The sequence below is a fragment of the Pipra filicauda genome, unplaced genomic scaffold (genome assembly GCF_003945595.2).
Source record: "Pipra filicauda isolate LSUMZ 115617 unplaced genomic scaffold, ASM394559v2 scaffold4_size7858003_pilon, whole genome shotgun sequence".
In the NCBI taxonomy this organism is placed as follows: Eukaryota; Metazoa; Chordata; class Aves; order Passeriformes; family Pipridae; genus Pipra; species Pipra filicauda.
The window spans coordinates 7,523,978-7,651,891 of NW_024104643.1; the positions used below are offsets into that span (position 1 = coordinate 7,523,978).

General features: G+C 44.8%; 4 protein-coding genes across 5 annotated transcripts; all 4 read right to left on the reverse strand.

Annotated features, from left to right (window-relative positions):
- Positions 1-7,686: 7,686 nt before the first annotated feature.
- Positions 7,687-36,218, reverse strand: DHX35 (DEAH-box helicase 35). 2 transcript variants are annotated; one of them, XM_027711621.2, is made up of 22 exons: positions 36,160-36,218; positions 34,103-34,236; positions 33,641-33,733; positions 33,404-33,481; positions 31,734-31,838; positions 30,425-30,486; positions 29,731-29,800; positions 29,084-29,143; positions 27,120-27,232; positions 26,716-26,812; positions 25,525-25,683; positions 24,027-24,237; positions 22,224-22,348; positions 21,712-21,766; positions 16,710-16,805; positions 16,289-16,383; positions 15,617-15,694; positions 14,389-14,518; positions 13,618-13,699; positions 13,032-13,103; positions 10,973-11,084; positions 7,687-9,428 (listed from the first exon to the last, which is right to left on the reverse strand). In XM_027711621.2, the coding sequence occupies exons 1-22, from the start codon at positions 36,197-36,199 to the stop codon at positions 9,384-9,386; spliced, it is 2,112 nt and encodes a 703-aa protein (XP_027567422.1). In that variant the 5' UTR covers positions 36,200-36,218; the 3' UTR covers positions 7,687-9,383. The 2 variants fall into 2 exon arrangements, with proteins under 2 accessions (XP_027567422.1, XP_027567421.1); XM_027711620.2 differs by having other exon boundaries at positions 10,946-11,084.
- A 1,902-nt stretch (positions 36,219-38,120) lies between these two features.
- On the reverse strand, positions 38,121-42,799 carry LOC113982972 (protein FAM83D-B-like). The gene is made up of 4 exons (XM_027711628.2): positions 42,323-42,799; positions 41,073-41,240; positions 40,345-40,469; positions 38,121-40,098 (listed from the first exon to the last, which is right to left on the reverse strand). Exons 1-4 carry the CDS (start codon positions 42,776-42,778, stop codon positions 39,708-39,710), a joined length of 1,140 nt encoding a protein of 379 aa, XP_027567429.1. The 5' UTR covers positions 42,779-42,799; the 3' UTR covers positions 38,121-39,707.
- A 1,182-nt stretch (positions 42,800-43,981) lies between these two features.
- Positions 43,982-50,713, reverse strand: LOC113982954 (protein FAM83D-B-like). Its single transcript, XM_027711601.2, has 4 exons — positions 50,258-50,713; positions 47,563-47,730; positions 46,556-46,680; positions 43,982-46,206 (listed from the first exon to the last, which is right to left on the reverse strand). The coding sequence occupies exons 1-4, from the start codon at positions 50,711-50,713 to the stop codon at positions 45,252-45,254; spliced, it is 1,704 nt and encodes a 567-aa protein (XP_027567402.2). The 3' UTR covers positions 43,982-45,251.
- A 4,624-nt stretch (positions 50,714-55,337) lies between these two features.
- Positions 55,338-108,460, reverse strand: PPP1R16B (protein phosphatase 1 regulatory subunit 16B). Its single transcript, XM_027711623.2, has 11 exons — positions 108,373-108,460; positions 90,643-91,045; positions 65,074-65,144; positions 62,909-63,054; positions 61,564-61,667; positions 61,109-61,233; positions 59,182-59,307; positions 58,676-58,751; positions 58,149-58,278; positions 57,231-57,399; positions 55,338-56,638 (listed from the first exon to the last, which is right to left on the reverse strand). The coding sequence occupies exons 2-11, from the start codon at positions 90,887-90,889 to the stop codon at positions 56,117-56,119; spliced, it is 1,716 nt and encodes a 571-aa protein (XP_027567424.1). The 5' UTR covers positions 90,890-91,045; positions 108,373-108,460; the 3' UTR covers positions 55,338-56,116.
- Between the last annotated feature and the right edge of the window lie 19,454 nt (positions 108,461-127,914).

Consider the following 127,914-nt stretch of genomic DNA (forward strand, 5'->3'; position numbering starts at 1 on the left):
GCCTCCCAAGAAAGCTGCTTTGTCTCCTTTGCACTTAACAAGACAAAGAAGATGGTTAACAAGAACTTTTGCAGATATGTTTTATTTTTATTTTTAAGACCTTCGGAAGCCAACTCATCTGCTCTCATGGGCTTCTTGCTGATATGTCTCACTTTATTAGTGACTTTGGCCTTGAGTGTCCCAGCTGTTTGATCAATACTGCAGGGGGTCAGTGATATTTTCTCACTTTTAGTGTCTCTCTGCCTTTAACTTTGTCACCTGATGAACAGCACTACCCCTGCAACGCTTATCTCGTATCGATTTTCTCCCCACTCCTGCTGCATTTCCAGCTGTCCCACCATTTCCCTCCCTGTCACCACATGCCCATTTAATGTTAACTTATCCCCTTTCTCCCGGGCTCTTTATTCTTACAGGGTCTTTTGCCTCCTCGCTCCCAACAGCAGATTGTCAAAAAAACAATTTCCTTTTTTTCACCTGACTCATTGTTATCCTTCAGCTGTTTATTGTTTGTCAGCGGGTGCCCACAGGGACGGCTGGGGGAGAGATGCTGAGTTGAAGCAGATGTTTGAAAGCCACCTGTCCCCCCCCCAGTCCCACCACCCGACCCGGGATGGAGGGCTCAGATCTACCCCAGGAATGATGTGCTCAGGCAACAGGCACCCTCAGACTGCAACTTTCATCCCAGCCTGGATTTGGAGCAAACAACAATCTGTTGTTGTCCAAAACAGTATTTCTGACTTTGCATTCCAACAGGAAATTACAAAGTAAAAGATGTTTCACATGATACTTGACATGTAAAATTTCAGTTTATCAAGGAAAAAGAAAATTAAAGAATCAGTGATTCTATTGTCAGTCACACAGGTTGGAGTCCATTGGCTTCAGATCTAACAGATTTCCAGGTTGTTTTCCTGTTACCAACTCTAATCTTTAGCCTTTTGAAGTCCTGAGCTCAGGGATGTAGAGATGGGGAAAGGCAATTGCTTACCTTGTTCTACCTTTATTGTACATAATTGGCTTGAATTTATCCATTTTTAGGAAAAATAGTACAGCAAATCAGGAAAAACATTCCATTACACGCATTAACATAGGAGTATTCCTCTGCAGTACTTAGTCCAACAATTTCCTGATTGAAATCAGAATTCAAATCCTTTTGAAATGTTTATTTTTAATAAACACATGACCCTTTAACAGCTGAGCATCTCACCACTGGTTCAAATGCTGCAAAAGGAAGCTGGTGCACTGAGCAGTGAGTGGAGCTGGATCAGACCCTCCACCCGGGGATTAACCAGAAGGGGAGATTTATTTGCAGACCATCCAGCTGAGCTCTCACTGAGGAAGCTCAGGATGGAGGCAAAGGAGGTGATCACCACTCTGTAGATGAAGCAGCAGGACTGCCCAGAACATGCAGGAGGGCCAGGGAACAATTTTTATCCATGAAGGGTTTCACAGGAGCTTGTTTCCCCACCGGGACTAGTGGGAAAGGAATAAGGCAAGCAAGCCTCTCTGCCCAGTGGGAAAACCAGAGTCCCAGGGAGTGGAAGAAGAGTGTAATGGCACGTGCTGCAGGGATTACCTCTCCTCAGTGCAAGGGTGCTTCATAAATCCTGGCCTCCCAACTCGCTTCTGCTGAAGCCACTCAGTCCCAAAGGAAGTTATGGACAGGTCTCACACACTCCTTTGCTCCTGGAGTGGGTGAGGACAACACACAGACCTAGGGCTGCTGGGCAGCTTGTCTCTCTCCTGCCTGTGAGAAGCTTCCAACCCCCTGGGGTCTTACTGTGCCTTCCTCTGAGCCATCCTAGAGGATGGAGCAACACAGCTGAAGGGCCACCCAAAGCTCTCCAGCCCTGCACATCCCTGTCAAACTCTGAGCACTTCCCTCCAGCAGCTTTACCCGTTTTCCCACTCCTCAGTGAGGTGCATGCAGCTCTCAGTCCCTGCCATTAGACTCTCTGATTTAATGTACATGTACTCTTTTATTCATCCAACAAGTTTATTCCTTTGTCAGGTGCAGCCTCACATCGGGGGGCTGCACTGAGACGGATACACGGGGAATTTATTGCTCTACCAGGTTTATTCTCACCCCAGCCATTCATTTCTGCAGACTCCCCTCTCCCCGGCATCCCTGTGCATCAGTGGGGGCGGAGGCTCCCGCAGAGCGAGCCTGCATTGCCCTCCTGCGGCCGGCCAGGGATCCCAGAGCCCGCACATTAATCATAGCAGCAGGAGTGTAAAATTCAATTTTACCTCTCCATTCATTCTGAGATGAGTTGAAGGCCGGCCTTGTACATATAAACCACACTTTACTTCATCAGAGCCCTGGTAACAAATGGAGTGTCTTCTTCGGAGAGTTTAACCATCAAAAAACACCGCGCCATTTAATTCCACGCGTGCCGAGGGTCAGAGAGGGAGCTCTTGGCATCAGCAAATGCCTCAGCCCTCAGCTGTGCAGTAAACTATGTTTTAGAGATTGTTCCTCAATACGAAATGATCAGTCCATTTATCTGCTAAAGCAGCCTGTCTCTTTGTTCAGTCTCCCAATATTTTTTCCGCTGACCTGATCTGGACAATAAACCAAAGTCATCTTAAGATACTCACTGTTCAATTTGTTACTTGAGTGCCTCCGAGCCCTGCTGTCCCTGCCCTCAGCATCACAGGCTCCCCAGCCTTCACCATTAACCCCAGTGCCAGTGCTGGACACTCCGAGCTCTGCCCAGCTCATGGGGACGGGCTCTCCAATCCCAGCTCCTGCCATGGCCCAAACCCCCAGCAAGGTGTTCTGTCCAATATCCCTCTCACACCAAGTACACAAACAGCACTTGTGCAAGGATTTGGGGCTCTCTGCTCCCTGGGAGCTGCTTTTGCAGAGTTGCAGCCACACTCCTCCCCCCAAGGCGATGAGATGCTGGAGGAGCTGATCTGTACTCTGGGGGTGCAGAGTGCCCCCATTTGCACCCTCAGCTTCTCTCTTGGAGGTGAAGAGTGTTACTGTGACTGAAGAGGACTTGAAAGTCCCACCACAGTCTCCTCAGTGAATACAACTGGTTTTCCAGCTTTGGAACTGGGTCACATATGTCTACATCACCTAATGGGAGAATTTTAGATACTCAGTCCCATGAGAGTTTCCACAGTGCCCCAAAGAGCTGAGCTCCCACCACGACAACCACCTCAAACTCGCTTTTACCTGGCTATCTCAGGTATCTCAGTTAGCTTCCCACTAAGCAAACTGAATGCCATGCACCTTATCCTTTGGTATCAATAGTTCCTTTGCATTGCATGGAAGATTAGACACCTACACAAGGCTGTGGTGTCCACTGCAGGAGCCAGATGTTCAAAAGTCAGCCCTCACAGATCCCTGACTCATGCCCAGAGCCCTTTCATGCAGGTAGCTGTAAATAACTAATGCAAGTTTACACTACAGCGATGGAGGGATTTAATCTTTAAAGACATTAAAAGAGCTTCCAAACCTCTGAACCATCCTGGCTACTCAGACAAGACACTGTCTAGAAAAGCTGCTCCCTGTAATAATTAATTTTGATTCAGTTGCTATTTTTCATTATGTGTTTGCCACGTGTTGCTCCACTCAGGAGCTCCATATCACCTCTTCAGCATCATGTAAGCACCAAGATTTTAACAGCAGTTCCTGCTGACAGCAGGAGCTTTCTCAGTGCTTCCCACCTTGATTGTGCCACATGAACCCCTCAGCCAAAACAACACAGGCTCACAGAACAAATGAGAAATGTTGCAAGTCTCTAGAAGGGCATTTTCATGGCATTACCAAGGCCCAGTGAGTCGGACTGCTGTGAGTGTGTGTGTGTGTGCAGAGCACAGCTTGGAGAGACAAATATCAACAGCTGGGCAGTTGCAGACAGGGCCATTACCTTAATTCATGGATTTTTCCCTGAAAACTTTTCATTAAAAAGGTTTTGAATTTTTTTCCTAAGGAATATTCTAGCATTTTATCTGTGTTTTTAAGTTTCACCCTGCTTTTTCACTTATTTTTTAATAGAAAAGGAGGGGAAACAACAGTCCCTTGCACGTCTGCATCTTTCTGCAATGGAAAAGCACAGGAGGAGAGGTGTGTAGCAAACTACTTTCTGCCACTCAGCCATGGTAGAAGAAGGGACAGAAGGAAGACTCACTCTCTCCTCTCATAGCTATTCCTCCAGTCACCACAAAGGAGAAGTTAAAGGGAGACAAGTTACATAAATAGTCCCCAGAATTTAACAGAGAAATCAAAGTGCGGAAAAAAGTGCAACTAAAATCAAGCACAGCATTTAAAGATCAGTCAGCACTGAGAAATATCAATGTCAGCAATCTGCTCCTTCCAGTTTTAGAGAGAAGAGTTTTCTCTCAAACTGTTTGAACCAGCTTTGGCAAGAGAACTCCAAACACGCTAACCCACTTGCCAAAGCCATTTTTGCCTTCCAGAAAGCATCGTGTTTGTGGGTGTCAATAAGTCTGACAGATATTGCAGTCTCCTTCTGATGTAGGAGGTAAAATTTCACTCATATTTACACTTCAGTAAAATGAACTACAAGTGGGTTTACAAAGAGAGAGACAAAGTCAACAGCAAATTCAGATGCTCCAGTTCTTTCTGTGTCCAACCAAAAAGTCAGTCCAGAAAAAAATTCTGGAGAGAGGAGGTGGATACAGAATGTTTATCTTCTAACTTTCTTAAAAATATACAAAACAGCCCATTCCAAAGTGATCTATAGTACCTCTGGACTCCTTGAAGGTTTTTGTCCCTGGAGAAGCCACCTTGGGAAGACCTGTGCTGGTGACAGGCACTGAGCTCCCTCCACAGCTCTGCTGGGTGCCATCAGCGTGGCTCTGCCCTGCTTAGAGCTCTGTCAGGCTCAGCTCAACTCTCCTCTCACTGCACCTGGTGCAGGAATTCTGGCAAAGCCTAGAACACCTGTCTTGCCAGAAATTATTGCTTGCTTAGGTAGAAGGGCTCCTGGAAAGTCTCCAAACCCTAATGGGAACTTCACTCAAGTGACTGAGTAGTGGGTTCCCATATATTTCAGCTTTCCTAGTCCCTGGGATCTCCGTCTACAATACATTTTCCCTCTGTATTCCACTCCTCGCACTGACAAGACAACCTTTAAATAGACTCAAAAAGACTTTGTGACAAAGGGACAAGAATTTGGATGTATCTGTACAAAAGTTTTGGATGGAGAACAGCAGGAAGACATAGAGCAGATCCAGAGCAGCAGCTGCTCTTGCCAACCGTGTACCTGCAGCCCTGTTCTCACCATTGCTCTAATTGAATGTTAAAACTGAAGAATAAGAAAAACTGTTAAGAATTGGCCCATTACTTTTTCCCCTGAGATACTACTTGAAAGCGGTGCCTGCCATCTACTGGCACCTTTCTCAAAGTGCAGTCAGTTTTGAGCCCAAAACTGGATACGAGGACTATTTTCCCACATGCTACTTATGTTTCATCCTGCAACTTGTTTATTCCAAGTCCCAATAAAGGAACTTACTTCAAATGCTGAGTCGTACTGTTGACTTTCTTTGCCATTTAGTGATTGTACAGCCACTTGACAGAGATTAACATTAAGTTATTAAATTACAGTAATAAACACTGCTTCCAAGTTGCCTTCAATGGAATTGCTCGAAAGTGATGAATTAGTCCAGGAAGTGACACTTACCAGAGTCCTGGGGTGAGCACAGTTTCCAGTGCTCACTGATGCTCCAAAGGAGGGGGTTCTGAAGAGGGAATCAGCAGCAGCTGCTGGCCCCCCACACACAGCCCAGTCCTTGACTCCAGGATGGCTGGTCAGGAGTTTCACTGCAAGTCACACAAAGCACAGCAGTACTGGCTCAGCTAATTATTTTCCAATCAGCTCCTGAAGTTTAGTCTCCCACCAGCCAAGCCAGCAGCTCAGTGACCTCCTGCTCAGCAGCCAGAGGAGCAAACCAGCAATGCACAAACAATTGTTGTAAAACAAATTCCATGTGAACTGAGGATGAAGACACCCTGCACCAACGTGCACCTTCCCTGCAGGTACCTCTCTGCTTCCCTGCTCTTTTCTCTCCCTCCTTCCCTACAACCAAGGCTCCCAACAGAGTCAAAGAAACCCAGCCCTCCCTCTTCACAGAACACTTTAGAATTACCAAAACATTTCTAGTGCCTTACAGCCCTGCCAACCCTTCCTGCAGCACTGCTGCTCCAATATTCTCCCCATCTTAACATCTCCCTCCAGCTTTTCCATTTGCTGTAACAAGAAACTCTTCACTGTTTCCACTTGTCCAAGAGCCTGAAGAGCTCTGACCCACCAGATCTAGAATGAGTCTCACAGATATCCCATTCTGGGAAACCACTTTCATTGTGTTTAAAGGCACCTGTTACCTGACTTACCACTTTTTCCCATTTTTTCCCGATGCCTGTCTGTAATGTGCTTATTGTAACACATAAACTTAACTCACCTTAGAAACAGGTTCTGTCCAATCACTTTGATGTACGTGCAGAGAACACTGCTGTGTGTGCACGGCTCAGTTACACATCCTCTTATCCATTATCACAAACCATGGAGAAGCCATGGCACTCACCCCTCCCTTACTTTTGTCCCTTTTCATTTTAGACTTTTAATTACTCGTCTCTTTCTTCAGATTAACCAGGAAGAGCTGTGACTGTTTTCTCATCAGTTTATCAGAATTACTTTTAATCTACAAGATGAGAAATATATTTCAACTGATAATTATCTTGGCTGAACCTTTATTCCAATTTAGCTTTATCTTATTCTAGAGCTGACAGTACTGAAGTCATGAGTAGAAACACTGACAGCATTTTCTGATGGGCTTGAGGAGTGTACCTTCCTTTTTTCTCCACAGTCATTTGACATCAATGAATTGTAAATTTACCTTTTAAAAAATCTGTTTCCTTGTCAGTGAAAGAATGACTTCTTTTTCAAACAGTATTTTGATTCAACAGACTAATATTTTAACCTCATTCTCTAAAAGCCAGAGATAAAATCCTCAAATGTTTTATAAACTACTGAAAACCATCTACAAATGACTTCAACCTCCCCCACAACAGACTGTGTATGCAGCAAAGAGCCAACAACAAGGCAGTAACCCACCTCCTTAATCAAGGCTATTTAAAGCATAATGCTCTGTACAAATCTAGCACAGCTGTAGGCCAAAGCTTGACAAAGCAAAGAGATTTTCAGGGGTTTTTAAGTTTCGGGTCTGTGCCTTCAAACGCCTTCAAAGGGTCCATACCTCTGATGCAAGCAGGACTTTCTCTCTAAAGGTGACCTTAATCTGGATCCTAAAAACATTTATTCTTAGCCTGCATCTCTAGTATAAAGTCTGCCTGTTTTGTGGCTGGTGATACCTCAACAGTTTGTAAAACTGCTAAAAAGACAAGCCTTAGTTTCTTTTTTTGTTTACAAAGACCTACTGCACCCATTCTTATAGAAGTAAAATTGCTTGTAGCATTTGACAAAGCTTGTACATCCCTGGGTTCTGAACTCCACAAGAGTCACAGTCTTTCTTACAGAAAATTTTTGCAGCTGTACAGCCAGGTAAAAGAACATCTGGGGAAGAGAGTTCTCCAGAACCACCCAAAATTCTCAGAACTGGCAAATGTAGTAGCCACCCACTGACAGCCCAGGCCAGTACAAACACACAGTACCTTGGGAAATCACCCACTGAAGTGATGAATTCTCAAACTGCTTCGATTCAATGGTTTTATTTTTCTTAAGAATACTTCCAGAGGACAGAGAAACACGGACATTTTACAAGTCTTCATATTCAGTTCTTTCTCCAGGCCTTTAAGAGAAAAAAACCTGCAAATTGAATCTTTTTAGTAAGTGCCAACACTGCTCTCAGCTCCAGCTGGGAGACAGTCCCTGCCCCAAAGAGCTTCCACTCTAAGAGATTTATACAAAGGTGAAGGTCACAGGGACAACAGGGAGGAAGGTGACACAGTTTTCATGCTGCTGGTGCCATTCCTGGAGACTGGTACATCTGTTTGTGCTGGCAGTCGGGACGCTGAAGAGATACACAGTGCACATGGCACAACATGTTCTCTCTGCAGGTGTTTGGAAGGGAGAAGGTAAAGAAGTTCTCAAGAAAGTTTTTGAGGCAGTCCTGTAATGAGGAAGGCATTTGTTCTATGCAGAAGTTTTTGCCTATTTATATACTTTTTTTAAAAAAAGAAAATAAAATAGTTAATATGCCAAAAACATATTATCAAATCAGCTGCCTTACAAAAATAAAATTTTCAAATAATATCTCTCTAAAATAAATATTAATAGGTAAAAATGGAAAATGGAAATAATTAAATACATGTATCCAAGCTATTTTGTTAGAACACAAATAAGCATAGTTCCTTACTGAAAAGTAGTCATGGAATCCTGATTAAAGCAGAAACTGTTCAGAGCATCCTTCTCTTCAGTAACATAGGAAGGTGAGTCCCAAGCAGTAAAGAACAGATTCATAATAAAAGAAATATATAGGACTGTGTTCGTTATAGGAAAGTACAAAACATTTCCTTCCATACTGAACAACAGAGACTAAACAAACAGTGTTCCACATATCTCCCTAATGAAATTTACTGATACTGCCAAGCAGTGAGAGACTAGGAATTTTTCTCCTGCAGGAAAAAAAAAGAGTAAAGTGAACTTGATTGTTTGGGAATATACATGTTTAGTCTCCTGATTGGCCAAAAATTAATCCTTCTTAAAAATACTGAGCTCCTCTTCCTCCCCCTCCCCAAACAGCAACTCTCATGTGCAGAAACAAGACATTTCAGTCGGAGCTGCCCACGGAAGGACTGCTCAGCACAGAGAATGGGGCAGCTCCACCTCAGGAGGGAGACTTTTACTGCTTGGGAGCACAAGCTGCACCAGTTTGGGATGGTCCAACATGCAATCAATGTTTCCATGGCAGCACCTTGCACCTCCAGGAGTAGTGGATTGCCCTGAGCTCCTGCTGGTAGGAGCCAGGCTCAGTTTTGTTGGTGTAGGTCACAGTGCTCTAGGTAACAGAGGCAGGGTACCCTATTCCCCACACTCGTAAGGCAGTTGTACCACTCCAGGAAATCTGTTTCTTTCTTGAAGGTTTCAATTTTTTTGTGGTCTTGTATGTCTGCTTAATTTTTAAATTGTTTTTCTACCTATTTAAAAGGAGCAACATGCCCAGATTAACAACAGTGGTCAAGTAGGCAAAGAATAAAATGTCCACAATGCAAGCTCTACGTAGGTTTACAGTGTACTGGTCATGCATAAACCCCTACAGATCCTGGCAGGCATTTAAACATTTAAGTTGGTGGAAGATCAAACTGCTAATGAACTGACTGCTGAATGGACTGTAGCCAGCTTGGAATCACTGGTAGGTTCTGCTTCTGATGTCACAAGACTTAAGCCATGTCAGTGGTCATCTACTTTAGCCCTTTTTGCTTTCAAGGAAAGATGCTGCAAAAGAACAGAAAGTCTGCTTAGCAGGCACACCACAATTAGCAAAAAAAAAAAAATCAATTAGAATGCTTTCAGTCTTTAATCCCAAATTATATAAATTCTTACACAAATATTCATTCCCAACCTCTGCTTGTTGCTGATACAGCTAAAATAAAGTTATGAAATAAAAATCCACATCTACCTCAAAGTGATGTTCTGGCTTGGTGTAAAATAACATCTTCTAGCACTTCTGCACTAACTGCAAGCAAAGGGACAATTCCCTACTGGAAGCAAGTTGCCAGATGTAAAAATGCACAGGGAGATAGATGTGCTCCCAACAATACATCTGCACAAACACCAGGAGCATGCACATGAAGGACAAGACTTTAACTACTGTATCAACTCTGCAGTTACTGGACCTTTGGACCTTTGTGCTTTTAAAGACCTACAGAAATGTGGAATAAAAATATGAAGGAAATTCTGCAAAATTTGGAATGAGAAATAAGTGACTGAGACCAAGATGAAGCTGTAGAAGAACATGTTTTAACACAGAATCCTATTCATTGGGGATTTGGGTTTAACTTGATATAGGAATAAAAACTCATATTTGAGGGATCCCTTCCTAGCACAAAGATGTATCCTTCAGTAGAAAAAGGGTCTGAATGTTTATAAACTAACATAAATCTGTGTGGTTTGCAATGGCTTGCTTATTCAAAATTTACATGTATGATTCAAAGCTTTACACAACAGAAACATTTCTAATTTTTAAACATTTTATAAGGAAACCCAAGCTTTTTGGCTGATATGGATAACTGACCAAATTGGAAAAGACAAATTTCCTCAAAACCAGCAACATCCTCCAGAGCTTCCACTCACTTCAGGATGAAAGCAATGATTAGGTCATACTGCAAACTGAGTTCACCTCTATCAAATCAAAAGAATGGTAATGGTAAAAATTAGGTTCTGATGTAATTTCACAGAATATCCACACAGTTGCAGCACTACCTTGAGAACATGTAAGGTAGGCAATAAATTCAAGACAAGTATTCTTCACTTACAAAAAGGAATTCAAGTTTTATCTGAACAAACCATTGAGTCCCACTTCCCAACACCACCTACCCGAAGGAAAACCTCATCCCAAACTTCAGGCTCTGGAGAGGTCATATCACTGTGGGATGTTGTGTTGTGTATGGGATGTGAATCAAAGGACTAATTATTCCAGGAACAGATTTGATACAGCACTGGCTCATTACCAAGTCCAGTGCACATATTCAAGTGTAAAATGGTTGAAGGCTCAATTTACCAGGGTGGAAATGAACCACTTTGTATCTCTGAGATCCTGTCTGTTGGCTGGATAATAGGGAAAAACCTTTCATGCATCAACTTACTATCCTCTTCCTTTAAATTAAAATCAATACAAATGAATGAAGAAATGAACAAAACCAACTTAATTTTTGTCCCATGAAATAGACAACAAAGGAAACATAAACACTTAGAAAGGTCAGACACAAGAGCTGCTGCTGCAGCAATGGTACCGTTTGGGATTTATGCCGATTCCGTACCGTTCCTTGCTGGTAAAAATGAGGAGCCAGTTCCAGGAGCCAGGCAGATTCCACGGCAGTCACATCTCTCATGTAATATTTAGCAGTCTGTATGACTTCATTGTAGACTACCCTAGGAGGAAGGAGAAAAAATAGTGTTTGCTGTAAAGTAATGAGGGAGAGATGAGCTAGAGCATATTTAGGCAGCTTCACATACGTGCTGCCAGAGGTGGCATTTATAGAGTGTCAAGAGTCTTTAAGTTGTAACTCGGCCTCTTACCTCTTTCCCTCTGCTTGGTCAGAGTATTGTCCATTAAGACAACTTTAGATTGCCATGAAAACACTTTCACATATATATATAATGGCCAGTCTTCGCGAGCGAAGATTTGGGAAAGGTCATTAACCCTTCCAGCCTGCGCAGTGGATTTTTTTTTAGGTGAGACACAGCGTGCGCTGAACTGAGCCCACCCTTTAGTCCTGAGGTTCATCTGCCGGGGCCGAGCAAAGCTTGGACAGTGGCAGTGAGGTCCCCAGGATGTAGGTTTGTTTAGAGTGACCTTCTCTTAGGTGGATTGCCTTCCACGGCTGACGAGCTCCACCTGCCCAGGGGGCCGGGAATCGAACCCGGGTCGCAGCGGTGAGAGTCAGACACTCTAACCACTAGACCACCAGAGGCCCCTATTATATTTTACTTTCACATACTACCAAGACATATGCATATATGGTATAGAAGAGAGAATATTTCTTATAATGGGACCAAGGGGGACTCACAACTGATACTTTGGAAGAGAGAATATTAATTATTCTGTAATATCATAAGGAAAGATGTCAAAAGAACCAAAATCCTGGGCCCACAACAAGCAGGGCATGAATCCCAGCACGAGTATCCCCGGCGCCAGTCTGCAGACAAGCAAGATAAGCATTAGAGGGAGAAATCACCTTTAACTCCTGTCAGAACATCTCCTGGCAAGAGACACAGAAACAGCCAACCATGTGGACTCATCCCTGCTGTCAGCATGAACAGGATACCAGCACAGACAGCCTATTTCTGAGGTCACCCTCAGTGGGGAAGGTCCTTTTCCCCATGGAAGCACAAACCCCCACACTGAAGGGTTAGTCACCAAAGCCAGAAGTCACTATCTGCCTTCTATACGCAGCAGAGCTGCAAACACATGAGGTTTGTGGGCTCCTATTAATTGGTATTTTGCTCTCAAAAGCAAAGAGGAGTGAGTCCAAAATTCTCTTTGCCAAACGCAACATGAGACATGCCAACTAATACAACTAAAGAGAAATCTGAGGAAAATAAACCAGAATGAGAACACATTTTTGATACACCTGTAACAGACAGAGAATTGAAGCCCTCCATAGAGGATGGTTGCCCAGGATGCACTAGCACTGACATTCAGGTTGCTAATTACTCCTGTCTTACAAGATGCCACGAGCCATGACACTGGGCCAAGTTTATCCTTCAAAGTCCCAGCAACAGGCAGTGAAGGACAAAAGCCCGAATACTTCAGGCTGATCATGGTGACCTGAAAGTTAGGAACACATTTTTGTTTGTTATCTGAGCATCTCTGACCTGCAAATAGAATGAAAATATCCCAGCTGATGGAAAAGTACAACCAGTTCTTTCCTCAATCTGCTGGACAGCCATAACTTTTCACATCGTGCATTTTATGTGTAAGCCCTCTCCCAGCAAGCCATTTGCAATTACTGCAGCACATGTTTGAATTTCCTTAATAGCCTTAATAAAAGTAAATTAACCCTAGTTCTGTCTAGGTACAGAGACTACTGAAAGAACAATCCGCAGTGCAAGATATGGTGCCCACTAAACAAGAGTCACTTGGCTCTGCTTTCCAAACTCTGCACGTATTTTTGGCAGTTAAATGTCACTCTATTCCCCTGATTTATTTGGATACTGCCTACAAAATGTGGCAAAGGAAATGCCAATTGGATTCTCTCTGTGAGAACAGTGACCTTCTACATCTGTTTATCCACTGGTGGAGAGAAGTCATTCAGGAACATGTCTGGATGCTGCCTTAAAAAAATGCCCAAACAAGTAAAAGCAGCTTTAACTTACCAGCGTGGAGGTTTCTCTGCATACAGCACTGAGGTGGGGTGGATATGAAGCTCATGGTCATCACGGATAGTCCTTGAAAGCAAGATACTATTTCAGACTGTGCATCTATTTATTGTTTAACGTTTCCCCAGTAAGAATGTCAATAAAAGCAAGAATGAAAGAGCTGGAGTAAATTAATAAGATTTGCATTTAATGAACAGATGAAACCAGGCTTAAATCCTGGCCAAAGGAACAACTGATAATTTAATGTCCTAAAAGAAGTTATGCCTACATTAAATGAAAAAGTAGCATTTCAGGCATTTATTTACTGTTGCACTGCAACTGTACTTGCTTAAATAAACACAAGCTAATTACTACTAGTAACAGCTTCCCACTATTAATAACTTTAGTTATATTTGCCAAAGAGAAGAGATAAACATTGAAGCTGTTTGCAAATACAAAACTTCAAATATTTAGTAAATCAATTGCCACATGTTTTTAATTGCAAGGGTCTAGAGAAGCATCTGTTTGGTGATTAAATTTAGATTTATTCATCAAAGGAGCTTTCCAAGTAATCAACAGTTGTACTGGAACTATATATAGTTACCTGTAAGCTCCAGTAGAGTGGAATTTAGCTGCATTGGCAAAGAATCCAGAAACTATACATCTCAAAACAGGATCTGGATCACCTGAATAGAAGAAATTTTCTGTAAAATGAGTCAATGGAATGGCAAAAATCCCTAAAATACCACTTAATCACCTCAAACAACTTTTCGCAGTGCATCAGACTTTGACAGCAAAGGTGTGAAGGCAGACAAACCCTGCAATCTCATTTGTCTTCAATCTCACAGCAATTTGAAAATTACTACCTAAAAAAACTACTGTTGCCACTCCATGCAGTTTCACAGTCCTTCACCCTGCATGCCAGTGAGTACTAAAGTCTGATTTTTCAGAGGAGTTAGAGATAAGTGCTGAGAACTAGTCATGGCACCTGTGCACACACAGCACAGCTGGAAATCAGTGACTGAACATCATTTTGAACATACCAAAAAATGACTTTTTGAAAAGTCTAAGAGGGAACAGGGGACCTATTTATGACTCTCTTTGGTAAATCACTCCCTTAAATATATAATCAGTGGTTAAAATCTCTTGCTGGAAAACTTAGCTAATGAACATTGGCTTAAATTTCAATTGTACAAATATGCTGAAATGCTCTTCTTCAGCCATTTTTAGGAAAAAAAAATCTGGATTTAATTAACATTATTTTTAGGCGAGGGAGAAAATACTTCAAGAGTTACTAGAAAAGCAGGAAGCAGACTGACAATTTGGAAACTACCTTCAATATTTATTGAACAATGGCTTAAAAAAAAAAATTCACCTTCACTGGACTTCTTTGGCACTTTAAAACGGACCAGAAGCTTTTTCAGTTGCTCTCTTACAACAGAAGCTCTAACAAGCCCTTTGTAGTTCAGAAAGTGATCCTGACACCACTGGGAGCTCTTGCTGTGCTGTACAGTGAGAAGAACAGAAAAACTTGCAGTGGGATACCATCAGCAAAACAAACCCCAACCTCTTTTGGATAGCCTTGCTCTCTTTTAATTCTGCCTCCTACAACATATTTATTGTGTTTTCCCTGAAAATTACCTATTTACATAAGCACCTAACAAGGGTACACAGCACCTATAACTACAAAACACGTTTCAAAAAACTCCTAAATAATAGCAGATCAAATGCTGTGGGGTATTTTCAAACAGATGTGCTTCACTTCTTCATATGTGGTGAAAGAGAAAGCATCAGTTGTTCCACTCATCCTCTCAGATCATAAACTAGTCTGTTTTCAACCTTGAAATGTAAACAGCCTTTTCTGTACACTGGCTTCAATCTTCTCTATGCAAAGAACTGCTTCTCCAGCAGCCATCACTCCATGATCTCTGCATTTGGCTGTTTCTAAGAGAATCACACAGATACAAAATTTAAGGGGGATCATTTCAGTTGGTGCCTGTCTGGCTGCTTTGTGGCAAGTCATGTTTAAACACTTGAGTGGTTATACTACTTCAACTCAGCACTGCTGCAAATACATTATTATACAATTGCTATATACCAGCAAAATATACTTCTCCCAAATTTGTAGCACTTCAAAATCGTTAAGTGAAACCTCAGCTTGATGTAAAACCTTAGGATGAATACATAAGGTCAATGAAAAAGAGGGTATGATGATCAATGAGTTTATTTAGAAAAAAAAAAAGATTTAGATTTAGATGCAGTTTATCATCAGTAAAACATGACAAAATATTATATTAGAAATTTGGATACTTGTTTTCCCCAAGCCCTTTCAAAAATCCCAGTCTCCTTGAAAACAGCTGTCTACCCGTAAGATTTCCACACTGAACCCAAACAAAATTCTCTTTATTCCCTGTTCCGAGGAACTACAGAAGGTCTGTGACAAAATAGGACCAGAATTGCTTTTAAAGCAGAACTATCACTTCATAGACTTAGTAAGTCCTCAGCTTTGAGGGTGCTGTGACTCTGAGAACTTCCAGATTCAGAACTGAAAACCTCAAATTCTTCCCATTCCTGCAAATCCACATACACTTGAACTGACTTACTTTGACAAAGGCTTCATAAACATTAAGCATAGTGAGATGATCACCTTCTTCCACAGCAAACTTTCTGTGTTGTCTGGCCTGGAGAAGAATAAATATAACTTTAGAGGCAGATTTTTGCAAAAATCATGTCCAATATCCTCAGTTCCCATCAGCTCTGTATTTCCTGGTGACTTGAAATTATTACCATCTAGGGCAGTTCCTCCAGGCAACAGCAATATTTCACTAGCCTCCCCTTTATTCAGGAGCACTTCTACAAATAAAATTAGAAAAATTATCTGATAAAGAACCTCCTTTCATTAAAATTAAGCTCCCGCTACCTATTACGAATTTGTTACATCCTACTACTTTCTGTTTTATTCATCTCAAAAGGAAGTGGTGTGTGGGAAGGCTTGGGGTTTGGGGGTTTTTTTCCAAACCCTTACACTGACCAGTATTGGTTTATAACCCTTCCTGTTTCTGGTCCTCAGAAGGAGGTTTTTACCACTAGTAAAGGACTCAAAGATTCCCACTGTTATTTGGTTTCTTCATTTACCTACAATTAATTGGTACAGTTCCAGACCTTGCCTCATTTTCACACAAACTTGCAGTCTCTAACAGGTATCAGGAAACTACTTGGCAGAAATCCAGAAATGTGGAACTAACATACAGAAAATGAGACACAACTGAACTTACAGCTTGGGCTTTTTGATTTGGGGGGATCACAAAGATGTTTTGAATCTGCATCATGGCAGCAATTGTCAAAATCTCCTGGGAGCAGCCAAAATTTCCTGAGGAGGAAAAGGAGAAATTCAGTAAAGGAAATCTTTCATTCAACTCACCCCCATGTAGAATAAAAAGGACAAGAAGCAGAATATTTAAAAGCAAAATACATAAACTCCTGGATTTTTCTTCATAAGATTGAATGTTTTCAATGGAAAACTTAAGAAACAAATGTGTTAGACTTGCTATTTATTAGAGAGGTTCATGAGTTTAACCATTTCTTTTCACTAAGGACCATACCAAGATAAAATAGTTTGTCTTGAATTTAGCAAATGTCTAACACTACACTACAGTTACATGCCTATGAAGAAACTGCCATTGTTTTTTCTCCTACCTGATTCCAGAAGCATCTTTGCAAACATAGGATTCAAAGGAAACTCTGCTATTCTCATTCCCAGAGGCTCTGTTAACCGGCAGTGCATATCCAAACCTGCAGCACATCAATAAATCTGACTGTGACACAGGCAAACTAGCACAGAAAAGCTTCCTGAAGAATTTATTGTGTACTAAAGAGCAGAATTATGAGCTAAAATATCCCAAATGCACCTACGTGTTGCTGAATGTACACTGCACCAAGCTTAAATGCGGTCCTTGATATCCATTTACTCTCCCACGGGTCACCAGAATTTTTTTCCCAAAATATTTAAACACACAGGTTTCTTAATTTTAACAAAGTTCCACGGTTATTGACAATGATTTAGAAAAACTGCAGTCCAAGTCAATGTCATGGCCAGAGGGGATATTAGCTGTTAGTCTCACACATCTCTTTTGAAGTATTTAGCAGCATCTCGCTTAATGGGGATGTAAAGCAGAAGGAGAACAGAGGGGAAGGAAAACAGGGATAATTGTGTAACAGGCATTACTGCAGAAACAGGAAGCACTGCCGGGGTAGGTAGTACATGAATCACCTCTACTTAGGTCATGGAGAAAAATAATTTAATATTACCTAAACAAGAGTTTAGTCTGCCTCATGTGTGAACAACAAACCATCAGGCATGTTCCAGCTGTAACCTTTTCCCTGGAAGTAGTACAGGAGGGAGGCTTGACAGCTTGCTTTGTGATTCCCAGTTCTCACTGAGCAACCCTGCACACTTACCATTCCAGTGGAATGGCTTCCTGCAGTGAAACCCCTGCAGCAAGGGTGACCCATACAAACACCAGGTCGTATTCTAACGCAGAGCTTTATGCTGAGACTTCGGGGAAAAGCCCTTCCTTTGCAAGAGGACATAAAAATAGAATTTAAAAAAAAGAATACAGACACAGGAATCAATAAGAAGGAAAAAAGCTCGCTAAGAAAGGCAGCAAAGAATAAAAATTGAAAGAGAAAACAGCAAGAAGCTAAGCTGTATGATCTGTGACGTGGAGGCAAACCACAAGGCAAAGGCTACACAAGGAGGGACTAACAAGAGCCCAAGAACAGCACTGCAGGGCACTGTAGGTTGCATAACTAACCACAGCAAAGTGACCTGAGGAAACACAACTGTGCCCATGCATTATATAAACACAGTATTTGTCAGACTATGTGCTGGCAACAAACCCACAGCTGTACTTCAGCTCTGCTTCACAGAGAAAAGCAAAACCACAAATCCAGTCAAGGAATGAGCTCTTCTATAACTCGTGTCAGTATATCTGAAACCACAGATACCTCTATCCAGTGTTTACTTTATTATTTGACATGTTATCATCTCACTTATGATAATGTAGTAATTCACTCACCACACCCCTACACTGTTCAACAAAACCTAACAGGCTTTTCACGTCACAGTACTTTACTCAGAAGCAGGTGCAAAAGGCAGCTTATGTGAAATGATGAACTAATAAATAATAAAAACAAAGTCACAGAAACTGCAAAACTTAAGGTTTATTTGACTATTGCCATATGAGAAGGTTAAGTCCTACCACAATTAATAGCTATTAAAGAATATTAGAATAGGCTGTCCTTCATCTACAGAAAGACACATGCATTCCTAAGTAGTAAAAAAGAGAAATGACCATATTTTTAACCTTCTACATGTGCGTCAAGCCAGAATCCTTTGCCTTCTGCTGAATCCTACAAATGTCAATACAATTTTGCATGAACTACATATATGCACAGATGTCTTTGTAGCAGTGAGCCTGAATGTACACAAAAGGCTTGCAGTGGGTACTAGTTTGGAATACATAAAAGTTTCCTTCAAATAACCCTGGAATCAACCACTGTATCCATATATATATATATATATATATATATATGAAATTGAAGATCTTAGAAAAAGATATTACAAAGATTTTAATTGAACATGCTCAGGAGAGATTATTCAAGTACTAGGGCACTAAAAATTCGCAAGTAACAACCACTAGTATGTGATGCACTGAGGGATTCAAACACTCCCTTTTAGACTTAGGTAGAGTGGTTGTTTCAGATAAGTGACAACTTACAAACAAATCTTCAACAAAATCATGAACCTGAAATGAAGCTAAAAATAAATCCACTTTTTAGCTTGCTTATTTAACACTTAAATTACGCTTAAAAGCAATAAACTCCAACTGACAACTTGGACTTTCAATGGGACATCAAAGGAGGAGAGATACTCCTGATGTAATCAGTTTGCAGCACTGTAAAAATAATCCCTCTAAAAACAGTCATGTGTTTATTCAACACAACTATCTCAGCCTTAAGAGCATCTGCCCTGCACACGTTGGCACCACATTGGCACAACAGGGGCCTGCCCCCAAACTGCACATTTACATGTTACTGCAATGCAAATGATGAAATACATGTTCCTACTTGCACAAGAGAAATTTGATTCTCACTGCACCTGCAAATGCTTTGGCAGCTTCACCTCTGCTACTTACATACAATTTTCATAATAAACCACCAAAAACCTTAAACTTCAGCAAAAACTGAAGAATGAATCCGTGCATCACACACATGCACACGCATTTCTTTCCATCTGAAACACCAACATCAGCATTTCTCTGCTTTGGTACAAAGCTGGGCATCCAAGAGAGTAACAGCTCTGTGAAGAACACTTCTGCCAAAACATCAACCAGCTAATCAGGGAGTTTATTGAACTTTTCTCTCCATTTCCCTGAGGTGGTTTTGGCACCCTTGCAACATGCTTCTGAGCCACTGTGATGGTCCTTGTTCCCAGCCCAAAAAGGTTGCCAAGAACCAAGTGCCTTAAGTGAAACCCTCCTTTGCAAGTTGGAACTGAACCAGCACAGCGTAAAATCCTGGCCAAGCAGAGTTACAGCTCCATGAGAGCAAGAAGAGAGCAGATTACCACAAGTTACAACACAGCATTTGTGAGTGATGTGAAAATAGCCACAAACTTCTGGAAGCTTCCAAAACTTACACAATCTCCTTTATGCTGCCTCATGTTTACATTATGGAGCAAATATTGCTAACTTTGAATTAACTACAAGCACAGAGCTAAAGTCAAACAGAGCTTCATTTTGATTACATGGTCTCACGTCAAGGTTCTGGTTTAAGTTTCTTGCATTCAAAAAGTTTAAACAGCTGCCAGAAAACCCCCCAAAATAACAGTTCTTCCTATAAACAAAGTTAGGCAGCATACATCCCACTCACCACAAGTAAAAGGAACTGAAAACTGTGTATAAAAAATATTACTACAGTGTGATTTGAGTGTTAAAAGCATCCAACCACAGCTTAATGAATAAAATCAAAATGAACACACCTAGAATCAAAGACTATCTCAAGTTGGAAGGGACCCACCCATAAGGCTCAAGTCGAACTCCCTGCTCCTGGCAGGACTATCTAAAACTAAACCATACACCAAGAATGTTGTTCAGACTCTACTGAACTGGAGAAGAAGCTGTGACTAGCAACTCAGAGAACAGAATAAAAAAACTATATTCTATTAAATGGCTAAATAGTAGAAAAGCATTTTAAATTATGCTCCCAGGATCTGTTAGTCTATTTTTCCTTCTTTTCATTAGAAGTTTGTCTGCATCTGTTCACTTGTCCATAACTAAAAAGTTCAATACTAAAACCCGAGCAGAGTCTTTGCAAGCTGCATGTATTTAAAGCACAAAATGCCAGCAAGCTGTGCACTGAAACACACACTGTCTGTGAGAAACAGTTCCAATTCATCCAGAGAAAATGTGATGGCTTTAGGAATGATCACAGATTCTTTTTTTAGTGGTTGCATCACGTAATCACAGCTAACAGAATCATAACAGTTTGACTTGCTGGGGGTTTGAACTTTGCCTCAGCTGCAGGACCAACCACATCAACAGCACCACACTGCAGCAGGTATAGCTTTACAGCCAAAAGTCATCCTGCATTCAGAGCAGACACAGACTAGAATCCATCCAAAAATTATAATTAGGTTAGCTCTTAATAACTTTTGTCAGTACCTTCAAAATCATAGCAACCAGAAGGGTTGAAAACTAACACTTGTTTTCCCAAGCCATGGGGAATCAACCTTTCTATGGGGTTTCATGCACAGTCTCCAGGGACTGGCCTCTCCCAAATTCAAGCATCAGATTTGACTCACAATGTTTAGGCAGAGTTCTACCACATACATCAAGATCAGATAATGAGTGAAAGGTGCTAACAGGAAAATTTACAATAGACACACTACGCTTTCTAAAGTCCCACCAAGGAACAAATGAAGAAGCAATTCTATTAGCCTTGCTAAATCCTGCGTTGTTACAAACAATTTGATCTTGAAAGAGCAGTCAAACCTTTACTTTCAACCTTTCTTTATTTATACTTGCAAGTGTACATGTTTCCATCAGCAGCACAGTAACACGAAATGAAAGACCACCACACCAAGGGCTTGAGTATCTAACATCTTATCTAATTGGATGCAGGTAAATTTAGTGTCTGGTTCCTGTACTGCTCTAATTAGTGTCCAAACTCCCTTTGTATCTTCATACACTCTGTATGGACCAAAGAAACACAAATAGGATCTGCCTGTGAACAAACACCCCCATCAGCTCAGAGCCCTGCTCCTACCAAGGAGTTGGTTTCCCCCCACGAAACTGCAAGGAAATACACAGAAGATAGCTATAAATACTCATGTACCCAATCTAAACAGTTCAATTCTAGTTTATACTCTATGCAATACATTTCCAGTTCCTCAAAGAATGTTACTGCTGCCTTTTGATTGCTTACAAGGAAAAGTAAATCCAGAAGAGACTGAGGTACACTTTAAAAATCCACCAACAAAAAGCTTCCCCCAGTCAGGGCTGTGTTCCTCTTTTTCAAAGCACAGTGCTCACATGAAAGCTTGATTAATGCCCATCCAATCACCAAATACAAATTACAATTTTTTTCATAACCCCTGTAGTAAAACTGCAAATAAAGCAAAGCATAATGTTCTCACCTCCTAAAGCATACAGCAACTCTAAAGCTTGCACCATTGACTGTGCAGGAGGTGGCTGTGAAGAGAAAATGTGCATTTATTAAAGTTATCAGCATAAAACACATGAGTTTTCATAAAAATTCATACATCTTCCTCTTTTACAAAATCCTTGTTTAACTACCAACCTTTCTATTTCTGCGACATGAAGAAAGAGCTTTCACTCTCTTCCTTCTTCACAAATTCAGTGCAAAGGGACTATAGCTACAGTTCTACAGAACCTCACAGTTTGTCTTTCTAAGACTTCCCTGACTTCTCAACACTTCTAACAGCAAAGTCTGGAACACGAACAGTCATTTTTAAGTTGTCACACAGGTTATTGGCACTACTGATTCCCAGAAGCCCACTTTGCTGCCTGACAGGGGACAGTGAGCTGTGCTTTCAAATCGGTACAGTGAATAGTTCTTTGGATAATCAGCAAGTCATCCACTGATCTTTCTTCACCCCAAGGAAAGATTACAGAGCCTGGGACTCACCGAAAGGAAGGGGAACCTGAGGACATTGTCGATGCCCAAAGCCTTCAGCTGCAGGATGACGGGTGCCAGGTTACTGCGCTGCATCTCCGGCACTGTGGCCTTGGGCAGCTTCTCAAAGTCCTCCTCTGTTGTGAGAGAAAACAAAGCAACTGGAAACTGAGCTTCAACTCCCACTCTGTGCACTCAACACGACAGAATCAGACTCATTTCAAGTTTAAATTACACACGTGAACTCACAAATGAAAACTTAACAAGTGTTAAAAGACGATCTCTAACCTAAAGATGATCTTTCTCCAATTTTATGATTTTATGATACTTCAATTTAAATAGAAATTCAATAGGTTTGGCTACACTGCTCTTTCTGTAGCTGACCCACCCCTATCTCAATATAAAATGCTATAAATTCTTTGCAGAAATCTGGAAATGCTTTATTTCTCTTCTGTGTAATGTTTTTGTCAGAAAATAAAAGGCGGAGTGCAAAATGCTACAAAAAAGGTTTTTTTAAAGAAGGGACACGGGCAAGTTCAAAACCAGCATGTTTTCAGTATAAGGACACTATTTTTGGTAACTACTCAAACAAAAGGAGGTTTAGAATACATATTTAAAATAGAGATTAAGGATTAAAAAAACATTTTATTTAAGAATGCCTTTTTAAAAGCACATTTACTATAAAGTCTAAGTCTGGAAAAATAGTTCATATAAGGTCAAAAGCCTTTTACCTTCCATTGACTCTTCTGCAGTGAAGAAAAAGGCACATGCTACATTATTTTCATTTCTACAGAACTCTTTTCTGTCTCTGGTCTATCTCAAACCTTCCCTGAGATAAAGACAGTGTACGTTTCTCTGCTGTTTTCCATTCACTGCACTGTCTTCTCTTTTCTATTTTTCCTCCTTTAAATTGCTCCTTAAAACACTCACTAGACCAGCTCTCGAGCACACAAAAATATCTTCAGTGTAGTCACAGTTTCTCCAGTAAAACACCTACAAAGCTATGTAAGCTTGGGATGTTATCCAGCACACATTGTCTCCTGATTCTTACTCGACACATAAATTAAGACTATAAGTCACGTCTTGGTTTAATGTGGCAACTGCTGGCAAGCATATACACATTTTAAAGGAAAATGCTTGATCTCTCTCAGTCTTAAAGCTCCAGTAGAACTAAAGGGGACCTGAGGCACATCAGCAATGGCAGTGCTCAGCTGCAAAGCCTTTTCTCATCAAACAGCTGAGAACAGACACTTGGACTGCAGCTTTCTGGACACTGCAAGGGGCCAAGAGATTTATTTGTAACAGTAATTTTTGTACAGTGCCAGGGTCATTGATTTAAGGGAAGAATTTGGGGTTGGCTGCTATTCCTAGGAAAAAAAAGGGACACAAAGAAGTTTTCCCTCAGTTATCTAAAGTATTTCCAGAGCCTTTTTGTTATATGCACAGTCTAATGGAGACTTTAGTTAAAGAAAGCATCCCTGGTGAATATTATAAATTGAAGCCACCGCTCAGAAACCAAAAATCATTAAAGAACAAACTTCTTTAAGAGTTGCATTAACATAACAGGTTGCTTATTGCTGACCCTGCTCAATTTGTGCTTCTGATTCATAAAAGGATTCAGTTTCCAATGCTTAGCACATATGAACAATGTATTTCTAAATAAGCCAGAGGAATAACAAAGGGAAATTTCTTTCTCTTGATGAAAGAACAAACACAGTTTAGTTCTCCTTAATCTAACACTAAAATTAAAACCATTGTGACTAAAAACGGCAGTCAGAGCAGCAAGTTCCCCTTCCCCCCCCCCCCGGCCCTGACCTGTGTACAGGCGGTAGCACTTCCCGGAGCGGTTCCGCCCCGCGCGTCCTGCCCGCTGGTTGGCAGAGGCTTTGGACACGGGCACCACCACCAGGCACTCGATGGCTGTTTTGGGGTTGTAGGCCCGGAGCTTCACAAAGCCACAGTCAATCACAAATGCAATGCCATGAACTGTGATGGAGGTCTCAGCGATGTTGGTGGCGACGATCACCTGCAAACACGGACACAGCGAGGACACTGAACTCCCCAACCTCCATTACACCAGCAGGCCTTTGCACCAGTGCACCAGGGCTCAAATACAAGCCAAGTGAAAGGCCTCAGACATGGCAGTTCCACTAAACACTCTAGAGTACAAAAGGATACAGTACAAGAAGCAGAAAGAGCTGTCAGCTTGAAATAAGCCCAGTTTTCACAGCTTCACAATCAGTTTCTTATTCAAATTTATTCTCTCTTCATAAAAAGAACTTGGCAGAGTTTGTAGAGAAAATCATTGGCAGTATTTGCAGAGAAAAAGATTAAATGACTGTAAATCAAGTGTTCTCATGTAGCAAACTAAAAATATTTTCTTTCTGCTTCTCAGTTATACTGAACTGTTCCTTGTACACTGGAGTGAGGTGGGGGATAGAAAGAGAACAAAGTTGATCAAGCATTCCATGTTCAGCATTCTTGCAGAGATTAACTTATAATTATGTCCTAAAATATTAAAAATAATTGTTCCCAGACAGTGTGAAATTTAATCCTTATTTCACCTGAAATTAAGAAGTAGATCTTGAAAGTTAATTGACTAATGTCATATCCTGGAGAGAAAAGAAGTCTTTATACTCAATATTCTCCCATGCCAGATGAACAATTTCACTTGTCAGCCTCCAGCAGGTATAAGAATTTTATCAAGTCACCCCAGAGAAGTTTTGACAGCTTATTTCAGCCCCAACACAGGCCCTGCCTAAGCAGAAAGCACTAATCATACCCAATTATACACTCCTGTGACATTAAATGTCCAAACAAGACTTGCAGAAGTCAAAACAAAGCTTTTTTTCTACTAAAATCAAGTTTTATCTTGTTTCTTAGGTGAAACAACGGCACTTACCTGCTCTGGCACTAAATCTTCATTACTGGTGGAAAACAGCCACAGACTTTTAGATCACAAAAAAAAAAAAAAATACAAAAAGGTAAAAGCAGAGGAGTTCAGAGTGTAAGAAGATGCAACTGGATAAAGACAACTACAAAGTTGTATGAAGACACTTAAAAACTGCGAAGTTGATGAGGTAGATGGGAGACTTAGAGCTGACGTGTAGGAGTGATCAAATATGAAAAGGGAAGCCAGGGAACGTGTTCTTGGTTCACCAGCTTGAAAACTGACAGGCAGTGTTGGGAGATGCAGAAAGTCTCCCTCAATAAGCATTTGCAATAGTCCCATGATGTGAACCTGATAAATCCAATCTGTGTGACGCAGACACCCTTCTGGGTGGTAGAAACTGAGACACAACAATAGCCTCACCTTCCTGACAGTGTGAGGGACTCTCTCAAACACTTTCATTTGCTCAGGAGAAGGCAGCCCAGCGTACATGGGGAGTACACGGAGGTGTTTTTTCATTCCAGTGCGAGCAAGGGCCCGAGCCTGTTCTATGAGCATGGAAACAACAGTCTCCACTTCCTCCTAGAGCCAGAGCAGCACAGGGCACAGAAAGAGAGAGGTTTCACTTTAATATTCACATAGCTATCACCTAAATACACAAAAATACTATTATTTTACTTGTCCAAACTCCAGGATTTGACTAGCTCCTTCAATGTTTAAATGTTCTTACATAAATTGCTATTCATATTAAATATACCTATATATAAATACTTATGGTTTTTGTTATTTGAGACAATGTCACACCACAAATACATGAGCAAAATCACAAGGGGAGGATTGAACAAAGTTCAGGAGAAAGCAGGTATATTTTCCTGTCTATCTCACAGTGCAGAATGCTGTGGGACTGGATCAGGAATGACACAGGAACAGCACTGACACCTATTGCTCAACTTCACATTTAATCTCAACTGTGGCATCTCACTCTTTAACACATACAACAAAATGTTCAAACATGAGGTATCAAATTCATTCTTCCAAAGTTAAATCAATAATGGGAATAAAGACTTTCTTTTGAAAATATGCAAGATGGTTTTGAAGCTCTTCAAGGTGGCTCCTCACTGGAAAAATGATAAGTTACTTCCCATTTGCTCTTTTCAGCTGCAAAGTGAGCTGACAAGCATAAATAGAGCAGAAGAAACCAGTAAATTTTTATCTCATAGCAATTTGTTTTCCTGTCAAACATTTCAGATGCTAAGCCTAACAAATGTAAATTCCATTCACTTTAACTATTAATGATAACTCACTGTCAATTTAACAGCTGTGTATGTGACTGGCACCAACAAACCATACACTGCTCCACTCAGTAACAAGGCTGAAAAAATACAGCATTAAATGAGAAAAACTATCATCCATCACTAGCTTTGATAAATTTAGGCCATACTTTTTCTCTAAGTCTTTGGGACTCATCTAATTTTGCCCCCATCAATACAGAAATGTTTGTCATCTTTACCAAGATTAAAGTAAGCACAACTAAGGAAAGCAGGAGACTGAGGAGGCTTCACAAAGCCCACAATACAGCACAGTAAAACAAGAAAGAATTGATGATGTCTATACCTGGCCAGTTAAAAATGCCAGTATATCACCTTCATTCTCCATCTGGTGAATTTTCATTGTAGTTTCCACAGTTGATTTTATATAGTCTGGAACAGGGCTACAGGGAGAGAAAACAGCAGAGACATGAGCAGAAAAAGAACAGAGCAGCTTTGGACACCAGACATCACCCACACCACATTTAGCTCATGGTGCATCCTTGGCAACCAGCCTTCAGCAACTGATTTATATCTTTTATACCACAGCAAGCTTTAAAACGTGTCTCCTGGTATGAGCAATATCCACATGTTTCCCAAATTGAATTGTATGCCTTCCTTACGATTGGTCTGGGAATTTCTGAGCTCTAACCCAGACAAAACGATACCACAGTTGCATCTCCCCACTGACAAGATCAGACAGGAACACACCTCTGTAGGTAAAAGATGTCCACTGGAAATGTCCTCCCCTCCACAGTAAGGATCACACTGGTATCTTTGCTTGGGTCACTGGTATCATTTTGATTAAAGAAATCCCTGAATTTCTGTGTTAAAACAAAAACAAAACCACTTCCAGTTTGATAATTGGAGGAATTGACGGAGATACCTAAAGCCATGAAGCAGTTAAATTACTACTTGGATGTTTACTTCATAAATTTGACAGTACCAACTAAAAAATGTGAAAGGTTGATTTTTTTGCCTTCTATTCTCCCTGGGGTTCAGGTGTATAGAACAAATACAGTCTTGCATGTTTATTACTCTAAGAAGCAAAAATCCAAATCTTGTTGGATCTATCACATTAACAAAGTCAAAGCTAAGAAGAACTGAAATGATTGGTGAGAAAAGTTTTGGGTAGGGCTTGTATAGTCTCATCCATTTTTGGATGAATGATTTTCCCGCTCTTACTGAACACCAAGATTTCCCTTAGTAAAAGCAGAGTTAGGCAGATTTACGTAAGTTTTTGATTTTTCTATTTATTTTCTGAGACACCTTCATCAATTTAGATTTATTGCCACGAAGTATTTTCAATAAATAACAGCAAAAGAGTGAACTTAAGTACACAAATAATTCATCTCAACTTTTACAACCGCTATAGAGATAACCATAAACTTTCTGCATTAAACAAATGTTTATATGGTCACACCAATCATTTTGCTCCTTTTAACTTACTTTCATATTAACTGTAAATTATTTGAAAGGTGATTTCTGGCAGTTAAAATTTTGCATTATAATGCAAAGCACTACCAAAGCACAACATATTATCAACATTTATGGCATATGGTACTTGCCACTTAAGGAAATCTCAGGGTACCTACATCTTCAGTGCTATATGCACTCTCACCACCACATCTCATTAAGGACAGCAGAGTTAGGAGAAGTATGGAAAAAAGGAACGGATGTGAAAGAGGAGATGGAGTAGCTGCCTTATGAGGAGAGACTGAAAAGGCTAGGGCTGTGCTTGGGGATCAGAAGGTTGAGAAGACACACAGCAGAGGTTTACAGAATCAAAGGTGACAAACTAAATGTAAAACTGGGGTTTGGGGTGGGTTTTTTTTTAAAACACAAATCCCACACTACTAGAACTAGGAGATCCTTGATGATACTAGCAGGTTTGAAAGAAATTAAATAAAGTACTTCATTAGACAGCAGGTGGCAAACTTCTGAAAACTGCTCTCACATGGTGTCCTGGAGACTTAGAGCTCCATGGAGCAGAAGCAAAGACAAATTAGCAAACAGCAGGTCCATAAACACATACTAGAAGGAAACAGCAGGAATGTGCTGTCTAATATCACTATTACAACCACTGCAGATGCTGAGGCAGCTCAGAGAGAACAGACTCACAACAGGGGCACAGGCTCATGTGCTCTCCCTAAACAGCAGCTCCTGTTGTTGCTGCTGCGACAGACAGAACACAGGGCTGGATGAAACACTGCTCAGATGTAAGAGAATTCTTCTTCTGTTCACACTCAAAATTAAATTAACGATGTTTTTAGTACATTACTTAAGTTTCTACAGGCTACAAGCCAATCAGGGAACTAGTAAGATCTCAGTGAAATTAAATCTACTTATTTATCACTTATTTTTACTGGTCTATGGTCACTCAAATCAGAACTAAACTGATGTCAAGATTAAGCCAAGAGAACATCTTTTTATACACCACCACCACCAAGAAGAAAGGAGGTATCAACATATGAAAAGCAGATTCATATTTAAACTCAATTCCAGGTTTGCTAATAAATGAAAATCAAACACAGCAATTTAACCACAGCAGGGCTTTTTCCTGCACTCCTTCCTCTCCAATTCACAGTGATGCTTCACAAGCAGCACAGAGAACAAAAAGCAGTGGAGATGCCATTTAAGGTCACTTCATTTCACACCAAATCCATAAGCTGTACCTCTGCATCCAAGGTGGCTGAAGCCACAATGAGTCGAAGATCCCCACGCTTCTTCTGAACCTGGGACAGAGACCAACAACAACCAGAGTCAAAACTATTTTCTAAGACACAAGGCTAGAACCAAGTTTTAGAGCATCCAGATTACCAGAAACTTCTCTGTAAAAATACTTGGAAACCACAAGACAGCTGATGAATGAAGCACCCATATCACCCCATAGACCTAAAAACCTGATGACTGTTTGGAGTTTTATATTTTCATTTTAAAGGAATTCAGTCTGTTATCATTGTAATTTACTCTTAAATTCTGGTGGGAGCCAGATCTTTAGTAGATTGAAAGTTGGCAACAACCCCCTATCAGATCACTTCACATGATCAGCAGCAGCAGAATGAACACTGTCTTTCTGGTATCATCATCTAAGGAGAGATTTCAGCATCAGGGGGAGGACACCGAGGATCCTGAGTGGACATGTACAATAAGCTGCAGGATAAATGAGGAAGTAGCAATCACCCTCCCTCAAATGGATTCACTTATTAGCCATGAGGATCAGAAGTTTCATGAAAAGTATGAAAATTAAAACAGTTACAGAGAACTATATTAAAATTAAAGAATAAAAATTACAGAGAACTGTGAATTAAAAGAGAATAACCTTTTTTAGTAAGCCAATGGCAATATCTGTATAAAGAGTCCTTTCATGAGCTTCATCCAGCATGAGGACACTGTGAATAAAGCAGAAAGATAAGATTTTGGAAATTATTTGATTGACACTAGAATCAGTGTCTTCCTATCTTCTAGAAATACCACTATTTGAAATCTGCTGGTGGACTACTACTGTTCAAATCCACTTAAAAAGTTGGAAGTTAAAAAGACTTGCAGCAATGAAACAGGGAGAAAAATGTAGATAACACCACATGGTACATACACACTGCTCTTTAGTTTTTGGAAAGAGGTAGAAGAAAAAAAGGTCTATGTTTACTGTACTGCATCAGTTTTCTAGATACCAGAAAAGCCTGGGGTTTTTGTTGATTTTTAAAAATTTGTTAGCATCAGAAAGAAAAAGTGAATTTAGAACTATCAAATTAAGCAATGCAGGCTCCATGAGGCCCATTTAGCTTTTGTTCCAAAACCACAGCATAAGATCCTACTGGGTTTGGTGCTACAATGATCAACTGATTTTCAAACAGTCTTTACAACATAAAAAGTCAAACATCTACAATAATTTTCACATTTTGAGGTATTTAATAGCCACTAATAATCTATAATAACCACTATAATAACAGCTAAAAGAATGCAGTTGTTTACCAAATTACACTTCAGCAAGCATTCATTCCATATTTCCTTACCTGTATCTTGTTAATAAAGGATCAGCCATCATCTCCCTCACCAACATACCATCAGTTAGAAACTAAAAGTGAATACAAAGAAAAACGTAAAAAAAAAAATCCCTCTTCAGTAGCCTTGATCAGCCATGTAAGTTTTAAAGATGATTTTCTTGGGTTTTGCCTAAATTTTCCCTTGCCTTTAATTTTCTTATGTTCTATTAAATTGATTCATTTTCAGCTATGGAAGCCAAATATGTATTTCTGAGTGCTAACACAGAGATAAGCAGAGTGATTGCTTTTTAATCAGTATAGAATTTCTGAAGTTAGTTATTTTTGTTCTTAAAAATAAATCAGATTGACAGCACTGGATGGCAATAGAAGTTTCTTCACTCTTGTCTGTACCTGGCTAAACCTGCTCCATCAGTAACATCCTGTGTGCCAACCCAGTCTGGGCTCTCTCAAAGCTAGCTCCTTAATATCTACCACACACTCCTGACCAGAACACAAACCTTAACATTTCAATAAAAGGCAACATTTCAATACTTTATTGCTACTGGACAGTGGAAACAAACCAGCCTTATACAGCCACCAAAAGGCAGTTTGAACTGTGACTCCAACTGTGGCCTTGAACTAGGCCAGAACCGGTGGTAAAACCCTCCAAATTTCCAACTCTAAATGAATAAATCATCACGCGCCAAAAAAAAAAAAAAAAAGCTGCAGTTTGTGAACAAGCATCTCAATTTCTTTCACTGTAAAAGGGATACCAGCCTCAGGAAAAAAAAAAATCAAAAAGCAAATTTTCTCATTCATCATCACTGCTGTTCCAGCACAACTAAAACATAAACCCTCTTCTGTACCAACACAAGCAGCATTAACATTGCTCACAGCACTGAAGAACAGCTGCAAAGCTGTATTTATTCCACACCAAATTATCTCAGTTAGCCTACTCATCTTGGGTTTTATCTGTGCTTTTAATCCAAATCTATTTTGGGGGGGGGAGGATACTTTTTATCTGTGATTCATTGCAGCCTTTCACTATGACCTTGAGTGATGTGCAGGTCACACCAGCACAGAACCAACAGTTGGCCATACCTTGAAAATGCCTTTTAGATGGTGCTTGTCAGACTATCAGAATAGAACATGTACTCACTTTATTAAGGTTTGGACAGCCACAGTCATTTCAAGCACACTTTTAGGGTACCCAGCTGGAAAGCTGAAATGCTACCTATTCTCTTGACTGGGCATCACAAAGTTCTCATTAATTTTGCAAAAGTACTTGAAGAGTTTCAGCCAAACCTCTCAGAGCAACCACACACTGTTCATGTTTCACCTTAATTCTTGTAGCCTGTGGATCTGTGCAGTCATCAAACCGAATGCAATATCCAACTTCATGTCCCAGCACTGCACCTCTTTCATCAGCAACTCGGCCTGCAACCTGAGAGAAGAGGTTATTATAAACAAGCTACAAAGACATCTAAATACAAAATAAAACTTCACAATACATACATTAATCCCAGCAGAATTCCAAGAACAAGCTACTTTCAGTTGAGTGACACTCTAAGCCATATGAACAGGGAGTGAATTCATTACTTCACTTGGAATGTTATCACTCCATCACTTTCAGCCCAAGAATTCAGGATAATTGTCAGCCTGGGTAACACAAGCAAAAGTTCAGGAATTTCTAAACTATGCCTTATACCTTTGCAATGACCTATCTTTGTTTCTGACAACCCCCATGGGAGAGCAGATAAGTCACCTACGAAGATGAAAGATCACCTTCAGTTCAAGACAAAGCAATAAATCATCAACTATATTTCTCATCTCCCTGCAACAGCCAGAGTCCAGGCTGTTTGCAACAACATTCTTAAAGAATAATCCTACTGTGTCTATATACTAAGCCTGAATTGAATAATCTTCTTATTTCAGGCTTAAAAATAATGTGTAAGTTATGAAAGGGAAAAGAGAGTTGAGTTTGCCGTGAGAAGTCATTTGCAGCACACACAACATCTCCTGTAGAACTGTGCTCTGTCAGCTGGATGTCTATGAAGGAGAAAAGGGAGGACACTGCAGGCAGACTGAAAGCACAAGATGCAGAGCACTGCTAGAGAGTGTTCCTTTAACCATGTTGGATCTGGTCAAAAAATACAGGATGATTTAAAAGGGCAAATTGTACAGCTGCTCAATCTACTACATTTTTACCAGAGGTAGAAGCTGATTTGTTGCAGATACACTTTATTATATTCTAAAGAACAGGCAAAATGAGAGGTTCAGGATGGCACCTCAGTTCTGTGTACAAAAAGAACACTGCAGCAGAAACTTCACCCACGAAGTCAGTGTCTGGCAGCAGTTATGAAGACAAGGAGCACTGGATGCAGACTATTAGCAGAGAGCACAAGTCACTGCCCTCAGCATCTCCTCCTTCTGCAAGCACATCCAGCTGACATTATGCTCTCCAAGACATACCACGTATATGCAAAGATTTCTCACAATAAAACTGTTTCTTTTTTGCCCAACACTTTTACAAGGGGAAAGAGAAAAATCCACACCCCGCAAACCCAACAAAAAACACAGAACAAAGATTAAAAAAACTATGATTTGCTAGGTACACAACCCCTTCTTTCTTCCACTGGTACGTTACTTCACACAGCTTTGCATCACTGCTTCACCTTGCAAAAGAAGATAAGGGTCACACAAGCACAGTTCTAGTCCCAAATCAATAACAGCTCAGCCCTGTGCAGCCCTAATTTCCATACACAGTTCTGCTAACATCACTCAATTTTACTTCAAAGCTTCTACATCTGCAATTCTGGACTTGGAATGTTTGGCAAGACCCACTAATCAGGTTGCATTTAGAGTATAACACCAGCAACTCTGTGAGGAAGATAAGCAGAAGAGTCTATTCATTCAGGACCTCATGCAGTTGTGATTCCTGCTATTCAGCAAAACCAAATAAACTGGAGGTTACAATGAACAACACAGTGGGAAAATCTGGACACTCACTGAAACAGCAGCAACCCGACGAGGTTGTGTCACTCCAACAATTCTTCCTTCAGCTGTCCAGCCAGCTTCTGCCAGGTACTGCAACAAACAGTGGGGGTAAGAAAGGCACTGCTCATGGTGTGGATACAACAAGGTGTTAGTTCTCCACACTACGTGCTTCTTCCTGGTCCTGTTTATTATTTCATGTAAAATCCCCTGGGAGAATACCTGATTTTACCAAGCTAAACAGACACTTACCTGTGGAATCTGCGTTGATTTCCCACAACCTGTTTCCCCAATAAGCACCAGAGTCTGATAGTTCTCCACTAGGTAAAGTATATGATTTCTTAGCTGAAAGAGATGACATTTCGACATAAAAACAGTATAAAAATAAGAAAATGATTAAAATTACAATATTTATATATCTAACAGACACAGTAACTTCCTTTTACATGGAGCTCACTGCCAAAAGCTAAACAGTCCTTTAAAATCTATAAATGGCATGTACAATATTTAGTAAATAATATACATCAACAAAGCCCTTAAAACTGTCAGTTACAGTTGTCAAACAGAACGATCAATTCCACTAGAGAGCATAAAATCATGGACATAAAATTATTATTTTATGTTGCAAAGTGATTCTATACTGCTCTTTCAAAATAAGATGTAAGAGCCAGACATCATACAACAGATTCAATAAACCAAAAAGAACTCCTGTACCTTAAAAACAGGCAGCTTTTGTCTTTGCTGTTCAATAGAAAGGGATGCATAAGGATTATAGATGATGGTCACGGCACTGCTCTCAGCAGGGCTCTGTCTCTCCTCTGACACACCGACACCAGGGCCTTCCGTGCCTACATGGCAGAAGTAAATTTTAACTGGAAGAAAACACTTCTGTTTACTGCATCACAATACAGCCAAAATAAACATGTTTCTTACAAGGAGGAATCATAGGTGGCAGCACAAAAAAAACCCAATCTTTCTATTTAAAAGAAACAGGAGGAAAAAAAGCACATAATTAAAATATAGAGCAAGATCTTCAGAACTTTCTTCTTTTTCTGTGCACCAGTTCAGATATACCTTCAATATCCTTCTCAGAAGTATGTCCATGGATTTTAAGTCAGTCAGACATGTAACAGAACTTCCCTTGACTAACATCAACTGCATAAACATTCAGCCTTGCCCACTTTTGGGATAAGTCCCTCACTTCAGCTCTGAATTTACCTCAGGCACTGAAACCTGATTTATTCCTGCTGCAGGTTATCTTAAAACTATTGACAGCTGAAAATGCTGAATCGCGAAAGTGAACTAGAAACAAAAACTCATCTCAATAACAGAATGTGTCATCTCCAACTGCAGATTCAACTGGGAAAGTCTGAGAGCAAAGAGAAAGATTCCCCAGTTTTGCAGGATTTGCCTACTTGGGCTTCTCCAACTGCTTAAAAACAGTTAGTCCCTATTCAGAGCTGCCAAGCAGTTTTATAGCAAACTGATCCAATTTTAAGAGTGATTAGCAATGATTCCAATAACTGTTCACTCCCCAGGACAGATGGGGAAGTTAAGAGCCAAGGACTTGAATATGTGGATCTTGACAAATCAATTAAGTTAACAGATATTGCTTCTCATCACCCACTGGTTTTCTTTCACAGCCTTTTCTGTGTTTTTTTTAATACACCACTGTCAGCATATTACTATATATATGTATATATAGTATATATACATATATTATCATAATATTCAAATAATTAAGAAGGTGTTTGCTAAACTGATCTTGCCTCTAGAAAAGCTTTGAGGTGACCAATTTAAAAAAGTTACCGGACTCAGATCCATTAGGCTCCCCTGTGGGATAAGGGGAATGCATAGAGCTGCCCAAATCCTGAGGGAATGATCACTGAGTCACGGCCCAGCAGAGGCTGGCAGGGACCTCTGGAGACCTTCTGGACTTGGGTCTTGACCTTGCTTACCACAGGGTCACTTACACGGAATGCTCAGGTCCTCCTTCAGTGGGGTTGGAGACCTCCCAACCTGCCTGACTGTTTGTTCCAGAACCTGGCCACACAAGAGGTTTTTCTCCTGTTTAAGCTGACTTTCCCCTATTTCAGCTTAAGCACTACCAAGAACAGTCTGGCTCCACCTTCTTTACCCCCCCCATCAGGTATTTATATACACTGAAAAGATCCTTCTGAGACTGCTCTTTTCCAAGCTGCGCAGTCCCAGCTCCCTCAGTCTCCCATTGCACGTTGCACACTCCATTCTCTCAACTATCTTCATGGCCCTTCACTTTTTGTCTCTCCTTCTGCAAGTCCATGTCCTCCCGAGCCCACCTACCATTCCTTGTAATGGCCTTCCCGGCGCTGAGGGGAATGATCACCTAATCTGAGTCTCTCCTGCCTCAGCTTAAGGCCATTTCCCCTTGTCCTCTTACTGCAGGCACGACAGACGAGATCGGCCCCCACCCCTCTACAACCTTCTTTCAGGTAGTTGTAGAGAGCGATGAGGTCCCCTTGAACCTCCTTTTCTCGAGACTAAACAAACCCAACTCCTTCAGCCGCTCCTCATAAGACACATTCTCTACTCCTATCACAAGTCTTGATGCCCTTCGCTGGACACGCTCCAGCAACCCCAAAGAGCCGAGAGGGGCTACGCCGCCCGCTTTCGCGGCGGGCCGGCGGAACGGGGCTGTCCCCGCACCCCTCACACCACGGCCAGCCCGGCCCGGGGCTCTGTCCCCCGCACCCCTCACACCACGGCCCGGTCCGGGACTCTGTCCCCCTCACCCGGCTTCCAAAACTTCACCGGGCCCACGGGCGCCGCCATCTTGGGGTGAGAGGGCGGCCGGAAGCGGCGCGCGGGGCCCACGTGACGCTCCCAGTTGCCATGGCGACACACGCCCCCGGTCCCTCACGAGGCCCCTCCCACCTCACAAGATAAATAGCAGATTTTCCTTTCTTTCTTCATAAGGCTGGGCTTTACGGCCAAATCTTTGCATTCGAGAGAGAGCCGAGTTGTTATTAGCACTTAATAACATCTAATGTCCAGTAAACTGAGATGCCGGTGGGTGTGTTAGCATTGCCCAATGGTTGGTTGAGTAACAGTTAACTATAAACAGGAACAAAGAATCACAAAATCAATTAGGTTGGAAAAGACCTCTGACATCAACGAGCCCAACCTGCGATCACCGTCATGTCAACCAGACACGTGCCACATACAATCTTCTCTTAAATACCTCCAGGGACAGTGAGTCCACCACCTCCATGGACAGCCCATTCCGATGTCTAATCCCCCTTTATCTGAGGCAATAGTGTGTAAATTGGGATCAGGTTTATAAAACTCCAAGTAATACTCTCAGCCTGGGTCTTGCACGCCCATCTCTCTGCTGAACAGAGTACTGTGGAAGCCAAAGAAGTAATCTGCAGGTGAGATATAAGAACACCCAAGCGCTTCCAGTATTTAAGTCTTCCTTATGGTTTTGGCCACACTTTTATGGTACAAAATGAGTTCCATCAAAAAATAAATAAATTAAAAAAAAAAGGGGAAGAGCAAAATGCAGAGAACAAAGGCCCAGGATAAGCCAAGCCTTTCAGGTACTTGTCCTGTTACTAGAACAAAGTGTATAAGATTGTTTAGCCTGAAGAAGAGAAGGCTCTGGGGTTACCTAACTGTGGCCTTCCAGTGGTCTTCTTTTTCTACATGAAAAACTGAGAGAGGCTATTTATAAGAGCCTGGAGTGACAGGACAAGGGGGAGTGGCTTCAAACTGAAAGAGAAGGTTAGACTAGAAATTAGGAAGAAATTCTTCCCTGTGAGGGTGGGGAGGCCCTGGCACAGGTTGCCCAGAGAAGCTGTGGCTGCGCCATCCCTGGAAGTGTCCAAGGCCAGGTTGGACGGGGCTTGGAGCAACCTGGGCTGGTGGAAGGTGTCCCTGCCCATGGCAGGGGTGGAATGAGATGAGCTTTAATGTCCCTTGCAATGCAAACCATTCTGTCATTCTGTGACATTCTCCCCTTATGTGGGGGAGCACATAGGATTTAACAGGATTGAAAGATCACGTCCCAAAAGTTCTTGCTCATTAATTAAGTAAAGCTGATCGCTTCCCTTCTCCAATGACAGATGCCCCTGCACTACTTGCACCACAGCTGTTTCACTTTACACCAGGCAGCTGAAGGACTAGAAAGAAAAAAAATCACAGTAATAGCTAAAAGATCCAGCTATGCCCTACCACAGGCTCCTTGCAGACTGTTTAACCAAAATACAGTCATGAAAGTTATTACTGAATCAAATCTGATGTAGACTTAAAGTTTGTGGAATTATAAAAAAAGGAGCCCAAATAAATAGGTTCTAATAAGTTTAGTAATGCTGTTAAAAATTTACACTTATGGAAAAAATCTAATCACATTTCATATTCTTATTAATAATTCTCTTCATTAATAACTTGTCATGCTAACAGTGCGGTTATGGTGAGCAACACAGACTGCACTTCACAATGCTGTACCTCCATGGTCCCTTATTATGCTAAGTCTGTAGGTAACCCCTTGTAAGAGAGGTTATTCAGTTCTAATTAAAGATGTTCTTAAAATTTTAGCTATATATTTCAATGTAGGTTTTAGATTAAGCCCACTCTATTAAAAACGAACACAACTTTTACCACAGTATTTTGTATCACCAATATATCAGCAACTGTTGAGAAAAACTCCTACTAATAGCACATGGAAAAAGCTGCTCATTAAAGTAATGAGATATTAACAAAGGGAAAAAAGTTATATTTGAGAAAATATATACAGATAATTATTGTGAAAATATAACTGTATAAACAATATTTTGCATAGAGTACAACATTGTATGGGTTTTGAGTCTACGGAATATATAGTTTAAAATAAAAATACATATTTCAAATTTCTTTATATCTGCATGAAAGTTAAGACTACGAAACTATAAACTATTGAATATTTACAGATTAGGAGAGTCAGAATTATTCCATTTCCATGATTGTAAGTGCAGAAGAAAAAGGGCCCAGATTAGTTGTATCCAAGCAATGCATTACTGCATTGTCTATAAAGACAATTTTTGTAACCTCCACATGTCCAGTTTAATGTTATCCTACTGCTGTTTAGCAGAGACACTTATGAAACTCCCCAGCTAAGTTTGAACCTTACCCTTTGAAGCCCAGAACCCACAAGACTCACACAAGCATATACACAAGTGCTTTGCAGTAGAAGAGCCTCAAGAACAACTTGAGAAATAATAAACTTTGGCTTTGCCCACAGCTGCCATGGTTGGACTAATGAGTTTCTGCCCTGGCAGGCTGCTGGAATTCCAGTGCCTCAATGTACAGCTGTTTGGGAGGAGAGTTTATTCATTTGAGTTGGATTTTTTTTGTTTGGGTTGGGGTTTTGTTTGTTTTGGTTTTTTGGGTTTGGTTTTGTTGGAGGTTTTTTTCCTCCAGAAATTGACGGATTTAAAACAATAATACTAATCAAGCTTGCAGGAAACTTTAAAAATAAATTATTCTATTGCTGAGTTTCATATCATTGCATTTCTGGTGGAAGTAGAGCTTTTGAGAAGACGCAGCAGCTTCAGAGATTTCAGATCTACTCAGCTTTTCCCACAAGATCAGACAGCAGCAGCAACCATAAAGAACCCAAAAAGTATGCCTGGTAATGCTAAGAGATTGGTCTCATTTGTCTCTCCTACAAACATAGTAGGTCCTTGGGAATACTATCCCTTGCACACATTTATTGCATGATGTCCAACAATCCAAATACATTATAATACAAAGGTCACTTGAAATTCCGTCACTACAAAAGCCTTGTTTGCCTGACACATTAACTCGTTCTGCCTCCCAGCACAGCTTCATGTGAAGAAAATGTAACATTTGAGGACTAGTAGTGTGGTACTGACCTACTGGTTTCTAGATTAGGGTTACTCCAGTTTTGGGTCATGAAATGGTGGAGAGCTCATGCAACCAAGACTAAGCTTAGACTGATTTCAGAGTCACTTATCCTGCTTTCATGTTTGGAAGACTTTTAGGCAATATGATTTTTGATACCTAGATTCCTTAAAAGAAAAAGGGTTGAGCAACTGAGCTAAGACACTGCCAACCCATCAGCTCAAAACATGAAAAATGAAAATCTAACAGAATACTAGAAGACAATAACGGCTTTATACTGGTCTGTCTTCAAACAAAATCACAATTCCACTTTCACTTTCTCTCCCTTTGAAGTTTGTTTCTCAGCTGCTCTCACAAACACACTGTAAGACAGCGCTGGACAGGGACAGCTGGATGTGGTTCCTCAAGTTCTGCTTCTCGCCCTGCACAGATGTGCAGTTCATCTCTCTATGATCCAGTGTGGCCTCATAACCAGAGAGCCATTCCTCTTAGTCAGCGGAGGGGAGGTGTGCATGGCATTGTTTGGCACGTACACTGCCTCCCTCGAGGCATGCAGCCCGCTTCGCTTCCTCTTCAGATTTCCCACAAATGCTCTCAGATACAAAAAATCCATTCTCAGGAAGTTTTCCCTGGTCATGTCTCTGGAAGCCACTGTTATCCTGACCAGCTGGTCCAACACCTTGTTCTTCTTGCAGCTGGATAACTCTTTGAGGTTGATAGGCTTTGACCGTGCATGGAGAATCCGAAATTCCAGGTCAAAGTGTGCAACTGCAGGGCCTGACAGGATCAGAATGTTACTGCTGTTCAGCTTCCCATCTGTCCATGTAAAACTAGCAATGGAAAAATGAGAAAATTGTGAGTTAACTCAAAAAAATCAGTAAAAAAAGTATTAACTAAAAATTCACTTTCATCACATTAGTTACATTGTTCTTATAATCCAGCTGATGAGCAGTGGGCTCTTTTATGGATAAATGTTACAGATAAAATCCAATAAGGAAAGCAGTTCTGCAGCATTGATGGTTTTCCTTTCAATGTAAAGAAATCATGCTAAACAACAGAAAGAAACTGGCACTTGCCTGTAGGAGCCTGTCGTCACTCTGATGCCATCAATTAACATGAATTTTTCACGGACTTTTCCAATAATTTTGGTTCCTGACCTGGTGCAGTATGTGTTCCCAGTGATAATTCTAACTCTCATCAACTGTTAAAGATACAGCAAGAGTCAGGTGGATTTCAAAGTTCTGTTTAAAGGAGTAACATCCCAATAATGATCCCAGATTTCCCTTGAACTAGCAAGGGTTGCTGTGCACTGGCACAAGAGTCACTCTCTAGGAATCAAATGATAATTTTGTCTTGTTTAATAGGCAAAGAGGTGACATAAAAGGGCAAACCCACAAACTGACTGTGCAGAATGTGACTGTAAAAACTCCTTTCACCTAATCCTGTAGGGATCCAAATTCTACACACTCCCAAGAACCTGCTTCTCCATCAGCCTTCCAAGTCCTGGTGAGCCCAAGCAACTCTAGTCATGCTTTAGGAACTGGACATTCCTCCTGCATTTCCTTGAATGTTCAACTAGTATTTATGCTCGGAAAGCAGCTGTAACATCCACTTACAAAGGTTTCAGATTTTCTATTAATTGCTGCCTTATGCAAGAATAGTCAAATCTTCCAAGAGTGAGGTGGAGGTACATAACCCCCATTTGAAGTTGTGGCAGCAAGTATAATAGTTTCTTCTTTCAACAGCTCAGACTACACTTGTAAGAGGAACAGCTCCCTACCCCTATAATTATGACAAGGCTTACCTTTTCCTGTTCAAGGTCAACTCCCAGATCCTTGCACATTTTTAGAAAGTGGGAAAATGAAGACTGATCTAGCAGGATATACACTTTAACTTGCCGCTGGCTACAAGCTTCCATGAAGTCTTTGAAGATATCAGTATCTGTGAAGGAATCCATAACCAAGGCAATCATCTGCAACAAGTTTTAGAAGAAACCATTAGGCTATTTCCACAGCATCCCAAAGGAGACGGCACATGAGGAATTTGACTTTCAAATTAACTATTTCCGCATGCACATTTTTTTCCTGGTGGTTATGGAACATGGTACAGTCTTGTGTGATATGGTATATTCTTCCTCACCCTGAGATACGGCAAAACCAGGAGTCTAGTTCTCTTAGTTCTGTGTTAGACAAATTTGGTTTCTAATTCCTAGGCAAGAGGTTGTTTTTTTCCTGACAACAGATGTCTTTTCCTCAAAACCATTGCCAGAAGAAAAAGGTGAGCTTATTTCCAACACTAAAGTTTTCCAGTGTTTCAAACTTTTCAAATATGAAAAAAAAGCACTAAAAAAAAAATATTTGACTGCTCTTTACATCTCACCTCTCTATTTAAGATAAAGTGAGGTTTGTTTTCAACTTATTATTCTCATGATATTTCAAGTCAAGATCTGATTATTCTCTCAAATTCCTTGAGTAAAGCTTCCCTCGAGAGCCATCTCCTGCTCTTCCTTACGGGGAGAACCCCAGGATCCATCGTAGGATAAGGAAGCAACAACTGCTTATGAGAGCTGGGAATGGGCACGCTCGGGATGTATCGCTCACAGGTGCCGAGTACCCGAGGGAGCTCAGCAGTACCCAGAGAACCCGGACTACGTTTTCATCAATATGGGGGGGGGGGGGGGGGAAAGCTGGCAAATACTGAACCTATTTTAAGAATATATACAAAAGAGGGAGGGAAAGAAATAAAGAAATAAGGAAACAGCATAGTAAGTCAAAACGGGAGCGTATTTAAGAGCAAGTGGAGGGGAGAAGGACGAAGTGGCTCCAGGCAGCCGCGCGGCACTGGGGAACGGGGAGCTCTTGGCCCATCCCCTCCGGAGCGATGTAACCGGGAAAGGGGCAGTTCGGAGATGCACCATACAGAGTGCCACTCCTCGGATATTTTCGAGCTTGTCCTTTTCACGAGGCATTCTCTGCTCGACAGGGGCGGTTTCAAAGCCGCCCGGCCTTGCTCGGTGTCCCGGGAAGGAGACGCTTACCGGCGCCGGGCACTCACCTGCCGGGCGGAGCGGATCTGCCGCCGCACCGCCTCCTTGCAGCCGTAGATGCTGCCGCTGTCCCCGTAGCCGGGCTGGAAATGCGCCTCCACCCGCGTCAGCCCGCGGAAGGCGCCGCTGGCGAAGCCCGGCCAGCCCAGCTCCAGCGCCGGCGGCTCCAGGTCCGAGCGCTCGGGGAAGTAGGTGAGCGAGGAGGCGTCGAGCGAGGCGCCGGGCGAGGACTGTGCCGCCGGCTCCGGGCCCGCGGCGGGCGGCAGCGCGGCCCGCGCGATGTCCTGCACCTCGGGCTCCGACAGGAACGGGGGCAGCCGCTCCCGCCGCAGGAAAGCCCGCAGCGCCTCGGGGCCGCCCGCCACCAGCTCCTCCAGCGCCAGGCGCTGCGCCTCGCTGTACGGCCCGGCCGGCGGCGGCCAGCGCCCCGCGCCCTCCTCCAGCCACTGCGACGAGTTGGCCATGGCCGGAGCGGCCCCGCTCCGCCCGCCGCTCCTTTATAGCGCTCCAGAGGCCCCTCCACGCCTCCAGCCCGGCCCTTCGCCCACGGGACAGCCCTGGGGGGCAGAGCCAACAGCCTTTCCCCCGCCCAGGGAAGCACCCGCAGAAGAGCAAACCTGGCATTAAGCAGCGAGAGTGAGTGAAGCCCTCATCCCAGCCCAGATCAAAAGGCTGCTCTTAAGGTTTGAGAGGGCAAATGGTCCCAAAAGGAAAGCAGCAAGTACCGGGGAAGTCACCTAGACTCAAATAAACAGAAAACAAAGCAGTGATCAGGTGAAAACCCCACGGCAAAAAGGAGTCTATTTGTAAACAGTTTCTTGCTTCTGTGAGACTACCTTAACAGCTGCACAGTGCAATAAAGTTAAAAAGCACATGGAACAAACAAGCTGATTGCACATACGTTCAAGTACTGCAGAACATGAGCTCTTGAAAATACAACTCGATATTGGCTTTGAAGATGTATTTTGGCTCCCTCTCTGCAACTTGTTTTGCTCCCAGTGTTGCAGATGCAAGGATCGTGCAATAAAGTATCTTACTGTTTCAAACAAGTGCAGACAGATTTTTTTCCCACCTGCACATCTTTGTACATCTGCCCTCTAGCTTTAGGGAAGGAGTGGCTGCTTTGAATTCCAAGCAATAAAAGTATCTAAGCCACTTTGTCTATAGAGATTTCAGACAGAAATACCAAAGTTAGTAGAATAGTGTTGCTCTCTACACTTGCAGCCTTTCTGAGTTATGGGTACTTTTCTGTTTATTCACTCATTCATTGCTGTTAACAGGATTTTCAAGCCAACAGCTGAAATGTGCCATCTGCTGGACACACGTGGCCCTAAATAAGAAAATACACAGACTCTGAATTGAGTGGGCAGAGTTCAGTGTGGTTGGTCACTGAAGTACAGGGATGCAGGTCTAAAGAATAACAGTACAGGTTAGATCTCAGGGAGATTTGACACACTCTGCTCAGTAAGTGATCCAGCAAGCACAGATGTGCACAGAAAACTGCGAACAAATATTCAGATGATGTCTCTTCAAAACAGCTAAACCTAAGGCCCATTCAATATTGAATGTATTTTCAAAAACTGGAGCGGCACTTCATCTCCTCAAACCAAGTCAGTAGTGAATAAAGGATAAACAGAGGAGGAAACAGAGTATTTCAGACAGGACAGTTAAAAAGAGAAAAATGTTTATTTTTTTCATTCTTACAGTTACTTTTACAATAATATTACCCAACATAACCCATAACATTTTGTAGTGCATTTGTCAGTTTACTTTTGAACAGGGGCTTTGTCACATGCCCTTGATGATTGTCTTGCCTCCAAGTTCACTACGAAGAAGGAAGCCCTTTACAGGTTTCCTAACAGATGTAAGATGGTTCAGACATTTCTAGACCAAGCCAGAATTAGAATTTCATTTTACAGTGCTAAGACTAAAAGTGTAATTAATTATTAAAGCTTAATTCTATGTAACAAGTTGCACAAGACACAAAGTTCTTTGAAGTCATCCCATAAGAGAAGTACAACAGATAGGCTGCAGTAAGACACTGAGCTCCAGATAGTACTTCATCTCCCGCTCACAAGCATAAAAACCCAACACTTCAGCCATACATTCCCATTAAAAGTCCTACAGGTCCAATATCACTAGCTTTTAGTTCCAAATACTGGAAACAATTACATCAGTACTGTATCTAAAATGGGTACAGAGTAGAGCGCTAACCTGCTACTTCCTAGTCTGGTTTTGATTTTAAAAGGATGCTAGTCTGAGGATGTGTAAAAATATGCATAAATATATATGTATCTACACAAAAGCACAAGAGGATGATCAAACCAAAGAGCTATTTAGCTCAGTCTGTTTCAGAAGGCTAAAACAATGAAAAAAGGGTATAGCTGAAGATAAGAACATGGAACTGCTCCAATAGACCCTTCACAACTTTAGTGGAAGAGTAAGTGGAAGTCAGACTTGGAATAAAATTAGCTTTATAGCTCTTTATAAAAGTTGTTTCCCTTCGTGCCAAATATAAAGTAGAAATAAAAGCCAATATTAAGAAGAAAAAAAAATTCGAGTGTACCTTGATGTAAGCTAAATCTCCAAAGCCACTCTGAGCAAGCTCAGTCTGACTCAAGATTTTCCAAGTTCACATAAATTAAAGTCAGAGCATTAGCAATCCTAGAAAGCAGTAACAAGTTTATTTTTCAGGCTAAGCATCTGGAATTAAAATGATCTTCACTGCTAATGCATACAAGATGAACATGTAAGTAGTTACCGTACAATACCTCTTTTTTATCACTTACATTGCATAGTATGAAACAAAGTGCTGGGGAGTGATGTACGCGCGTATTAAAAAAAGTAAAACTGCTGGACAGAAGTGGAAGAATCAGCAGGTACAAAGTGACTGCAACTTGAGAGTGGAGCTTGTGTGCTCTATGGCCAGCACAGCAATCATTTATTCAGGGAGAAGAGTGAGACATCCCGGAGGCTGCGCAGGCTGGCACTCATGTCCCGCCTCTGCTTTAGGTTGCATCTGCCAGTGTACTGGGTCATGTAGCTCTCAGGCACACGGCTCCTCCGGGAGAGGATATCCACCATGTGGCTCAGCTTCGACCTGATTGTGGAGTAGTGGAATTGTCTCTCTTTATGCAGTTTTTGGAAATATTGTGCCCTGTGACTGCTGGAATATTCAAAGGACCGGAGAGAAGACAGTGAGCCTGTCGAGCTTCCAAGAGAGCACTGGGACGATGATGAAGACAGTGATCGCAGACTAGAGTTTGATACAGCATTTCCAGTCAGAGAATATTCTTCTTTTGACAGCTTTCTATGAAGTAGGGGTGTTTCTGTGCCTTCCTCTTCCTTTGTCTGTGTCACTGCAGTTTTCAGCAAAACTGACGTCTGAGTGCCCGTTGCTCTTGCAGTGACAGAAGCCTGAGTGCCAGTTTCTGCCATGGCAGCACTGGTCTGTGTGGCAGCATTACAGGTGTTCACAGCAGCTGTCTTGTCCCATGGGTCAGTTTGAGTCGATGAGCTTTTCCGTTCCGCCATGGTCACCTGATTGCTGAATGACTCCTCTTCACAGAGGCAAGAATGCCCCAGATTACAAGGTTTTCCTCCACGGCTATCTTCAGCCTGATCTAGTTCTTCCAACAATTTCTTTGGAGTGCTAGACAGTCTGGCAAATTCTGCTCTCAGGTTGCCTTCCACAGTATATTTTTTAGAGGACTCTGGTCTGGTCACCAGGTGATCAAACATCCCACTGTTCCTGCAGCTGGATGGACCCTTAGGGCTGATGGGCAGCGACTGGGCATAAAGAATCCTGAATTGCAGGTCAAAGTGTTCAACCACTTGGCCTGACAACACCAGCAAGTTACTGCTGTTCAGCTTCCCATCAGACCATGTGAAACTATTGAAAACAAACCAAGATTCACAGTTAATCTCCAGTTCATTTCAACACATACAGTTACAGAAAGCAAGACTCAGCTTCGAAATGCTGCATGTAAGGAAGGTACAAACTCGATAGACTATTCACTCCTTCTTCAGGAAGAACTCTATTTAGCCAAGTGCTTTGTTAAGAACAAGTTGTGTAAATCAGTTTTCCAAAGGTGTTTTCACCTTAGTCTCAGTCCCAGTTAGATTCAGCTAGTCCACATGCCCTCATTAACACCAGGCAAACAGCAAAGTTAATAAATCATTCCTGTAGCAAATCCCCCTTTCTACAGCTTCATTGTGCACCAGCAGATCCCAATACTTGCCTGTATGAGCCTGTTGTCACTCTAATGCCATCAATTAACATGAACTTCTCCTTGGCTTTCCCAACAATTTTGGCACCTGACCTCAGGTAGTAAATGTTCCCTGTGAGAGTCCGAACTCTCATCAGCTGGTTCAGAAAAGAAAGGAAAAAGTAACATCAGATTTAAGTTAACTTCCAAAAATGTTTGATTAGCAATTCTACCTAAAATTCTATGCACATTATGGAAAATAGGAATTAAATTTCTTATACAGTCTGTATGTGAGTGCTATCAGCTACACAGTGCTAAATTTGTTAGATTAGCAGTCTGTAGAGAGAACAGCCAGTTCCAGTTAATTACTACCCAGGAAGCTTGGAGTGCTTCCCTGTCCGGAGAAACTCTCACTGGAGGGAACATAAACCTGTCCAAGCCAAGCCATAACACAACCATGTCAGCCTATATTCAGAGCAACTAGGTAAATCACCTGGCACATCATCCAAACATTTCTAAAAGACAGCAACTAGGTATTAGGAAAGAGATCAGATCATACCAGAGCTATACCACCCTTGAGTTTCCCATGTTTAATTTTCCTTAGCAAGCAGTTCCTTGAGCCAAAGACTAAGACTCTTTAAATATTGCAAAATTAAATGCTTGAAAATTGTTGCATCCTCAGGACAGGGATCACAGTCCACACACTCCACCCAGCTCACCAGGCTGGTGCATGACATGGCGGTAACTCCTACATACAGGCAGAACAGGGTGACAGATCTGCCTTTTCTGCATGGTTTTTGCTGAGTTTGTGAGCAGTTTCACACATGGCATTAGAGGCTGTACTGAAAACATGCAATATTGAGCCTTCATTTTCAGGAGCTGAGAAACAGTTCAGAAAATCCCCTTTTAGTTATCAAACAGACAAGGTGTTTTAGCCTCTCAAGGAAGTCTGATGCTTTGTAGAAGGGTTTCTTTAATATGCATAAACTGTACCACAAAAAAATAAAAACAAACCACGTCCCCCCACCTTCAGTACTTACACTTTCCTGCTCAGGACAAACTCCCAAATTGTTGCACATTTCCAAGAAGTGGGGTAGAAATTCCTGGTCGAGGAGGATATAGACAGGGACTTTGTGGTTGTTACAAGCATCCTGCAGGTCAGTGAAGATATCAATATCTGTGAAGGAATCCATCACGAGAGCAATCACCTGTGAGAAGAGTGACAACACTTAGTCAAGGGATTTATTTTACACAAGGTCAGGTCACTGCCTCCCCCAGCCATTTTCTCCTGCTTCTATCACCAGGGTGACATGCACATTTCTCTGCCCTTGGCAAGTTATAAAAGAATCCTATATTCCCACGATGTTTGTGTAAATTCAGTGTGTCGCAGAATGCGAAAGATAAGCCTGAAGAGGATTTTCCTCATGACAGCTTTTGTACATTTTAACATCCTCCTTTCTTACACAGTTCCTTGTAATCTGGTCATTTGGTTACACTGGGAAAACTATCACATTAGAATGAGGAATTCAGACAAGCCATTTCCACACTTGTTCCCCCAGTGTTTCAAACAGCTACAGGAGAATTAGCTCAAATGGCCTCCTCACTGTCACAGCTGAACGTCTCACAAACCCTGACTGATTTCCAGACTCTTACTGAGATTCTATCGTACATCTTCACCAGAAATCCTTCCACCCAACAGTTCTTTAAAGAAGGCAAATCCTAAAACCGGAGGATTACATTTATGAAGAATTTCTCCAGCTAATTCAGAGCCATATCATACACTGTTTTGGTGCTAGAATTCTCACCCTTCAAAACTACATCTAGGTAAGGATACAAAGGATTTAGCTTCATGACTGACTTTTCTATTCTCCTTCTATTAGACCAGTATCAAGGACAATAATTATACAACCTCTGCAGGCACCTGGCACCTGCCCTTATCAGAGAGATGATGAATCCATGCACTGCTGCAACACACCCAAGGTGTATATGCACGAAACACAGCTGCTCTGTGTGTGGCATTGCCTGTACTCAAGGAAACATTTCCCACAGGAACAGGCTAAGCTTTGCATTCCCACCTCTGTCCTCCTGCTCCCTAAGGGATTGGCTCCATTTGGTTGAGTTCTTAGGTGTAACACACACATGCACATGGGTATTTCTAGATAAAGTTACTTTATGCTTGTGCCTCTTGCGTGTCTCCCGTGCTTCTCTCCACACAATCACTTGTCTAAGCACTAAAGAAAAATAGATTTAAAAAAAAAAAAAGATGCTTTTGACAAGACCAGACAGGTAAGAAAGCAACCCCTCAAAGCAAAACAATTCACACTAAACTCTTGGGAACACTGATGCCTTCATGTGACTATTGAATTCACAGCACATTTGAGTTCTAATCCCAGCATTAGCAGCCGAGAAAGAAATAGTTTTACTGAAAATGTTTAGAGGAAAGAGAAACCCCTTTTCTCATCCATTCAGGATAGCAAAGGCAAGACAGCAGCTGTGTACCCTTCAGTCACTTAGCTAACTGCATTTGAGTGAGCTGGGAAGGAACTACACAGCATCTGTAGTTTCCCCATTCTTCGCATTAACTTGAAGAACTCCAAGATGATTAAGCAGTATCACACAGCATCTGATATTCAGTAAACTTTAGGGTGTCAAAAATTTCTCTCACGTCCACAAAAACGCTCCCTGGATCAGGCACATACACAGCTGGGGCAGGAGCAGCTTGCCTGGCTCTCAGCTCAGTGCAAAGGAAGGTGCTTCGCAGGATGCTGTAAACAATGATATTACAAACAAGTATGGCTTTTTAGAAAAACAAATATGGAGTTTATTCGAGTCTCAGTACCATTAGGCTGGTCTCATCTACCTCATAAGGATCGTTTGAGAACAAAGCTTTCTCTGTGACCGTTTCTGGCAATGAGCCCATCGGTCATGTCATCCTTACACACCCTCTAAGCCTCTGTCCTCGGAAGGGACCAGGGAATAAGCTCAGTTGCTGATTGAGGGTGTGCGTGTGCGAGCACGTCACGCACAGAGAGGGGTTGCTTCATCTGGCCACCCAAAGAGGAAGCTACACATTTAAATTTTAGCTAAGCCAATTGAATGGCTGCTAAAGGGAAGTGTGGTTCCCTCCTGGGGATGAGTTGGAGGCTAGAAACTCAGGGGGTGTAATGAGTTACAGAAAACAGAAGTGACTATGCCCCATGTTTTTTAAGCCACACTCTGCATCAGAACAAAAGCATCCACTTCTGTAGGAGGAAAGTCCTGCTAAGGGCAGGTCAGCACATCACTTGGGGACAATTAATGAGCTAAAGAAATATAATCATAGTGTTATCTCTGTAGATAACCCTCTTTTATAAGGGAAGCTTTTTCTGTCATACCCTTTGGGGGACAGTGAGAGATTTCTGTGAGTGAATCTGTCTGGCAGAGCCCATCAGTGATGAACCTGGAACAGGAAACCTTCCGCTCCGAGCGAGTGCGGGATCGGCTGGATACAGCGGGTGTTTGCCCATGGCAGCCGCGCGGCACTGGGGAACGGGGAGCTCTTGGCCCATCCCCTCCGGAGCGATGTAACCGGGAAAGGGGCAGTTCGGAGATGCACCATACAGAGTGCCACTCCTCGGATATTTTCGAGCTTGTCCTTTTCACGAGGCATTCTCTGCTCGACAGGGGCGGTTTCAAAGCCGCCCGGCCTTGCTCGGTGTCCCGGGAAGGAGACGCTTACCGGCGCCGGGCACTCACCTGCCGGGCGGAGCGGATCTGCCGCCGCACCGCCTCCTTGCAGCCGTAGATGCTGCCGCTGTCCCCGTAGCCGGGCTGGAAATGCGCCTCCACCCGCGTCAGCCCGCGGAAGGCGCCGCTGGCGAAGCCCGGCCAGCCCAGCTCCAGCGCCGGCGGCTCCAGGTCCGAGCGCTCGGGGAAGTAGGTGAGCGAGGAGGCGTCGAGCGAGGCGCCGGGCGAGGACTGTGCCGCCGGCTCCGGGCCCGCGGCGGGCGGCAGCGCGGCCCGCGCGATGTCCTGCACCTCGGGCTCCGACAGGAACGGGGGCAGCCGCTCCCGCCGCAGGAAAGCCCGCAGCGCCTCGGGGCCGCCCGCCACCAGCTCCTCCAGCGCCAGGCGCTGCGCCTCGCTGTACGGCCCGGCCGGCGGCGGCCAGCGCCCCGCGCCCTCCTCCAGCCACTGCGACGAGTTGGCCATGGCCGGAGCGGCCCCGCTCCGCCCGCCGCTCCTTTATAGCGCGTTTGAATCCAAACAGCGCCGCCGCCACTGGCGCGTCCCGCCCGCCCCGCGCCGCGGTTGGCTCCGGGCAGCGCCGGCACCGCCTCCGCCCGGCTGGGAATGCGGCGGGAGCGGGGCGGGACCCGCCGCGCTGGGGTCGGGAAACGCAGCCGCGGGACTTCCCCTGCTGGGGGGACAGCCCTGCCGTCCCTCCGGGGCGCTTTCGCCTTCGCGCGAATGAACCCCCCTGAGAAGGACCCTCTTAGTGATGCACTTTAACAAATGCTGGACCTAATGCCCCGGGCATGTCCCAGTCCAGGAAAGGCAGGCACAGCTTTGGCCCTCCCGCTTGTCCCCAGCACGATTTACCGCTATTTCACAGAATATTCTGAGGTAGAAGAGACCCACAAGCATCAGCAATGTCCAGTTCCCGTCCCTGCACAGGACACCCCCAAGAATCCCACCGTGTGGCTGAGAGCGTTGTCCAAACGCTTCTTGCGACCCGCACTCGCTGAAACAAAAAGTTACACTCACCCACTGCCCAGATTTACTCTTCCAAGACATCCTCTGGCTGTACTGACAGCTGAGAGAGAGGCAGAGACATTTAGCAGAGTCCCAAAACGTCAACCGATTAAAAACACCTCAGTGGCATTTTTGTATTATTAAAAGAAATTTAATATAATTTTTAAATTAAAAAATTCCATCTCTCTATTAAAGACACTGAGTCAGGTGCTAATACTGTCAGACATACCCTTTTGGCATGAGTTTTACATAAAGTTTAAGATTTTATGCATTGCTTCAATATGTTAAACCATCTTCATACTTACAGTAGCAATAAAGTCAATTCCATAAATATCAAATATCCTTTTTTTAAAAAAGTTTAAATATATTAGACTCTGATTGCCAAAATGCCATTTTATACACAAAGCTGCTAATACAATATACAGTTCTTACTTTTTTTTCCACATAAAATACATTTCATCAAGTTTTATTTGTACATCGTTTACTACTGATCGACGGAATTATGAGTTATTGCAGAAGGCTTGTCATCATCTGTTAATGTCCTGTACACACAGCAGCCCTGCCAAGCTGTACCAGGGTTATCCACATTCCTGCATCCACTCTCACACTGCAATCTGAAGGCTGAAGACAGCAGTGGCAATACTAAGGCTGCATCTGCACTGTTTTAAAACCCCTATCCCCCCTTCAGCTGCAGGTGGAGATCATTGCATTGGTATAGCTTTGGGAACAGGTATCTTGAGCAGAGTCTCCTCTACCACAGCTTCCACAGCTGAAATAAAGCAAAATATTCTAGGTTGTACTTGTGCCATGGCAGATGTTGCCTGGAAAGCCCAGTGGTACTTGAATTGTGTGAGGGAAATGAGAAGTCCATTAGCAGTTTGGCCAACATGAAAACAGTAGAATAAGGGTGAAGAACAACCAGGGACAATGTTCTGTTGTACAGTCACAGGCAAAACAGAACAAAAGAAGTAAATATTAGCTGTATTCTGTAATAAGAGGTGAGACCTTGCTGCTACGAGTGTGTTCTGGATTCTGCTTGTAGACAACTAATACAAAGTAGTCAACATGATTTGTTAAAATAGAATGAAGACCCTGTCATTTCCTTTAGTGTATTTAGGAAGAGAGAAGTGGTGATCACGAGAGAAACTGAAAGAGCAAATAATAATGTCAAAATCTGGCATGCTGTGAACTTTTATCCCCTTGCAAACAGCCTAAAGTTAAAGAACAACACTAGATAATCACCACAAAGCTTCCAGAGATGGGTTACCTTTAGCAAGCACGATAAGGCACAGAAATACCCAGGTGTAGGGAGAACACCTTCCAGCAGTTCGTCCATGGCTCACTGGAGATCAGTGCTATTGCTTCCCTGGTTCGATAGTCCCTTTTCTATGGAATTGCCGATCTAGTTTCAGCAGAGAAGATTTGGGTAATCAGAGCTCCAAGACTGAAGCAAAAGGGCACTATACAGAAATTGTAATGCATTTGGGAGCTTGTAAGTGATTTCAATCCCACGAAATAAGACTCTGCTCAATAAACTCCAGAATTCATTGCCTCCACTGTGTATTACACCAAGTCATTATCACTGTTACCCTGACATGCTCTTCTCCTTCCCTACCAGGAGTTCCTCATTCACATGGTTCTTCAACCACACCTGCAAGATGGCACAGAATCACATCAGCTACAGTCAGTTCTTCCCAAAAGTGGGAAAGTTTTAAGATTCAGGAGCACCAAAGAAGTGAGACTAAGTGGGCTGAAATCGCATCACAAATCCAGGTCTGATGTCAAACAGATCCCAGCAATGGAACTTAAGCCCTTATGTAATATTTCAGTGCTGTGACTTTCTTGGCTGACAGAGACATTATTTTGAAAGACACCTTTTTTTCCATATAAAAAATGTCTTTCAACGTGGAATGTAAAGCTGCTCTCAGCAACCAGTTTGTTTGTTAGAAACAGTATGACTTCAGCACACAGGAAGATGTGGTGAGCAAAAGGGTTATTCTTGTGGAGTTCTGCTTGCAATAGACCCATCACTACATTCACGTTCTGAAATCTTTGCACAGTCTGAACAATTACAACCTTTGGGTTACTGCCCTTTAAAACACATAGATATCAAAACCCCGCTGTTGTTGTAACATTGCTAAATTTTACAGTAAAAGGCCTTATTCCTAGAGTGAAATACCAATGGAAACAAAAAAGCTGTTAGTCTAAAATGAACTGGTTTCCCACAGTTTTAATGCTTTAGCAACTCTCAGTGAAAGCAAGCCTTAAACTACTTCATACTATTGCATTTCGTAATCACCTTTTCATTTCCTTGGAGTTAGATAGGATTCAACACAGTTGATAGCACAGAATTGCTCTGAGAAGGACAAGGGCCCAACTCCTCCTTCGCTGGGAGGGAAGGCAATCCTGGGCCCAAAGTTTGCACCACTTACAATCCAGAGGAGAGCGGCACCAAAATCTGTTACAGTGAATTCAAAAATCTCATTAGGATGGATGTGGAGAGACAAACCTCACCACTGTGGGAGAAGAGAGGCACCTGAAAGATCTCCCCTATGTTCCATAATAGCCAGGCCACACTTGGTGTTATCACAGAAGAATTTACTCAGGGTAACCAGACGACCCACTGTTAAGCATGCACAGATGCAGTAAAGTCTCTCCAGTTACCAAATCATCCTCTTTCTACTAGAGAATGACTTTAAAAATCCCTTAAAGTCAATTACAAGAAGTATTTTCTAGTCTCATATTTAGCATATGTATTTCAACAATGGAGGAAGCCCAACTTCTCTGAATGCTTCAAACCCTGCCTTTAACAGAAGTTTTAAATTAATTGGGTCAGCTGCTGCCATATTCTTATTTGCTCCTAAGATTGGTAAGGAAAGGAAGAGTAAACTGTCAGTCTGGTAATGACCTCACAGGTCCTGAAGTGTCTCCTGCCCAGTGTGGCTGTGGTGGTGACACACAGCCACCGCTGCTGCCTTGAGAAGCCCAGAGCCCTGTATTGTAATATATCCAGCCCCAGCAATGGGCTAGATTTGATGGGAGCAGAGGGTAGCACTTAACAGTCACTGGCAGCCTAAGTCAACTCTTTATAGCCTAGAAAAAAGTTAAGGCTGTGAGGATTCCCACAGAGGGAATGTACATGTGAAGGGTAATATTGATGTCTTACAGCTGCCAGATAAAAAGAAGATGGGTGGAAGCCGCATTTGCTGTTGCTTGGCTGAAGTACAAGTACACGAACTGGATTGAATCCACTGACAGCCTACAGAGACCCAAACAGGTTTATATCTTCAGAGTCTGGAATTTAAGCTGCCCAAGAAGACAAATATTTATGCAGGCAAAGAGTTACAAGTGCAACAGCCCCTCCGTGTAGAAAAGAGGTTGAAGATTTACAGTTACTGCTGTAGATACAACTGAACTGTGGCCAGTTCCTCGGAGCTGTGTCCCACGGGGCACTCTCCTCTCACCTCCCCCCCGGTACACAAAGCCTGAACTCGCTGAGAAGCCCATGCTAGTGTTTCTCAGGTGGTCTCTCAGAGCTCACATGGACTGCACCAAAACAGTGTGGTGTGCCAGCGGCTCCACAGCAGAGAGGCTTTGCTAAGCACTGCACGGTGCAAGGCAACTCCTTCAAACACAGAGGCATTTAAACCTTCTGCTGACAGCTGCTAACCACTGCTGGTGGAAGTGGTTTCAGTATGGGAGCTGGAAAACAGACAAAAAAAGTCTCCTGTCCTGCTGCAACATTGAACTACCATAGCAATGGTTTAACAGTTATTTACGAGCCAAAGACTGCAGGTTAATGCAAGTGTCATCATACCTATGGGATTAGAAATGCTTTCATGGTGTTTCTAGATTAGTGTTGACAAGCCTTTCCTCCTCACCCCTCCCGAGCCCTGTGGTTCTGGAAATCCAGAAAAAAATCAGATTGCAAAGCATACTGCCCCTAGTATCTGTGTTGAGCATAGAGTAAACAAACAGAATCAATAGGAAAGTGAGATCAACAAAAGTCTTTTCAGTTTTAACAAATTAAAGAGTCTAAATAGTACAAATAAGGTTTTTTTAAATTACTTATCCCAGTATAGACCTTTGCCAGTATTTTATTGCAGTAAAATTCTATTGCCAGGGCCCCTTATTGCAACATCAGTTTTAAAGCCTCATGAGTGAAGCCTGTTCCAGGAAAAGTTCTGCTTCAAACCTGAAGGCAGCCTGCAGTGACGAGCTGATACGAGCAGAACAGGACCCAGCCAGTGCACAGTTCTTGATGGTGAGCTGTCACTGCAAGGAGATAATACCTTGCAAACTTCCTCAGCACAGCATCTACACTTCCTTGTTGCTCAGGCCCAGGAAGTGCTGGATCCAGCTGAATGGAAAACAGCTCTGTCCACTCTTGCAAACCCCATGAGGGGGTTGACCTCCCCTCCAAGGTATGTGCATCACCCAAGGGTGAAAATGCAGGTCTGAACTGTCACCTTCCAGCCCCTTGGTGGCTTGCAGCAAGAGGCTCAGATGCAAAGATTTTAATCCAGATCCTTTCTTTGTTCCAAGGCATCTCATGACTTCCCAAGGATGGGGAGGCAGTGCATGATACCTTTTCCCCCTGGGAGCAAGATGAGGGAGACTCCTTTTTACATCATATTGATGTCCCTTCCTCTCCTAAAAGCCTTGCTCCACCTGCATTACTCATTCAGCTGCAATGTAAGTAATTGGCAGGGTAAAGTACAATTCAGGATGAACGAGGCTGCCACAGTCAGGATGTCCAAAACTAAATTCTCCCTTTGGAAAGCAAACAATCTGGCAGCTGAGATAGATCCAACCAGCCCACTCACATCTTGTTTTCTCTGGGGCGAGACACAGACAAGACTAGGAAATTCTGCAGCACCCGTGCACCTTCTCTTCCATTTCCTCCATGGGAGCTTTGAATTTCAAGAGGGGCGGATCGCCACTGGACACTGTGTAATACACTGAGGTCCCATTTGAGCTGTAGGGAGAAGTCCTGGATTCGATTAAGTGTGACTTGGCCTCACCCACATTCTCAGCAACTCCTGCCATGCCACTGCTGAAGTGGGTGCTGAGGAAAGGGTGCTGGAGGAGTTTGGCTGCAGCCCGCTGCCTCTTCAGTTCTGAGAGCGTTTGGTGGTTGTGCTCCTTGTAGGTGCCCCAGAACTGCTGGGTGTCAGGGAGCCCAGGGCTGCCGTAGGGCAGCACGTGGCCAGGGTTACTGCTGGGCTCAGCGTGCATGCTCCAAACGTCCCCGTTGGAAAAGGTGTACTGGTAAGGGCTGGCAGATGCCATGAGTCCATTCTGGAGTGGGATCTCAGAGTCACACTGGGTGCTTTTGTTTGCTAACTCTGGAAGGAGGGAGGAGTTCTCCAGCACTGAGTTCTGGAACAAGAAGACATGAAAGAAGAGCATCTTCCACTGTCCCCCATAGCAGGGTTTATCCCTGTGACAACTTCCTAAGCCTACTCCCATTCAGCCTTTCGACCAGACAGGTACTGCAGCACAAACACTGAATTCACCCACTAACGGGGCCCTATAATGCTGTGAGCCCTAACCAGGTACATGGAACATTAAGTCAGAAGCACTCACAAAAGAAATAACAAATAGATAAGCATATTAATATAATATGATAGTAACTGAATTGAAAACAAGTAACTGCAAAGCAACTTTACAATTCTTTTGTGATTACCACTTTTAGCTGTAAAGAGAAATGCACACACCGTCTTTTCAGAATCTCTGGTTCACCAGGACCTTATCACAAAACTATTTATGCAGCTGTAAATCCAAAACAGTCTTTCCACTAGAGAGGGTTATCCCAGTTTACGCCAAATGAGAATTAGGTCTTTTGCTTACATCTGATGGATGAGGTCTACAAATTTTTTAGCCACCTTCAACCCCGGGGCACCCACTGCTACTGAACCTGCACTACCAGCCCCCCCCCAGTGACTCCCATAATAGAGAAGAGATTCCTTACAGGGTCTGTGTTCTCCTGGTCAGACCGAGTCTCCCCAATTTCTCCAATGAAACCCGAGTTTCTTCCTTCTTCTGCTGCCCCCAGCTGCTGCCAAACGATGGCCTCTTTCTCACACTCCTTCCTGTAAAGGTTTGTTCGGTCCGAAAGACTGGCCCTCCTCACCACCTTCCTGTGGGACAGGGACAAAGGGCATCAAAGCTGTGAGCAGGACATGACAATTCCCCTTACTCCATAATCCCTCTCACCTCCACCTCACACTTCACAGCCTCTCCCTCTGGAACGGAACATGGATTTAGCTTCCTGGCACCCACACAAAGCGAAGGCACTAGTGTGGATATTAAAGGTGGGAGGAATTTTAAGGAGTTTTAAAGTAGCACTGCAGATCTGCATTAAAGCTCATACAGCTCAATGAACAATCTGCTCTGCAACCAGTGGAGTAAAAATACAGAGGAATGGCCCACAGGCTGTTTAGGGAGTTTTGTGGTCTGCTGGACTGCTTTGGTGTCTAGTAAATGTTTTATAAAGACCTGTGCAAACTGAATCTGGGCGCAGTATCTTGGCCATGCCATTTTATTATTGAGAAGCTCAAGTTAATCCACTTGAAGCACTGACTGTCCAACACCAGTCCCAGTGGTTTAATAGAGTAAATTCTCACCGCTTGGTCCTCTGCTCAGAGCAGTTATTAAACCACAACAGTGCAAAGCCATTTCCCCCCCAAGAAATAGCCTGTCTTTCTAGTAAAACAGCCACATTTCAAGGGAGCTCTGCTTTGAGCAACCAAAGTCAGCTTCTGCCTCTCAGAGTTTGTTCAGAAAGGACAGATGGGGTCCTGCACACCCACCACAGGGTGCTCTGCAACCACCCCTGGGTGGCCAAGCCAATGCACACTGGGTGACCTGCAGGAAGAGCACAACTCACCCCCGGCTGCCCGTGCTGGAGGTCCTTCGGCTCAGGGAGGATTTATGCCTCATCTGAGACTTCATGATCACATCGTGTTTGTGTTTCAACTCCAGAAGCAATACTTTGAATTCCTCCTCTTCACACAGATCTATGGCACACACAGACCAAGCCCTTAATGAGACAGTTCCCATGTGGTACCGTTGACACCATGTTACTAACTGTGCCTTCCTAGTTAAGACACCCATGTCTTACAGTTGTATTCAGCAGGGAGACTCCCAAGCACAGGTTCAGAGGGATAACATTAGTGGAAACACACAGGAGAAAGACTTGGTGCTTGAGAAATGCCTTCTTCCTTGTTTTTATGTGCAGGAAGAAACACTTCGAGAACCAGTAAAGCAGGAGCTTCAAAACTTCAGTCCCAGTTACAGTAACTGAAACTTTGATTCTAAAGACATTCAAGAAATTACATTAATGCTTCTGAAGGCACCATGTGAAGACTCCAGCCATTTCTTAGGCATTTCTTTTTTTAAGCTTAGTAAACTCACCTATTGGCATCTCATCCAAAGATGTTCTGGCACTCAAACTAGCCCCATGGGACACAAGTAACTCAGCCATCTGCATCTAAAGAATGGAAAGAGAGAAAGTCAAGTTGACAGAGCTATTTTAGGCAATTTAGGCTTTCCTTCCCAAAGCTGAAAAGTTGGAATAAGATCAGAAGCAATGGCATGTGTGCTCAGCTTGCGTGAAATTATTCTGGTATGTGTGTGATCTTAAACAATGTTCCTACCATTCACCTGCACAGACAGACATACTCTGTCTGAACTTTCTCAGCAACCAGTTCTTTTTGGAACCCAAAGGACTGATGCTGTCCAGAGAGCCCAGCCCCAGCACAGATTTCTTCCATTTGCAGAGTACTACACAATTTGCCCAGGCAGAAAGAAATGTCACCCTCATACATGAGGCTTGCAGCAAAATCATTACCTGTCCCCAGATTTGCCCAGGCAGAAAGAAATGTCACCCTCACACATGAGGCTTGCAGCAAAATCATTACCTGTCCCCAGAAAGCAGCAGCGTGAAGAGGTTCCCAGCCGTCCCAGTCCTTAACGTCCAGGCTCGCCCCCTGGTCAAGAAGGACTTCAGCTGCATGCAGATAACCATTGGCTGCAGCTATATGCAGCTAGGAGATAAGGAACAGAACATGAACCAAGGATCATGGATGGCTCTATAGACCAAGTTTCAGTGGATTTTCTTGAATAATGTTTGAGCCTAGAGCTGAACAGGCAGCACATTTCACAATTAGCAGATGCTACCAGGTCAAAAGCAGGTTGTTCCTGTTACTAAAACTCAGTATTACCTGCATGTAATTCTGTTTGGAGGGGAAACTGCTCAATATTTCTTAAAATAACTTACCTATATGGGTTAGAAAAATAATGTTTTCACATTTTAAATCAAGGGCTTTTAAGTACTTCCTAATCTGCAGGGGAACAGCACAATCAAAATGCAAGCCTGCAATGGAGTACATCATCCACTGTGCACCCTGCATTTCTCATGCCAGGAGAATGTCTCCTCTTCCCCACTGAAGTGCTGTGGATGTGATTTTTTAATCAAATTTACAGCCTGCTTTAGTCAGGACTCTCTCCGTGCAATTGCACTTCCACTCACACTATTATTATTTTCACCACTTGAAAATCAAAAACATTTTACAACTTTGCTACTTTTAGTTAGGGGAATATGATTTTTCAGGTATTGGCTTCCAACTACAGCCACCACTTCGGAGACATCAGAAACAGTTTCCTTTAGTCCCCCAACTTAATGTCTCTGAAGATTTTCATATTTGCCATCTGCTGTTGCATGTCTGAGCTAAACACTGACCTGTGCACTGGTCTGAAGGGATTAACTGCACCCAAAGATCCTCCTATTTCAACTGTGCTGAAAAGGAGAATTAAAGCTTATTTTCAAAAAATTTCCATGTGGATTCCACCACACAAAGTTAAACCCTCATCTGGAAATAAATTCTGATGCTTTTTGGCAACTCAATTAATTTCTACATAAATTTTATGCCACTTAGTCATACCTTCTAGAGGTCACATGAATTAGCAGGGAATCACTTTGGGGTGATACAAAAGGGGAAGCCAAGAGATCTGATTAAATTTATGTATATAATCCTTGTTAAAGGGAAAAAGGTGTTGAAAAAATAAGCTGCAATAAAAGCTTCAGTCATCCAAGGTTATCTTGGAGGGAGCCTGCCCTCCTCTTATGCTTCTGGTATATGCTAAAGGTGACATTTAGATTAAGAAACCTGAATGCCACAGCGTGGTCATCAAACAAATGAACCAAATGCCTGTATATCAGTTAGGTCTGGACCCAAGCATCAAACAACCAAGGTTGTATGAAACTCCCAACACATATGACCTCATTACTGAATTTCCCCTAAGCTGGGACTGCTGTAACCAATGATTTAAGAAACACATTTGCAGGTGAAAAAGAAGGGAACAGGACTAGGACTGTTCAGCCTTCTTGGTACCTGTCCAGTCAAATCAGATGGCAGCTTGCTTTGTGCTCTACACCTGTCCTGGCTCCTCTCCTCTGCCAGGGGCCGATGCCATCCTACCTGAGCAAACACAGCAGCCATTGACTCCTTGTGAGCCAGATGCTATGCAAAGCAGAAAGGAGGCAGAAGGTCTCCAGAGCTCCCAACACCAGATCCTGCTCCCATGAAAACCAGAGGACTCTCACGCCTCTTCTGTGGGAGTCTGATCAATCTACAAGACTAGTGAGAAGCAAGAGGTCACTGGGAGGTCTTTCAGTCCCACTTCCCTGGAGGTTAGCAGATGTTTATGTTCTGCAACTCCTCACTGTGGGATTTCTCCTCTCAGTGACTTGTACATGTTGATTTTGTATAACTCCTGCCCCAGGGCAGATTTCATAACCTCTGGGCTGAATGAAGGCAAAACTGAAGCTGCTGCAGTTTCACTCACCAGTGTAGCACCTTGGGCATCAGTCCTGTTCAGGTCTTGTCCAGTCGCAAGTATGTCATGAATGTCACAGATCATGACCTGCTCTGGAGCAGCACGCATCTCATTGATCCTTTCCTGTGTAATCCCTGTTAACATTCCAGTTAGAGGAGAGTTGGAAAGGGTTTTATCTCCACTTCTTGAGTAAAATCAGACTTATGATCCTGGTTGATATGACCTCACACCCTTTTCAGAAGATATGTAGCTGAGGGGACCTGTCTGCTGTCCTTCACCCTCATGATCTTTAGGAATCAGAGTAACTAGACTCTGAGTCTAGTTCCAAGAGTCAGGTTCCAAGAAATGATGCCAGCAGCAGCTCTCTGCTTTTCTCCAGAGGCCAGTCAAGAGCTGACAAACAAGGTAATTTTTAGTACCACATTGACCCGGTTTTGTATTTTACGTGAACTCAATCTCCTTACCTTGATAGGCCATGCAAGTCTCAATGACATCCAAAGTTGGCTCATCTTCACAGAGGTCATACGGCATGTTACCATCTGCATTTACTGCCAACAAGTCTGCTCCACTGCAAGAGGAAACCCAGTTACATGAGAAAAGACCTCAGATATCCTAGAGCAGGCAGTGCCAAACACTGGGATAAATGCTTAGGAAAAACTGACAGGGGTTTAATAGTTGCCCAAATGCCACCAAGACACATATGAGATAAGAAAGATTTGAAGCAAAGCCAAGGAGCTATGAATGGGGAAGAGTAATTCCAGAAGTGGATGGAAGGCAGCACACTACACCTCCTTCATGGGCCAGTAATGCACTATGTTGGTCCACATCTGCTCCAGTTTTATTCCCCCATCCAAAGATTTCCTAAACCAAGTGGGACCATCCTCTAAGGGATGTCCAACTGCATCCTCTTCTCTCCTTCACTATACAGCCAAAGAAGGATCAAATTTTCAACACTCATCTCCCAGATGACAGCAGCACAGGGAGAAGTCTGCCTCCCTGAGAGAGAAGCAGCAGACACTGCCGTGCAAGGCAGCAAGTTAACACTTCCAAAGCACTGTCACTCTGGGAAATGGAGGAGAGGGCTCCATACAGAGCCAGAACTATCTGTTCCAGGTAGGATTCACAGCAAGTGCTCACCAAATGGCACAACTCAAAACACACCTGGCTTCCTCCACCTTGCTGGTAAGTCTAGAAAAGACCTGAGATTTAGGGCAAACACTTGAGCTTTAGAGCCTTGGTGAAATCAAGTGGAAGGTCCAGTGCAAGCACCTGTGTCACCACTGGGGAACCAATGCACTACAGGAAGCAAACTGGTTATTAATTATGACCCAGTAAGACAGGTCACAAAGTTCACCCAGGTATTTGAACTATACAAACACGCTGCTGCCCTTCTACAGCAGTGTCTCCTTGACTGGGGCTGGAAGATCTGAAGTGGTGTTTAAGGGCTTGAAGAGGTGGACCCTTGCTGGCTGCTCCTATTTCTACCCACCCAGCGACCATGGTGCCACACGCACACACAGACACACCAAAATACAGGCAAAAAGCAGCAAATTTTGGCCCAGTCTCCATAAAATTCATGAAACTGAGCCAAGCCACCTGGGGTTTTATTCTGCCTCCTCAGCCTTTCTGCTCTTCCTCCTCCACCCCCTTATCCCCCAAGCAGGAAGGAGTCCCACGAATAGCCTGAAAGCAGGGAATAATCAGCACCACTGCAATCTCACAAGGTACTGAACAGTCTCAGTTTCCACCCACAAGCAGCTGTGGTAGAATCAGATCTGCAGAAAGGACAGAGGAAAAAAAGCCACCTACTGCTGGATGAGGATCTTCACCAGGTTGATATGACCACATGTAGCTGCTGCATGCAATGGAGTCCACAGCTCATTGTCCTTGGCATTGACATTGGCTCCATGGTTGAGGAGAAGTTTGACTATGTCTTCATAGTTGTCTATGCAGCACTGGTGAGGAAGAGATACAGATAGATTGGGTTTTTTAGACTTTGGGAAGATGAGGGCTTATACCTACTCAGCTGTAAAATAATAAAGGGTACCTGGATGTGGAGACCTACTTTATCCTGCACTGTTTGGCAACAAGCAACTCCAACAGAGTTAAACAGCAGCAGGTCAGAAAGGCACCATGCAGAACACCTACACTGGGCAGACCACAGGTCACTGGTGTCTTACACAGCCTTCTGGTGTGGGGGCAGAACCAGCAGGGAATAACAGCAAATATGCTCACAGCTTCTATTCCACTGAGTCTTCCATATTCAAGAGAAAACGTAAGAGAAATTCAATGTAACCAGTTTAACCACATACCAAGGGATGAGCTGACAAGTTGACATTCCCTTTTCTTAGGGGAAATCCCACACACTGGCATTTGATTAGTAAAAGTCTTCTCAACAGTTCACCACTACCTACCACAGTTATCTGAAGACGTGCAAATTGGATTCCTAGAATTATGAGCTACTTCACAGGGCACCTTTCATTTCCTGAAAAAGATCAGCATTCTCCCTGCATTTACAGCATAGTCCCAGAGGCAGCCAGCAAGAAAAGCCTCAGCCTCTTTCCTTTGGAGAAGGTGGAATTTGCTCTTTGATCCACCTTGTGCTCACATCTTGACATGAATGTGCATGTGATCAAGACACTCAAGATTCCCATAAGATTCATTCTTGTGCAAGAAGCCTGTTTGTGGTCTGTGTGTTACTGCTGACCCACGCAGGAGACTCACAGCTCAGCACACAGTATGGGCCACTAATGGGGCTGAATTCCAACCCACAACAAGCATTTTAGCAACTGAGTGACAAGGATCCTTTATGTATTTCTATTTCTGTTCACTATTTGTACATGGAAGTGAGGTTAAAATCGTTCCTGTCACACAGCAAAGTTACCACAGAAGCATAATTGAGCCCTTCACTGGAAGCCACTGGTACTGGGCAATACTGTTTGCTTAGGGGCTTCTCTCTGTTCAGGGATCCAATTAATTCTACTGCATGTAAAGCTCCCAGCTTAACTCCCAAATGCACCTTTACAATAACCGATCCTTGAGTGGGCAAGATGGGATTCTCCATGGCCTCAGTACCTAGGCTGGGAAAGCAAAGAGGCTGTCAGCATGTCTCTGTGTGCAGGATAACATCTCTTTGGAGAAGTGCTGCTGGTAGTGGTGGGAACCTTTTGTTCTTGTTGGAGCTAGTTTGCATTTTTAAACAAACACCTCATCCAGTTTTGAAGAGAGCAGGCAACTTGCAAAAGAATCCAAAATCCCAAGTCAGCGGAAGCATTTACAGCAGGCACTAATGGCGAAAAACCCCTGAGTGTCTGTTCCAGAAAAACCCCTGAGTGTCTGTTCCAGAAAAACCCCTGAGTGTCTGTTCCACCCTCGGAGCGTGTGACAACCACGCCACTGTTGTTCCCTGCAGCAGAGGCGGCAGCTGCCAGGCACGGCCAGTCCCATGGGCCTTGGGGAAGAATAGAAAAACCCTTATGGGATCAGCACAGAGGCTTCGAGGAAGGACACAGACTTACACATCACTATTGCAAATCTGTATTTTAGTGGTGAAGTCCATGGGCCTGCAGTGAGCAGCAGCAGGCTCTTCAAGTGCCCTGTGCATCATTTATTTAAACTACTTTCAAAACTTGCAGATTGACAAGGTCTCTAAACTTGAGTTAATCTGCTTTAAGAGTTTACAGCCCGCTTCTACAAAGATTAAAGGGTGGGAGAAATACTGTTCACGTCAGAAGTCCAGCCCCGATTCCCAAGCTCAAAGTCTGGGATACAGAAAGAGAAGGGTTTGATCTCAGTTTGCTCCCCAAGAAACTGGATTACCAGCACAACATAGTGAAGTTTCACTGCTTTAACTGAGCAAAAAAATGAAATACAGAAGGTCTCTCTGTGTAACCTGGACAGGTCTGCCCAGAGGACAGCAGGAAGGCCCGATGGTGTGGAGCAGCAGGGAGCTGTGACCTCCTCCCACACCTCACCTGATGCAGCGCAGTTAATCCATCCTCATTGCACAGGTCAGGGCTGATGTTGCTCTTCAGCAAGTAACATACTGTAAGGGAAGGACAGAGAGGAGTCAGAGCAGTAATCCTAACACACCTCTTGCTCTCAGCCAACCCACCAGGGTGTTCCAATGTGGGCAGAGCTCCAGGAGACACAAGCTCAACACTGGCCTGTCACCACAGTGCCAGTGAGACAAGAGCCTTTTTGGATTTATCCAGCAGAGAGCACCAGCATACAATTTTCCCCCAACTTCCTTCCATAGGAGACTGAATACATCTATAATTTTCATACAGTAGTGCTGGAACAATCTCCATTTTTACCTTGTGCTTTGCAATGTCCGAGTGCAACCTCTGCACTCTGCAGCCCAGGAGAGCTCAAAGGCAAGTGGGGATTTTGGGGTCCTGAGTTACGGCCGTAGGAGAGATTCCTCTCACTGTGAGAGGGATTAGGTCTTGCCTCAAGAAGTTATCTATCCATGCTGACAAACCACATACATTCAGGGCCTCGTCACATCTAAATACACCACGGTTGCTTTGGACACTTCACTTGAGCTGTTGGATGTTTGGAGAAAGTTTCCCAGAGGCTTTATTTTTCAATTGCTGCTTTGGGGGGAAAGGATAAGATTTATTCCATTAAAATGCAAATTTCTGAAACATATGAAAAGTCGTTAGCCCTTAGGTGAAAAATAAAGTTCGCTCTGAGGTACAGATCTTGCACAGGGCAATAGCAACAAATCTGGTAGAGGATATAAATTAATTGCAATGCCAGAAACTCTTCAAATTCAACACTGCTGACAGATCTTGATCCCTACCCATCTTTTGTTGTTTACTTGCTCACTCCCTGCTTTTTCTCCAGAGAATTCACTATCTAATGCTTTTCCTACCTCAAATGTCACTGACAGCACAAGCACAAGCCAGAGGTTCATAATCATGTCCCTGGGGCCAGAGTAGCAACAGATATTCATGTCATATCTTATTTGATGGCAGGGACGTAAGCACTGAGTGAAACCAGAGCTGCAAAATAAGGAACACTGACAGAGCTAAAAGGGCAATAACCATCCCCAGAGCTGGCAATCGAAACCACTGCAAGCCTGATCACTCCAAAGCATCCTGCAGCCTCTGATCCCTGTCCCACTGTCAGAGGGAGCTCTTTTCCCAGCACATCCACAGGAAACTCAGTTGCAGGGCTATCCCTGGGGACAGAGCACTTCTGGCATCCAAAACACAACATGAAAAACACACCCACGATGACATCGGTGTTGATTTATGAAGCTTCGTTTAAAAGATCTGGAAAACGCACTCAGAAGAAAGGCAAAATGAAACCAAAGTGAAATTTTGATTGGAAGCCACTGATCTGGCATTGTCAAAAAGGAAGGCAAGACTGGAAAGTGAAATAAAACACTTAAAATCACAGAGTTGTTTCACCCAACTCAAAATGAATGCTCAGATTTATGTTTGCTGAAAATAATTTCAGGGATTGACACCTGCTTGATGGAACTGATGCAAAAAAAGCAGAATACAGCAAAGACAAAAGTCATCCACCACCGTGGTGAGTCCAAAGCCTCTGGGTTTTTTACAGCAGGAAGCCCATGCCTACACTCGCCTCACACCCCCAATGCTTGCATGCTTAACAGCAATAAGAGTGCTGAACTCCAGTCAATATATCCAACTCAATGACTCTGCCTCTGCTGTTTCTGGTCAGCCTTGAGCTCTTGCTCTTCTAATCCAAGCTGAGTGATAGGCGAGTCATTCACCAGTGGATCTGGTTGTCTCTTATTTACCTCGGATGCTCTGCCATTAGGGTTTTAATTCAATCTCAGCCAGTTAAGTGCCATTGTGTACTAATGACATGCAGCTTCATAATCATGTTTTGCCTGATTATAGAGATTAGGACAAGTAGATGCTGGCAGATTAACCTTACAAGTGCTGTCTCTCCATGGGAAAAAGCAGTAGCATAAATCCCAGCTTGTTACAGAGTATGGAGTTTTGTGTTGAAGGCACTGTGATCATGGCTTGACAGAGCTTGTAAGAGGCCCTGAAGGGTTAAGACTCAGAGAAGTATTTATCTTACCCTAAAGCAGCCTTGAATTCTTCACTAACCTCTGCAGCAGCACTCATGTTCCCACACAGGTCCACCATATTTCCCAGTATCTCCCAACACACTGCAGACTGACAATCACAAGACCAAGGAAGAGCACAGAAAAGTCAGAGAATGAAGCTAGGTATGAATGTAGTAACAATGAGTGCAGAAAAATATGGCATGAAGAAAAGATCAGACTCCTTTGCAACCAGTCCTAAGCTGAAGTTTGCATCTCAGTGTTCAGCAGGGGAGCACAGGGCTGGCAGCAACAAGTCCTGGCTCTTTTCTCTAAAGTCAGAGTAAGGTTGCCTTCAGTATTCCTCATGCTCCAGACAACAAATCCCAACAGCTAGGCAGAACTCCAGGAACTGTGATTTCCTATTACATATGCCCCCTTTTACCCAGTGTCCCATCAAGCTCGTAGCACAATACAGCCCCCACTCCTACCCACCACCCCAGCAGCAGGACAAGGGGTGGAAAAGAGCAGCTTCATCACCCTCTGCTCCCTCTGGGCTGCAGAGGGACATGGAGGGAGGACACGGACACCTTCCCCACAGCCACTGCCCAAGAACAGGTCCCCCCAAGGGGCCAGGAAGAACAAATCTTCCTTTCTGATAAACTTCAGAAGAAATGTGCATTTGTGGGGTTTCTAGTGCCTTAGGAATAGGGAAGGGGGGCACAAATGTGACACTTTGCAGTGCTGGAAGCTGGACCCTCGTGTCCAGGCACTGCCACCAACCCGCTCGGCTGCTGAACACAACACAACACAACACGAGGGACAGGGACCCGAGCATGCAAAGTGCTTCTCCTCAAGCACTGCTGGTGCCACACACTTCAGTGCAAAGCCCAACACCTTCTCCCGCCCTCCAGGCACTACTGATGCTGTAGAGGTAGGAAGCAAATGCATCAGCTCCCAAGGACACGGATTAATCACTCAGCACCAGCTGATCACCTTCTGCCAGCTTCCACTCGTGGAAGGACAATCCTCCCATATGCCAGTGGTATAGCTTGGGAAAAGGTCTTCTGCCAGCCCCTCTGTGAGCCCAGGCCCCTCTGAGCCTGCCAGAACAGGCTTTTACAGGTCACATCATTGTGTTCAGCAGCAAGCAGCCTTCACTTTAACACCACGATTAACTTCTTAGAGAGCTCACTGCTGAAAATGCTGAGCTCTGGCAACTCTGTCCTTGTTTTCACGTAGGTGGGGACAGGTGGGAGCGTGGATACACTTCATTACGTGTCAAGCACAAGTTGTGGGAAGCAGTTTCAAGTGCATAGCAAATGAAGGAATGAAAATTATTACAATAGAAGCTGAGTGAACAAATTGTTGTGAATAATTCATTGCAAATTATATTAACTGATCAATCACTCAAAGGTATTTTCCATTATTCTGCTTGCTCTGCCTATAATTGAACCTCTCACATGCCAAGATGGTGTACATCCATCTTCAATTTATATTTTATCATTCACATCTGCGCTGTGTTAAATGAAAAAAAGCTCCCACAACAGCTGTGAAAATACAGCCTCGGTTTTAAGTCGCACTCCATCATAGGTCCTGGGGGAGACTCAGAAAGATTCTCCTCCCCAAACACAGCAAACTCACTTCTCAGGAGCTCCCTCTCCTCCTAAGCATGTCCAAGCCTCACTTATTCTCCTCAAAAACTGTAAAGCAGGGGAAAGGCAAAAACAGCACTGCAAATGCCCTAAGGAAAATTCAATGTGAATAGTCTCTCCCACCTGAAGAGATATTACAGCACTATCATTTTTCATCAGTGTTACTTCCCACTGAGTTTACACTGGAAACAACTTTTCCAGAAAAGTTCCTAAACCAGGTGAAGACTTCTTTATGGAGAAAAAGAGCCTCTGTTAGTGCAATCCCCGTTAAGTCAATAAGCTACACCATAAAATACTGGATACTATTACACTCCCATCTGTACCCAGCACTTGCACACCTCAAGTATTAATAACTCATACGAGAAAAAGCCAACTGGAACTGATATGGATATCAGGGAGGGAAAAAAAACCCCTCCAACAGATACCTTCCTGAAAGAAGGTCTTGATTCCCCTAAAAAATATATAGTGTCAAACTGTTCATACTGGCAAGCAGGCTCTGTGCTCCAAGTTTACATACACACATAGGTCACTAGTTTTTAAAAATCCAGGTTTATCACAATCCTTTGCATTCAACAATTTCTTTCTGAAATAATTTAAACTCTTCTAGTTTACCTTCTGGTGAACTAGGCTCTTTAAAGCTACCTTTAAAAGCTATTATTCCACTGAGGTCTCTAGGGCAGTAGAATAATTCCTGTATGTTCATACCTGATTTCACTGAATAAAATGAAGTTTCACTTGGGTTAAGACACAGACTTTTACACATTGCTATAAGTCACTTCCATACAAATGTAGCTTTGGTCAAAGACCCAGTCTAGCAGAAGAAACTCCTCCCAGCATTACTTGTGAGATACCAGTGGTGTTTGTGCCACACAGGAGAGTTGGCAAAAGTCTGGAAAAACTGATCCCATCCTGCCAGGCACGTCAGGATGGGCTCAGCTGCTCAGCTGCTTCCAAGCTGCATGTTTACTGCTGTGGTTTTGCAGGGATATTTATTGCACAGGAGAAACAATGCCAGGAAAACAGCACTGAAGCTGTAAGCGCCCTGCCAGCAAAGCATCCAGCTTCCTAGCACAGCATACAATGATATTCACATTTTACAGCATATCTAAACCCTGAGCAATAACAGGATAAACTTACTCAGCCTTATCCTCCACTCCCTGCAACGTACAACTGATAGCCCGTTGATAAAGACTGCACCTTCCTAAAACTTTTCGAAAGAAAAAAATCCCCACAGAAAACACAATGCCACACTCAGGCAGCTTCAAACACGTAGTACACCTAAAAATAAATATGGCCCAGTTTGCCTGCTGAGCCAGCGACCGAGACAGCCCATCATGACTGATCACCGAGCTGTCTCAGGAAGGTTCAAATCCTGTTAAACACTTCCCACCTAGTTTATAGCCGGACACACACGTTGCTTCTAATATATCCACAAAATTGGGGAGATTTGGAAAGAGGCAAACAGAGCCACATCAGCTCTGTGCCATCCTCCCACGGGCAGGGACGCTGCGTGCAGCTACACTGAACCCAAGTGCTGCTTCTCGAAGGAAAATCTATTTCTGATTTCGATGCTTCTTGCTTAAGAGGGCACAGCCCTCCTCATCCCAAGGAGCCTGTTCCACACAGCAGGCTCCTCCTGCAGAGCTGGGGGCCTGGCTTGTGCACAAGTTTTAGTCTGATAGCAAGTGAGAGTTGTCAACAAGTCAAACATATCTAATGGAGAGGGTACAATTCTTTCTCCCCACCCCGTGTCTATGTCATTCCATTTCTGCTCTCTGCTTTGACCCTTATCCATCACTGTAGCACCAGAGCACCAAGAGGAATGCCAGAGGGACAGCCTCCTACAGCTGTGTCTTGGATAGACGGGCACAGCCTGGCCCCCAAACCCTTCTGCATCCCATAGTTTTCTTGTTCTGCATCTACAGGACTTCAAGCTCTGATAATTCATTTAGTGCTAGTGATGCTAAAGCATCTTTTTTTAATGGCTGCCATCCACCTGGAATTACTTGGACAAGTGTGCAAGTTACCCATCTGCAGCCAGCAGCAGAGCTCAAAGAGCGCAGCAGAAATAAAGCCAAATTAATTTCAATAGGGAAAATAAAAATTAGAGGATGCTGCCATCTAACAAACCTTTCTAAGGATATAGTGTCATGTTCAAAAGTATCCTCATCCTCTCCTCCTGTCAGACTAACAGTGAAATTGGTCTACGCTGGAGATATTGAACACATAAAGCAAAACTAAAGTCAGAGATTACTTCCTCGGTTTCCCATTTCTCATCTGTTATTGGAAGAATAAATAAATTATTTTGGCATGGTTTTTAAACAGATGATGGGCGTTGAAAGGGATGAGTGTTTTATATAAACATGGGGCTCAGCTGCCTTCAGCAGGACTGCTGTGGGCATGGGGCCAGGAAAGCAGATTCCCCAATATCCCTGCGACAGCGACACCTGGGCTGCCAAAGAGTCTCTTCTCTCTTTAGGAGGCATTCTTGAGTAGGTATTTGAATGGTGCTGATTTAAAGAGTATTAAAAAGAAACCCTAAAAAGAAAAAATATTATATCAGACTTAGGGAGGCATGGACCAAGCAAACAGAGGCCAAGATTCCCAAGGATGACTGAGAAGCTGTGGCAAGCAGCAGAGCAATCCTGGCTTTTAGGGTGTGATGGTGCACAGAGGGAATCGTCCCACTGTGGTTGGAGCCACACGAGTCAGTGGCCTGTGCAGGGAACACCAACATAAAGTGAGGGATGAGGAACACATCTCATTTCTCTTCATGTTTCGGGCTTAGATGAATGGTGCCTACAGAGCCAATAACTCAACCAGGACCTCCTATTCAACTGCTACGGCTAGGTTCAGCTTTCTTCCCCCAAAAAGCTCTTCTTGGAAGTCATGAGAACACATGCAAATCCATTCAGACAACACATCAAAGCCTTTTATCTGAGTAGCACAGAGGATCCCACTTACATACCTGTTCAGAAATAACTTTTGATGTATTGGACTGAAATCTACCTACTGAGACATGCAGCAGGCAGCACCTGTCGATGTCTGTACTAAGCTTATTAGAAATTAAATCTTTTAGGGTACCAAAAAGGAAATGTACCAAAAAAATCAATTGGCTTTAATAGAAATGACAGCCTAAAAAGTGTTTAGATAAACAGGTGCAATGATGTCAGAAGAGAAATTTTTGCAGCTGCTTGAGTCCATGAAGAGCCTCCCCAGCTACATTAGCACAATATTCTAACAGGTGATCAGAGGAGCAGAACTGCAATGCCCCCCAAACTCCACACAGAGCCAGCCTGCCAGTATTTGCAAGAGGATACTCTAATATGCTCTGTGTAGCAGGAAATAGTTCATATTGCCATTTGAAAGCATTATTAGGTTCCAGAGTCAACAGCTTCTGCCTCAGCTCATATTTCAGGTATCCTGTGGCCTCAGCTAAGCAGCTGTATGGTGACCTGAACCGCATGAATGTTTTTAGGAGTCTCAATTATAAAACAGGAAACTTTCTATTTAGAGTAACGGAAGAGCGGTTTTGGTTGAGGGGAGGGGAAATACGTATCTGCTTTTCAAGCTGCCCTGAGTTAATTCCAAACAATTTCCCCCAGGGACAGCCGGCTGAGCACATCCCAGGAGCTCAATGCCAAACCAGGCTCATTCCCCTCCTCTGCTCCTCATCCTGCCCCTCTTCAGAGACTCTTGTTCTCTGCTGTGCAATTCTAACCTTGCCCAGGTCTTTAGAAAGGCTCCATCTGCTCTGGCTGTTTCACTGCCTTCTCCACTCTGATCCTGAGCAGCACTGTTTGGGTTTTTCCCCCCTCTCACTTTGTCTCCCTTTAACGTAGAATGAGTACATCGGGGACCACACCCTTAGGTCTGCTCCCATGGATCGCTGGATTCATGGAATGGGGTGCCACATAGCCAAGGTCTGAACGCCTGCACAAGGCAGAAGCACAGCGTGTAGGGACAGGCTCCAAGTGCAGCCCCCTCAAACCCAGGCCTGTGTGACACAGCCACAGCAGCAGCTGCTGCCAGCCCAGATGTGTCTCACACCATCACTGACACAGGAAACCACAGGGCAAACACCAGGACTTAACGAGTAATCTGCTAAAACATCACCCTCTACTCCACAGCACCGTTTCTTACTAGAAATGCTGCGTTGCTGTGCAGTGCTGCAAGGGAAATGTCTATAAAAGCAGAAAGTCACTCCCTTCCTTTTTTTTTGGTCAGATAAGGAGAAAATATGGTTTCATTTTAAAAAGCAAACACTACAGAAAAAACTTTCATGCAAGTTTGGCAGCAACATGAACTTTACCAGAGAAGCACAGGCGATCCTTAGCAACCCTTCTGCTTTTGCAACCTGTAATTATTCAGCAGCAAATTTGACACAAAACAAGTGGGCACACAGTGATACAAGCTTGGTTGGTCTATAACCCCACTGTCAAGTGCTGTGCATATAGACCATCCAAAGTTGAAAACTCTCTCAAACAACTTCTGCCCCAAGTTCCATGTGATTTCTGCTTCCCACTACCTCAAGCAGTTGAAGATTATTCCCAGGCTGGGTGATGCAATACAGCTTCGTGACTGCTCAGAAGGTGGCCCATGGGGAGGCAGCTCCAGAGCTTGACAGGTCATTTAGACTTCAGAAAAAAAAAAAAAAAAAAAAGTCCAGTTTGCTGTCTTCCCCATGCCTGCCTGCCCTACCCACAGAAAGTGCCAGCCTCACGTGAACTCGGGACAGCTTTTGCTGCCAGCTCTCCTCTGCTGAGCTTCCGGCACTTTGAAAGGAAAGTAAAGAAAGGAACAGCACTTTCCTTTTCAGTGAGTGTCTCTTCTGCTTCAAAAGCCATCTCCATCAGCTTAAATCTTTCACCTGCACAACAGAGCCTGAACTCAGCAAACGCCTTCAGATCAGAGCTGGGCAGAGAGAGAAAACCCGCTCCCTCTCTGGCAGGGGAACAAGGATGCTCCCTCACAGGAGGGAAGGCCTGCAGTCCAAACCCACGGGCACAGCTCACACCAGGGATATGAGCTCAAGAATCTCAACACTTAATAGACTTCTCTACCAGCCTTCTGGGGCAGTCTGGGAGTCTTTTACTTAACATAAAGAGGAAAAGAGCTGGAAGTCTCCTCCAGAAAGTGCTTTGCCTTAGTGCTTCAGGTCAGGTCATTGATGTTTCAGCCTGTGTGAACAAGCACTTTAGTCTCTGTGCTTGCACTGATTTATTTCTTTTTAATCCTTTGCTTTCTATTTACATGCTGAGATTATTAATATGAAGAAAATACATAGTTTAACCACCAAATTAAAAAATATGTAATTGCTACAGTTCTTACACAGGTTTATAGCATCATATTTGTCAGAGCAGTATCTCTGAACATCAAAGCAACAACTCCTCTTTACTGAGAACAAGGAGTTGTAAGAAACAGCAGGGAGGAGAGAGATATATATCCAATATATCCCACTTAGAATCATAGAATTGTTAAGGTTGGAAAAGACCTTTAAGATCACCAAACTCAACCATCTGTTAACTTCTCCCCCTTTGGCCCTGCAAGAGGTCTTCTGTCCCGGCATGAAAGACCTTGTCTAACTCTCCACATTAGTATTGCAAGTTAAATGTCTCCCCCACCCTCTGCAGCAAGAGGTAGCTCAGAGGAGTTCTGGTTTTCCTTTCTGCACCAGTGGAGAACAGCTTCAGTTTGCCAAAGTATATCACAATTCCTAATAAAATGGCAGTTTCCAAAATAATTAACAGTCATTAAAATTCCCCATTAAGTTTTGCCACTAGCAAGAACAGGACCATTCTCCTCTCCACAGTGGTGAAAACTCTGCTTATTTCTGTACTAAACCCAGCATCATTAATGAACCATTGCATCCCATCCTGGTTGCTTATGAGAGCTCCCTCACCAGCAGATCCCTCTCACTGGGGAGTTTTTCATTACATATTTAACATTACAAGAGCCTAAGCATCATGGACCACCTTTGAGCTGTCAGAATGCAAGAACAGTGACATCCATCTTTTGGGCTTGACTGGCAGATTGCCCTGTACTCACTGCATCCCTTACGCCTCAGAGTAAAAGGAGAGAGCCTCCTTACTCTCTCCTACCCATGCTGCTGGCCATGGCTGCTTCTGTGCAATTGAGGAGAACAGACTGCATGATTAAATTAGCTAAAACAACCTGACTTTGAACATCAAGACAAGAGGAAAGCCAGGCTCCAGCTTTGCGTCATCTCCCATCCATCGCACAGTCTAATATTTTGACTTTAACATTTACAGTAACAACAAAATGCTTTAGTAGCTTAACCCACCTTAGCAAGTTCATTAAAGTAATTAATGCTGAAGTGGCTGCTTACACTGCTCTGCTGACAGCACTAATTACAGGTGGCAAAGGTGGATCCCAGTGACAGCGCAGGGGACGAGGAGTCAGCTGGAGGCTCCTGCACAGGAATGGGCAGATGTGCAGCCCTGACCACTTGGGCTGGACCCAGCACTCCCCTGCTCCTAAACTTAAAATTCAGTATCTCTAGCACTGAGTATAACCGAGCAACTGTGGCAGCTTCTGGTGCAAGAACATGCATTTTTCTGCTGATCAACATCCCACAGAAGAGGTTTGTAGCTTCCTAAACACCTTTTGAGAGCAAGTTCTTCAAGAACATGAGCCAGGCTAGCTACCCAGGGTGACAGGGCCCTCACAGACCCTCACAAGGACAGGCACCCAAGTGCTTTTGTTCCTGGAGACACCACAGACCATTTTATCACCTGGGAAATGAGGTGGGAGGGCTGCATCCTCACTCACTAAGGCAGGGATATAACCTTCCTCACACAACCAGCCTCATCCTGAAAGCATGGGCAGAGACCCACATGTTCAGTGTGACTTGTGCCAAGTGCACTTGTACCCATTTTGGGAGGTCCAGGAGATTTGATCCTCATTGCTAGATCTGTGATCAAGTACAAGATCCCTCCTCAATTCTTCTCAGTCCTACCTTTGCCTGGAAAAAATTTTTAAAAATTATTTCTTTCCCTGCAGCTGTTTGTTACAGATGCTCCAAGGTGTTTCCCACATTTCACAGACTGAGGCAAATCCCACTCCAACCCTCCATTACCACCCAATTAGTGCTACAACAGAGAAACTGTCTTCCTGTAAATCTTGTCATAAAGGATAATTCCTGTGGAAAGGAGCCCGCCCGACCAGGAGCATCCAACAGGGTCTGGATCTCACAGGAGCAGCTGCAACCAGTACAGTTGTATAATGGAAACCTGACCTACAAACCCTGAACCAAATTCTAGCTATTCCTCTTTGAAAAGTGAGCCTGAGAAGACTGCACGTGTCTTCTGCCCTGGCGGCTGCTGCCTCCTGCAACTGTAACCCCTGGCTTAGCTCCACATCCTGACAGGACTGTTACCTTTCCTCCAGCTGGCACACCTGGGAAGAAGGGGATCACTAGCAAAAAGTAAGCCGAAATGGGCCCTGGTTGCATAAATTGCACCATCTGTGCAACCTCTACTAGGGGATGGACACATTTCGGTGGCCAAGCTCTCCATCCACTTTTGGTTGAAGAACACACAAAGGAATAGCTGGTGCTGCCTCTTCCTCTGAACAGGGCATCAGGAGCAAGGGGCCCTTTCCCAACAAACACACATCCTTCACAGAACAAACAGGCATTGTACGTCCTCTGGGGACAGAACAGCTGTAGGGGCTAAAAGGAGCAAGGTGACAACCAGGCTTGGCATGAGGCACAGATAGTTTTTGGGACAGATTGCATTAACCTCTTTGCTGCTGAAGCCTTGCTCCCCAGTGGAAGCCCAGTTCCTCAGGAGAGCTGTTTCTCTACACAGACCCAATAAACCAGATTGGTTTGAGGTGTTTTGTGCCTGTGATGCACAACAGCATCAAACACGTTAAAAGGGAGAACATATGCACCACAGATTTCTAGCAAATAAAGCACCCATAAAGCAGAGATGAATGCTCAGCACACTCAGGTGAGGCTGTGCCACCGCAGGCAAACCACAGCAACTGTGAACTGCAGTCACCCTGGGAAGGGGACAAAACAAAAGGTAAAGTCATCTTCTCCCCCACCCAAGCGCCAGTCAGGAGAGCCCCAGTCAAATGGGAATTCAGACAAACCTGGGCCCCAGAGCAGCTCGGCAAGACGAGCAAACCCTCCCTTGAGTTTCTGTTCTGCAGTGACTTTCCAAGAGCATTAGAAGGAGGCTCTTCAGGGGATGGGGGAAGGAACAGGAGCTCTTATAAGAAGGTCCTTACATTGTCAGCAGTTCTTGAGATGCTTTGCAACCATCTGGCCCCTCCTTCCTCCACCCAGAGTAGTTAAATCAAAGAGTTTCTTCAGAGAGTGGACTGGATTTGAATGACAAGGCTTTCCCCCTCTTGACTGGAAATCCCTTCCTTTCTGATATTCCCACTGGAAATAAGGAGTTTGCTGTTGATGAAGCACATTCCCAGGACTAAACTAGCAGTGAAGGACAGGGGCCGGGCTATGCTGATCCACTGACAGATCCTACTTGGCCACATTCCTGGGACAGCTCCCACATGTCTATACCACACAGGGTACCATATCTCCCCTCACAGATAACACTCCCCTCTCACAAGAAAAACAGATGGATAAAAATTGCCCTGTTGGACTTATCCCAAGAGGAAAACAAAACCAGTCTGCTATGGGGAAGGGCTAGCTGAGCTGTTTTGGAAGATGCCCCTTCACCTCCACCTGCCTCTCCCATCAGTCAGTTTGAGCGTGTTACAAACAACAGGAGCACAGTGAGAGATATTTTAGATAGCACACGCAACTGCAGTGGAGAATAACTCACTAAAAACCTGTTTTACTTAATGATTGTACCAGCAACTTTGCAAAATTGATTTCAGACGAAGCCGGTGCCTTGCTGCTGCTCCGAGTCCAGCCAAGTCACACAACAAGGCAGGAACACTGAAATTTCCCCCAACTACCCTTATCTTATCTCACAGTAACTGGAGGCTCGTTTTGAAAACTAGGACCTATTGAGAGCAAACAAACAAGGCACAACATTCACTAAATCCTGCTGTGGCTGGGAATGCTGTATATCACGTGCAGGGACAGGGTTTACATGCAGAAGTGACAAGGAACACACATCTGCAATGATTTTATGGCACACCAGCACAGAATACAGTTTTATGTTCCTAAAAACAGGTGATTAAAATTCCAGGGTGTCATGGATTTTAATCCTGAGCTAATTTTTTCCTCTCTTCTATGCTGTAACATACATCACCATTATCAAGAAAGAAGAACTCTCAAAAATCAGATGTCCTGAAGCTAAAAAGTTATGTTTTCTACAGCAAATCAGTTCAACAGAGGCTTAATAAAACATGATTGATAATTAGTGTTTTCTTTTTGACAGCTAGTAACAATTGTCTTCTCCTTAAGTCTAATGCATTTGCCAATCTAAAACTAATCTGTCCAAAAATGAAACAAAACATCTGCCAAAAAAATTCCCAGTGAATACTGGTTAAGATTTACAAAGTTGTACAGCACTGTCACCTGCTACAGCATCAGACAACTCAACAGTAATTAGGGTAGAGCCGAGACAGCCTTGTGGAAAGACCAAATCAGGCAAAGGGAAAACAGATGGGAATAGCTAAATCAGTTTAGATTTCCTTAACAAAGGTAGATCAAAAGAAAACTAACCTGATTAGGAGGGAGAGAGACACTGATCCAGATTCATCAAGCAAAGCAAAACAGCTATAGAGTGATACTTATGCTTGTTTTCCTTACCAGGGCCACACAAAGCACCAGCATGTACCAGCAGATCTGGCCCAGCTTTGTGGGCTAAGGGTAGACACTTTTAAACAAGGACAGCTTCCTCCCTCAGTGTACTTTCCCAGTTAAGTCCAAAAAAAAAAAAAATAGGTCATTAAAAAAGCCCCCTCAGATTTAATTAGAGTAAGTGATGCTCGTTGTCTGTTGGCAGTGCCACTCTCCCTGCTTCAGGCAGCTCGCCCTGATTATCCACAGGTCTGCATTGCCAGACCCAGGCTTTTGGCTCAGTCCATTCCAGACAGCACCAGATTTGGTGGTGCATGGCAGACAGCACACTGGCTGTGTCCATGCAGAGATCCCCAAACATCCCACGCTGAGGATGCAGTGCCATGATCCCAGACACGACCCAGCATTCGGGGTGTTGGTGCTTCCCTCGGGATGCTCGCAGAGCTGGGTACTGCGGGAACGTGACTCATGCACACCCCAGGGGCACTGTGCCTGCCTTCCCTAGGAAAGCCCAGCGTGGATCCTGGTCCCTGCACCAGCCAGGGCACCATCACCTCTTCCAGCAAACCTTTTCCTGCGTGAGATTAGCCTACTGCTCTGCACAGCTGCCACCACTGCTTACAAGGGGCATTAATTTTAGTTAAATGCAGCCACTTAGTGACTTGATGAGTGTCCATGCTCCTGCTCTGCAGGGCACTCATTAGTCACTACCTAAGAACTCTCTGCCTGCCCAGCACAGCCACCAGCCTTCCCATTAACACCAGGGCCGGGTGCTGCAAGTGTCTTCACAGCAACACACAGCCAGACTGGCAGAGTAAAAAGCTCCACAGAGCCACTCACACTCCTGCTCTCCCCAAATCCCATGGGAACAACTCCCTCCCCAGGGGTAATGACACTGCAAAAAGCTCCCGCCCATGAGCAGTCTCAGAGAAGGCCATCCTGGCTGTGTCCCCACACACTCCTGCCATCCCCACTGCTTTCCAGACCTGTACCTGTCCCAGGGGATGCACAAACACAGGTACACTGTTTCCTTCCAATTACCACCCCCAGCCCATGACTCTTCTGCTCAGGTTAAACATCCGTGCCCACAAGTCAGTATTTTACACAGTCACTCTGTACACCACAAATTGTGCCATATCTGATGAGGTTTTTGTTGTTCAGGAGGCTGTCCCAGAGTCAGGAACAGCTGCACCGCTCGTCCTGCTCCTGCAGTGTGTATATCCTGCTCTGACAGAGATCTCCAGCCTCCTCTTCACCCCCAGTAAACCCTCTCCAGTCAAAGCTCTATCACCCTGCTTGCCTTTCCTAACAGCCCTCAGAGCTGTAACCATGAACAAACCGCTCCTGTGCATAAGCAAGACCCTCCCACAGCACTGGGAGCAGGAAGAAGCACAGAGTGCTCCAAGGAAACATTCCCGGTTCCCCTGCTTTGCAGTCACCCCCTGTCCTCTGTGGGAAGGTGGCCTCCCACGCTGCAGGCTTCTACCCCAGCTGTGGAGAGTTCAGACTTCCCAACAAGAGCAAAGAGATGTCCACAACAAATCAGGCCCTGCCCAATGTTCTCTCATATTTTAGTGAGAGATAACAAACATAGTCAAGGCTTTGCATGAGTCTCACCAAACCTCCACATTCATGCGTGGGTCAGATGCCATCTGACACCTCCCAAGGAGCTGATATTGCACTGGATGTTATTAGGATCTAACACAGAAATTGCTTTGGGACAGGGCAAAACTGCAAGACCAACTCTGCCCCCAGTAAATGTCCTTGTCTTGCCCCCAGTCCCAAGACCCCATGGTCTGTGGGTGACCAAGCTGCTACTTTCATCTCTGAGTGACACAACAATCAGTGCTGGAGTCTTAACCCTGCAACTCAGCCCACTGGGTTTTGAAGCCTTCTCTAGCTGTGGCATCTCAAGACCTCCACACATGATGCTCCCTGGAGGAGCTCTTTCCAGAGGGCACAGCAGAGACAGGACAGTTGGCAAACGAGAGGCCACAGCCACAAGCAGAATAGGACAAGGAGCAATTTTAAATAGAAGTGAGCCAGTTCAGTGGGTGGATAAACAGGATCCCTACTTCTTTCCTGTTCCATGGTTGGAAAACCCACAGGCCCTTCCTGTAGGAAGGGAAGGAGAAGGGTGGGGATCCCACCACACTGGGTACTGGCTGTCCCAGGGAACCGCTCCTCCCCATGGCAGAGGTGAGAGATTTCCACAGCTGCTGGGAACTCCTGGTGCTGATCAGGACGAACCCCGAGGGGAAAAAATGCTGTGTCTGTATATTGTAATCCCACAGGGCAGGAGGGGCTTAACTGGGTGGTCTGTACACCAGCATCCCGCAGGAAGGAGCTGAGCACTTTTCACATGGATTCTGTATTCTTCTGGAGCACAAATGCATTACGTGACCAAACCAAACTGAGTGCAGCAGAAGTTAAAATACCCAAATATCTTTAGAGGTCTGTGCCAAAATGCTCAGGGATCCACAAGAAGCCCCTGGTCAGTAGTAGCTGAATGTGCTCCTATCAGATCTTGGTCCAGGAAGGCTTAGTGAGCAACGTACTCCTGGAAGCTGTGAAACCCACAGGAATGACACAAGGATCAAGTAAAGCCAGATGGCCAGACCTCTGGCTCATCACCCTTGCCCTGCTCTGGGCACACCTTTATCTGCAATCCAAGCTGTCAATCCCATTCCACGAGAGAAAAATCAGTCAACAAATATTGCCCTTGAGCTAAAAGACAAGGCTTTGGGTGTAAGTAAAGCAAGAAATATTTCCTGCTCACTTTTTCCCCATAGGATAACTGACAGATCAATGCTGCAAACATTCCCACTACTAAACACATGGTAAATCTTAGAGCACTGCGTGATACAATGCAATGATGACCCAAATCTTGAATCCATGCCACTCATTCAGTGCTGACCAGCATTCAGATGACAGCTTTCCTGTCTCTGAAGAGTGATGGAAAATTGCCACAAATGAGAATAATTTGGGTCAGGGGACAGAGCAGCAGCTTTTTCATAGCTACTTCACAACTGCATGATTGAAGTTATGAGAAATAAATTTACTATGAAACCACACAGAGAATCCTGCTTAGATGCCCTTTAAGATGAAATTTTAAACTCACTGGCCCTTCTAGTAAAAGCAAAATGGACTTCCAGCACCTCTCCATGACCCACTGTCACCTATCAACCCAGGCATGCTGTGCTTTTGGCACAGCATCCAGCAGCAGGTTGGAAATAGGCTGGTTACAGCCTAGACTGGAGCTTCAGATCAAGTCCAGGACTTGCATCACTGTTGTGACAGCATCAGCTTTAGGAGGAAAGAAAACCCTATAACTCCCTGACTGCCAGGAGGATGTCACTGCAGATCCATGGGGACCGTCCTGTCCTCCTTTGCTGGAGCTCTGGCTCTTTCTAACGCCTGCTATTTCAGGCTATTAAACCAAAATTTTAATTAAAAGAAGAGGCCCATTTAAGTTCCCATGGAGCCCTGCTCTAGCCTTGCTAATTAAAGACAAACTGATAGGATCTGAAATAATAAAATAAACCAGGTCTGAAAAGTTCTAGAGTCACAGGAAGAGTCTGAACTCGAAGTAGGTTGAAACTTGCTCTCCATGGAAGCACTGCACGCTGTCCAGCCCCAGGTTTCTAAGTTGGGTCCTAGTCTCTGTGGAGCTGATGGGCTCTCCAGAAGGTTAATCACAGGACCCCAGCTTGGATCTCACTTGTCTTCTCTGACAATGCATAATCTCAACCCAATGCCTGCAGACAGATGCAGAAAGTTCTCTCCATGTCCTTAATGTGAGTGAAATTATTGTCCTTTACTGCAGGGTCACTGCACCTTTCAAACCCCAAAAGACCAAGAACTGGTATGGATTTCCAGGTGAATTCCTTGTCCCAAGCCATTGGGCAGACCACGAATGTCCTGCAGCAACAAAAACCTCAGGGCAGCAGAGCTGCTCCCTTTCCGTGCTTCATGCTTTCCGTTCAATAACACCGGGCTGGTAAAAGTTTGCTGGTATTGAAACAGATGGTGTTGACACAGAGAATCCTTCAGACAGGATAATTCACAGTGAGCCACCACGTCTCACTGTGTTCAGGCCTTATCATTTCAACCAGAACTGTGGAAGTACCAGCACCTCATCTCCAACCTTTCCTGCTCTAAATCAGACCAGAGTGGAAATACTTTGAAGGTGCCAGAATCTCCCCCACTCACCCAAAATGTGAATGTTTCCAGACAGATGTAGCTATAAAAATGGACAAAATAGAAGCTGTAACACTACTCTACAACAGAAACCATCAGCTGCCAACCAGGCTAAAACAGGGCTGGTGCAATCAAGGAGAATGGTTTGCGAGCGACTTTCAGGTTAATTCCTGCTCTAGTCTCCCCTTTTTAGAGGTGAACTTGATAGCAGTTCTCCCTTGGGAGAAAAAAGAGTGGGTGTTATTTTGTTTGGTGGTTGGGTTGTTTAGCATCTTTTTACATGGGAGAGTGGTGGGGTTTTTTTAACTAATTTAATTTCTCTTGTCAGCCCAGGTAAAGACAGACCAAGATAAATGAGACTTTGGAAGCTTTCCTTTACAATTCAGAGCTCGGTGCTCTTCCACTCAAGGCAGGGACCACTCCTCATGCCCTTTGAAAGCAAAGCCTAGAACAGCAGACAAGACCATCAGGAAAAAGGGAATTACAATCTGGCTTGAAAACCTTGGCCAAACTGACAGATGCTGCAAACTGCTACTAAATGTATTCAGAGCAGGAGGAACACCCCAGAATAACTAAAGCCATCTTCCTACATGAGTGGCATTTACAGCCAGTCTACCTCACTCTATCTGGGGAATCCAGAGGCCAAATCCAGCAATAAACAGTTGCAAATTGCAGGGATCTCAGTGGAAACTGCATCCGCTTGCTTGGAGCTGCACATGGGCTCTTGTTCCCCAAATTAAAAGAAGTGCAGGGTGCTTGATTGCATCTTGGCTCTTGATTACAAATGCACCGGCAGACAGAATTAAACAGTTTGCTTCCTGGCCTATTTAGCATCCTTTAGTGACGGGATAGAGGGTGGGCAAGGCTATAGGGATGTTTTTAAATGCTTATACCAGAATATGATTTTTTTCTTTTGTTTTTTTTTCAAGACACAGAGAATGATAAGGTTTCCCAAAGACCTGGCCAGGCTCCAGAGGAAAAAACAAGCAGTGAAAGTGTATGTAGAAGAAGCTATAAGGCACTGCCTGAACCAGCTGCCATAGCAACTGCTATTAAAGAAAGAATTAGAGCATTCTTCACAGAAGTAGGAAAACTCCCAGTCAATAAACGTAAGGATGAGAAGCAAGGCAAAAGAAAGGAAGATAAATATAAGCTAGTACGAAAAATATGCAGAACTGAATGAGCAGCAGGACCACCTGCACATGTAGATGTGCTCTGGTGCTGTGAAGGTGCCTATAAATACACTAAGATACCTAACTCCTCCCTCATTAGCAAGCATTTTAGATACAGTTGATCCTGCCTTGGGGCGAGAGGTGGATTACATGACCTCCCGAGGCCCTCTCAACCTCTGTTTTCCATGATTCTAGGAGGAAGAAATCTACACCAACTGAGCTGAGCTGGCCCAACTCCAGAAAGGCAGGAATTTAAATCTGGGAAAAAAGTAGATTTAATCCACTTTTCAAATTCTCCTTGAACAGGAAAAGGGGCAGAAAGCAGAGCCTGCAACCACAGCTTACAGCCAAGTTCCTCCTATCCAGAAACACATTTTTAACTGAATCAGAGTAAAGCAGCAACATGAGGTTTCTCCCTGCAAGAAGGTTTCACCCCAAAAAATACTCATTTCCCCACTGACATTCATTTGAAAAGAAGAATTAGATACTTGTCTGGAAAACGGTGCTTTGGTTGTGAGCTGTTTGGACTTTTTTATTTTTCAAAATACACCTGAAAACAGAATGATGCTGCAAAATGCCAGGTACCAGCGAGCTCTGGGGAGCCATCAGGCTCATGTCTTACATCCCTTTGGCAGAACTGGATTAGGTATCACAACACAGCCCTGCAGTGGGACAGGGCCTTGGCTATCAGAGCTCATGGCCAAGGAGAGAAGACAGACCATCTTTTACTCCAGATTTCTGCTGCTTATTACGCAAAAGACACCAGAGGTCCCCAACTGAGCTGCTATTTATGCTCTCCAATTTTTCGCTATTGGAGTGGGACAAAACACGCAGTTAACTGGAGCATAGGAAACAGCACACACCTGGAAGGCAGCCAGGCAGGCAAGAAAGAAATTGCCTGCAAGAAATCCCACGTCACAGCTCCTAGAGCAAGAAGCTGGCTGGGCTGTAGCCTCAGCCCTTCCAGGCCATTATCCCCGAGCAGGCAGCCAGGCGTGCTGCTTTCAAGGCTTGATCCGACCCACATCCATGGCCACGGCTGTGCTTCCATGCCTTGGTCCCCCTCGTGCGGATGGCAGGCAGAAGTCCTCCCGGGAAATCACAAAGACAACCAAGCGGGGAAGTTACTGGCTAGAAAAAGCCACCCATATATAGGCAAATATTGTCAGGCTCGGACTGAGAAGTTCTGGCTTCAACATTTGGCAGCCTCTAGACACCAGAAAACAAGCTGCCATCCACAGCTGCCTCCAGGTCACAGCAAGCAGATCAGCCAGGACAGGGAAGGGAAAGGTTAAATGCCAGTGATTTAGCACTTCGTTGTAGGCATTAACATCTCCAGGCACCCGGTTGAATTAAGGTCCCATTGATAATCCGCCTTGGGCTGACAAAAGTCCTGAGAGTTCCCAGGCAGGCGCATCCTGAGCCCTCCCTGCCGTGAGTTGGCGGGGCAGGGTTTGCAAAGCAGATGGTGACCTTACATATCCTACCTAGTGCACCTTGCATGCACAAGCTGAGAAGTTTCAGCCTTTCCTTCCCATTGCCCAGATCCCCTTTCGAGCCAGAATAGTCCTCACACATGGCTGCATTAACACCATCAACAATACTAATAAACCAAAGAAATGTCCAGTTCACATTTAGGTGTACATGCAACCAAGGAGACACTGAGTTTCTCCTCCAAAACACACTGTAGCCAAATTTTAGAAGCCGATTAAGTGCCTTAAGCCACTTCTAGTAAGAAACAAAATCTTGACAACCGTCACTGGCCAATCCCTGTTTGATTAAAAACAACTTGAATCCAAACAGACCATCCTTACTGGTGGGACAAGCAGTTTGAATCCAATGTTCATTCATTATCTTGTAATCCTATTACAAGATACACCAGAAATATTTTCAGTGGTATCAGAAATGGTTGGAATTGGCACATGTGTAAAAGCCAGAAAGCAAAAAGATGTGAAAATGACCCATTTCTATCACAGAAGCCAAGAACTACAGAAGCAAGGGGCAAGCAGAAAGATGTGCCCACTGAGGAGAAGGTGGGCAGCTGGGCCTGCAAGGTGCTTGGGGAGAACAGGTGTTTAAATGTTGATCAAAAAAAAAAAAAACGAAAAAAATTCCAGCCAGGATCCCTACATCACTGCTTCTCAGCAAGGATGGTCAGAGGGCATTCATGCGAATGTTTGGTTCTTGCTTTAGTCAAGAAAAGCAACTGCTCGCTGTGGGGGTTCAGGAGGGAGCCTGCTTGTGCTGCAAATAGAGAAATTCCAGAGATGTAGAATTTCTGGTCTGTGGGTATGAAAAGAGTCTGTTTCTCAACTCACACATCTTGAAACAACTCAGTGAACGGAAGCACCAGCGTCCCAAGAACAGACATCCCAATTCATCTGAAAGGGGTCAAGAAGAGGCTTGACCCACTGAAACCAAAGCTCTTCTGCAACAGCTGGTGTCATCTTTTATGAAACACATTCTGAAGTTAAGCCAATATCTCACCTTATTTTTAAAAAAAAAGTATTTCTGATCAAACTTCTTCATTTAAAGAAAGAGTCTGAAACAAAATGTTGAAGTTGACTCCAGATTTGGGGAGGGAGAGGGCTTCATCCCATGAAAACCTGGGATGGACTTTCAGCAGTAATATCCAAACAGAAAAGTTGGCATTTCAAGTTCTTATGGATATAATTTTCCCATTCGATTGAAATTTCAGGGAGTTGGGGACAATAAAAAAAGATTATTTACTTGTTATGACAACAGAGAAAGTTGCAGATTCAATACTGCTCATGCTCCCAGATGCCTCCAGTTAGCTGCCATATGCAAACCACCCTGTGCTGGCATCACATCCAAATTGCATGAAAAAGCCAAGTTAAAATATGGCCAAATACATGAATTTACTTTAGGAGGACATACCAACACCCATTTACAAAATTAACAAAATCCATCATTGCCAAGGGCTCCCACACACAGCTTCCCAAAGAGGAGAGTTCTCATTTCCACACCCAGAGAATTTAAAACTCAAGAAATGCCTTTGTTATTGAAAAGAAACTTTAAATTTCTGACTCAGGTCATTTCCAAATACCCAGATATATCACTCAGACTTCTGGTTACAAAAGAGATTTTTTTTTTCAGAGCCCTTCAAAGGGCACAAAGCCCAGGAGAAAAACCTTCTCAGACAGACAGATGTACTTGCTCATAGACTTGGACACAGGAACCCCATGTAAAAAGCTTCAGGAGATTAATAACGTGGGTGGAAAATTAAGGCACCTCATAAAAGGTTTGAAGTAACAAGGGAACAGATCACATCAACTTGGAAAGGTTAAAGAAAGCAATTTATAGACACTAATTAGGGCCTCTTTTAAAAGTGCCTTTGGAAACGACAGGGTTGAGTTTATTCCAGAAAGGTGCAAAGGGAGCACAGTCGGAACTCCCTGCGGATGCTCCTCAAAGGGTGGGTGAAGCATGCTCAGCACTGCCTCACATGTACAGGGTATTTAAGGGTCAGCATGAAGGGAAACATGGGGGAGGTGTTTATGTGAATAAGCTGGTTCCTCCCCAGGGAAATCCCCCCACGCTGGCACAGGACCCAGCGAGCCCCAAGCTTGCGCCCGCTGCTCTGCCAATGGGAACTTTTTTGCTGGATGCCAAGTCCAAGGTCATCAAACCTGAGTTTTCCTTCACTTTCTGGCTCACCAGCCCTAAAGGCCTGCATGGTTAAACTCCTGCAGAAGCGTTGTTTTATGCAACACTCTGGCTCTGGTAAACTTTCGCTTGCAGGATGAAGTGCCAGGAGGTGGGAGCTGAAGGACTCTGCAGCGATGCTTCCCAGAGCCATGGCCGGGGGGCAGCAGGTGCCTGTGGGAGGCAGCTCTCATCCAAGAGCAGGAGAAACCAGGGTACCTCCAGCACTGCTGGAAGGTGACTTGGTCCTTGGGGGTCTTTATTTCTCCACTGGCTCACTGAAGGGAACACAGCTCACCACCCAGCTAATGCCAACACCTCCAGCTTCTGTCAGTCAAGTGGAAGCTCCCCCTGCAAACAGCCCAGGTGTGAGAAGGGACCTCCAGACAGCAAATGCCACATGTCTGTACAAGCAGCCACTTTACCCACCTTTGGGATCTGTTTTTCCAATTTACAGAACACCAGCTCCTCTCCCCAGTCTCTGGGGCTGCTTTTAGAGGAGCTCAGTGATGTAGAAAGACCTGGACACGACAGCCCTGCAGCAGCCAGGGCTGTTTTCAGGGATGAGGTGCTGCCCTGGGAATGGCAGGACCAGCCTCCTCCCCACAATTTCAGATCACGATCTTGCAGGACAGCCTCGAAGGGCTACCTACAGCCTTCAGCAACTTCTTGTCTTTCTTCTCACAGTTCCTTTGCAATCAGTACAGTAGCTCATAAAGCACTGCTTTATTGCATTATAAAGCAACTCCTTCACAGCCATTGGAACAGCCCAGAGGCTGCATCGAGCACTGTGCTCCCTGTAAGCTCTGTAAGGCTGAGTGTTCTCCCCTTTGTCCCATCCTCCTGCAACCAGCTCAGATTGAGCTCAGAGCTGGGTGAGGACTTGAACATATTTCCACTTTAAAAGGTTATGGTGTGTGATGCCTCTCCCCCCAGCATTCCCATGGGGGAGACCAGAGCAGGTCCAGTCTGGCAACTGGGAGCGCTCTGCTCTCACCTTGGAGTTCTCCCATGAACTGCCTGTAGCTATTTCAGTTTTCCACACTGAAGGTCCAGGGCAGCACTCTGCAGCCCAGGGGAACTGCTGCCCTCCATCTGGGGTCAGTGCTCAACACCTCCTTCTCCCCAGTGCCACTGTCCGCTCACGTCTGCCACCAGCACGTTTGCAGCGTGCTCCCTACCCCGGTTCTGCCCACAGAGATCCAAAGGAGATTTTAATAGCAACTTGTTTGTAAAATCTGGGATGTTTTGACAGATCTGTTGCAGAAGATGTGAGGAACAAGCTGACAGAAGCCATCACCCCTCCGTAGCTCCTGCCCACGCTGATGCTCCCCAGGAGCCCCTGACTTCTGTCCTGCTTCACCACCATGCTGAGATCATAGAACCATGGAATCATTTAGGTTGGAAAAGCCCTCTAGGATCAGAGTCCAACCATCCTCCAGCACTGCCAAGTCTACCACTTAATCGAGAGCCAAACCTACAGATCTTTTAAATCCCTCCAGGGATGGTGACTCCACCACTGCCCTGGGCAGCCTATTCCAATGCTTAACAACCCTTTTGGGGAAGAAATTTTTCTCAGTATCCAAACTAAACATCCTCTGGAGCAGCTTGAGACCATTTCCTCTTGCCCTATCACTTGTTACCTGGGAGATACAGTGATTCTGCAACATGCCTGGTCACCTGTGGCTGAACCTGCATTTCTTACGTGCTAAAGAAGTCCTCTTCTCTAAGCCTGTCACATCTCCAGAGTCAGAGAGGTCACTGGATGAGTGGGAAGCCAGAGTGGCTGAGCCCAGTGGTTGTGCCATCAATGGCAGAAGGAAACAGGGATAAGGGAAGGTGCTGCAGATCCATGTGGGCACACAGGAGCTCTTTCAATTACATCTGGGCAAGAGGCAGGCAAAGAACAGTGAAATCAGCACGTTCAGCTCCTCAGGGACACAGGACTGCTCCCTGAAGAGAAAGGCAGAGGTTTGCACCCAATGACTCCATCCTAGAGGGCTCAACCCACCACCTCCATCAGGAGGAGATCACATCACAGCTCCAAGACATCTTTGGGACAAAGAGCCAACTCACTACCCAACTCCATTTTCTTTTCCCTGATTTCATCGCACAGCACCTACTACCATCCCGTCTCCCACTTCAGGAGTGAGAATGATAAAAAATAAACACAAAGGCATGGAAAAGCCACAAAGAACAGAAGTGGCACACCTGCCCAGAGGCAGCTCGGAGGTGACACGTGCCAGCTGCACTCCCAGCTCCAACCTTCTTCACATTGACTTCTCAACTTCTTAATCATTTATATTTCATCTCCCCCTTGACTTCCCACGTGGAAACAAAAGATGATTCATATATCAAAGTAATCACCTGGGATCTCCAAAAGCCCACGCGTAAAAAAGTACTCTCTGGCTCCCCGGAGCTCACAAGTTTTTCCCCATGCTGTGTTGAGGCAAATGGTTATTGACTTTTAGACATATTTTTTCCTCCTCCCTTCAGATTTTGTAGCAAAAGCAAGGCACTTTGATCCACTTTGAAATGGTGTAATTAAACCAATTTCTGAACAATATGCAGTTCTGTTCTATAGGAAGCACTAAGCAAAGCCATGCTTTACAGTATTTTGGGAAAAAATTCATACATCCATGTAGCTCTCAATCCATGCCCTCAAGCAGGGAAGCTGAGGAGATTTACACTGACATGTAAATCCCTGCAACAGACTTCTATAAAACCACTGAGAGGCACACCCACAAGGCAAAGGAGGGTTTCACACCTTCTGTAAGTAGGAAGTATGAAAAGGAAAGAGATGAAAACTGCCTTCCTTTCCCTAAATCTCAGTCATAACTCCTGCCCTATCCTAGCATTTGCGTGCCCACTCATGATGCCCATCGAGGTAACGCTGGTGTGTCACACAGTGCTTTGAGGACCCCACAGCTGTATCAGAGATGGCAACGCCTTAGAGACCACACCATGTCAAGGGCAGTCCAGGGCATGGATGACAGCACAGATGCCTCTGCACACCACAGAGGGCCTCACACAGAGCCAGACAAAGAAACTGCCAGATACAAGTGCCGTACCTTCCTCAACGTCGTTCCTCAGAGAGGCCTCCAGCAGAGAAACGCTGGCTTCAAAAGACACTTTCTTTCGGTTCACAGCATTTCTCTTCTTTTCGTGCTTCCTCTTCTTGTGCTGCATTTCCTTCTCATACTGTGCCCACTTCTTCAGCTGCTGAGCCCTCCGCTTCTGGGCTGCCCGCAGCCTCTCCAGCGTAGGCACCTTGTCCAGCAGCTGCAGCTCAGTCAGGAGGTCCACATGGGCATCCATTGCTTCTGCAGAGAGAGGGATGGGGAAGGATGTCCCAGTGGGAAACAGTGTCCCACCACAGGTCCTCTGGATCACAGCCACCTGCTGCTATACCAGCATCTTGAGGCCGAGCTGGGGAGGGCCCATTGCAGTGTCCAATGAGAATGTGGTGGAAACCTGCAATGAGGAGGAAAAAATGAGGGATCAAGTCTCCTCATTCCATGCAGGCAAGCAGCTAACATCAGACTGTTGGAAAACACAACAGGCAACACCTTCCACCCCAAAAAAGGCAGCTCAGTTAATTGTGCTTTAATTGCTTAGTTGTTCTCACTAACCTTTGTGATTTCCCCCTTTTTAATTCCCCCCTTCCCTCACTCCAAACATCCAAGCAAAACCCTCTTGATAAAGCAGCAGTTCTAGCGTGCATGGTGTTCATGCCTATAGTTCACACCAGCCCTCTCTTACAAGCAGAATAGTCTTAACCAGCAAAGATCTTGCACATGTTTGATATAATTCGTCAGACAACTCAGGAGAAATTTGAGTACCGAGACACACCTCCTTCCCTCCAGCTGATCCCTTCCAGCACAGCCATCACCCCTCATTGCAGGTGTCCCACCGTGCAGCCAGGACTTCTTCATCCATCAGCCCCTTCCCAGCCCAGCCCTAAGGACACAGAGATAGGACATGGCTCCCAGGGAGGTATTGCTAACACTTAAACTGCCTCAGCTCTTAAAAACATGGGGGTTGTGTTCATTTCTCTCTTCCTTTGTGTTTTCTCTTCACCACACGCTAAATCACTCTGGTTTTGCTGTTCAGGTTCCACAAGCACAGAGATAAGAGCAGTTAATTCACAGCTCCAGACTCTTGGTGTGACCATGACACAGACCTCTGAGCAGTGCTACCCACAAAGCCATCACCCAGGGACCCATGGGCAGCTGCCCAGTCACCTGCTGCACAGGAGGAGGAAACACATCCCAGATTTACGGAGTGGTCCAACAGGGAAAGGTGCATTTGAAATAAATCCAACATCACAGGCAAACTGAACGAGTCCTTTCCAACACATCCGTGCAAAGCACAATGGATGCAAGGTGAGCATGCCAAATCCAGGTAAGAAGCAAATAACCACATACAAGAGAGCTCTTGTTGTTCAGCCAGTTTGGAAGGGGAAAAGAAAAAACAAAAAGAAAGTGTTGATGGGAAGGGGAGACTATGGAGAACTTAAGTATTCCCAAGCACCCGAGAAAGCCCCAAGGGGACAGCTGAAGCCATTCCCTGCTCAACTCTCCTGCTGCAAAAGAGGGGAAGCAACATCTCATAAGCAATGGATGCAAAGAATCTATGGGAAAAATAGCAGAAGAGAGGTAGCTAGACCAAGGTGAGAGACATGGTGAGGATACCAGAGCTTACTCCATCCAGCCCAGCCAGGAAAAGCCTCAGCTTATCCCTCTCAGAGGGAGAAGCAGCCCATCGTGGAGGCACTATTGTGAGGGGCTGCAGGGAAGTGTCCAAGCCACACAGCACATCCACCACCTGCCAGTGAGTTTCACCAGGCTGAGACAGCCACGCCAACTAAACACTGCTACAGACCTTCCACAGGGCTTCGACCTTACCTATAAATATCTGGGCAGACTGACAGCGACACAGGCCATTTCCTCCCCCAGATAATTGGTTTGAGAACTGAAAACAAACAAACCCAGCCAGAGCACACAGGCAGGTCCTGGGCAGTTTCTTTATCCAGTAAATGGCCAAGGGCAGCTTCAGCAACACCTGCAAACCTTATTTTGAGGGTTTAAGGATAGACCTGAACAAAAAACCCCTGTTTAATCCCATAAGAACTAGTTCCACAGGGACAAATCCAAATCCTCACGAAGTTTTTTTATGAGATACTACCTAGAAATTCAAACACTTGCCTGAGATGGACAATATCAACTCATTACTTCCGTATGTCTCTGGAAAGCAAGGGAAGGGTGCCACAGCTCCTCCACAGCACGAGAGCCACGCACAGCTCCCCCTCACCCCTGCCCACAGTCCCCATGAGCCGAGACTCACCAGGGTCCCCCGAAACCCTAAAGAAAATGCATAAATGAACATTACAAAAAGCTTTTATTTTAGGGCAGTCACATTTCCCAAGCACAGGCACTTTGTTGGAACGCTTTTCAGCACCTCTGGTGAACTCGGCTCCTGCCCCTCGAAGGCATTCCAGGGGAGGTATCTTTCTTGGCGATCTCCACTGCAGTAACACAGGCTGCAGATCTGAAGCCCCGTTTACAATACCTCGAAGGAGGGGAGATAAGGGCAGGAAATGCCTCTCGAAATACCGAGGCACTCCCACCCCGCTCCTTTTCCAAGCCACTTCTGTCATTGTTTGCTAAAAGATGAACAAATATTTTCCAAAACACACCTGGAGTAGAAACAATTCTGCAGGATTATTAAAGTAAAGAAACCTTATTTCAGCATTTCCCAAAATAAGCTGGAAGCTTTCTTGGTGGTTTTAGGAGTGCATCTGGGAAACAGCAACAGGACATGGATTTACAAGGAGAGGACATGTGTGGCTCTGTTCACCCATGTTTCAGATTTCCTGCACACACCTCATCCTCCAGCAGCACCTCTGCTCCCACAACAGAAAAGAAGGGAGATTCAAGTGGTCTGCAAAGGGGAGAGAAATGCAGATGGGAATTCCACGAATATGGAGATATCTCTGGAAGTACCAAACACCAGCATCTCCTCTATCCAACCAGCAAATGAACCTCTAAAGAAGCAGAAAGGTCACTGAGAGCTCTTCCTGAAGGAAACACAGCTCAACTTCTCCTAGACTTAGGTACAATTCCCTACAACCCTCCACGGACCCCAGAGCTTCAGAAAGACTTTGGCTCCATCACTCTGGCTGCCTGTTTTCCAGTGACCTGGTTTCTCCCCTGTACCATAAAACTGGCACATTGACTTCTTGCACAAACCAGTCAGGCCAACTATAGCACGAGTTCAGTCCCCAGCAACTGTTCACCTGCAAAGCGACACAGAAGTGGCTGTGTGGGTGTCCATGGTTTGCAAGGCATCTCACTTTGGTTTCTGTTTTATTTAAAGAAGAAGAGGAGGGAAAAAGAAAGTGCCATTCTTTGTGTTTGATCGAGCTGAGTTTCCATGAGCTCAGCAGATCTGCCTGCCACCACACAGAGCACATCCTCCCAGGCACACACGGCCCCTAGCCCCGCAGGGACAACAGGGGCTATTTCAGGGGCCAAAAGGAAGGCAAGGTGCTCATGCCATCCCCTTCCTTCGGGTGCTGCAGCAGGGAAAACTGTGTCAAAGATTGGTCCCTGTGAAGGACTTGCACGTGTTGAACACCACTGTGGGATTTCTTGTCAATTTGCATTTCCTGTACCTTTTGTTTCACCTTCGGACAAGACTCACCTCACTAAGCCCAAAAGGACTTTCCAGGCACTGGTTATTCACTGGCAATACAAGACCAGACCGTGATTCCAGGAAGTGAGAGTCTCCTGAGTGAGTGATTGCACCCTGTGCCACCAACCCTGCCCGGAGGCATCCCCGATGCACACACTCCTTGCTCTTTCCCATTTCACGTTTAGAGGTTGGCACTTGCATCCTGCAAAGGAGAAAACTGAGGGTACTTATCTTCCTGCTCCAGCACACATTCAGAACTGTTCCCTTGACCTTCCTACAAAGCATCTGAGTTGCAGACACTTTGACATAACATTGCTGAGGTTGGGGCTGGATTTATTAAAGCAGCCACGCTGCTGAGGGAGGCTGGAGAACCTCCTCCTCTCCCCACCAGATGGTGAAGCTGGAGCTGAGACCTGCAAATTCTCCACCATATCTCCCCAAGGCACTAGTCAAAGCACAGTATGACACTGACACAGAACACAAACACTTACAAGAGTCCTTCACTTAAGTATCATCAACTGATTTCAGTTTTATTCCACTTAAAAAGAACCAAACACAAACCATGGAAGAGCAACCCTTGAATGGGACACCTTGAAACAAAACAGTGCAGCAACTAGAGAATTCTTTAAGCTATGTATCTTTCAAGCAAAGGGAAAATTCAAGACCCTGGTATGTGAGGAACAGCTTCTGAAGTCAAGGAGACCATTCCCATTCACTGGATTGCTTGTGGAGAGGCACCTGCAGGTTGGGCCCGACTAGGTGAGGTGTCTGCAGCATAAAGCCAAGTCAGTGGCATGAAGAGTGTCAGAAATAGCCCTCTCCTCCCCACATCAAGCTAATCTCTCTGCTGGAATTGGAAATCCAGCACGAAAGCCTATAGCAGGGATCTGAGTGCATAAGCAGTTGGCAGAGGAGGTGGCTGCCTGATTTATTTATGTCACTAAGAGTCAACTGCACCATGGCAAAGTGAAGACTTGCCAAATTCACTCCTTCTGCTTCTTGTAAGGGCCAAGGCCAATCTGTGTGTTCCTGCCCCACAAAATGCAAAATGACCACCCTGTTGCAGCCCTTCTGCTGAACCCATCCTCCAGCAGCGGGCACCAATGAGGAATCCACAGGCTTCTCCTTCAGGACTGTCCCTGTCGGGTGATACAGAGGCTGAAGATGCATGTTCTGCGTTGCTGTTTCTGCTGTTGGCCAGGACCTCCCCAAAGACTGGAGGAAGCAGCAGAGCAGCCCTTCATCACTTGCTTGAGGGGAAGAGCTCACTGGAGCCCAACAGCTGTAAAACACCATCCAGAGACAGCTAGAAAGCCACAGAGAAGGAGGTGACAGCCCAAGGGACCGGCAGGAGCAGTAGGGAAAGGCAGGCACAGGAGTTCAACTATCCCCAAGGAAGGAAAAGGCAGGGGACACAAAGGGCTGCCCAAAGCCTGGATGTGCCATGGGGGTGACCACACACAGAGCTGAGGTCCATTCCCTCTTCCACACAGCCCAGACCAGGGTGAGAAGGGCAGCAGCATCCCCCTCCTACCCTCCCCAGAGGAACGTGCTCCAAGTCATTTCCTAAACCGTGTCCCTGTGGAGCACATAACCACGCCGGCTCTGCCAAGGCACTCCCCATCCCACCACTGACACATGAGCTGCTCTGATCTGCAGCACCTTCGGGAACATGGGAAACAAACCCTGCTCCTGACTGCCGATGGGAACAGGGAGTCCTGTGCTGGATCAGGAGCTCTAAGGGCTTGTAGGGTTGGGTTTTAATTAGTATGTGGTGCATCAAGTCAAGAGGGTCTTCTGTGCTAAGACCACCATAGTCTAGAACCAGTTTTTCTTTCCTTTTGTAACTGCTTCTGTCACCTCCTGGCTTTTGGAAAAACGTTTCATTAGAGCATTATTAACAAGGACACTGCATCAAGCCCTATCCAGCAACTACTCAAACCATTACAGCCTCACACATGTACAACAGGGGACTCTGCTACTGGGTCTTCCAAATGAAGATAGACACAGGGGTGGATACCAACAGCCACCACGTGGCAAACTGGGAAGGGGAGTTCAAATCACGAGAGATATCCCTCTGAGGAATCACAGTCCAAAAAACACTCATTTTCACCTGCAATGCTACAGGACGTGGTCTCATCTCCTACAAAGCAGCATTTCCAGTCTCCTGAAAGGTTTCCTCTCTTTTCTGGAGCTTAAATTTTTATTTCTCTAATATCACCCCCTTCCAGACAGGTTGAACCATCTCCCTTGTGTGTATCTTTGTGCATGGACTGTGACACAGGTGGGCACTGACCACCATCTCCCCCAGGACATCAGAGCTCATGGTAAGGCTGAAGTCAGAAATCTGCCACTGGTGACACACCTGCCCCGAACACAGCCCAAGGCAGCACATCAAACAACTGCTGGACAAACACTTTGGCCAGTGCCTTCACAATAATCTGCAACAAACCCTTCTCCAGAGGTCAAGAGCATCCACTGATGAACACATGAACACAGAATAAGGTCACTTGCCTGACTTCAGGCAGCAAAGTCACTGCAAGAGCTACACCACCACCTCAGGATTATTATTTCTAGTCCTGTGCTCCAGCCACAATGTGTTGGTGAAAGCTGTTTGTCCCTCACTGGCTATTGCTTCTGGTGGTAAATTCTTGCCTGTGCCTTGTGATTCTCTCTGCTGTGCTGTGAGCTTCACAACACCCACAGGTTAACCACACTGAGGAGTGAAAATTATCAAAATTGGTGCTGCATGATTTAATTTCACTGGTATCTTAGAAGCAAACAGCTCCTTTCCTCACTCGAGGCTTCTGCAGCATTTTAAGCAGCAGATGCTCAGCATTACCAAATGAACGGTTCCTCCTGAGGGAATGATGGGGAAAGTGGCAGGAAGTACCACTTTAAAAAAAAAAAAAAAAAAGAAAGAAAAAGAAAAAATATTTCAGCCAAGACCCCTTAGGGAACAAAACTCCTACTCTGCCCTGGAGTGCTGGTGGGGAAAAGCAGATACAGAAGTCTTCTGGGTGACAGATCTCATCAGAAATTGGGAGTTTCAGGAGAGATTCTTGGCTTTCCCACAGGTTTCTTGTATGCAAAGTAAGTAACTTAATCTGTGCCCCAATTACCTTCCTAAAGTGAAGATACTGTTTTACCATCTGCAGCAAAAGAAGTTTCATTGCTGCCTGATGGAAAAGGGCAGTGTGGTGCTGAAGGCACAGCATTGTAAATTATTTTTCTAGCTTAATGGAAAGATCAAAATTTAATGCTAAATTCTTCTCTAAAGAATTAAAAACATTTTGGTTCAGCCACTTTATCTCTAGTTCCAGATAATCTCTCTGTCTTCAATAAGTCCTTCCCAGCAGAGGGAATGAAATACAAGCAAGAATTAAAAAGTGAAGCAGCAAGTAAAAAAAATTCTTTGGTAATAGAAAACTGTGTCTCTTTCTTTCCTCCTCCCAACTGTTCCACTCCTGACAATACTGGCAGTTGTTTGAGGAAAGCCCCTCAGTATTTTCACTATATATTTCCTGTAAACACTCAACACAGAACAATATATATTCTTTTTCCTATCGATATTTCAACGTGAGCTTCCTTAAAAAAAAAAAAAAAAAAAAAAAAGGAAAGACCTTCTATGTCAAGCAGTCCTCCCCCACATCAGTGTGGCTGAAGAGCAGAGTCTTTGGATTCAGTAGACACAGCCATGAAGGGCTTGGTTTGTAGGGTACATTTCTGAGCACAGCTTATGCACTTGGTTGAAGAACAACCCAGAACATTAAACCAACTCAGCGCTCACTTCCCTCCACGTGGCTCCTGTGCAAAGCTGCTCCTGGAGCCCCATTCCCAGTGCAAGGCAGCAGGGCCAGGAGTTGTTTTAGAAAACCATCATCAAGAAGCTCCATAGAGCAAACGCACCTTTCTGTGTCTGCTCCACGCAGTGCTCTCAAAGCTGCCACTTTTCTTCATTAAACTGCCCTTGCCTGGGTAAATATTCAAATCCAGAACTTTCATGTGGATAGTTTTTATGTTCACTACAAGTTTGTGGGTTCTTCTTCCCTCTCTATTTTTATTGCCTAGCATCCTCCTCACCAGCCAGGCTCCAGAGGCCAGGCAGTCTCTCCACTCTCACTGGCTGTCCCTCCATATCCACGGGCAGAGTGGGCTCTTCCAGCCCCCAGATTGGGATGTAGCTCCAGACCAGGCATTGGATGCACCTTCAAGGGTGCCTTGGATCTGCAAAAACTGCTCAGCCCCCTTGTACTTTCCAAGACTGAAACCTTGGGGTTCCCTCCTGCTTTTAAGTCGATCAGTGAATCAGTAAAAACACTGTAAAAACAGACATTCTGGGCTCTAGTCCCTCAATTTCCACAAAGAGAAGAGAGAGGGACATTTCTGTCAGTCTGAATTTGAAAATCTAACTGAGATTCTAGGTTGAATTAAAAACCAGAAACTAAATTCAGGTCTCAATTTCAAACTACAGCAGAGCAAGCCATCCCCTTTTAACCTAGTGCAACAGAGAAACCTATCCAACAGTCTGTAAATCTGCAGAGAGCACACACTAACTGTACTGACACCTTTTTTCCCTTAGCTGAGGACTGTGTGCATGTAACCAAGAGCAGAGCTCTCCCTCTGCTCCCCAGTGACTGTGCCCTGGACAGTGCAGGCACTGGCTCCGGGCAGCACAGAGGACTCCAGAGAAGAGGATGCTTGAAGACAAGGAAATTTTATTCTTTCAAGAATTCATCACATATCACTCCCCTCTCCCCTTTCCTCTCCTTAGCAGAAAAGTGTCTGCTAACAAAACTTATCTCCAGCATCAGAATCCCTGCCCTTAGGCAAAGAAAGAAAGATCAGAATGGGATTTCTGTGCAAACATAAAGTGAATCCCAACTTCCCTTGCATCAGAGCAGCCCCATCCTCTGAGCCAGGCAGTTAAATATTGAAGGAAAGGCATGCAGCATCTCCGATTATGTGGAACAAAAATTAATTGAGGGCATAAGTCTCCGATTCGGCTCTCCATTTATCTTTTCCACAGCACATTATATGGGAGTGTGGGTTGCAATGCAGTCACCTGCAGGGAGAGCAGCCTGACCTGTCTGTGACAGTGATATTACTTATTTTTGTTTGTTTTTCTGGTTAACGCTTCCATTTTTTATCAACCCTGCCACAGACAGATATGTGGAAGCTTCTGAAACTGCATCCCCTTTCCTGATGTTTTCAGCTACACATTGAGAGAGCTGTAATGTGGAAAACAACAATTTTTCCCCAAAACAAGCTTTAAAATAAGACGGGGGGAGGGGGTACGGGGGGGGGGGGGGGGGGGAACAAATCAAAACAACCAAGCTAATTTCCAACAGAATCTCAAAAACACCGCTGCAAGCCCACACCCTTCCCTTAAGATATAAATTAAAGCCCTATTCGCGCCTGCACACCACTCTTCTTAACAGAAATCCTTCCATTGTTTAAAGCCATTTACACATATTTTGGCCCATGGAAAAAAAACTAATTCTGGGAACTGCCCTATTCTGGCACAGCAACAAGCTAGATAAGTGCCTGGATTTTCCGTCTGCAGCTCCCAGGCACCTCAAGCTGTGCCAAACGTGGGATGTTTCAGCGCTAAGGCTCCTGCAGGCTCTCAGACATTAACAGGGATGTGCCTTTCCCTGGGAATACCCACATCAGAGGTGACAGTGGGACCGGCCATCCGACCTGCCCCCATACAGCTTTGCACCCCCAAGGCTGTGCCTCCCTGCAGCAGTCTGGGGGACACAGCATCCCCACAGGGAGTTACCATCCAAGGGGACTGCGTTCCTCTATTTTTAATGATTTTTCTGGTTTCTTTGTCACCAGAAGAAAGTCCTGACTTGCTTTTCTCTTTCCAAGGCAAAGGTGTGATTCTGTAAGTTTTATGGCACCACAGTTGACAATGCCAGTGACTGACAGAATTTAAAAGTGTTTGCTACTCACCTGACAGGAGGAATATTGATTTTGTGAGAGATTTATGAGAGGGTTCTCTTCCCAACCATCTGATTTATACACTTTAAGTAGCAGTTGTATTTAATTATTGCTAACAAAAGGCTTTCAACTCTAAAGCTTATGGACACTATTGAGCATATCTATAACCATCCCAATCATCCTGAAAAGATCTTAATCAAACAACACAGAAGGATGCCCTCTGACCCATCCTGTATGCATCAGGGAGCCCGTACATCTACTCAGGATGGTGTTGCCCTCCTGCCTCTGCTGTGCAGGAACCAGCAGGGTGCCTGCAGGTTCTGCTGGGAGAGTAAAGAGGTGAGGCTTTGGGAAAAAATAATTACGCATGCTACAGTGTGGGATATTTTGTTCCATGCAGCCCAAACATCTGGATTTGTTGTCTAAGGCACAGCCCTTGCACCTCAGTGAACTCCACAGTGACTCAGTTATTGCACTGCTAAACCACACGCATGTCACCAAAAACCTCATCCTTCAGTTCCCCCAGACTCTGCAGCTCAAGGTCAGCCACTAGCATGCAAGAAGAGGGCCCTGAGGCTGCTGATCTGACACTTAAAGACCTCCAGCACAGAGGATCAGCCTTCCCTGCAGCCTCCTACAGCTGCCATAGGGTACCAGGACCAGCCCATTCACAGTGGCAGCCAAGATCAGCAAGCACCTTCAGGTCCTGTTAACACAGGGCAATCCAGGCTGTTTTCCTTTGAGGTCTGAAGGAGTATCATAAGTGCATCTAGAACCACGACACTTCAAGAGGACAAAGGCGCCTTAAAATGCAGGTCAGCAGAAAGCCTGCACAGGAAGCAGGCTGAGGAAAAGCAGCTCTGCCAACAGTCCCAGCACCGCCTCTCACTTCCACCTCTGCCCGAGCTCTGCTCCAGAGTAAGTTGCCTTATCTCAGATGCAAACCCTCAGACTGAAACCAAATGTTTTGCTAGCAGAATGCTAACAAAATGTTAGCACAGCTTTCTGCGGTGCCAACATCACCAGTTTCGGTCTGAAATCAGACACTGGAGCAGCTTGCTGCTGCCTTGCTTGCAAGGCAGATTTTATGTTTCTAAAGAACCTTATTTTTAGGCGCAGTTATCAACCCCCACGTCATCATACATGCCCTACTTTCTGTGTTTCCTGCATCTCCTCTTGGCCACAGAGGTGGTGTGTTGGCATGACTTGCTGCTCTGACAATACAGTTGCTCTGACATTCAGTTTCATCAAATATTTACCACTTCTTAGTTTGAAAACAAGATTTTGGATATTTTAGGTTAACTTCGCTATGAACATGGTACCAGAATTGCTGCTTGTGTTCTCCTCCCCATTGGTCTAGTTCTTAACTTGGCTTCTATAATTTCTGGGATTACAAGCACCAGAGCTCTGCTGCCACACGCCAAGGAGAACCTCATCCACCCATGGGCACAAGGTTTAGCCATCCTTCCCTGCTGTCTCAATGTGCAGCCAGCCAGAACCTGTCCAGGGGAGAGACTTTCCCCAAAGATATCAAGATTTAAGGGCCAGAAGTCAGCTGGCTGCCGTTAAGGGAGACTTTCTGGAGGGCTTTTAAGGCAGAAGTACCCACCCTGCTATTCAGTACATACCTCAGCTGAACATTGGTTCTGAGAAGCAGTTTTATTTGGATGTTCTGGGAGTAAAAGTCAAATTCAGGTAGCAGAGGCATCTTAAAGCCCAAAATCTGACCTGATCCTGCAGATGGTGGGGATGACCCTTCTGCATCCTGCTGACAGACCCACAGCACAGCTCCCACCAGCTGCTTTGGGGGGGTCAAACAAGTCAACAAGCAAAGCCCACCCATTACAAAACCCCTCTCAACTTCACATACCAGATGAACACTTGCTCAAGACCTTACTATTAAAAAGCCAAGACCTGCACAAATTCCCAAATCTCAGTTTAGCACTGTCAAATAGAAAAAGCAATGGTGAGTATTAGCAGACACCTCACAGCCAGCCTGGGGCTCACGCCTTCCTCGGTCTTTCTCCTCAGATGGATATTTGACCTTTGAGCTGCTGAGCAAGTCATCAAGCAGAATCTGTGCCTGTGAAATGCTGCCAGCATCCTATATTGCCACATGGATCCACCTTAGAGCAATGCCTCACACTTGGGGTTTTCCCATATGGATCATTAGAGATGCCATGACTATACCATAACATCACACAGAGCAGTTGGGACAAAATTAAACCAACTGGCCCTGAGGAGTAAAGTTGTGCATCTCCCCCTCCTAGACTGTCCTCTCTCTTCCAGAAATACCCAACCTGCAACTCCTGCCCCTGCCAGCTCAAGGGCAGAGCATTAAGATGGAGCAGACCCTCACCTACAAAGCAGAGGCAAGGACTAACTCACAAGGAAGGTCTCCTGCAACACAGGGTGAGAGAAAAGGTGGAGAGAATTCCTGCCAGCTTGTTTGTGTGCACTTAGGGTGGCATTTCAAACCCTGTAATTGTTGCATAATGAATTTAGCAACGGAGTTCAAGAGCTATGATTCATTCAGGCCAAGAAAGCATGAGTCAGCCCCCAAAGAATCATGAGATGTTAAAATTATATACATTTAACTTGAGCTTGACAAATCTGAAGGAGCAGTGTAATAGCAACATCTCAGCACAACTCAAACCACCATGCAAATATCCCCACTCCTCCTCGCAGTAGACACAAGACAAGAGCAGCACCAGAGCAGAGCCTGGGTCGGACACTGCATATAATTTACACCTGCCACCCACACCCAGCTCAGGTTATCAGCCCCAGCTCTGAAAAAGGCACCTAATGCTGCCTTTTACCTGGTGCTCACACTGACTCTCTGAGAAAGGTGATAAAGTCTCATCCAGCCTAAGAAAAGATCTCTGCAATCCTGCTGAGGACTGAGCACTCAGGATGCTCATTTCACTGTGTGACCAGCACAGGACCCACACAGGGACATGAGAGGAGAGCAGAGGTGACTGTGGAAGCTGCCAGTCAGGGTGTTACAGCAAACCACAGGGCTGGGGGTGGGAAAGAAGCACAGATCTCTGCAGGGGATTGAGCATGAAACAGGGTAGATTCATTACAGAAAAGGATGCCTGAGTTAAGGAGCGTGCACAGCTCACTAGGAAGCGATGCACAGAAGACCTCAGGAAAAATAAGATGTTTTCCTGGCTCTGTTGGGTGATCCTGCTTAAGTCGTGCCCCATATTCTGCATTTACAGACATGGGTCATGCCCCATTTTCTGCACTGTGCATATAGAAAGTAAAGTTATTTTGAAGTGAGATAGGGTGCAAAATCAAAGCAGAACAACTATTCTGGGTTAACTCCCCAGGTGGCTTCTTATTCTAGAGTGACAGTACCTTTTTCTAGTTTAACTCACTTTAAAAATAGATTAGGCCAATGGTTCTCATCTGCAAGGCCATTGTAGCTGGTCTGCTGCTTTTAGAGTGTTCTTAATTGGAGCCTGGATATGGAGACATGGGGGGCTCCAGAATGCAGATGTGACACTCCAAATTTGGAAACATCACATTAACTTAAACCAGGAAAAAAACAACTGCCTGCAGGAGCGTCTGCACAGACACCACAGCTTTACCTACAGCACGTGCATGGGACACACCTGGGCAGCGGACAGCCCATGCAACGTGCCCAACCCACCTTAAACCAAATGGCAGTAGATGAGACCCACAACCTGCCCTTTGCACACACCCAAAGGCCTCCTTATAAAGCCATTTTTGTTTGAGGTTCATTTGAATTTACCATTTATCAAGCTTCCATTTAGCCCCATTAATCACAGCCTATCAAGGTCTTTCAAATGTAAACAGAAAAGCACCCAGCAACTGCACTTCCCTGTTTAGCCTTCTCCTGCTGGAACTATGGAAGGCTACAAAGCTGGAATATGCCGACCCACCTGTCTCCTGCTTTTCAACCACTTCCCATGGGATGAAATCAGCTGACTATTCGAGAAAAAAAAACAGACTGATCTCTTTGCCTGGCAGCTACCATATTCAAGGAGAGCAAACAATGTGTTGTGCAGGAGAAAGAGTATCCCTGTGAAAGTCAAGGGGAGAGGCAGATGGGTGGTTCTGGTAGCTCCCCTACCTGCATCAGCACATGGATGCTGTCTCTGGAAGCAGGGACAGCCAAACCACCTCTGTCAAAAGCTTTGTATTTCCTACCTGGACCTCTAGAGCCAGAGATCTCAGAGCTCACCTAATCCTCCTCAAACCATACACCATTTGTTTGCTTTGTTTGGGTATTACGGCTTAGCCTTCCTCAAGCTACTCTTTTTTTTTAACCTAGGTGCCTACGTGGCTGTTAACCTCAGTACTGACACACTTTTGAGAGCCCTGAAAGGAAAGGCTCCATTAGGAAGAGCCACATCATTCCGAAGGTGACGTTCCCCAGCCAGCAAGAGCCAAGGGTGCTGCCGAGTCCTGACTCAGTCCAGCATCAGCAGTTCTCACTGACGAGCCCTTTCCCACTTTGCCATGAGACTCGGGGTGTTGAATTCATTCCACACACCTCCCAGAGTCTTTCCTCTGCCCATCCTCTGTGCTCTTTGCTCAAGCCAAGTGCAGCTCTGCTTCCCAAAGTGAGAACACTCCTGATTTCGGGGGAAGGTGCAGGTGATTCCTATCCACAATTACCTGTCTCTTATGCTGCTGCTGGTGCCAAGGCACATTGTGCTCCACACTGAGCCTGCCACCGAGCAGGACCAGGTGTAGGAGTGGGCTTTGGCTTACTCAGAGCCGGAGTCAGGTTGTTCCTGTGCACCATGGGTCCCCTGCACCTCCACCCCAGCCAGCAAAGCACCCAGACTCTGCTGTCCCTTCTGTGTCACCTTCAAAAAAAACTTTAAAAACATAGTATCTCTCTCTATATATAAATAAAAACCATGTTGGAAAGTAAAAAGTGACAGTCTACAAATGTACATGCACTAAACAAGGCTTTTGCAAGCAGCAGAGCTGGTGTCAGCCGGCAGCAGCACAGCAGAGCGGTGCTGTCGAGACGAATGAGCACGGGGGCACTCGGAAAGGAGACGAGGAGAGACAAGCAGGTTAATAGAAGACGACAGATTTCTAGTAAGATTGCGATAAGCCTCTTTAAACTTCCCTAAAGGATGAGCCAGCTGGCAAGACCATCCCAGGAGGTGGTGTAAGTCGACTAACAGCCTTGCAGAAAGCCAACAGCTGACCCCTTTCACACGTCCCAGCTCACTCCTGAAGCTCCTTAAGCAAGGAAAGCTGAACACGCCATACCTGGATGCTTCCACCCTGGCACTCACCTGCAATTCCAGCCCTCCTTGCAGAGAAACCACCAGCCCTGAACTGTTTAGAACAAGCAGCAAGGTCAGGCTGACCGTGAGCGTGGGCAGAGCACGTGGCCCCATCCGGACACACAGTGGGACTAATCCTGACCTGTGTTCCCAGTGTCAGGCATGTTAGGGAAGTGGCACATCACTCCTAAAAAGGGCTTTGCCAAAAAAGGAATGGGGATGTCAAGGTGATAAGCAGGCAGCCTCCATCATGTTTTCACTTCCTTCCTAAATTCAGCTCTGTTGGGATCCCCCACTGAGCCAAGTCCTCCAAAACCACTACACCCTGGTGAGTGGTTTCACCCTCTCAAAAGGAAGAGGAGAGGGCTATCCACAGGGGAAGGTAAGCTTGATGTGTTAAGATTTTTATCCTTTAGAGGATGATACCTTCAAAACCTGCTGGAGGTGGTGTAGACACCACATCCAAGCATGGCCAACAGAAAGAGCTCACTGTGTCTCCTTCTCCAGTGCCACAACAAAACCCCACAACTATTTGAAACTGGAGGTTTCATCTGGAGCAGCATCTTCTTCAGGATGAAGAACAGCAGTAGCCAATTTGATATCAGGCAAGTTTTTCTTCTTAGGCCAATTAGCTGCTGATATAAGTTGCCCACTAAGGTCACTGAATCATCATTTAGCAGTTTCAAAGCAGACAAGATGAACTGCAGGCCAATTTCCCCCCTCCAGCTCAATGAGTGATTCAAAATGCAGTTAATGATAGTGGCTCATAAGTATCCGGCAGAGGATTTGAGAGAGCAATTTATTACCCAAAAAGGGACTGATTTCTTTCAAGCTAAGGCAGCTCAGCTGGTGAAGATATAGGGCTAGATTCTGCCATGTTACTTTACAGTCTTTAAATACCCAAAAGCTGCTAAACTCGAGTCAGAAAGCAAAAAGGAGAAGCAGATCCAATGTTAAGGAAGCTCACAGTTAAAAACCACTTTGTCACCAGTGGGCAAAAGACCTTTTAAAAGACTGGGAAAAGAAAAACAACCAACAGAAATTTCAGCACAAATCCTGTATTTCTGTGGGTTTATATAAGATAAAAATGAAACATCCCCTCATCCACAAAAACTTCGTTATTTGTCAACCTCAGCTCCATAACCAGTAAACACTGGTTGATGTTTTTCTTCCTGCTGGATGAAATGTGCCTCGAGGCAACAGGCATTTTATAAATTATTAAACCAAGGGAAAATAAGGTTCCAACAAAGTGACTGCAGAAGTGATGCAGAAGCACCAAGGAGCTGGTACAGTTGGTACCAGAACACTCACACAGGGTCATTTTTCCTGCAACAACGGACAACAAAAAGACGTTGTTAGAAATGCATAGCCTGGACACGTGGTCTTGATGGCAAAAAGAAGACATGATATCTCAGCATTTCATCACATCCACCACAGATATCTGAAGTTCAACACTTTAAACTTTATTTTTCTTATGAAATAGTCACTTATGCTTTCCAGTCAGAAGGAAAATAACCTTTTTTTTTTTTCAACCTCATGAGAGATCCCAGAACATGAAGAAAAACCCATAAAAATAATGCAGTAACAGTATTTTCAATATCATCCACAGTTTTTGATCCAACCCGTAGCGTAGAGATTAAACAAGGAAGGCAAAAACATAAATAAAAAAGTATTCTTCACAGTCAGGATTAAATACATCACATCTTTCACAACAAACTCAATCTCACACCAGATTAAGTTCAGTTCCAGCCAGAAAAATCCCCTCTGCTTTCTGCCATAACAGCACTTGTCCCCTGCATCTGTGAAAAAAAAACACTTAACAGTAACGGCAGGGCTTGGGACTCAGGGCCAAGGAAGGCTGGGTCAAGGCTAGATGTAGGGCAGCCCAGGCAGCTGCTGCCCCCGAGGTTCCCTGAGCGATTGTTAGGGAACAGGAGGGCTCAGAGATGGATTTGGGGTTTTTTTCCCAGGTTTGTGAACTCTCTCCTTTCCTAGATGATTTGTGAAAAGTCACTTTTCCTGCTACTACTCTATTGCAGATTGAAGCATCATCCTCGAGCAGTTATCACAATGCAGAAAAGATCTTTTCATAATAAGTGAACAAAGAGATAAACATGAACTTGTTGGCTCGTCAGAGTCAACCAAAAGCACCTCTACCACCAGTGACATCTCAGGCCCTGGAGCTGGAGAAGGCACTGAAGTTCAGGCTGAAGTTCCCCTAGTCTGCCAGTATCCAAAGGAGACTCTGCAAGAAACTCCTTCATCTCACACAGAAACCAGCACTCGCAATTCTGATGCCATTTCAGGAATTACAGTTGCTTCTATTTTGCTACCCCGAGTAAATTTCTTCCACGCCCCAATCGCGCCAAAAGGGAGAGGAATTCTAAGCAAAACCCATTCACGACCAGACCAAGGCATCCGCATCTACAGCGCTTTGTGTCTCGTACGATGACTCACGGTACAGATGACACTTAAACACCAGCGACAAAAGCTCCATGGACTAAAAACTGCCTTGAAAGGAGGCACCGCGTCCTCATCAGTGGATGCGCCCACCATAAGGTCACCGGCCGTGCCGGGATGAGCCGCTGCCCGGCTGCCGGGGAGGGCAGCCTTACCCCAGCGGCTCCTGCCAGCCCTGTCCGGGGCTGTGCGGGGCTGGAGTTACCGAAACTCCGCGCTGTGACCGCGGCGGGACCCGCGCCGCGCCCTCGGCACCGCTCCCGCGGGCAGCACCGCGGCAGCCACGGCGCCAACCCGCAGCATCCCGCCGGGCCGAGCCGAGCCCGGCCGAGCCCAGCCCAGCCGAGCCCAGCCCAGCTGAGCCCAGCCCGGCCGAGCCAGCCCTAGCCCCCGCTCCCCGCCCGGCCCCGCACTCACCGCGGCAGCTCCGCAGCGGGCCCGGCCCCGCGCTCCGCAGGCAGCGGCCGCTCAGGAGGGAGGCACAGGGAAGGCAGGAGGAGGCAGCGACCCGATCGCCGCCCGCCTCCGGCCCCGGCCCCTCCTCGGGGCGGAGCTGCGGGCGCTGCCGGGGCCGGGGGCGGGCGGGGACCGGCGCCCGTCCCCCGCCCGCCCGGCAGGTGAAGGCGCGGAGCATCCCCGGGGATGCTGCGGGAGCGGCCGCTGCAGGCTCTGGGGAATGAGGGCTCGTCCGCGTGGGATGGGCGGGGCTGTTTGTGCCGCCAGGGGGGTAATTAAGATAAATAAATAAATTGATTCATATTTTTAAAAAATTCTTTGAGTTTTGGTGAAAGGTCGCACCCCTGCCTGCGGCTGCCCAGCTGCCTGTAGATAACATTTCCCCCGACTTCTGCCTGAGCACAAGACGTGCTGCTGTCCCTGCTAAAACTGGAAGGTTGATATGTGCCTTAGAAACTGTTTTGCCCGGTTTTTTGGCATAAATAGCCAAGCCCGCCAGCAGGTTCCTATTTGCCACAGAGCAATTTGATGTTAGAGTGAGGTCACAGAGAATTTTTTAGGGAAAACTAAAAACCACCCCCAATGCAATGTAACATCACATCAGGGCGCTAAACATAGTGACTGATACCAAAAACAAATGCCATTCCTGAAGTGTGCCTTATGCCCATTTTATAGACAGATAAAAGGAGGCAGATAAGAGCCTTTGTCAGGAGTCAAACCAGTCACCAGAGCTGGGAGGGAAGCCAAGAAGCCTCCAGGGCCATGGAGTGGCACTGAGAAGCCCATACTCACCCACTGGGAGCAGAGCAGAGAGGATTCCTCATGCTGCTGTCAGATATTGTGTCTGGGATTGCTTGTTTTTTCTGGGGTGAAATAGGTTTCAGAAAGCTTGGACAATTAATCACCATCAATACTTTTTCTCCTTGGGAAAGGGCCTCCACCCAGACTGAACAGATCAACGGGAAACAGCTCTGACATCAAGCTGTGGGGTTTCACTAAAACCCTTCTAGCTCAACAAAGGCCTCACAGGTAACAAACCTGGATCTTTGCAATTGTACATGAGTGTGAAAGAGCATCCACAGGATGAAGGTCTGATTTAGGTGGGAACTTACTCTGACACCTGACTAGGAGCTCTGTCCAGAATTCACATATTACTGCTGCAACATGGTAGAATCACATTGTAGGAGTCACCAACTGACAAATGGAGACATGTCTTAACTGTACGACTTGTCTTCGCATATACAAAAACCTGGAAAACAAAGCTGATGGGAAGAAAGTGATTCCATGTCCTCCTCCTTACTGGATCCACAGAGATAGAGATGCAGGATGGATGGACGGGGAAATCTTTAGCCAAGGTAAAGGTAATTACAGATCTGGGACTGGACTTAGATCACCAGCCAGAGATCTTGACAGCCCTGGGCTGTGCAGGGTAGAGGCAGCTTTCCAAAGCCTAGGTCTGGCAGTGGGTCTTAGCCCAGGGCACTGGAGAGCTGACCAACTTTGGATCAGTCTCTGAAGTCCATAATTCAGTTGTCTGTTTACTGAAAGTGTGTTGTAAGCACAGCTGCTTTCTGAGGCATGTATGGTAATGAAGGGGGAGTCACATAAATACGCTGGCTCTGGGCCAGACTGGTGAGTCAGCATAAAGAGCTGAAACATAGCTTAACAGCTAGAGGATCAAAAAACCCAAAACCCCCCTCATTTCCTGTTCAAATTTGGGTATGAGCATTGTGATTGAGAAGATGAGGACAGCCATCACCTTAGCAGGCTCTTGCAGTGCCCAGGGCCCAGGACAGGAGAAGATGGAGACCTTCAGAACAGAGGGAGGGCTGAGCACATCAGAGAGCCCGCAGGCATCCGCATCATCCTCATTTTTCTGGCAAATCAAAGCCTTTGCTTCAGTTGCCAGTACAAAGCTTTGGATCTAGAAGAGAAATACAATTTGTTTGGTTTTTATTCCAGTCAAAATTCACTGCATCAAATTCTTTCTTTTTTTCCAGTACAGATAAAATTTTGCAGAGACCTAAGTCTCTGAATAAAAGACATTTCAAAGGTGAAGTTTCATAAAAAGCACTACTAAAACGTCCAGCATTTTCAAGGACCCAGTTCCTAGTGTCCCCTTCCTCATCCGGTGTTCAAGCCAATTTCACAGGCATTTTTGGTCCCTCAAATTCCTTTCTTTAGGAATTTGTTGGAAAGGTTTCACCCAGGCCTAAGAACACCTAGGCCTAAGAACAGGATTTTTCTCTTGTGCTTTTATAATATATACGTTATTCAACGGTCAGATGAGATGCTGGTATTCAATCAAGTTTTCTGGATTAAATAAATAGATAGGAAGCTGTGTGACTGAAGGACACTGAGCAGCCCCCATGGCTCGGAAGCACAGAAGGAGCTGCCGGTCTCGGGCTGCACTGGGAGTTTAAAATGAAGTGAGGTGATAGTAAAAGTCCTGCCCTTGTTCTGCAGGTGTGCGGGGCACGTGTGTTTGCGATTGCTGCTTCACCGTGCCCTCAGTGGTGCCAGCTTGTCAAAGCACAGCGCGGAGCGTGGGTGGGCTCCGGGAGCCGAGTGCCACGGCAGGAGCGGTGCCCGCAGCCCCAGGCTTGAGCTGAAGGTGCTGCGCCATTTTTCCTCTCTCTGCTACAATTTCCACTTCCATCTCTGAGGTTTTAATGCTCTGGCAAAGTTCTTCATGGTGTTTCAAGGTCTCCTGCTGTATTCTATTCCAGCAAAGAGCTGCTGTCACAGAAGCAAGGCTGATGGCAAGCAAGTAGACCATGTCCTTATTTAAACCTACTGCAAAGGAGCACGAGCCTCTGCAAAGCAGAGGAGCACGTCCTCTCCAGTGTCTGCACAGCACAGCACCACTGACAATGCTCATGGACAGTGTCCAGTAGCACAGTGAGGGCTGGGGAGAAGAAATAAGCCATGAGACAAAAAGTGAAGGCAGAAGTTGGTCATAGTGAGCTGCTTTGAGCCCTGGGGCTTGCCCAGTGCAGGAGGTAAAGCCAGTTGGGCAAGGGAGGCATGAAAAGTAGTGGGAGGATTCTGGAAACGAAAGTGGGCAAGACAGAGATGGGGAAAACACAAGGAAATAAGCAAACTTGCAGATGAGGGCAAGAGGTTTTGAATAGAGAGAGTGGCAGGAAATCAGTGGTGAGGCACAGGAGAACTGTGGGGTGGTGAGAGGGGAGGAGTGATTCACCTGTAGGTGTGGGTTCTTTAGAAGGAAACAGCAAGAGAGAAGAAATGGAAATGATGCTTAAACCAGGGGGTTGCCAGTGGTGAAACACTATCTTAGAGAAAGATACAGGACTAAGAACATTAACATTGGTTATTCTCTGTAAAACAAACAAATAAACAACAGATTTAGAAAGTGCTGAAGTCATGGGAAGGCTCTCAAATGTCTTACAGAAGGGCACATGGAATAACCGGGGTCTGACTGAAAAGGAAAATTAGAAGAAGGAAATCTGTAAGAGGACACAGGAGGACACCGAGGGAAAGCTGAAAGCAGCATCAGAAATGTGGGACTAAAAGAGACAGAGGGGTAGATCTGGGATATTCATGCTGATTTAGGTAAAGGGCCATGACAGGAAATCAAAGATTAGCTGAAGAATAAACCAGAATGCAAAAAGAGAGAGTGCATAGAACTGGTACATCAGAATTAAAAAGTGCTGTAGCAAGAGAAGCCAAAAGTAACTCATCTTTCATTTTCCAGCATTAAATCAGTAAGGAAACAACTTTACAGAGACTGGCAGGATGGACCTTGACCTTCAGGACCATCACTACACCTGTGCTAGGAAAACCCCCACCACACCGGGCAGTGAACTGGCACAATGACTTCCTAGCAGTCCAACAAGCCCTCCAAGTGTATGCTCACCACTGCAGAAAAATTAAGACTTGGGATGGTGCCAATGGGCAGTTTGTACCTTGTAAATATAGCAAAACAAGAAAAAAGATTAATTGATCAACACCCAATACTTGTACGACACATCCTTGTCACAGGCTGCCACTCATTCCTCCTCTTCTGTAGGCACAAAGGCCAACTCCCTACAGGCAGAACATTCGGTACCAGCCCCAGCACTCACCCAGGGCAATGAATGCTGCTGTGTTAACATCCAGGACTTTCCCAGGAGGGCCACCTGCAAACATAAAAGCCAGGAGCAGGTTTGGAGAGCAAATACCTGTAAATGCACAGGGAGCCGGGACCAGGTTGACCTATGGACGATTTCAAGCCTTGACAGGAAAGAAATATTACAGGCTGATGGGCAAAGATCCACGACTTGCAAGGATATGAGTTAAAATCCCTGTGGTTAGGAGCTGGCTGCTTGCCCAGCGTGAAACTGTATCCCTGTTATTAGCAGCGTGCTCCTTCTCATCCTCCAGCCAAAGGAACAGGCACTGCTTGCCCCACCTTATCACGGGTGCCTGTACCAAGAGCATCAGGTGAGCATGTCCATAGGGTCATTTGAGTGCTTGGCATGAAATCCTATGGGGGCTTGGGAGGGGGAGGGGAGGGAAGGAGGCAATTGCTTTGGTGGTGGTTTCCTCCTCCCAGCTCTGCACAGATGCTTCGGTGGCAAGTGAAAATTGCACTGCAGCAATTGCACTGCAGAGCCCACCAGAGCAGCTGCAGACCTGCTGCTTTAATTTCACAATTAATCCCTACCTCTTCTCTAATGCTTTGAGTCTCTGCTGTGCCTCCCTCTTGCTGTAGCAGAGGAGAGAAACATGTGGGGTATGTGCCATCTCCAGCAGTTTCTTTGGAAGATCCCCCAAACAACACAGCATTTCTTTCTGCCGATGGTTTGCAGACCACAAACATTTATATCATCATAGCTCTGCATCCTATTTCTTTCCTCCCACCCTCACATGGCAGTTAATACCTGTTACTTACCTTCTTTCACAGCAGGTTGGGGAAATTAATTAGAAAGACTGTCTAAGGATGCAAACTTTGCACCTGGCTGGAAATTTTGACAGTCAGCAGTAAGCTGGTTTGTCTTTATGTCTCTGAGAAGCTTTGAGGGCAAGAAGTTTTAAGGGCCAGATACAACTTACAGACTAAAACAGAAACGCACAAAACTGCTGGTTCTGTACAACCTCCTTGTACTGACATTAGAAATAGATGCTGTCTCAGGGAGTTTAAAGGTGACAGCAACTAATGAGGAGGGGAACCTCAAAAAACAGCCTCCAAAAAGACTGAATCAAAAGCAAGACCCTCTGGCTCCCTTAAAACAGGCATTTCTTGACAGCCCTAGGGTCACTTCTGAAAGATTTCAGGAAGATACCATATCAGGCAAAGCAGGATGTTCCTAAAACATCTCAGCACTGGACTACTGAATGATGGTTTAGCTTTTAGATAAGACAATGCCATTTTATTTGCAACCGTCACTCCTGATATATCCTTGAATTTCTCCGTTTCTGGCCTTGAAGTAATCACCCAGCTCATAACTCACTTGTGGAAGGATGGGCCTTCACCTATGTTTCACAAAGCTGATAGAAATTCAGAAAATAATTGCCATGCTCCTGTTCTCCAATGTGGGGGCTACACTCAGAGAAAACAGAGACTTGCACAGAAACCCAGAGCAGAGCTGTGCTACCATGTTCGGTACACCAGCAAAACAGGGTTTACAACTGTCCTCAGAAACACCTGCAGCACCACACATTTCTTTAACCTCTGGTTTCTTTAGTCTCAACAACATACCCTTGGCAAATACAAAGTGCAACACCAGTTTTGAAAGCAAATGTCAATTTTGCAGAGGACTGTGCGTTTTAGAGGGAAGGTCAGAGCACTACCAGGGAAAAACATGATATTTTCTACCCAGCTCTCACATACTGGTCCCATTAAAGAGCCTTCCACCTTCTATTAGATAGCCATTCATTGGAATTAATTAAAATATCTCCTGTGCACTGCACTTGAAACTCATCAGTGCTTTGTCCTCATTTGTGAGCTTCCTCCCCAGTTTAAGCAAATATTGCCTGATAATCTGGTTTACACTAAGCATGGAACGTTTAGCCATGAATTCTCTGTGGCATTCAGGTATTTGACAAGCTGAAGGGTTTAAGGGTGTGCCTGGCATTTCTGTTGAGATATACAACTGTGCAATGTATTTCTAATCCAAGCTCAGAGAGAAACTTGGCTTCAGAGCCCTTTGGAACTGGAAAACTGCAAACAGGTTTCCCAAATCATAACCCCAAGCCCTTGGTTTGGTCTGGCACATAACCCTTGAGATGAACCAGCCATGCCATATCTTGAAGCCCACTCAGTCCCCTGGTTCTGCTGTCTGAGGAGCTTCATCTTCCAGTTTCCAGATGGGTTTGGTCACAGGAGTTTCTCTCCAATCATTCCCATGGCTCTGGCACTTTCACTAAGGTCCTGCTCCACTCCTGAGAGCGACCACACACTTGTTTTCCTGGACCAGCACTCCAAAGAGGGCCCATGAATGGCCAGCATCACCATCTCAGCTCTGAGAAAGTCATTACAACAGGGTACCAGACAGCTTTACCTGGCTGGTCCAACCTGGATGCTCCAAGTTCATCAGGACTTGACCATGTGTGAAGCAAAAGGGCATGAGGAGACTCTTAATGCTGGAGCTGCTGCTCAGAGCCTGGGCAGCACACACACTGTACTGTCCCATGGGGAAGTGATCCTGACAGCCCATACATCTTTAATGATGCTCTCTGCAGAGAACACATTTGATAGCTGAAGGCATAAAAGCCTCAGCAGGAGTGTCAGAAGCCTTTGTCCATCTTTTAAAGCCAGATCTAGTTTCTACAGTTAATGAAAGTCCCCCTGTTAGTTTTAGCAGGGCTGGACTCAGGGCCTGAGCAGCAAAGTGCCAGGAAAGCCACAGATCAGACATACAGTTCTGGGAATCAACAGCCAGGTTATAAGGATTTAAAACCAGACATTCCATGTTTGGGACTTTCTCCTCCATTAGAAGGATGGCTTTACTGGTCAGCTGCCCTGACAGCAATGATACTGTGCAAACACAAGAGATTGCTGCAGCAGCCCTCAGACAACCAGGGTTATGGTTTTGAGGGTACCGGAGTCCATCCTCTCACACATGTCCAGTGTTTCCAAATGAGGATACAATGCCTTTGCTCTTTAAATATAAAAATTCATATTTAAATAGTCGGCAGTTAAGAACAGTGAAAACTAAACAACACCAACAGACATATCAGGATGCAGCCCTTTATCAAAGTTTCTTGACATTAGAAATACAGACTCAAGGTTAAGGTATCCAGCCTTAATTGAATATTCAGTATTACACAACGCACACAGCACTAAAAGCAACATCAAGATTCTTTACCACCACCACCACCCCCGAGGCTATTGAGACCTGGTTTAATGATGTATCAAGACAACCTAACAGAGCAGAACACATGGAACAAACCCCATTGCCTGGGAACACACAAGTTGCTCCTGCCCAAAACTTGGCATATTTTTCCCCTTGTATTGAGCTTTTAGCAAAGCAGATGAATGTTTTTTCCCTTTCTCAGTGCATTCAGCTGTCAGTTTGGGCATGGATCTGCATCTGTTGCAGGTTGAGATGTTTGTAATTGCTTTCATATGTATTCCAGTTAACTAGCTCTGTTCATGTTATAGAATAAATGAAAGACCATCTTTCCACTGAGATCCTAATAAGCAAAAAAAAAAAAAATCAAGACGACAGCTGTAACAAGAAAAGTGCTGATGACAATATACACTGTGCTGCAGTATTTAAAATGAGGAAAAAAATTGTTTCTAATCAATATTAATTGGAATTTCCTGCTCTGAGAGCTTGAATGCTTATTAAGTGTCTGCTTCCCAGCTCTACCACTCAGTCTGTTAATGGGCATTACTCCCCAACACAGTTTGTCTTTCTAATATGTTTTGACACAAGGATGATCTACGGGAAAAATAAATAAAAAGGGAAGAAAAGGAGCAAAGAGCAAGATGATTATTGTTTCACGAGTGAGTTTTGCTCACATACTCCTCCATTTTCTAAGAAATAAAACGGGTTATTTCTAGTTCCAGTTAGAAGATCTGGTGCCTGACCAGGCAGAGCACAGAGGGCTTAATTTCGAGTTCTTACAAATGTCCCACATCCTCTCTTCCCTGAGGGCACTTCTGCTGTTTGTTCAACAATAACTCTATTTAACTATGTAGTTATTCTGCTCTAAAGGTGACTGGATGTATAAAAACTCACAGCACTTGGGATGGAGTTATCAAAACGGAGCCTTTGCCACCTACAAAAACATCTGCAACACCTATTTCAGTCTGAAAGCGTTAGAGGTGTTGACTCATTAGCCAGGACATAAACACAGAGCTACCACACTGCTCAAGTTCCCAGGAAAGCATAATTGTGGAAAGGAAGATGGCATTCTAGAAATGTAAAAGGACTTTGTGTAAAGTCATTACAAAGCACACAAGACTTACGATAACTGCTTAGCATTTAATTTCACTTTCATTTTTCTTTCTTTTTTTTTTTTAAATTCCACCCACCAGTGAAGGAATAAAGCCCTTTTGTTTGAAATGAGCCCTCTTGAAGGCTCAGTGCAGAATCCCTGCAGAGTTAATGGTGTAATGGCTCTGTGCTGGTTACCAGCAGAACTTGAACTGAGGACTCAGGGCACCAAACAGGCCCCAAAGGGGAGGGCTCAGCTCCCAGCAGCACCTGGGTGCCCCAGGGCTCTGCAAGCCTAACTAAACCACTCTATGCTAACTCCACACATTTCCTAAGGGTTTTTAAGTAGGATTATTCTGGAAGGGGAGATTTATGATGGCTAATCTGAGTAGTCTCCATTTCTTAGGGAGTTACAGTATTTTTATACTCATAAGAGAAATACAACCCCAGATTGGAGGTTAGGAAGAATTTGGGGTGGTTGTCTCACAACAGGCTGGAGCATGGTCAAGCTGTTCCTCAGTTTGATAAGATGCTTTGGCATCCATGCTAAGTTACTCCCAAGGGACACTGGCAGTGGTTAAAGTGGGAGACTTCTGGTCTGTCTTGTGCTAACAGATGTCTGCATCGAGGTTTGCCAGCTTGGGATGAAGACTCTCAAAACAGCCACCACAGCCTTCCTTAGAAGCCCCTACTCAGGACTTCAGGACGCTAAATAATGTATAATGCAAAATGCTACAGCTAAGCTTCTCTGGTAAAGTCTTAAATTTTCTTGGTAATGATGTCTTAGAGGCATATAGAGGGGAGGAATCAGTGAAGTCACCCAGAATACAGATTTATATCTATTAAGTCTCACAGCTGCAGTGAGTATTAGCAGTAAAAATTATTTTCTTAAATCACATTCCAAGAAATACTTGTGATACCTGGACTACAGCAAGAAGATTGATGTTAAAATCTCAGTACCTTGTATCAAGGAGATATTCCTACCCCTGATCATGGAACTATGGAAAAAAATCTAGATCTGAAATACAGTAGGAAAAAAGAAAGGTTTCCAAAAGCAATGAATGTTGGTTTAAGTCTGCTCCCACAGATATCAACAGAAGCCATGTCCCGAGCAAAGGACAAAATCTTGCCTTTTCCCAGATGTGAGAAGTTTTAAGTCCTCAGCAAGGTATGTGTGTGTATATATATATATATATATATAAACATACATATACTCAGAGGGTAATTGATGTTTCAGGTTTAACTTCTTTTTTTAAAAAGTCACTCTTTGCAGCACTCATGAACACACAGATGTTGAGGCCCACTTTGGAAGCCAGGCTTTGGCAGCATCATGCCCCAGTCCATGGGCAAAGCCCTGGGAGCCCCCTTACAAATCCCAGCTTAAGGACAAGGTGTTGCAGTGCTCCCCTGGGAGCACAAGGACTGCAGGGTTCAGGTGCACTATTGTCAATCTCAAACACATAGAGAGGGATGTAGAAAAATCCTCTCCTGCTTCTTTTTTACTAATTCATGCAGGCAGCTCATTTCACTTCTTAGACAAGAATTAATGGAATTAATGGGTTGCTACAAATTCCTTATTACTGGAAAGCTGATGCTTTCGCTGCCTCTGCTTGACACAGGCACAGAGCAGCATTGGAAGGGAAAAGCCCATGTCATTTCCTTTGGCTCTCTCATGGCCTGGGAGAGACTCAATTTTGAGATAACCAAGAGCTCTTAAGTTAACTCTGGACAGGCATGAGCCCTGTCCCTGCCCAGAGGGACTGCAGGAGCAGCCAGAAATCCCAGATGGAGGCATGTGGGAGGTGTGTACCTGGCTGGCCCTAGTCCTGCCCTGGGTCACAACCTCATTTTTCTTCTGAGCATCTCAACCAGTGCTACTGGACACCTCCATTTGCTGTGAATTTAAAAATAACCCAAAATAACCTGTTTGGGTTCCAGAGCTCTAGCACACAACACAACAAACCCTCAGCAGCATTAACCCCTCAAGGACTCAGCCAACACTCCTCCACCTCTTCTCCACTGAGGGAATCATTCACCTCAAAATCCAGCCAGCTGATGCCTTCCACAGTGTACCAAGGCAGTCATCAAATGTGTCACCAAAAACACCCATGATCAGACATCACATCAGTGTCAATCAACCCACACAGGACATCACTAACAGAAAAATAACTCTTAGTTGTTGTCCTGTACAGCATCCCCCTTTCCCAGATATCCATGCAAGGTGACAGTCCCTTCCCTTCAGCAGCAGTGGCCAGCACAGCCACTAGCAGGCTGTGGCTCAGCGAGTCCCCAGCAAACCTGGCAGGACCATAAAGGAAAGTGCTCAGGTCCTGGCAGACCTGGTTAAACTTGTTCAACCTGAATACTCCACTTCAGCCCAAGCCTGAGCATACCCACAGCACCCCTAGAGACAGGTCCCTGACTCCTGGCACCAAGCCTGTGAGAAACAGGCACTGTTTTCATCAGTGCACTCAGCAGCATTGCCAAAGTTGTTTCGGTAGAGATTTTAACTCTCTACAGGGCCACCAGGCTGTTGTCCACACTGTGACAGACCTGTCATAGCAAGAGGAGAAAGCAAAGCTACAGCAGCTCTCTGCCTTTTCCTCTTCCTTCTTACTTCCCTTAGTCACCCCCAGGGCTCAGCCTGGCCAGGCACAACTATGGCACACAAAGGTTCTGAGAGTGAGGGTCAACAGCCCCAGGAGCAGGAGAAGCAAATAATCACACAGGGGACTGCATGCTACATGTTTTCAGCTGAGAGAGAGAGAGAAAAACTGTCCGTTCTGATGCCGGCAAATCATGATGAGACACTTCCCCTTCCTTCTTCTCTTCGGAGCTTTTCTCTGAGGAGGTACAGTAGGAAACATTGTCTGAGAGCCTCCTCTCAGTTCAAGAGTTAGGATAACTGTGGCTTAGACGTACCTGGAGCTTTCTTTACTGTTTACTGTGTGAAAACATCTCCTCTATCTAGAGTGAACCTCCTTCAAGCAAAGCAAAGGGAGTCTGTGACCACTGCAGGGGTTCTGCAAGGAGCTCTGCCAGAGACTCCTGCCCTGCAAAAGCCCCATTCCAATCCCACCTTCAGCAGCCACCCATCCCACAAAGCTTTAGCCAAGCAGGGATTTGAGCCAGGGGTCTAAAAGGAGTTAGAGGACTCCTTGGGAGAACCTGGGATGGGTCACCAACATTACTCCAGTACAGAAATAAAAGCAACAAGTCACAGAGAACCAGTACCTGTTTTGGAGATAGCCTGTTTCCCACCTGTCTAATAGCAGCCATCAGCAAATGCAAGCCAAGAGACACGGAATTTCTGAAATCACACAGCTGAGAATAAAACCCCTGTGAGATAAAGCTGATTCCCAGCTGGACATTCTCCACACTCATTATCCCCATCCTCCTGAGCTCATCTCCTGCCTACTCACCCCCCACCCACACACTGAGCCCACCACCAAGCACTCAAACCCACTCACCCAGCACAGGCACAGCTGGGCAGAATCCCTTTTATTCTACAAGGATTAGAAATGCTCCAACCAAATGTAATTACTGCAGTAATGTGTCAAGCAAAGTGGAGGTGGTGAATAGTTCATGCTGTCTTATTTAGTGGTAGGTGATTAGTTAAGTTGTAGGGTTGTTTTTTTCTTTTTCTTTCTTAATCTTTCACTCTTCTGTAAAAAATTCAATTTGCCTTAAGGCAGCATTGAGAGCTGATACCGACCTAATCCCTCAGCAGCTCAGACCTGACCTGCTGCAAATTCCCACCTCTATCACAAAACCACATTCCTCTCCCTGACAATACAATGGTCCCTGGATCCTTTTACCTTCAGACCCTGCCTAAAACCTGTGCTGCAGAACACATTATGTAATAGTGAATCAAAAGTCAGATCTGAGCCAGCAGATGAAAATGTGTTTTGCTTGTTTGGCAGCCCTGAAAAAGCAGCGTTAAATATTTTCTACAGGTCTTTCTTTGAAGGCTTTCCTTCCCCTCCCTTCCCTGCTAGGGTCTTAATCTTTCTGCTCAGCAAACATTAATTCTCCTTTGTCCTGCTACTGTTAAAATTGACAGGTCTGTTCATCACTCTTCCTCCCTTCCCCATACACCTAATTGACCATTATTGCTAATAATGTCAGCAGAGATCTGGGGGGAGTGGATACTTAACACCAAAGTACTCCTGGGGAAGGCTCAGGGAGAAACTGCAGGCAGAAATAAGCACTTATTTCTTCTTTCAGCCCTGTAGAAACAGAGAGTTTGACATACGCTCTCCTCTCTCTACATTCAGAAGTTTAAGCAAATAATGTGAAGGTCATATTCTTGAGCACAAGCTGTTTCAACACCCTCTCGATGGCACTCGATTGCATTCTCCTAAAAGTGAAACACAAGTGTACTAGTGGCCTTTTCCTCCTGAGAGATGGACACGTGGGTGTCAGTGTGCAGCTAACACAGAAGGAAAAAGTATAAATGTATTGATGTTGCACCAAAAATTTGGGGTAGTGGCTCAGAGCTCGGAAGCAAACCAGCAATGTGCGAACAAGGCTATGGCACATCGTGTCAGGGGATGGATAAAACACATTCCAGCTGTGTAACTGCTCCTGCTGAAGTCATTAGTGCTGGATTTCCACCAGGAGAAGATAAATGCTCCCAGGCTCGAGGACTTGATAGCAGAAAATGAGCTGTAAGGAAGATAAAGGAATGAGGTGTCATGGCTGGGATTGTGAATCCTGTGGGATTCACCAGGGTGTTGCAGTGACAGCAGTGCCAGCTACATGGGCTGCTTCACTCAGGGAAGGGCTGGCAGGGACGGTCACCCTACTTTGTACAAGTCCAAATTATAAAGATACACCAGAGCACCTTTCCAGAGCATCCCCCACACTGGTGTCCTTGACACTGATGCACAGGGATGTAGGGGTGGGTGAAAACCACAGAAACACGGGATGGTTCATGTTGGAAGGGACCTTAAAGATCATGCAGTTCTACCGCCCTGCCATGGGTAGGGACACCTTCCCCCAGACCAGGTTGCTCAAAGCCCCATCCAACTGGTCTTGAACACTTCCAGGGATTGGACAGCCACAGCTTCTCTGGGCAACTTGTTCTACTGCCTCACCCACCTGATCAGGGAAGAATTTCTTATATCTAATCTAAGTCTACCTCTTTCAGTCTAAAATGCCTCTATGTGGTCAGGCTTCCAGGTTTCAAAAGCCTTTGCTGAACTGGTGCATGTGTACTAGTTATGAGCCTCTCTGAAAAGAGTCACCAAGGGTCTGGGCATGACAGGAGGGTCATTGCTACTTCTCTACACACTTTCTGCTTCCCAAAATGGCTGGGGAACGTAGTTTAGGCAAAAATGGGAGAGTAGTGAGAAACAGAGCATGTCTTCTGGAGAGCTCTGACAACCAAAGGTTTTTCATTCTGTTTTCCATGTTGCTGAGAGGAAAAGGGACAACTCAGGAAAATCCCACTGCTCTACCTGCGCCTTATCTGCAGCCGGGTTTGGGCCGTGATAATTTTCTTCCGTTTTCTTCACAGCCTGTTTTTGATTTGTGTTGGAAACAGTGCTGATAACACAGAGGTGCTTTAGTTACTGCTAAATAGGACTTGCACTGTGTCAAGGACTTTTCCATTCCACACCCCACCCCATCAGTCAGCAGGTGGTGGGGAAGGGACACAGGGGGGACAGCTGATCCCAACTGACCCCAGGGATATCCCAGACCATATGGCATCATGGTCAGCACCATATTGGAGTGATGCCATTTGTCTTCCCAAGTCACTGTTACATGTGATGGAGCTCTGCTGTTCTGGGGATGGCTGAGCACCTGCCTGAACATGGGAAGTCGGGAATTAATTCCTTGTTTTCCTTTACTCATATACATGGCTTTTGCTTTCCCTATGAACTGTCTTTATCTCAACCACAAGTTTCCTCACTTTTCTCTCAGCCATCACACTAGGGGAGTGAGCAAGTGGCTCCACAGGGGGCTAAGATGTTGGCTGGAATTAAACTACACTACCGGGAAGGGGGATGCTGCAGGCATGAAATGAAGCTCCCTAGAATTTTCTCTCCACATCTCAAGCAAGGCATTTTGCATTTTATATTCTGCATCGATCCCATCTAATGCCTTAAACTTCTTTCCAAGAGCTAAATTATTTAAAAAATCTTTCCATTTAGTAATTCGAGGAAACTCTTTTCTCTGGAGAAATTATTCTATCGTTATGTTCACTAAGGAAGAAATTAAACATGATCATATTAATTATGGCTTGTCACTTAACATAAAACTGTAATCAAATGGCTTTTATGTCTAAACAGTCATGGCAGTAGTACTAGGAAATTATGGCATTAAAGGTTTGCACTTAAGTTCAAAATGTTTAAATCATACATCTCAGGATGTGATATAACCGCAGTGAGGGAGGTACAACCTTTCTATTTTCAAGTAGAAACATGAAGGAACAAATCACTTTCAAAATAAACATACTTTTGCTTTCATTTCAAAGAGGTTCTTAGGATGGCTAAATAAGAAATATATTTATAATAATATAAAATACTAGTTACTTTTTTGCCTAGATTTAAGCCATGGTGCCTTCTTTAGAAAGGAAGGGGCAGCCAAGTTGGTCATCTTCTGACAAAGCCTGTGAAAGAAATATATGCCAAGGACATGAAGTCTGCAAAGCTGGAGCAACAAAATTTGCCACTTCTGCCAGGGCTTGACTCGCTGGATTTCTATCAGCCTGGTGGGGACTGCTGGTGTCTGTACCTCCAAAGAAGTCAGCCTCAGACTTGAGGGCTGATTTCCTGAGCCAGAAAACCCAGGAGCATTTCTGTCTGCATTTCAGGAAAACATTTCCTTCAATTCAGGAGCCAGAGCTGCTGAACCACCCGCCCAGAAGGAAAAAAATAGGAAACGGTCAGTTATGGCTGCTCGGAATGAGGTTCCTTCTGTCAGAAATACCAAATGGCTATTTTTGGGTTCAAAAATCACAAAAAAACAGTGGGGCCTGGGGGTTAATTTTTTTATATTGTTTTCTTGATATCCAATCCACTTCTTGCAGAATCAGGACATTCCCACCTGAACCAGTTCCACTTCCCATGTGGTTCTGTAGCTTAGTCCCTGCTGCCAAAGGGTTATTGGAGAGCACTTGAAAGTTAAAGTCCTTCTTGAAACAGTGACCATCTACTTAAGCCTTTCACATAAAGCCCAGAGCTTGAGATAACACCCCTCTCTGAGCCTGGCTTCCCAGATTGTGAGAGTGCACTCTGATACCTCATAAAATCATTTGTTGCTGACACTGTTTATAAAACTGCCATCCAAGCTCCCAAATCTACAATTAAAGATTTCCAGGCTCTCTGTAAGACATACAGCACAAGTGCTTCTGCCTGTTTAAAATCCCAGCATGTAAAACAGCTGAGTGGGTTGAAGGTGATATAAAGTTATAAAGTACATTTTGAGTTGGGTTAACATGCTCAAGGGGTTTATGGCTCCAGGGAATTGTCATCTTTGCTGCCTGGGGGATCTGTTGTGTTCTGAAAAACAATATTCATTGAGATTTCTTAAATGCATTCAAGAGACTGGGCTCAGGGGGAACTACAAATATAAATTATTCCCTCCATTTTTATATCATTATAAAAGTTGTTTTCATTCCATACCCAGACAAATGGATCTGGGCAGTGAGGGGCAGAAACAGCCTCCTGTGAACAGGAACTATGGCAAAAGGTATGGATGTGTAAGTTTTACAGCACAGTGGGAAGTCAAGCCCACAGGAGCCGGGGAATCATCCCTTCCAGCCCCAATTCAGCAGCCAGTGCAGCCCCAGGATGCTGTGGAGAGGAGACCTGAGCAAAGCTCCCCTAGATCACACCTGTTGGATATCTCCCAGCTCTTCCAGGCATGAATCTGCAGCCTGAACCCAGTACAAAAGCTCTGTATTGTCCTAGTTTTTCTCTCCCTTGAAAAACATGACAAATTCCTGCAAATGCCCAATTCTTTGGATCTTCTCCACCCTCTGCCACCCCACCAGCTGAGATCAGCCATGTTTGCTGCTGACCCAGGACACTGCTGTGGCCAAGGAGGACAGATGCCAGGCACAAATCATCAGCCTGGGAACAGCCCAGAATAGCATGTGACTAATTTGTCTCCCCCACTCCCCCCACTCCTGCCACCATAGCAGGACACCAGCCTTCCTTCCCTGGCTGGATGTGCCTGCGGGCAGCCCTGGCTCAACCTTTCCCATTGCCAGGCCAGGGGACACTCCTGGGGCTGAATATCAAAGACCTCCTGCAAATGTCAGCCAAAGAGCATAAATAAAACCTAAGGAGAAGTCACAGCAGTTCCCACAACAAGAAGCTACCAGTGGTTAACAAAGGATAAAAGCAAATAACCGAGCCCCCAGTTCCTTCCATGGGCACCACCCTGGAGCAGGAGGCTGTCCATCGCTGCTGGAATCAAAGCCTTCCTCTCCATTGTTTCCCCAGCAGCAAAGACAGCCTGTGACCCTCTGCCGCTGGATGAAAGCAATCCAGGGCCCCACACAACGGGACCCAGGGCTCCTGCAGCTGCTGTGTCTGCCCCATGGAGCTGCAGCAAAGCCCCTCTCCCGAAGCAGCAGGCAGAAACAGGCTCGCTGTGTCCTGTCCCAGCCCTTCCCTGCTGGAGCACAGCCTGGGGCTATCAGAGCTGCTTTGCTGCAGGCTCAGGAACATCCACAGCCCAGCACAGCTCCTCCAAAGAGATGTTCACAATCCAATGAAGTGTTGCTACTCCAAAATCCTTGTCCTCGCGGATACCTTAACCTGTCCTTTCAACACATGTAAGAGGGCAGAGTCCTGTGATGGATCCCATGTAACGACTCCAGGAGCGTTGTGTTTCCATGCTTCCCTGGCTATGTAGCACTAACCAGCTGGAACTACTTACCATCCCCTCCCTGTTTAACACACATTTCTCACTGCTCCTATTCTTATACTCCTCCCTCAACAGCTCCTGGAGGTCACTTCCAGAACCAGGTTGGAGGAACCTTTGATCCAATACAGCTTTATGTTTATTAAGGGAAATTAATGACTGAGTCTGGAAGAAAACTATTCTCACTTAATCATCTTTATGTTGTCTTGTCTATATGAAGAGTTTGGCCGCATGACAGCAATGGTGCCAACAGCCCACTGGTGTCCCCATCTACCTCTGCAAGGCTGCAAATCTCCTCTGCATCATCCACACCACCAGGAACTTGTTCCAACACAGACTCCATCAATGGCAATAATTACAATAAGGCCCAAGGAGAAAGTAGCTATTGAATAAGGAATTAAATCTCCATTCACCATTACCAGCAAAAGCAAGGTTTACCATGCACGGACTTATCTTTAGGGGAGATTCGTAACCTAAATGGGGCTTTTCATGAGAAATCCACTTAGTATTCCTCTAAAATTCCAGGGGAGTGAAATCCCCCACTCCTTCATCTCATTAAGGATGAAAGAATGCCAGGTATGTGGCAGGAATCTGGGGTGAGAGGAGTGGGGTATATTTTAGTCAAGCTGTAGAGTGGAAAAAATAAACTGATCTGAGGATGAGGATATGAAATGTGTTTCCCAGAGTGGAGAAGCAATGCCAGCCAGCAATGCCATCATGGTAATGCACATGCTTAACTCAAGGGACACGAAACTAAGTTCAAAGGTGACAAAAAAACCCCCAACCCTGCCACATTTAGAAATCAAAGGTGCTTTTCCTAAAACCAGACAAGCTATGCAAGATGTTGTGCAAGAAGCTCTCTAACAGGTCAAACCCAGCGCTGGCAGCCGGCATCGACCCTGTGACAGCCCTCCTGGTGCACACAGTGGAACCCCAGGGACATGTCATTGTGGATATGTCCAGGAAAACAGTCTGGGACCTTCTTAGGGCATTTTGCCTCTGGAGCACCGACAGTGTTTAGCTGATGGCTTCTGGATCAGGTGGATTTATCTAAGTGCAGCAGATGAAATGCTGGAAGGCTGCTGGTGCTCAATGTGAGAGGGATGACAGGGAGGTCACTCCCAAGGAGAAGGGGCCTGTGTGCCCCAGGGGACTTCTGATCATTCTAGCATCACCTGAGTTATTTGTAAAATTGTGTGAAGGAGCCCCGTGAAGCCCCCAAAGCAGAGCAGGAAGAACAGACCAACAGAACTGTTTCTTACCTGGATGCAGTTGGGTTGCTGTTCAAACGCAGACACAAGTGTCAGTGAGGCAGATCAGCTTTATCTATTACTATTCTCCTTTGAAGAGGGCAACAATGCCCCGAAGAACACAATCTCTGCATTAAAACCCTTAGTGGAAAGATAAGACTACCCAAAAATTGTTTGCACAGACTGAACTTTCTTCCAAGCAAGCTCAGACAAGGCAGCCAGTCCCCAGCCCCTCATGCTTGTACAGGACAGGGAGCGAAAGGAGCCTGAAGAACTCTTGGCAAATCATGCTGAGGGTTTGAACCATTTAAAACTCAGTTTTGTTGAAGCTGCTGCTCAGGGACCAGTTCGCTCTCTGCACAAAGCAGTGGGAGTGAGCACTGGGAATCAGCACAGCTGCTCTGTGCCTGACGTACCCAACTGGGGTGGAAATCCCACCATATGACTCTGGGGATAATGTTAAATCCATTACAGCATTCTCCCCTCCCCTGCTCATCCCACACAGGCTTCAAAACTTGTGGTTTATGACTGGCTGCTAGAGGATCATTGCAGGCTGTCTCCAGAGGGATAATCCTAAATTCTAAGTGACAGTTCATGGGCATCTTCTCTTTTTTTCTGAAATGCTGTCTTACATCACATCAAGTATTTCAGAGATTAATAACTGGAGCAGAGAGTTCTAATCTTGGTGTCCTAGCAGAGATTTAGCAAAGAACGGCTCGTGTTTGAAGTTACTGTGGCACAGGAAACATAAGAAGCCTTGAAGCCTAAAAGCGAGGCTTGTCAGCAGCTCAAACAGAAATCTGGGACGTGGAACACGTGATGGATGTTTAGTCTCCTGGGCTCCTCACTGACGTTGTGTTTCCACCCGGAGCAGGTCTTAGGGACCCTGTGAAAGGTGGGACCCAGTTTGAGCTCTCTTTTAAATAGACCAAACTCACCACTCCTGTTAAATTGCAACTTGTACTTTTTGTATTCTTTGACCT

Bases quoted from the DNA above. Each gene is read 5' to 3' on its own strand.
- PPP1R16B (XM_027711623.2), bottom strand. From the start codon at position 90,889: ATGGATGCCCATGTGGACCTCCTGACTGAGCTGCAGCTGCTGGACAAG. The intron at 63,055-65,073 runs GTGAGGTGTGGG...CTTCCTCACCAG, and splicing joins GATTAACTGCGCTGCATCAG to TGCTGCATAGACAACTATGA. The intron at 61,668-62,908 runs GTAGGTGGCTTT...TTCCTCTTGCAG, and splicing joins GTGAAGATCCTCATCCAGCA to TGGAGCAGACTTGTTGGCAG.
- DHX35 (XM_027711620.2), bottom strand. From the start codon at position 36,199: ATGGCGGCGCCCGTGGGCCCGGTGAAGTTTTGGAAGCCGG. The intron at 29,144-29,730 runs GTTATTCTCTTT...TCTCTGTCCCAG, and splicing joins CCATTGGCTTACTAAAAAAG to GTTCAGAAGAAGCGTGGGGA. The intron at 15,695-16,288 runs GTAAGTTCAGTT...ATTCTTCTCCAG, and splicing joins CAAATCAAAAAGCCCAAGCT to GCCAGACAACACAGAAAGTT.
- LOC113982972 (XM_027711628.2), bottom strand. From the start codon at position 42,778: ATGGCCAACTCGTCGCAGTGGCTGGAGGAGGGCGCGGGGCGCTGGCCG. The intron at 41,241-42,322 runs GTGAGTGCCCGG...AACTTGTTGCAG, and splicing joins AGATCCGCTCCGCCCGGCAG to ATGATTGCCTTGGTTATGGA. The intron at 40,099-40,344 runs GCAAGTGCCAGT...TTCCATTGCTAG, and splicing joins GTGACGACAGGCTCCTACAG to TTTTACATGGACAGATGGGA.
- LOC113982954 (XM_027711601.2), bottom strand. From the start codon at position 50,713: ATGGCCAACTCGTCGCAGTGGCTGGAGGAGGGCGCGGGGCGCTGGCCG. The intron at 47,731-50,257 runs GTGAGTGCCCGG...CTCTTCTCACAG, and splicing joins AGATCCGCTCCGCCCGGCAG to GTGATTGCTCTCGTGATGGA. The intron at 46,681-47,562 runs GTAAGTACTGAA...TTTCTGAACCAG, and splicing joins TTTGTCCTGAGCAGGAAAGT to CTGATGAGAGTTCGGACTCT.